The following is a 144179-nucleotide window of genomic DNA, read 5'->3' as shown; positions in this document are numbered from 1 at the left end:
CCCTGAAGTAGAAGAAAATTCCCCGGAGACAAAATGGTGTCTGGAGGGGAAATCTCTTGAGGTTTGTGAAACATCCTAGACAGGGCGTCAGGTTTGGTATTCTTGGAACCAGGACGGTAAGTGACATGGAAGGAGAACCTGGAGAAAAAGAGAGCCCACCTGGCCTGACGTGGTTTCAACCTTTTTGCAGACCTCAAATACTCCAGGTTCTTATGATCTGTAAAGATTAAGACTGGATGAGCGGCACCCTCCAACAGATAGCGCCACTCCTCCAATGCCGACTTGATTGCCAACAACTCTCTGTCACCTACATCATAATTTCTCTCTGCCGTGGATAATTTACGAGAAAAGAAGGCCACAGGATGCAGCAGGGCCTTGGTTCCCTGTCTTTGGGATAATACTGCTCCTACAGCAATTTCAGATGCATCCACTTCTAGAATAAATGGCAGAGAGGAATCTGGATGCTTTAGTACAGAGGCGGAGGTAAAAAGGCCCTTGAGAGTCTCAAAAGCCTCTTGAGCCTCGGCCGACCAATGGAAGCGTGTACCCTGTTTGGTTAGCTGTGTGATGGGTGCAATGATGGCTGAGAACCCCTTAATAAATTTGCGGTAAAAATTAGCGAATCCAACGAATCGCTGGATTCCTTTCTTGTCTGTCGGGACTGGCCAATCTAGAACAGCCGTGACCTTCTGGGGGTCCATCTTAATGCCCTTACTGGAAATGACTAACCCTAAAAATGGAATACTTTCCTGTTCGAATTCATACTTTTCAGCCTTTGCATATAGACCGTGTTGTCGAAGTCGGCCCAATACACTTCTGACGTGCCTGCGATGGGATTCAAGGAAACAAGAGAAAATCAATATGTCGTCTAAATAGACGATGACAAACAGGTCTAGAAAGTCACGTAACACATCATTAATAAAGTATTGAAATGTGGCAGGGGCATTGCACAGGCCAAAAGGCATCACGAGGTACTCAAAATGTCCATAACGGGTACGAAAAGCGGTCTTCCATTCGTCTCCATCCCTAATACGAACTAAATTGTAGGCCCCACGGAGATCAAGTTTGGTGAATATGGTAGCCGTCCCCAGTCTCTGAAACAGCTCTGGTACTAAGGGGAGAGGGTACCGATTCTTCACAGTAATTTTGTTTAGTTCGCGGTAATCCACACACGGCCTGAGGCTTTTATCTTTTTTCTGCACGAAAAAGATGCCTGCACCTGCGGGGGACGTGGATGGACGAATGAAGCCTCTTTTGAGGTTTTCGTCAATGTATTCCTTCAATGCCCCTTGCTCCACCTCAGTTAGGGGAAATATTCTTCCAAAAGGAATTCCAGGAAGTAACTCAATGGGACAGTCATAGGCCCGGTGAGGGGGTAACACCTCTGCCCTCTGTTTACTAAATACGTCCAGGAAATCATGATAGGCGGAAGGAATGGATTGATGTAAACTAGGATCTGTATCTAGGCATAACAGAGTAGGGTTCTCCTGGGTGTTCTGGGTTCTGCAGAACTGTTGGCAGTAAGGAGAGGGAAAGGTCACCTCACCCGTGATCCAATTTATGTCCGGATTATGGGCCTGTAACCATGGCATGCCGAGAATGATAGGGAACAGGGGGGAAGCGATAATGTCCAAGCGTAGCTGTTCCTGATGGACGTTGGAAATGAAGACAGGTATTGGCATAGTCTCTTGGGTGACAGGTCCAGACTTGACAGCAGTCCCATCAGCTAGATGGATAGAAAGTGCTTGGGCTTTAGGTAACAAAGGTATTTGGTGTTGAATGGCAAAACGAGAATCCATGAAACAGCTGCAAGCTCCTGAGTCAATAATGGCAGTGATTTGTAGATCCCTCCCTGGAAGCTGTAGCAGAAGAGGAAGAGCCAGGTGAGTGGTATTTTTAACCAGAGATGGCACATGGTCAGTAGATAGGGATAAACACTTACGGAGTTTAAGGGGACAGTTCCTGACGTAGTGCCTGGGTTCCCCACAATACAGGCACAAGTTATTTGCTCGACCACGTTGTCGTTCTTCTGGGGTGAGCGAAGGCCGCAGGACTCCTAATTGCATTGGTTCAGGTAAGTTAAGCGTGGAGGTAGGTGGTATTAATGATGGGTGATGAGGAACTTTAGGGGTAACCCAAGTTGGACGAGAAGACCCCATAGCTCTCTCAGACCTGCGCTCTCGTAGGCGTCGATCGATCTGGATGGCTAGATCGATTAAAGCATTTAAAGTCTGTGGTGTACCCACCCTGGCCAGTTCATCTTTCAGAGGATCAGAAAGTCCCAACCGAAATTGATAACGGAGAGCCGCATCGTTCCAATTAGTATCCGCACTCCACTTCCTGAATTCAGCCGCATAGTCCTCTGCTGCTCTGCGACCCTGTTGAAGGGTGTGCAGAGCCGCCTCTGCAGTTACAGATAGCTGGGGGTCATCATATAACTGACCTAGTGCGTCAAAGAAGGTGGAGAGGTTGGTCAGAGATATGTCCTTTTGCTCTAAGAGACGATGGGCCCAGGTTTGGGGGTCACCAGAGAGTAGAGAAATTACGTAGCCCACCTTTGTAGCCTCCAGGGAAAAGGTGCGTGGCTGAAGAGCAAAAAATAGTTCGCAGGAGTTGCGGAAGGCTCTGAACTTATGACGATTTCCGAAGAAACGTTCAGGTGTGGGAACCTTAGGTTCCGGGGAAGCATCACCACCGTTGAGGAAGGCCCAACTGAAGGAGCAGGAGCAGAGGAAGCTCCCTGGGCCCCAATGGGGTTAGACAGGGTTAATACTCGTTCCTCCAGTCTAGTGTATCCTTGCTGTAGATTTTTGACTGCTTCAGTCAATCCTGCCAGGTGTGCACAGAGTTCCTCCATGGGAGACGTTCCCTGCTCAGGCTCAGACATGGCTGTCTGCTACTGTCACGTACCTGGTAGGTTGTGAGCCTGAAGTGCAGGAAAAGACCTCCCTTACAGCTCCCACTCCCGTTCCCCTGGAATGGAGACAGAGGGCCAGGAGTGAAGAGTGGTATGGGTGCCTGGCAGGATCAACAGTTGCTGAAAGTCCAGTAGTGGTGGCACCCTCTGGAGTCAGGAATCTGAGGAGTAGACTGAGGACAGAGACTGGAATGCAGGACTGGAACCAGGAACAACAGCAGGTAATAGCCGACCGGAAGCTGGACTGGAACACAGCAGAAGGTAGCCTGGAACGCTGGACAGGAACACAGCAGAAGGTAGCCTGGAACGCTGGACTGGAACCAGGAACAACAGCAGGCAACAGCAGACTGGAAGCTGGACTGGAACCAGGAACAACAGCAGGTAATAGCAGACTGGAAGCTGGACTGGAACCCGGAACAACAGCAGGTAATAGCCGACTGGAAGCTGGACTGGAACCAGGAACAACAGCAGGTAATACCCGACTGGAAGCTGGACTGGAACCAGGAACAACAGCAGGTAATAGCCTGGAACGCTGGACAGGAACACAGCAGAAGGTAGCCTGGAACGCTGGACTGGAACCAGGAACAACAGCAGGCAACAGCAGACTGGAAGCTGGACTGGAACCAGGAACAACAGCAGGTAATAGCAGACTGGAAGCTGGACTGGAACCCGGAACAACAGCAGGTAATAGCCGACTGGAAGCTGGACTGGAACCAGGAACAACAGCAGGTAATACCCGACTGGAAGCTGGACTGGAACCAGGAACAACAGCAGGTAATAGCCTGGAACGCTGGACAGGAACACAGCAGAAGGTAGCCTGGAACGCTGGACTGGAACCAGGAACAACAGCAGGCAACAGCAGACTGGAAGCTGGACTGGAACCAGGAACAACAGCAGGTAATAGCAGACTGGAAGCTGGACTGGAACCCGGAACAACAGCAGGTAATAGCCGACTGGAAGCTGGACTGGAACCAGGGACAACAGCAGGTAATAGCCTAGAACGCTGTACTGGAACAACAGCAGAAGATAGCCTGGAACACTGGACTGGAACACAGCAGAAGGTAGCCTGGAACGCTGGACTGGAACCAGGAACAACAGCAGGTAATAGCAGACTGGAAGCTGGTGTACACAGCGGAGGGTCAACAAGCCGGTGGTCAGTAACGGTCGGACAGCAGAGGTACCAGGGGTAATGCAGAGGGATGGTCAGGCAAGCCAAGAGGGTCTGGTGCAGGCAGATAGCAGGATCGTCAAACAGGAAGCCGGGTCAGATAACAGGATACACAGATCAGATCAGGTAACACTCACAGAACGCTGTAGAGCAGACAGCGGGGATGGAGTGTGACAGGCAGGTTTAAATAGCCCGCCTGACACCAGCGGGAGTGCGCGCGCGCATGCCCGTGAGTGACTGCACCCGTGAACGCGCGCGCATGCGCAATGGGACCCGTGGCCGAGTTCCCGTGCGCCTGGGACGCCGGTTACTGGCAGGATCTTCATGACAGCATTAGTCAATAAAAAGTAATATCAACAGACATACAATGCAATGTATCAAACAACATAAAAGGCAAAATAGCAACTACATTAATTCTTTATAGCATAAAGGAGGCCTCCACTTTTCAGCGAGCCAGGGCAAGCTAAAGGTCGGACAAGGAGGACCCTGGGTTCGCAGGCCATACACACAATAGCTTAAGTATAACCCCCAGAAATAATGGGAAAGGTAAGTAGGTGCTGTAGAGCTGGGTTTATTTTGACAGTCTGCATTTGTAAGTTCAACCGGAACTGGGGATCCCCGGAGACGATCACTGTAAGCAAATTAGGTACGGGAATCGGGCCATCTCAGCAAAGACAAACAGGTTCGGCAGCATCAAAGGATTATGTAAAGAGAAGATATCTGGGCCTTTGCGTACTATGAGATGGAATGGGTGACTCCATTTGTAAGTAATACCTTTCTCGCCCAGGCAATGCAGGAGTTGGTCAAATGACCACCACATGAGAAGAGTCTTCCTGAAAGGAAACATCTGGCAGAAGGTGGAAAGCTACAACAGCTACGTCAAACTCCATGCCTCCCACCCTCCAAGCCCACTATAGTATGTCCTCCTTGAGGATAAAAGAGTGTAAACAGCAGAGGACGTCTCTGGGTCTGTCAGATTAATCAGATCTTGGGCCCAGGGTTCTGTGAACTCTGTCAATGATAACCTCAGAGTCTGGCGGACGGTCCAGGTAGCAGCTAAAGATCTTGGCCACTGTCGAACGCAGTTCTGATTGTAGGACAGATTCTGGAAACCCCCATAACCTTATATTCTGCCAGCGGCTGCGATTCTCCAGATCATCAAGAAGTAAATGCAGTTAGATAATTTGGTCAGTGAGTTCAGAATTAGAAGATTGTAAGGTTTGCACCGATTGAGACACTCACTGCACTCTGTTCTTGCTCCACTACAGTAACACGAATATCCAGCTCAGACACCTCCCGTTTGGGGTTTTGTACTTCACCCTTCAGAGCAGTCTCCATTCTCTGGACAAGTGTCTCTAGGTCAGCTCTTGTAAGACTGCCCACAGCCTGTTCTCAGAATTGGCATTAAGAGGGAGACCAGGAGATTGAGGTGGGCTACAGAGGGTACTCATTACGGTCTGGCCTAGTGGTATCAGTCTCTGCTCCTCGATGGGCTCTGGGCTGAAACAGAGAGCTCTGGATGGAGTAGGAGCTGGTGAAAAGGCAGTGTGCTCTAGACTGAGCAGGTCCTACTCTAAGTCCGTGGAGACTGTATCAGGAACCATGAATCAGACCGAGACAGAAGTGAAGTCAAATCACACTTGTTTAATAATAATAAGGTAAACAGAGTAAGTGTGGTCAAAACCAGCCAGAGTTCAGTAACCGGATCAGGTAGTCAGCCAAGCAAATGTCAGAGAGCCAGAGATAAACATAGTAGTACAGCAAGCAGTATCAGGAGCCAGAAGGAACGTCAGCCGAGCAAGACTTCAACAGGAACGCAGGAGAAAGTCTCTGTGATGTTGACAAAGGCGAAGGCAGAGATCAAGTGAGTTGGACAGCTTTAAGTAGGCAGGACTGACAAGCAGAATCAACAACAGCTGGGTAACTGTGGAGAGAGATGGGAGCTGGCAATTAGCCGACAGCTGAGCGGCCAGCTCAGAGAAGGAAGGGCTGAGCCCAGCCCTGACAGACTGCCAGCGATCTAGGAAGGCAGGGAGATCGGTATTGTGTGATCATCAGGCAGCTGCAGCAAGGGACCAGGCACAGAGGAGTCCTCTGTTGTGGCTAAGGCTGCAAAGCAGGCTGGCACCATCTTGGTAGCCGCCGGCGTGGAGGCCGCTGGCTGTTCCAGCCACAGAAAGCTATCCAGGGTGCAGGCCGAGGCAGCAGGATGTCGGTCAGGCTTCCCCTGGAGATCCAAGGAATCTGATGGGCACCAGTAATGTGAGGTATAGCATTAGATAGCTGCAGGGGAGCCGCCAGCTTGGAGCCCTGTAAAGGAGCGTCTTCATGCCTAGACCACGCCCCCAGTGTTTAAAGTTTTGAGGTCAGACTCAGAGCTAAATCTGTAATTCAAAGGTATAAATAGTAGGTAATACTGCGCTGTCCCAAATTAAACATATACGTGAAAATCAAAATCAAATAGTGAACTGAAAGCAGCAACTTTCCTGTGAGACACACACAGCACGAATCAAATAGTCCAAATTAGTCCAACCTTTTTTATATTATTCAAATGTAAAAGATTTTACACTGTGGAAGCCTTATCTCTTTTTGGGGTTCTTATATGATCTGGTCCTTCCTGAGTGGTGGATGCTTTGCAGTGTGATCCCCCCTGGATGAACCAAGGCCCTGGCTGGGTTTATAGCCACAAGTGGGAAAGACCTCCCGTAATAGGATGTCATAAGGAGCTGGTAAGCGGCCATTCTTGAGGTGGAGGCTTTCTCTGAAATACACACACCATCGTGGTGAATGTTAAGTGCACCGTGGAATTCATTGGATTCCCTATCGCTATATGGACTCCTTTGTTTCAGTGTGTCTACATTAGTTTTTTCTTCTTCATTCAATATATAGCGCAACTTTAATTTGGACTATATAATATAAAGGTGTCTTGAGTGGTCTATTCTGAAGCCTCTAAACCAGCAATTCTCAAGCAAGATTACGTAGAACCCCAGGGTGTCTCCAGGGGTTGCTAGGTGTTCCTTGAGCTGTGGCTGATGGACCTCCTGTTTGAGGGTACGTGCAAAGTTCTGGGGCCAACACCACTTGGAAAAGTCAGCAGCAGGACACCAATATTCTTTTTTTTGCTGCCATTACAGGGGCATTTTTCCCACTGGCCACGAAGGAACATTGTTTCCACTGACCCCCCCCCCCCAAGTGAACTAGTTTATGTAAGGCTTCCCCAAAATCTGAAAATTATTTCAAGGGTTAAAAAAGTTGAAAAGGGCTGCTCTAAACATTTGTTCTGAACTAAAATCTTTTCTTCTCCATGCTGCTGATAGTTCTTTGTCTTTTTTGTATAACCCTAGGGGTAAAAAGCTAATTTGTCAAAATGTATTGACCTGACATATATCTAAGCGTATTATTAGCTGTTTTCAGACTACACAAGGCCAATTTTTCTAGCCTTCTATTAGAGATCCGAAGTGAGACCTTTGATTCATTTTGATTCCTCTGTTCTCTCTTCCACATCCTTCTTACACAGTCTGCCCAAAACTGTACCGTGCATTCAAGACGCAGCTTTATAAATTATTTATATAAAGACAATACCAAACCTGCATCACCTGTTCTATCTCACACATGCATTCCAAGATTTTATTTGCTTTTGCATTCCTGAAAGGTTATAGATTGGTATTATGGATTAACCAGCCCAAACCAGTCTGTCACCATACGAGTGAATCATAAACTAATAATCAATTGTTTCTTCAACCAGAACTTCAATCTCCTGGCTTGGTATGATGTTTACCATTAAGGGTGGTCATAAACATCCCGGCCCTGCCTCCGATCCATTGTACAATAAAATACTAGTGCCATTTAGGGATATCCTTGTGGATGAAGAGCGTTTCTGACCAATGGAAGGAAGCCCTACCTAAACATCAGAAAAGATTTCCAAAATTTTGGCAAATATCTGAGCTTACCCTTTAGCCTCGGTTCACACTTGCTGGTTCACACTGATGTGAATCTGATAGGATTTAGATGGGTTCCAAAAAGCATAGATTTGCATGTCATCAGAATTAACATTGGTTTCAATGAAGGTCATTCCCATCTATGCGTTGTGACTGCGATGCGGTTAAAAAAAGGCCCTGTGAGTGTTTAGTGTGATGCGGTGTGATTTTCATCTCCATAGACCTAAAACTAGGGAAACCCTATGATCCGTGTGCATTCCTTGCACTGCATTCAAATCTCACTGCCTTTGCGATCTGCAGCGGGTGTCAGTGCAATCTTAACGACACCCCAAATGCAGTGAGTTTGCCCGCGCAGGATCGCATGGTACAAAAGTACTATGCAATCTGATTGCAGCTTGGTTCCAAAATTGGTGCATGCATGAGTTTGGTGTGATTTGAGCTCTTTCGAAATAAATGGGCTCAAATCACGCCTCACGGAATCTCTTGTGAGTTCAACAGGAAGGTGGTGCGGTTCCTGTGCGATTCACATGCGGTTCAGCAAGCAGCCTCTACATTTTTAGTAAATCAAACAGGTGTGGGTGCAGATGTACCAATCAGTCTCTAGCCAAACACCCCCCAGAACACCTCACACTGCATGGACAAGAACCCCGAAGTACAACAATGTCTCCACAACTGTACCCCTTAAACACTTGCCAACCGTATAACTTACATTAATGGCGGTAAGATGGCACTGCTGAGCTGCATCACGTACCTAGTACATGAGCTCACACTTCTGGGTAGGGTGCGCGCGCACGTGCTGCCGCTGGCCCGCTCCTGCTGTGATTATACACAGCAGGAGCTTATCTACGGGCACCGCAGACTCAATGTCTGCCGGCACCCACTGATCATTTGGTACACAGGCAGAACGGCAGTTTGGCTATGTAAACAAGGCAGATTGTCGTTCTGTCAGTGGGGAAGGCATGGATCCTGTGTTCCTGCAAAGCAAGGACAAGTATCCATGCCTTCCCCTGATAAGATCACCTCCCACACTGTACAAAAACACTGGCTAGGCACACAGTTAACCCTTTAATCGCCCCTGATGCTAATCCCTTCCCAGCCAGTGTCATTAGTACAGTGACAGTGCATATTTTTAGCACTAATCACCGGTTCCCAAAAAAGTGCAAGTTAGTGTCCAATTTGTCCATCGCAACATTGCAGTCCTGCTATAAGTCGCCGATCTTTCCATAAAAATTCCATAAATATAGGCTATAGTTTGTAGATGCTATAACTTTTGTGCAAACCAATAAATATACGCTGATTGGGATTTTTTACCAAAAATATGTAGCAGAATACATACAGTGGGGACGGAAAGTATTCAGACCCCCTTAAATTTTTCACTCTTTGTTATATTGCAGCCATTTTTTTTTCCTCATTAATGTACACACAGCACCCCATATTGACAGAAAAACACAGAATTGTTGACATTTTTGCAGATTTGTTAACCACTTGCCTACTGGGCACTTAAACTCCCCTCCTGCCCAGATCAATTTTCAGCTTTCAGTGCTCTCACACTTTGAATGACAATTACTCAGTCATGAAATACGGTACCCAAATGAATTTTTTGTCCTTTTTTTCATACAAATAGAGCTTTCTTTTGGTGGTATTTGATCATCTCTGGGTTTTTTATTTTTTGCGCTATAAATAAAAAAAGACCGAAAATTTTGAAAAAAAACGCATTTTTCTTAGTTTCTGTGATAAAATTTTGCAAATTATTAATTTTTCTTTATAAATTTTGGCCACAATTTATACTGCTACATATCTTTGGTAAAAATAACCCAAATTAGTGGATATTATTTGGTCTTTGTGAAAGTTAGAGAGTCTACAGGTTATGGTGCAAATCATAAGAAATTGATCATACCTGATGTACTGGTGGACTGATCTCATTTCTTGCAATTCGAACAAGTCAGGAAAGTACAAATACCCCCCAAATGACCCCTTTTTTGAAAGTAGACATTCCAAGGTATTTAGTAAGATGCATGGTGAGGTTTTTGATGTTGTCATTTTTTCCCACAATTCTTTGCAAAATGAAAATTTTTTTTTTTTCCCCACAAAATTGTCATTGTAATAGGTTATTTCTCTCACATGACATGTATATACCACAAATAACACCCCAAAATACATTCTGCTACTCCTCCTGAGTATTACGATACCACATGTGTGGGACTTTTTCACAGCCTGGCCACATACAGAGGCCCAACATGCAGGGAGCGCCATCAGGTGTTCTAGGAGCATAAATTACACATCTAACTTGTTGACTACGTATTACACTTTTGAAGGCCCTGGAGCACCAGGACAATGACATGTGACACTGATGACAGATGGCACTGATACGTGGCACTGATGACACTGACGTGGCACTGATGACAGATGGCACTGATACGTGGCACTGATGACACTGATGTGGCATTGATGACAGATGGCACTAATATGTGGCACTGATGACAGATGGCACTAATACGTGGCACTGATGACATTTGGCACTAATACGTGGCACGGACAGATGGCACTAATACGTGGCACTGATGACACTTGACACTGATGACACTAATATGTGGCACTAATGACACTTGACACTGATGACAGATGGCACTAATATGTGGCACTAATGACACGTGGCAGTGATGACAGATGGCACTAATACGTGGCACTGATGACAGATGGCACTCATGACAGATGGCACTAATACGTGGCACTGATGACACGTGACACTGATGACAGATGCCACTGATACGTGGCACTGGGGAGGGATGGCACTGGGGAGGGATGGCACTGGGGAGGGATGACAGTGGGGAGGGATGGCACTGTGGACAGATGACACTGGGGAGGGATGACAGTGGGGAGGGATGGCACTGTGGACAGATGGCACTGGGGAGGGAAGACAGTGGGGAGGGATGGCACTGTGGACAGATGGCACTGGGGAGGGATGACAGTGGGGAGGGATGGCACTGTGGACAGATGGCACTGGGGAGGGATGACAGTGGGGAGGGATGCCAGTGGGGAGGGATGGCACTGTGGACAGATGGCACTGGGGAGGGATGACAGTAGGGACGGGTGGCACTGGGGAGGGATGGCAGTTGGGACGGATGGCACTGGGGAGGGATGGCTGTGGGGACGGATGGCACTGGGGAGGGATGGCTGTGGGGACGGATGGCACTGGCGACAGACAGTGGGGAGGGATGACAGGAGACACTGACGACTTTTTTTTAGTTTTTTTTTTTTTTTCCCCCACTCACCGCTGCAGCGGTTCGCTCTCCCTCCTCACACGCTGTCTCTGTGTGAGGAGGGAGAGCCGGCGATGAGAGAGGATCTCATATGTTTACATATGAGATCCTCTCTCATTGGCACCGCCGATCGCACTGTAAACGGCCGCTGTCATTGGCCGTTTACGGCGATCTGTGACTGGCTGTGTCCGAGGGACACGGCCAGCACAGAACTTCCGCCATGCGCGCCCGCGGGAGCGCGCATTGCGGAAGTAAACAGCTGGACGTCCAGGGACGTCCACCCAGCAGATAGCGTCCGCGCTGCAGCCGTCTTTCGGCTATAGCGCGGGCGCGAAGTGGTTAAAAAAGAAAAACTGAAATATCACACGATCCTAAGTATTCAGACCCTTTGCTGTGACACTCATATATTTAACGCATATGCGGTCCATTTCTTCTGATCATCCTTGAGATGGTTCTACACCTTCATTTGAGTCCAGCTGTGTTTGATTATACTGATTGGACTTGATTAGGAAAGCCACACACCTGTCTATATTAGGCTGGATTCATACCTATGCATTTTTTGTGCTTTTTGCATTTTGCAGATTTGGACTACAGATCGTGTTCCATAGGGAACAATGTTAAATGGACTGTAGTGCAAATCTGCAAAATTCAAAAAGCACTAAAACTGCATAGGTGTGAATCCAGCCTAAGACCTTACAGCTCACAGTGCATGTCAGAGCAAATGAGAACCATGAGGTCAAAGGAACCACCTGAAGAGCTCAGAGACAGAATTGTGGCAAGGCACAGATCTGGCCAAGGTTACAAAAAAAATTCTGCTGCACTTAAGGTTCCTAAGAGCACAGTGGCCTCCATAATCCTTAAATGGAAGAGGTTTGGGACGACCAGAACCCTTCCTAGAGGCCGTCCGGCCAAACTGAGCTATTGGGGGAAAAGAGCCTTGGTGAGAGAGGTAAAGAAGAACCCAAAGATCACTGTGGCTGAGCTCCAGAGATGCAGTCGGGAGATGGGAGAAAGTTGTAGAAAGTCAACCATCACTGCAGGCCTCCACCAGTCGGGGCTTTATGGCAGAGTGGCCCGACGGAAGCCTCTCCTCAGTGCAAGACACATGAAAGCCTGCATGGAGTTTGCTAAAAAATACCTGAAGGACTCCAAGATGGTGAAAAATAAGATTCTTTGATCTGATGAGACCAAGATAGAACTTTTTGGCCTTAATTCTAAGCGGTATGTGTGGAGAAAACCAGGCACTGCTCATCACCTGTCCAATACAGTCCCAACAGTGAAGCATGGTGGTGGCAGCATCATGCTGTGGGGGTGTTTTTCAGCTGCAGGGACAGGACAACTGGTTGCAATCGAGGGAAAGATGAATGCGGCCAAGTACAGGGATATCCTGGACGAAAACCTTCTCCAGAGTGCTCAGGACCTCAGACTGGGCCGAAGGTTTACCTTCCAACAAGACAGTGACCCTAAGCACACAGCTAAAATAACGAAGGAGTGGCTTCACAACAACTCTGTGACTGTTCTTGAATGGCCCAGCCAGAGCCCTGACTTAAACCCAATTGAGCATCTCTGGAGAGACCTAAAAATGGCTGTCCACCATCGTTTACCATCCAGCCTGACAGGACTGGAGAGGATCTGCAAGGAGGAATGGCAGAGGATCCCCAAATCCAGGTGTGAAAAACTTGTTGCATCTTTCCCAAAAAGACTCATGGCTGTATTAGATCAAAAGGGTGCTTCTACTAAATACTGAGCAAAGGGTCTGAATACTTAGGACCATGTGATATTTCAGTTTTTCTTTTTTAATAAATCTGCAAAAATGTCAACAATTCTGGGTTTTTCTGTCAATATGGGGTGCTGTGTGTACATTAATGAGGAAAAAAATGAACTTAAATGATTTTAGCAAATGGCTGCAATATAACTGTAGCAATAACTCTCGGTGGAGCTGCTGGTTTAAAGTGGGCTGTTACTGTCACTTCGTTACCTCTATTTCACCAGAACTGGGTCTAGGGTCCCGTTAAGTTTAACACCAGACAATGTAGGCACCGGACACTTGAGTATCTTTTCCAATGCTTTAATAAACGTAAATTGAAGGAAGTAGCAGGAAAGAGGTAGTTGCAGGGAAGTTCAAATACCTTTTCTTAGAGCCCTTGCACACTGGGGCGGGGGGCGGCGTCGGCGGTAAAACGCCGCTATTATTAGCGGCGTTTTACCGTCGGTATGCGGCCACTAGCGGGGCGGTTTTACCCCCCGCTAGCGGCCGAGAAAGGGTTAAATACCACCGCAAAGCGCCTCTGCAGAGGCGCATTGCCGGCGGTATAGCCGCGCCGTCCCATTGATTTCAATGGGCAGGAGCGGTGAAGGAGCGGTATACACACCGCTCCTTCACCGCTCCGAAGATGCTGCTGGCAGGACTTTTTTTTACCGTCCTGCCAGCGCATCGCTCCAGTGTGCAAGCCCTCGGTGCTTTCACACTGGGATGACAGCAGTGGCACTTTCGGGGCGGTTTGCAGGCGCTATTATTAGCGCAATAGCGCCTGCAAACCGCCCCAGTGTGCAAGGGCTCTTAGTGTAGTATTAGGAATTGAAAGCTTGTAGATGAATATACTCTCTCTGTAGAGTCGAATCTTTGCCCGCCTAGATAGGTTTCTCTCACTAACCTAGCAGCCAGTACGCAGCATGAACAAAAGTCTCTGCCACAGACTTGATTGGAACAAAACCCGTACGATCCTCTGCCACAGGATGTAATGGTTTACGATGAACAACAAACACAGCACTAGAACCTTTAAGCCGACCCGGCAGTACTATGCGGTAGGATTACTTTAGGATGCGTCCTCCAACTGAGTCACCAGGCCCCTCTCCAGACCAGCACTTTGCATGATCCTTCCATGACGGGTCCTCCCCTGGGATCTCCTCGGTTGTCCAGCTTCTTCACATAGGATAGACAGCCCAGGACCATTCCCCTGCCGCTGTGGTAGGCCCCAGACAGGCTTCTGGGCCCACCCACACGCTGCAGCGATGTGGGCCTCCCGATCGGAGGACCACGAGGTAGCACTCTTAGCGCATACCTGTCGGCCAGGTGGGCCAGCAGGTGGAACGAAAAACCCCCTAAAACATGGCGTCTGTCCCATAAATACCCTCTCCCAGAATGCAACTCGGAGGACCACCTCCACCGAGTTATCTCCGGGACAGAGGAGCACTCATACGCTTTAACACGTTGTCTTTCCAACACCGACCCATGGTGACAACGACACCCACCGGCACAGTGTGAAACTACATGAAACTCAGCCAAGCTGGAACAGAGGCAAATCTGACTACGTATAAACAGATAACCCACTAAATTTACCTATCAGCAGTAGATTGAAAATCTACCAGCGCTACATAATAGAGTGAAAAGGTTAAGGGGGTCTGAATACTTTCCGTCCCTGCTGTATTGGCCTAAATTGATGAAGAAATTTGATTTTTTACTTTTTTTATTGGATATGGTTTATAGCACGAAGTAAAAAATATTGTTCTTTTTTTTTAAATTGTCGGTCTTTCTTTGTTTATAGCACAAAAAATAAAAAATGCAGAGGTGATCAAATACCACCAAAAGAAAGCTCTATTTGTGGGGAAAAAAGGACATACATTTTATTTGGGTACAGCGTCACACAACCGCGCAATTGTCAGTTGAAGTAATGCAGTGCTGTATCGCAAAAAATGGCCTGGTCAGGAAAGGGGGGGGGGGGTAAACCTTCCAGAGGTGAAGTGGAAGGGACCACAACCTAAATATCGGGGTGAAATGTACCTGCCGTCCAGGGCACAATCCCGTTGTCCTGTACACAATACTATACTACAGCTTCTTGTCAGTTCTATGCCATGCAAACTTTTGAGAACTGCCATGAGAAATGAGGCCAATTTGGACTGAGAGTAATTTCCTTATAATAATAATTATTATTAAAAAAAATGCTAATTATTAATGGGTGTTCCTATTTAGATAACTAATATGTTTATGTTTTCACATGTGCAGATCCAGGAATTCTGGATACCCTGCCCTTCAAATTGACATGCTTAGGATTTCTTATCTCACACGCTTGGAATGAGGGCAGCGGAATGCTCCAGAATTTTATTCTTGTTGGTGGCTCAGTGCTTTCTCCACATATGTGCATAGAGCTTGAAGAAAAACGTGGTATCCACATCATCATCTATAGCTTTACTGCTGGCCAGTGGCGGCTGGTGGCAATTTTTATTTGGGGGGGGTGGCAAACAGTGCAGCTCACATCCCCCCTCGGTACACTTGCTTCAACCAGGGGTGGCTTCCCTAGCTCTACTCCACGGGCATCACGAACGGGCATCTCTTTGCCTTGCTCCCCGGCTTCCACCTCCTCCTCAGCGGCCAATCAGAACGCTTCTACTTTCAGCCAATCGGGAAACGCATCTCACACCTGCGCTTCCTGATTAGCAGAGAGGCGATTCAGTGTTAGAATAGCGAATGTTCATTCACTATTCTAACACCCTATTTTGAATCCTATTAGAGCCTCTGGCTCTAATCAGGTGCTCCAAAAAACACCCCCGCCACTGTAATTCATGTGCCCGGTGTCCTGAAACGGGCCGGACGCATGAATAGGGGGTGGCAGCAGCAATGAAAAGGGGAGATGGCGCCCGTGCGCCCTTAATGGACGGGCCGCTCCTGCTGCTGGCAATGAATGCAGAACATTGAGGCTGATGACACACAGGTAATTCTGCTGCTAAAGACAAATTCCCAGTGGCAGGATGGCTGAAAGGCTGCCTGGTATAAGAGCAGAGTGAACAGCAAACTTTGACAAAGCATTGGGCCCTTGTCCCCATCAACATAGGGGGTGGGTACTTTGGGAAAGGAGGGGCTCTGCGCCCCCCCCCACCCCAAAGCACCTTGTTCTCAAGTTGATGGGGACAAGGGCCTCATCCCCACAACCCTGGGAGGTGGTAGGGGTACCATTGTACCCCTACTCATTTACCCAAAAAGTGTCAAAAATAAATAAAACCAGTAGATAGTTTTTTGACAAAGTCCTTTATTAAAAATGAAAAATGTCCCCGTCGTAGCTTCGTGTCTTTCTCCGGTGATATCTTCTCCCTCCGGTTCTCCTCTTCCAGTTTATTTTGGTATGGTGTTCCCCTTCAAGATTCTCAGAGCACATATCGCATGCCAAAAGTTGGATCAGTTAAGATGATGATTCGACTTTGATGCGACTTATGGGGCGTACACACGGCCGGACTTTTCGACCGGACGCCGACGGACCAAATCCGATCGTGTGTGGGCTTCACGGGACCTTCAGCGGACTTTTCCAGTCGCAAATCTGACGGACTTTAGATTTGGAACATGCTTCAAATCTTTACGTCGTAACTCCGCCAGACCCAGAAATCTGCTCGTCTGTGTGCTAGTCCGATGGACAAAAACCGACGCTAGGGCAGCTATTGGCTACTGGCTATCAACTTCCTTATTTTAGTCCGGTGTACGTCATCACGTATGAATCCGTCGGACTTTGGTGTGATCGTGTGTAGGCAAGTCCGTTCGTTAGAAAGTCCGTCGGAAGTCCATCAAAAGTCCGCTGGAAAGTTTGTCGGACAAGTCCGGTCGAAAAGTCCGCCCGTGTGTACGCGGCATTACATTGAAACCAATGGGCTGAAATTGTGCCCAAGTCGGACCAAAGTAGTGCAGGAACCTTTTTTAAAGTTGCACCGACACACGTCAGACCAGTTAAGACGGCTTTCATAGGGAACCACTGATTTACAAACATCATGCGACATGTTTATAATAGATTCCGCGCTTAGGATAGTGTGGGTTGCAGCACCTCCTTTTGGGTTCCCAAAGGAACTTACAGGAGTAGGTATAAAGAATGGGGTGATTGGCGCTACCCTATATGGTGCTAAGCGGTTTGTTAAGAAGTAGTATGAAGTATTAAACTAGACTCCTTACACCAGATTAAAAGTGAACGTGCTCCCACATAGGAGTGTAAGAAGTAAATAATGGAAAATATATCAATCCATAAATAGAGACTATATAGAAAACGTGTAATATATACACAATCTGAAAGGTATGTGTTCCCAGTGTGAATCGGGCCTGAGTACCATTCAGCTCCAGCTTGTAAATGTTGAACACAGATCCTAATGGCAGTGCTAAATTTAAAGTGATTGTAAAATCTTGTTTTTTATTTAAATAACAAACATGTTATACTTATCTCCTCTGTGCAGTTGGTTTTGCACAGAGCAGCCCCAATCCTCCTCTTCTCGGGTCCCTCTTTGCTGCTCCTGGCCCCTCCCTCCTGTGGAGTGCCCCCTCTGCCAGCAGCTTTCTATGGGGGCACCCGAACCAAGTCAGAGCTCCGTGTATCCATTCAGACATGGAGCCCCGACCTGCCCCTCTCTCCCGATTGGCTGACTGACTTTGATTGACAGCCATGGGAGTCATTGGCGCTGCTGCTGTGTCTCAGCCAATCAGGAGGAGTGCCCCGGACGGCTTAGACCAGGGATATGCAATTAGCGGACCTCCAGCTGTAGCAGAACTACAAGTCCCATGAGGCATAGCAAGACTCTGACAGCACAAGCATGACACCCAGACGCAGAGGCATGATGGGAGTTTTAGTTTTGCAAGCTTAGACACTCATGGACATCGCTGGAGAGAGAAGGGGCTCAGGTAAGTAACTAGGGGATGCTGGGGAGGCTGCTACACACAGAAGATTTTTTATCTTAATGCATAAACTGCATTGAGTTAAAAAACCTTCTGCCTTTACAACCCGTTTAAGCAAGCTGCTAACAGGCTTCAGCAGGCTTTCAAGAAGCTTCAAGAAGACCTGAAGCCTGCTAGCAGCTTGCTTAACCGCTTGATGACCACCTCACGTAGGAGTATGGTGGCAGAGCGGCTTTCCTGCACTGCCTGGATCACATACCAAATACGTGGGCCCAGCTCTTCTGGGTAGGGGGCGCACACAATCGATTTGTGATTAGTCACAGCACAAACCGGGCTGGGACCCGCTGATCGGCAAAGAGGATAACAGGACAGAGCTCTGTGAACATAAACAACACAGAGCTCTGTCCTTAAAGCGGGGATGTGCTGGTTTTTGTTTCCCTGCAATGCAGGGAGTTAAAACCAGCACATCCCTTAGTAAAAACAGCACACAGTGAATGCACCAAGCACTGAAATGGCCCGTACACACGATCAGAAAGTCGTACGAAAAATACCGCTTTTGAAGAAATCATATCATAATCCGATTGTTAGTACACAGCTTTCGAGAGTCGATCACTACAGTTCATCCGATATTATCCAATTGGTCAAGCAGGAAAACATTTCTCGTACAATACCAGATCGTACGATTTTTGTTTAATCGGTGCAGTTATCGTCACTTTGGTAAACTCTTCATTTGCAATATATGACTAGCATACAAAAAAAAACTGGAGATCATTTGTCCGATAATCTCATTGTGTGTACCGTGCATTAGGCACACAGTTAACCCTTTGGTTGCTCCTAGATATTAACCCCTTCCCAGCCAGTGTCAGTACAGGGTCAGTGTATATTATTAGCACTGATCACTGTATTAGTGTCACTGGTTTCCACAAAGTGTCAGATTGTCCCCCATACTATCACAGTCCCGCTTTAAGTCACTGATCACCATCATTACTAGTATATAAATTTAAAAAAACCTTTGCGCAAACCAATCAATATACACTTATTCGGATTTTGTTTTTACCAAAAATATGTAGCAGAAAACATATTTGCCTAAATTTACGAAGAAAATGTATTTTTTTTCGATTTTTTTTTATTGGATAGGTTTTATAGCGGAAAGTAAAAAATATGTTTTTTTTTTCAAAATTAAGGGTCTTTTTTTTGTTTATAGCGCAAAAAACAAAAAACACAGGAGGTGATCAAAAATACCACCAATACACCAAAAGAAAGCTCTATTTGTGAGAAAAAAAAGGATACAAATTTTATTTGGGTACAGCGTTGCATGACTGCGCAATTGTCAGTTAAAGTGACGCAGTGCCGTATTGCAAAAAAAAAGGCCTGGATTTAAAAGGGTTGTAAATTCTTCCGGAGATCAAGTGGTTAAAGTACCATTCAACTCCAGTTTGTAGATGCTGAACACAGTTTCTAATGAGAATGCTAATTGCCACTTGAGGCTGGGTTCACACTATTGTGGGTTCCGAACCCACATCCAGTTCACAATAGCAGGAGATTTTGACCGGCTCTCTATGGAGCCGGTTTACATATCTCCGCTGTGAATTTGCACAGTCCTGTGTGTCTTCTGGTCAGTTTCAGGTCCGAATTCAGCCAAAAATTTGGGCTGAAATCGGAACCTGAAAAGGTGACCCCTGCTGTGAGCCGCATTCTAAGATAGTATGAACCCAGCCTAATGCTGCGTCCGGTTTTTCCGTCAGAATAAACTCTGACGGTTTTTCCGACGGACTTCCGCTGAAACGGACTTGCCTACACACGATCACACCAAAGTCCGATCGTTTACAACGCGATGACGTACGACGGGACTAGAAAAAAGAAGTTCAATAGCCAGTAGCCATAGCTGCCCTTACGTTGTTTTTGGTCCGTCGGAATAGCATACAGACGAACGGTTTTCCCGACAGGAATTGATTCCGTCGGAAAGATTTGAAACATGTTCTATTTCTAGGTCCGTCAGAATTTTCTAAAGAAAGAGTCCGATGAAGCCCACACACGATCGGAATATCCGATGGAATGATTCCGTCTGACCTTTTCTGGTTTATTTTTCCCAATATTGTTTCTTATGCCGCGTACACACGACCGGACTTTTCAGCATCAAAGGTCCGACAGAACAAATCCATTGGACAATTTGATCGTGTGTGGGCTTCATCGGACCTTTTCTGTCGAAAAATCTGACGTTAGAAATAGAACAAGTTTCAAATCTTTCCGACGGACTCAATTCCTATCGAACAAACCGCTCGTCTGTATGCTAGTCCGACAGACCAAAAACGACGCAAGGGCAGCTATTTGCTACTGGCTATTGAACTTCCTTTTCTAGTCTGGTCGTACGTCATCACGTTCGAAACGATCGGACTTTGGTGTGATCGTGTGTAGGCAAGTCAGTTTAGTTGGAACTCCGTCGAAAAGTCCTTCGGAGTTCAGTCTGACGAGAAGTCCGCTCGTGTGTACGCGGTATTACTGTGCTTTTCTCCCGAACATCTCCTTTTCTTCCTCACTGCCATTAGTTTGGAAAGAGCAGCGCACGTTAGTTGTGGTCATGCGCACTACTCTATGTACACAACAAAGTCCATAGTCCCTAGCTCATCTCGAGACTGAGGAGGGGGGTCGGCTACATTCCTACATAAAGTCATGACTAAGGACCAATGTCCAAAACGCGTAGGCTGTTTTACAGCTTTTTTACATGCATTTAATAAACAAATACTATTTTGGATGTCATCCTGAGTGCCGACCATGCCTTTCCTTCATGAAGAATGAATGTAGCCACCCTCTAACAGAAAGTCAGATCACAGCAAAAAAAAAAAAAAAAAAAAAAAAGAAAAAAGAAATTTGGAAGAGACTGAGAGCAAAAGAAGACACTTTTCTGCGTTAAAGGGGAAGTTCATCCTAACACTAAAATCACTACATCTACAGGCATCCACGATCTAAGACTAACTAATTGCTGTAATACCTTTTTTGATGTCGATCTGGTCCAGGCTCCAGCGGTAGAAGCTCTGTGCAGGAGACAGCTGACAGCGGCTGGGAAATGCCAAGGAAGTGACGTCACCCATAGAGTTACTATGGGGCTTCCGTTGTCGGCTGCCTCCTCTGCACCCGTCTCCACAGGGGACCCGCCACTGACAGCTCAGCGTTGGACCGGAGCGGCTTCAGAAAAGGTAAGTATAGTGATTTTTTCTTTACAGGGTTAGATAGGTTAGTCTTAAGGCTCGTACACATGATACGAAATTTGGAAGTAAAATTTCGTCTGGCGAACACGAACGATCTGCCGATTTTCGGATCGTTAGTATGGTGCTTTCGACAGTTGATTCCGATTTTTTGTCCGACAAAAGCCGGATGTGCAGACTATGAAATTTTTGTCGTTACGTGAACTCCATGTCCGATTTTCGTTTAATCACTACGGTTTTCGTACTACGCATGCTCAGAAACAAAAGAATACATACAAAATGATTCCACACATTACGTCACTTCTGAAGTTGTATTCTGTCGTACGAGAATTTTCGTATGGGAAGTAACCTCTTCACTTTTGACATGAGACTAACAAAAAACGGACAAACAGTCGTCTGAAAATCTGATCGTGTGTACGAGGCTTTAGGTTGCGGATGCCTGTAGATTTTAGCGTTAGCATGGACCTCCCCTTTAACCACTTCCCCCCCGCCCGCCGTAATATGACGCCCTTGACCTTGTGTGGGTATATATGAATGATGGTTGCAGCTACAGGCATCATTCAGATATCGGCTTTTTCAGCCAGCGATTCCCTACACCAAAAGAATGACCATAGTGGTTGTTTCTCCGCTTTATTGTTCTTATGGGCGGAGAGAGGGGACGCCCCCCCCCTCCCGCCGCCCTACGGTGCTTCTACTGACTCACCGCTGGCCGGGCGAGAAGTTATGACGTCACACGCGGCCTCTGCATTAAAACAAATGGCGCTGCCTCGGCTGGGAAGCTGAGATCGTTTTTTTTTTTTATTTTGATTTCAGGCTTCCCAGCCTAGAGGTGCGATGTGGGGTCTTATTGACCTCATATGTCACTGTAAAGAGGACCGATCATGCCATATTCCTATTACAAGGGATGTTTACATTCCTTTTTTTAAGTCAAATTAAAGAAAAAAAAAAATTATAAAAAAAAAAGAATGTAAAGCGCCCCTGTCCCCGTGAAGAGAACGCATACGTAAGTCCCGCCCACATATGAAAACGGTGTTCAAACCACACATGTGAGGTATCGCCGCGAACGTTAGAGCGAGAGCAATAATTCTAGCCCTAGACCTCCTCTGTAACTCAAAACATTTAACCAGTAAAAAATTTTAAAGCGTCGCCTATGGGGATTTTTAAGTATCGAAGTTTGGTGCCATTCCACGAGCTTGTGCAATTTTGAAGCGTGACATGTTAGGTATCTATTTACTCAGCGTAACGTCATCCTTCACATTATGCAAAAAAAATTTTTAAGCGCAAAATTGTTTTTTTCCCAAAAAAAACGCGTTTGAAAAATTGCTGCGCAAATACTGTGCGAGATAAAAAGTTGCAACGACCGCCATTGTTTTCTCTAGGGTCTTTGCTAAAAAAACATAGACCAACACAAAGTGGCACATAATTGTGAAGTGGAAGGAAAATGATAAATGGTTTTCAGATTTTTTACAAATAAATATGTGAAAAGTGTGGCGTGCTGAACACAGCTACATCTCCAGTTATAAGAGGGTGTGCACACTTATGCAACCACATTTATTTATTTTTTTTATTTTTACTTCCCTCCACCTAAAAGATTTCAGTTTGTTTTTCAACTGAGTTGTACAATTTATAGGTCACATTAAAGGTGGAAAAAGTTCTGAAATGATTTATCTTGGTCTCATTTTTTTACATCACAGAAGCCTGACATTTTAACAGGGGTGTGTAGACTTTTTATATCCACTGTATGGGTGGTATGTGCCATATGTTTATTACCAATGTTCCCCAGATGCCCCCTATAAAAGAAAGACATTTTGGGTTTTAAAGTTGCACCATAGGCACAAACACTTGTATTTAAACATATGTACCTGCTGACTTTTAATATAAGGACACTCACCTGTCCAGGGATCCCGCGATGTCCGAACCCCGAGCCAATTCGTCAATCGGCTTCCGGCGCTGGCATTGTAAGGGAAACCAACAGTGAAGCCTTCAGGCTTCACAGCCGGTTTCTTACTGCTCATGCGCGAGTTGCGCTGCACTTTCTGAATGGTCCCGCTATCTTCTGGAACCTCTGTGTATGTCCCAGAAGGCAGTGGGTGGAAGGAGGAGGGGCCAGAAATGTCATAGATTGCTGATCTTACCTGGGAATAGGAGCGGATATCTGTCAAAACCAGGTACCCACTCCCCCCCAAAAAAATGTGGCAGTGGAGGGGGGGAAGAGTGTGAACAAGTGGAGCTTTCCCTTTTGGGTGGAGCTCCGCTTTAATAACCTCAAAGAATATACATCAACATTGTCTGCACCACATACCTTTTCAAACCCAGTTATTATCTTGTACAAGTTGAAGGCATGATCACTGGGCTGTACATAACCTGTACTGAGAGCAGAGCTGTGGGAGGGGCCCAGCAGGCTCCACCCACTACAGGCTGCCTGCAGAAAACTTCAGAGGGGGTGGAGACAAGACCAGTCCCCCTGCACAAGAGAGAGAGGAGCAGTGACCGATCTTTATTATAGGAAGTAAATTCTCACACTGGGGGGTCAATTCACTAAGAGTTAAATAAAGGCCAATCAGATGCGGTAAAATAGTGCTTGCGGCAAATCAGTTTTGAAAGTGCAATTCACTAAGAATATTGCGTTAAATAACGAATGCGGTGTTTGTTTGATTGAGCGGTAATTACCACATTTTTTTAATGCAGCAGTCGTCTATTGCATTTAGCTGAGTGCCAAGAGGCTGGCTGGGAAGACATCTGCCACATCCTTAAAGCGGGGGTTCACCCACACCGCCAAAAAAAAAAATATTAAAAGCCAGCAGCTACAAATACTGCAGCTGCTGACTTTTAATACATGGCCACTTACCTGTCCCAGGGTCCAGCGATGTCGGCAGGGGACGCCGAGAACCCGCTCGGTTCTCGGCAGCTGCCGCCGCCATCCTAGGTGAGGGAATCAGGAAATGAAGCGTTGCGGCTTCACTTCCCGGTTCCCTACTGCGCATGCGCGAGTCACGCTGCGCGTCCCTAGTGGTCCCCGCTCTCTCCTGGGAGCTGTGTGTTCTCAGCAGACAGCGCGGTGGGGACGGGAAGAGGCATAGACTCCCATGGGAGTCTATGCCGGAAGTGGGTGCAAATACCTGTCTTAGACAGGTATCTGCACCCCCCTCCCCCCTGAAAGGTGCCAAATGTGACACCGGAGGGGGGAGGGTTCCGAAAAGCGGAAGTTCCATTTTTGTGTGGAACTCCGCTTTAACAACAGATGACTCATCAGCTGTCTCCGGGTTTCCTGCTGACAGCTGGATGTAAAAAAAAATGCCGCCAATTAAAAATTATGAAAAAAAAACCAGCGTGGGTCCCTCCCCCAGTGCATACCAGACACTTCGGTAACCCCATGCCAAAAGAAAAAAAATGGCATGGGGTCCCCCCCAAAATCTATACCAGACCCTTATCTGAGTTTGCAGCCTGGCAGGTCAGGAAAAGGGGGGGGGGGGTGGAGGATGAGCAAGCGCCCCCCCTGAACCATACCAGGCTACATGCCCTTAACATGGTGGGGTAATTTGGGGACAAGGGCCTCTTCCCCACAGCCCTGGGCTATGGTTGTGCGGGTCTGTGGCTTATCGGAATCTGAAAGCCCCCTTTAATAAGAGAGCCCACAGGTCCCGCCACCCCCCCATGTGAATAAGTATGAGGTACATAGCCTACCCATTCACCAAAAAAGTGTAAAAGTGAAAGAAACTGTCCCCTGATGTAGATCCATCGTCAATCATGGACCACGCCGCCACTGCTGGACCTGAAAAAGTGAAAAAAAAAAAGAAGCTCCACTCCCGAGGTCTGCCTGCTCTGCTGTTTTACAGCTCTTAAAGTTTTTACATTCATCTGTCAGCGAGGAACCCACTGACAGCTGATGGGTCATCCGTTGTTAAGGACGAGGTGGACACCCCCACGCTGTTTCTGACAAGTACCGCTAGCAAAACCCTGGTGATAAATATCACGTTTTTTTACTCTCTGTTCCGTTTGTGAATTGGACTTAAAGCGGACCTTCATACATTTTTTTCATCTATTAAATCTTCTGCCCTTGTTGTTTTAACTTTTGGATAGTAAATTTTTTTTTTTCTGTTGTCATTTTTTCAAATGACACATTTTTTATTTTATTTTTTTTTTTGCATTTAAGTCCAAATATGAGATCTGAGGACTTTTTGACCCCAGATCTCATATTTAGGAGGTCCTGTCATGCTTTTTTCTATTACAAGGGAAGTTTACATCCCTTTAATAGAAATAAAAGTAACCCAAATTTAAAAAAAAAAAAAAATCAGTGTAAAAATAAATAAAATCAAGTAAAATAAATAAGAATTTTTTTTTTTTTTAAAACGCCCCGTCCCCTCGAGCTCACGCACAGAAGCGAACACATACGTAAGTAGCGCCCGCATATGAAAACGGTGGTCAAACCACACATGTGCGGTATCGCCGCGATCGGTAGAGTGAGAGCAACAATTCTAGCCCTAGACCTCCTCTGTAACGCAAAATATGCAACCTGTAGAATTTTTTAAACGTCGCCTATGGAGATTTTTGAAGGTAAATGTTTGACGCCATTCCACGAGCGGGCGCAATTTTGAAGCGTGACATGTTGGGTATCAATTTACTCGGCATAACATTATCTTTCACAATATGAAAAAAAAAAGGGGGCTAACTTTACTGTTGTCATATTTTTTTATTCAAAAAAGTGAATTTTTTCCAAAAAAAAGTGCGCTTGTAAGACCGCTGCTCAAATATGGTGTGAAAAAAAGTATTGCAATGACCGCCATTTTATTCTCTAGGGTGTTAGAAAAAAAAAACAATATATAATGTTTGGAGTTCTAAGTAATTTTCTAGCAAAAAAAAAACCAGATTTAAACTCCAAAATCCTGGGGTCCAGCGATGTTGGCACCCGAGACCGAACCGTCCCTCGTTCCTCGGGTGCTGCCGCCGCCATTCTCAGTGAGGGAATCAGGAAGTGAAGCGTTGCGGCTTCACTTCCCGGTTCCCTACTGCGCATGCGCGAGTCGCGCTGCGCATTCTCAATGGTCCCCGCTATCTCCTGGGACCTGTGTGTTTCCCAGGAGACAGCGGGGGAGTGCGGGAGGGGGCGTGACTCCCGCGGGAGTCTATTCCCGGAAGTGGGTGCAGATACCTGTATTATACAAGTATCTGCACCCCCCTGAAAGGTGCCAATTGTGACACCGGAGGGGGGGAGGAATCCGATGAGCGGAGGTTCCACTTTTGGGTGGAACCCCGCTTTAAGTGGTTATACAGCCCACTTTCTGTTTCTCGTCTGGTCATTAGCCTAGGCTTATGACATCATACACAGCTCTCTCTAGTGAGAGTTTGCCAGAAGGGAGGGGGGATGAGTCATAAGAGGGCCGATGAGAGCTGCAGAGCTGGAGGTGTGCCTCTGTGAGTCTGTGTAAATCCAGGAAGTGAAAAGGAAGCAGCTTCAGCTGCCCACAGTTAAAATGGCTGCAGCCAGACTCAGTGGAGGGAGATTTCTGCAGCATATTTGGCAAGTACAGAATCACAGTATATATAAAATAATATGCAAAATGGTTGGAGGGAAGCTTCAGAATGGCAAAGATGTTTTTATTACAGATTATGTGAGCAGACTGCAGTTCCTCTTTAGGAGCTTACCGCATAGCTTTGAATGACATTTACCGGCACATTTTTAATTTTGCAGTAAATACCGCATAATCGTTATTTATAAAAAACAAAAAACAAATTGTGAATTGGACTTTAGTACCGTATGCGATAAATTTATGCAAATGAGTCATGTGACCGCGTTATCGCATGCGGGAAATGTTAGTGAATTGTGACCCCGGGGGACTGCCCAGATCTGGAAGGAATACACAGAGCACACCGAGATCCATAGAAGAGTACACAGGACTCCGGACAATATTGGCTGATCTCTCCTGGCACAGGTCGGTCGGTGGATGACGGTCGGTGATGGTCGGTTGGTGGTCATGGAGGACACCTGATGATGGTGATCCCCGGAAATCCTCTCCCTCCCATGATGACCTCCCCCTTACATCACCATCTCCTCCCCTCCTCCTCCCTCCCGGCAGCCCTGTGCCCCTCTCCTCCCTCCTTCTCCCCCCATCACCCCGCTGTGTACACCCCTATGCCTCGCACTCTGTCCGCTCTGCTGCTCGGCTACTGCATTTGCGATCTCTCCGACAAGCCGGAAGGAAACCATGGTGACTGTCCATCACTCTCCTCCACGGCCTCCGCGCATGCTCACTTCCTCCGCCGTGCTCCCTCAACAAAGATGGCGGCGCCCGTGGGGCCGATCCGCTTCTGGAAGCCGGGTAAGAAAACGGCGGGCGAGGTGCGGGGGAGGGGTGAGCGGGGTGCCAGGTCCGGTGTGCGTGGAACTCAGGGCTTCCTATCCGGGGGGGGGGCTGAGTTGGAACCTTCGTTATTGTCAGCCTGGAAGTACCGGGCGTTATGGCACATTGCTGAGAAACAGTCCACAAGGGCTGAGGGGATCACTCAGCCAAATACTGCGCCCGGCTCCTACCAGTGCTGCTCATTACAAGAGAACCTGAAGAGTCAGAGAACTCTGTACATCGTATGGTGGGATCTGGTGTTCATATCACCGCCACGTGCTGACCGATTGTCACCCCCATCACTAAGTCATGACCACTCGTCACCGCCACGTCCTGACCAATCGTCACCACGTCCTGACCAATCGTCACCACGTCCTGACCAATCGTCACCACGTCCTGACCAATCGTCACCACGTCCTGACCAATCGTCACCACGTCCTGACCAATCGTCACCACCTCCACTTTCTGACTAATCGTCACCACGTCCTGACCAATCGTCACCACTGCCACGTCCTGACCAATCGTCACCACTGCCACGTCCTGACCAATCGTCACCACTGCCACGTCCTGACCAATCGTCACCACCGCCACGTCTTGACCAATCGCCACCACCACGTCTTGACCAATCGCCACGTCTTGACCAATCGCCACCGCCACGTCTTGACCAATCGCCACCACCACGTCCTGACCAATCGTCACCCCCACCGCCACGTCTTGACCAATCGCCACCGCCACGTCTTGACTAATCGCCACCGCCACGTCTTGACCAATCGCCACGTCTTGACCAATCGCCACCGCCACGTCTTGACCAATCGCCACGTCTTGACCAATCGCCACCGCCACGTCTTGACCAATCGCCACCGCCACGTCCTGACCAATCGCCACCGCCACGTCCTGACCAATCGTCACGTCTTGACCAATCGCCACCGCCACATCCTGACCAATCGCCACCGCCACATCCTGACCAATCGCCACCGCCACATCCTGACCAATCGCCACCGCCACATCCTGACCAATCGCCACCGCCACATCCTGACCAATCGTCACCGCCACGTCTTGACCAATCGTCACGTCTTGACCAATTGCCACCGCCACATCCTGACCAATCGCCACCGCCACATCCTGACCAATCGCCACCGCCACATCCTGACCAATCGCCACCGCCACATCCTGACCAATCGCCACCGCCACATCCTGACCAATCGCCACCGCCACATCCTGACCAATCGTCACCGCCACGTCTTGACCAATCGTCACGTCTTGACCAATTGCCACCGCCACATCCTGACCAATCGCCACCGCCACATCCTGACCAATCGCCACATCCTGACCAATCGCCACCGCCACATCCTGACCAATCGTCACCGTCACGTCTTGACCAATCGTCACGTCTTGACCAATCGTCACCGCCACATCCTGACCAATCGTCACCGCCACATCCTGACCAATCGTCACCGCCACATCCTGACCAATCGTCACCGCCACATCCTGACCAATCGTCACCGCCACATCCTGACCAATCGCCACCGCCACGTCTTGACCAATCGCCACGTCTTGACCAATCGCCACGTCTTGACCAATCGCCACGTCTTGACCAATCGCCACGTCTTGACCAATCGCCACGTCTTGACCAATCGCCACCGCCACGTCCTGACCAATCGTCACGTCTTGACCAATCGCCACCGCCACATCCTGACCAATCGCCACCGCCACATCCTGACCAATCGCCACCGCCACATCCTGACCAACCGCCACATCCTGACCAGTCGTCACCGCCACATCCTGACCAATCGTCATCGCCACGTCTTGTCCAATCGTCACGTCTTGACCAATTGCCACCGCCACATCCTGACCAATCGTCACCGCCACGTCTTGACCAATCGTCACGTCCTGACCAATCGCCACCGCCACATCCTGATCAATCGCCACCGCCACATCCTGACCAATCGCCACATCCTGACCAATCGCCACCGCCACATCCTGACCAATCGTCACCGTCACGTCTTGACCAATCGTCACGTCTTGACCAATCGTCACGTCTTGACCAATCGTCACCGCCACATCCTGACCAATCGTCACCGCCACATCCTGACCAATCGTCACCGCCACATCCTGACCAATCGTCACCGCCACATCCTGACCAATCGTCACCGCCACATCCTGACCAATCGCCACCGCCACGTCCTGACCAATCGCCACCGCCACGTCTTGACCAATCGCCACCGCCACGTCTTGACCAATCGCCACCGCCACGTCTTGACCAATCGTCACGTCTTGACCAATCGCCACCGCCACATCCTGACCAATCGCCACCGCCACATCCTGACCAATCGCCACCGCCACATCCTGACCAATCGCCACCGCCACATCCTGACCAGTCGCCACCGCCACATCCTGACCAGTCGCCACCGCCACATCTTGACCAATCGTCACCGCCACGTCTTGACCAATCGTCACGTCTTGACCAATTGCCACCGCCACATCCTGACCAATCGTCATCGCCACGTCTTGACCAATCGTCACGTCTTGACCAATCGCCACCGCCACATCCTGACCAATCGCCACCGCCACATCCTGACCAATCGCCACCGCCACATCCTGACCAATCGCCACCGCCACGTCTTGACCAATCGTCACGTCTTGACCAATCGCCACCGCCACATCCTGACCAATCGTCACGTCCTGACCAATCGCCACCGCCACATCCTGATCAATCGCCACCGCCACGTCCTGACCAATCGTCACGTCCTGACCAATCGCCACCGCCACGTCCTGACCAATCGTCACATCCTGACCAATCGCCACCGCCACATCCTGACCAATCGCCACAGCCACGTCTTGACCAATCGTCACGTCTTGACCAATCGCCACCGCCACGTCCTGACCAATCGCCACCGCCACGTCCTGACCAGTCGCCACCGCCATGTCCTGACCAACTGCCACATCCTGACCACTCGTCGGCGCCGCCGCGTCCTGACCACTCGTCGGCGCCGCCGCGTCCTGACCACTCGTCGGCGCCGCCGCGTCCTGACCACTCGTCACCTCCACGTCCTGACCACTCGTCACCTCCACGTCCTGACCACTCGTCACCTCCACGTCCTGACCACTCGTCACCTCCACGTCCTGACCACTCGTCACCTCCACGTCCTGACCACTCGTCACCTCCACGTCCTGACCACTCGTCACCCCCACCTCCACGTCCTGACCACTCGTCACCCCCACGTCCTGACCACTCGTCACCCCCACGTCCTGACCACTCGTCACCCCCACGTCCTGACCACTCGTCACCCCCGCCGCGTCCTGACCACTCGTCACCACCACCACGTCCTGACCACTCGTCACCCCCACCTCCACGTCCTGACCACTCGTCACCCCCACCTCCACGTCCTGACCACTCGTCACCCCCACCTCCACGTCCTGACCACTCGTCACCCCCACGTCCTGACCACTCGTCACCCCCACGTCCTGACCACTCGTCACCCCCACGTCCTGACCACTCGTCACCCCCACGTCCTGACCACTCGTCACCGCCGCGTCCTGACCACTCGTCACCACCGCCGCGTCCTGACCACTCGTTACCACCGCCGCGTCCTGACCACTCGTTACCACCACCACGTCCTGACCACTCGTCACCGCCACGTCCTGACCACTCGTCACCGCCACGTCCTGACCACTCGTCACCGCCACGTCCTGACCACTCGTCACCGCCACGTCCTGACCACTCGTCACCGCCACGTCCTGACCACTCGTCACCGCCACGTCCTGACCACTCGTCACCGCCACGTCCTGACCACTCGTCACCGCCACGTCCTGACCACTCGTCACCGCCACGTCCTGACCACTCGTCACCGCCACGTCCTGACCACTCGTCACCGCCACGTCCTGACCACTCGTCACCGCCACGTCCTGACCACTCGTCACCGCCACGTCCTGACCACTCGTCACCGCCACGTCCTGACCACTCGTCACCGCCACGTCCTGACCACTCGTCACCGCCACGTCCTGACCACTCGTCACCGCCACGTCCTGACCACTCGTCACCGCCACGTCCTGACCACTCGTCACCGCCACGTCCTGACCACTCGTCACCGCCACGTCCTGACCACTCATCAACCTTGTTAAGCAGCCTTCGAGGACTGTTTATTCCCAGGACGGGATGAACAGAAATATGTATCATTTGGTAGGTACGGCAGCTTCTATACAGTGAGGGGAAAAAAGTATTTGATCCCCTGCTTATTTTGTATAGTTGCTTAATGACAAAGAAATGATCAGTCTATAATTTTAATGGGAGGTTTCTTTTAGCAGTGAGAGACAGACTAACAACAAAAATATCCAGAAAAACACATTTCAAAAAAGTTCTAAATTGATTTGCATTTTAATGAGTGAAATAAGTATTTGATCCCCTATCTATCTGCAAAATTTCTGGCTCCCAGGTGTCTTCTATACAGGTAACGAGCTGAGAGTAGAAGCACTCTCTTAAAAGGAGTGCTCCTAATCTCAGCTTGTTACCTGTATAAAAGACAACTGTCCACAGAAGCAATCAATCATTTAGATTCCAATCTCTCCACCATGGCCAAGACCGAAGATCTGTCCAAGGATGTCAGGGACAAGATTGTAGTCCTACACAAGGCTGGAATGGGTTATAAGACCATCGCCAAGCAGCTTGGTGAGAGGGTGACAACAGTTGGTGATTATTTGCAAATGGAAGAAACACAAAATAACTGTCAATCTCCCTCGGTCTGGGGCTCCATGCAAGATCTCACCTCATGGAGTTTCAATGATCATGAGAACGGTGAGGAATCGGCCCAGAACTACACGGGAGAATCTTGTCAATGATCTCAAGGCAGCTGGGACCATAGTCACCAAGAAAACAATTGGTAACACACTACGCTGTGAAGGACTGAAATCCTGCAGCGCCTACAAGGTCCCCCTGCTCAAGAAAGCACATGTACAGGCCTGTCTGAAGTTTGCTAATGAACATCTGAATGATTCAGAGGAGAAATGGGTAAAAGTGTTGTGGTCAGATGAGACCAAAATCAAGTTCTTTGGCATCAACTCGTGTTTGGAGGAGGAGGAATTGCTGCCTATGACCCCAAGAACACCATCCCCACCAACAAACATGGAGGTGGAAACATTATGCTTTGGGGGTGTTTTCTGCAAAGGGGACAGGACAACTTCACTGCATCAAAGGGACGATGGACGGGGCCATGTACTGTCAAATCTTGGGTGAGAACCTCCTTCCCTCAGCCAGGGCATTGAAAATGGGTCGTGGATGGGTATTCAAGCATGACAATGACCCAAAACACACAGCCAAGGCAACAAAGTGGCTAAAGAAGAAGGTCCTAGAGTGGCCTAGCCGGTCTCCAGACCTTAATCCCATAGAAAATATGTGGAGGGAGCTGAAGGTTCGAGTCACCAAACATCAGCCTCGAATCCTTAATGACTTGGAGAGGATCTGCAAAGAGGAGTGGGACAAAATCCCTCCTGAGATGTGTGCAAACCTGGTGGCCGACTACAAGAAACGTCTGACCTCTGTATTTTGGCAACAAGGGTTTCTCCACCGAGTACCAAGTCATGTTTTGTGAAGGGGTCAAATACTTATTTCAATCATTAAAATGCAAATCAATTCATAACTTTTTTTTGTTTTTGTTGTTGTTCTATCTCTAACTGTTAAATGAAACCTACCATTAAAATTGTAGACTGATTGTTTCTTTGTTAGTGGGCAAACATACAAAATCCGCAGGGGATCAAATGCCTTTTTTCCCTCACTGTAGAATATGTGTATTTCCCTTGGAGTTCAACTTTAAACTCCTGAACCTTTTTAAAGAAAATTTAAATAAAACCCATCAGGATGCTTGAAAAAAAATCTGTCATTGGAGAAATTCAAGTGTTGCAGTTACTGACCTGCTTGTGAAAAAGCAAATTGCCTGGCTGTTATGCTAAAGGATACTTCACCGTTAAAAAATAAATAAATGCACTTTTTTTTCCATGTAAAAAAAAATGCATTTACTATTTTATTTTTTTTCTTAGAAGCCTGGAACGCCTTGCAACTGCGATCAGCAAATCGCAGGTGCAATGTCAGGCTCCTACAGATTGTCAGCATAGCTGTGTACCCATACCTCCAGTACAGGCAGACGCTTCAGTCCAGGAAGCTCAGTGAATTACAATAGTGCTCACCCAGCAGTTCATTGAGAACTACAAGCTGTCAGCTGAGGCATTTATTCAAAGAACTCTGTAATTGAATGATGCGGTCATGTGGGTGGGTGCAGAGATCCACAGCTCAGGTAGGAGAATCTGTCCACAGGACAATTAGTGGTGCACTCCACAAATCTGGCCTTTATGGAAGAGTGGCAAGAAGAAAGCCATTGTTGAAAGAAAGTCATAAGAAGTCCTGTTTGCAGTTTGGAAGATGCTATGTGGGGGACACAGCAAACATGTGGAAGAAGGTGCTCTGGTCGGATGAGACCAAAATTAAACTTTTTGGCCTAAAGGCAAAAGGCTATGTGTGGCGGAAAACTAACACTGCACATCACCCTGAACACACCATCCCCACCGTGAAGCAGGGTGGTGGCAGCATCATGTTGTGGGGATGCTTTTCTTCAGCAGGGACAGGGAAGCTGGTCAGAGTTGATGGGAAGATGGATGGAGCCAAATACAGGGCAATCTTAGAAGAAAACCTGTTAGAGTTTGCAAAAGACTTGAGACTGGGGCGGAGGTTCACCTTACAGCAGGACAACGACCCTAAACATACAGCCAGAGCTACAATGGAATGGTTTAGATCGAAGCATATTTATGTGTTAGAATGGCCCAGTCAAAGTCCAAACCTAAATCCAATTGAGAATCTGTGGCAAGACTTGAAAATTGCTGTTCACAGACGCTCTCCATCCAATCTGACAGAGCTTGAGCTATTTTGCAAAGAAGAATGGGCAGAAATGTCACTCTTTAGATGTGCAAAGCTGGTAAAGACATCCCCAAAAAAACTTGCAGCTGTAATTGCAGAGGAAGGAGGTTCTACAAAGTATTGACTCCGGGGGGCTAAATACAAATGCACGCCACACTTTTCACATATTTATTTGTAAAAAATTTTGAAAAACCATTTATAATTTTCCTTCCACTTCACAATTATGTGCCACTTTGTGTTGGTCTATCACATAAGATCCCAATAAAAAACCATTTACTTTTTTGGTTGTAGCATTACAAAATGTGGAAAATTTCAAGGGGTGTGAATACTTTTTCAAGGCACTGTATCATTCTGCTGCGTTTTAGCACTACTCATCTAGCTGGCGAGGGAGTGATACGCAGAGTTAAGTGAATATGTTCTGTGCAGTTTTTTTTAAGCAATCTTGTCGCTAACAAGCTCATGGCAGCGTCAGGATTGCTGGTGTGATATGACCCTAATTAATCCCAAGAACAGCACAAAGTCTTCCCCTTTTTTCTATTTAAAAAAGCTACTAAGGATCCATCTATTTGACAATTGTGTGTGTTGTGTTTACAGGTACAGAGGGTCCTGGTGCCAACCTCGCTGAGGAGAGGCAAAGTAATGCTGAAGTGACTTCGGTTATCTATAACCCACATGCCTCCCTTTCAATAGAACAACAAAGACAGAAGCTGCCTGTTTTTAAGGTAAAACAAAAAAAAAAATTGATTATTTATCTGAGCACCATAAGGATTTCAAAATCCTTTAAGTACTCCATCTCTAGTTAATGCGGGCTATTGTGAAATCCTGTATGCTATAAATTTGTACATGCTGCTGTAAAGGGGTACCTGGCATGTTCAGATGCCTGTGACCCTACTGCATGTGGTTACTTCTGATCCCTACATTACTACAGGACATGGCATTAGCGTAGGGGTCAGAGGATGGAGCCTTAGTGTGCGAGGGAAGACAGGCATCGGGCATTTACGGAAATGTTGAATGCTGTAGAGTCTTAGGCTCAGTTCACACCTATGCATTTTGTTATTGCTTTTTGCAGAAACGCATCACAGTCCATTTAACATGGGTTCCTATGGGGCATGCTCACATCTGTGATTTTTTTCAGCCACTACATTTTTGGAAAAGGTCAGGGACTTTTTTTTAAAAAGCAAAACAATGCGTTTTTGGTTCAGTAGACTTTAGTGGAAACGTCAAAGCTTCAGAAAAGCATTTAGTGTGATCTTGCCGCGATTTGTGTTTTGCCTTTTTTTTTTTAATCCACCCAACAACGAATTGGCCAAAAAAAATGCAAAACGCATTAAAAAGGTTAGAAAAATTTGTGTGCAAAAAGCACTGCAGAAACGGATCAACAGCAAACTGCATAGGTGTGAACCAAGCTTTAGGCTGGCTGTGTGGGCCATGCATTGTGGATGGGGGAATCGCATTGATACCCGTAGCTGAATCGCACTACTCTTGCGAGATGCGCAGGGCTGCCATTCATTTTGAATGGCACCTCCCACGCATCTCAGCCCACAGTGCCTTTGCAGGTGCAGGAACTGCATAGTCAAAAACACCATGCGCTTTTCCTGTGGCCGCATTTTAAACATGATATATGCACCTTTTTTGTGTGTTTCACGTGGCACAGCTGCCTATTCAAATGAATTGGCTGCCGTGCCCAAGCAATCATGGGACGCACAGCCCGCACTAGTGTAAACAGGACCTACGGAGGGATGATAAGAGACACAGGCTTCCAGAGAGATGAGAAAAATACCTCTGTGCTTCCCGCGTTTGCTCTGGCACGGCAGCTTATTCATTCAAATGGGTTGCTGTGCCACGTGAAACGCACAAAAAAGTGCATGCATCTTTTTGATGTGGTTTCCCTGTGGGCTGAAAATGAACAGCAGCCCCGCGCGTCTCGCAAGAGAGGCGTGATATGGGTGCGGGAATCGATGTGATAACCGGAACGCACAGTGTGGGCTACTGTGAACCGACACTTATTGCAGACGTCCGATTGGGATTTTTTCTCGATACTTACGTTGTCTCTGTTTAAAGTGGGGTTCCACCCAGGGGGTCCATTAAAAAAAAAAAACTTAAAGTCAGCAGCTACAAATACTGCAGCTGCTGACTTTTAATTGGACACTTACCTGTCCCTGGGTCCAGCGATGCGGGGGATCGAAGCCCCGCTCGTCCCTCCCCTCCCCTCGTCGGCGCCGGCATTTCAACTGTGGGCGCCGGGCTGTGGCTTCACAGCCTGGCACCCACTGCGCATGCGCGAGCGGCGCCGCGCGCCGTGATTGGCCGCTCAATCACCTGGGACCTGTAATGGGTCCCAGATGATTGACAGGAGGGAGGGAACAGAGCGGAGCCCTTCCTGTGCCGAGGGGGAAGTGATGTCACCAGCCCAGGCAAAGGAAGAGGCAGACTACGAGGGACCACCTAGCAACAGGCATTTAGAGGTAAGTAAAAAAAAAAAAATATCCAAATGTTTTTTTGTTTTTTGTTTTTAGAATATTTCAGGTATGTTTGTTTTTTTGGGTGGAACCCCACTTTAAGTAAGAAAACTCACTAAAACAGAGATATTATTTTCACCTCAGCCAGCCTCCGGATGTTAATGCTTACACAGTATGTTTCCTAAATTTCCATCTCCCAAAACGAAATAACTTTTTTCTCTATTTAGATTTCAGGCGTTCAGCAGCTGTTAGCTTTATGATGACTGTTTTTTTTTTTTCCTTGCAGCTCAGAAATCACATCCTTTACTTACTGGAGAATTACCAAACAGTGGTGATAATTGGAGAAACAGGATGTGGAAAAAGTACACAAATTCCCCAGGTACTTGCTTCATTATACAAAGTTTGTGGATAAACTTTCAATTCAAAATGACCCAGGTGGTGCCCTTTGGTGCCACTTTAAAGGGAGAATGACTTAGATACATAGGCTGCTGAAAAAAAGAATTAGGATTCACATTGTTAGAAGAAGACCTCTTGTGACCAGATGTCTAGGCTTTTACGTGTGGCCAGCACTGGAGCAAGCTTGAAGTAGTATTTTCTCTTACAAGTAAAGAACCTTTTTAACCACTTGCCGACTGCCTCATGTATGAGTACAGTGGCAGATTGGCTCTCCTGTGCCAGATCACAAACCTAGCACATGATCCAGCACGTCCGGGTAGGGGGCGCACTGGCTGTGCTGTGATTAGTCACAGCATAAGCCGATCAGCGGGTGCCGGCCAATGATTGACCACCGGCACCTGCTGATCGGCAAGGAGGAAGATGGGACAGAGCATTGTCAATGTAAAAAATGTCATTTGGGTACAGCATTGCATGACCCCACAATTGTCAGTTAAAATAATCCAGTACCAAAAAGCAAAAAATGGCCTGGTCATGAAGGGGGGTTAAGGGGGGGTTAATCTACTGGGGGGGGGGCAAGTGATTAAAGGTTACTCTGTGCTAACATCTACACAACTATATATGTTTTACTTCCAAAGGTTTTGTCATTTTGTACTGACAAAAATTTGTGATTTTTATTTTTATTTTTTTTAATTCATTTTCCAAACAATTATGAAAAAAAATTACAACTTCCAAAAACTCTCCATGTCTCTTACCAAATACCTTGGACTGTCTACTTTCCAAAAAGGGGTCATTTGGTGGGGTTTTTGTAACTGACCTGGCATTTACGACCCTCAAGAACTGAGTGCATCAGGATCGATTGATTTTCAGATTATATACCATAGTTTGTGGACTCTATAACTTTCCTACAGACTAAATAATATTTGCTGATTTGGGCTGTTTTCATCAAAGAAATGTAGCAGAATACATTTTGGCCTAAACTTATGAAGAAAGATCCTTGAAAAAGTCACGTGACCTGTGACGCAACGCGTAGGAGGAACCAGTGACGTAGACTATCGAGGTTGGTCTGCAGCAAGATAGTAGCGGTGTGAGGAAAAGTATCACGCACTGAGCGGCTGATTGTTTCTACCATAGTGCATAGAATCCAGGGATATGTGAGTGAAAGCCTTACCGTGGATTATCCCGGTGCATTTAATTATTGCGCAATGATGTTTTTCCTTTGTTTTATTTCATGAATCTATCTGCACTTGAGAACGGTAAAGATACCTCCAGTCAGAAACAGTGACAAGCAATATCCCTAAGCAAGTTAGAACGGACTTGTGAATTGGGTTGGACTATACATGTCACAGGAGTATTGGTTTTAATTGTGTACTAGTACACATGGAGATACCATCACGCAAAGTGAACTTATAGAGCTGTGTTATTGTTGGCATCTATGGTATATGGTTGCAGTTAGCGATCAACCACATCCACCAGTATCATCACTGATATACAGTATTTAGATCATCTACATCAGGTACATGATACTGACTTCTTCTATTTATCACATATATATTGAGAGTATTTTGATACAAGATATTTTACGGTACTAATTTTATGTTTATTTTTATTTATTGATTTATAGGATTTGGTCCCAGCTATTTTTGTGCACTGATTGAAAGTTAATTAGAACACATCATTCACTTCATTGCACTTTATATTCACTCTAAGGTGCCTGATCACCTTTAAAATGATTGCAGCTTAATTATTTAGTTATTTTCAAACACTTAATTTAATTATTTCAAATATTCATTTCAGCTCTTTGGTATTTTCTATTTTAATGAAGAAAGATTGTTTTTGTTAAAAAACAATTTGCAAATAAATAAAAAATGCTTTTTTTTTTTCCGCAAAATTTTCAGTCTTTTTTTCATTTATTTAGCAAAAAATGAAAAACCCAGTGGTGATTAACTACTTCAGCTCCGGAAGGATTTACCCCCTTAAATGACCAAGTCATTTTTTTGCGATTACAGAACTGCGTCGCTTTAAGTGACAATTGCGTAGTCGTGCAACGTTGTACCCAAGCAAATTGTATGTCTTTTTCTACCCACAAATAGAGCTTTCTTTTGATGGTATTTGATCACCTCTGCGGTTTTTATTTTTTACACTACGCTATAAACAAAAAAAATAGCTTCAATTTTGAAAAAAAAACAATTTTTTTTTTTTTTTTTTTTTTTTTACATTCTGCTATAGAACATTTCCAAAAAAAAAATGTAAAAAAAACGAATTTATTCATCGATTTAGGCCAATTTGTATTCTGCTACATATTTTTGTTAAAATAATCCTAATAAGCGTATATTGATTGGTTTGCGCAAAAGTTATAGCGCCTACAAAATAGGGGATTGTTTTTTGGCATGTTTTTTATTTATTAATTTTTTACTAGTAATGGCGGCGATCAGTCATTTTTAGTGGGACTGCGACATTGCGGCGGACAGATCGGACACCTAACGGACATTTTTGACGCTTTTGGGAACCAGTGACATTATTACAGTAATCAGGGCTAAAAATATACACTGTTATTGTACTAATGACACTGGCAGGGAAGCAGTTAACATCAGGGGCGATCAAGGGGTTAACTGTGTTCCCTCACTGTGTTCTAACTGTGGGGGGATGGGCTCACTGGGACAACACACAGATCTGTCTTCCTGCATAGCAGAAAGACAGGATATGGGCAGCACAGTGGGGTAGTGGGGTAGCACTTTCACCTAGCAGCAAAAAGGGTCGCTGGTTTGAATCCCGACCATGACACCATCTTCCTGGAGTTTGCACGTTCTCCCTGTGCCTGTGTGGGTTTCCTCCAGGAACTCCGCTTTCCTCCCACACTCTAAAGACATGCTGATAGGTTAATCGGATCCTGTCTAAATTGGCCCTAGTATATATATGAATGTGTTGGGGACCTTAGGTTGTAAGCTCCTTGAGGGTAGGGACTGATGCGAATGTACAATGTATATGTAAAGCACTGCATAAATTGACGGCTCTATATAAGTACCTGAAATAAAATTAAAAATCTGTGTGATCTCCCCTGTCAGAACGGAGATTAGCCTTGTTTATACAGGCAGATCCCCGTTCCGTCGCTGCGGGGAACGATCACGGGTGGTCGGCGGACATGGAGTCCGCTGGACCCGCTCATTAGCTTCATCCCCGCTGGCCAATGGGAGCGCGCACGCCGCCGGAGATGTTGTACACCTACAGCGATTTGCGCAGCCGAGGCAACCTGCTGCGGCTGGTCGGCAAATGGTTACATACCACGAAAAGAAAGCTCTATTTGTGTGAGCAAAATGATAAACCTGTCATATGAGTACAGTGCTGCATGACCGCCCAATTGTCATTCAAATTGTGACAGCGCTGAAAGCTGAACATTGGCCTGGGCTAGAAGGGGGTGACTGTCTGGTATGGAGGTGGTTAAAGTGGTGTTCCGGCCGAAATTATACTTTTTAAATAAAAATACCCCTATAATACACAAGCTTAATGTATTCTAGTAAAGTTGGTCTGTAAACTAAGGTCTGTTTTGTTAGTTTATAGCAGTAGTTTATTTTATAAACTTACAGCAGGCCGTGGCCATCTTAAGTGTGGGCATCTGAAACCAGACTGTATTTCTTCCTGGATCTCACCCTTGCAGATCTCGCACATGCTCAGTGCAGCACAAGCAGTGTAATAGGTTTCAGGTCAGGTTTCCATAGCAATGGCAGTTTCAGAGGAAGTTGCCGCCCCTTCCCAGAAGTCATTGCAAACAGGAAATGATGCAATGGGCCGCGGCCAGGGAGGAGGAAGTGAAAAATGAATACAGCAGATATACAGTAGGTGCTGAGAAAAAAAAAAAAATATCCAATTTGTTTACAGTGCACAGTTTAGTGAGGGATGCTGAAGAGTTGTAAAAGTGGGTGGAACTTCACTTTAAATACATAAAATTGATAACAATTAACATTCCAACAGTTTAATCTGTGATTTTAATAAAGTGTATAATAAAATTGTATAGCTTTGCTTGAAGCAGCCATTCTCTTATTCCCGGGCTGCATACTAGCTTGAGTAAAGCTGAACCGTTTCAATTGAATCTGTCATGGATGAAACATTTGCTTTGCCATTCCGCACACCCTTTATAAATCCTAGATGACTGGCTGTCATACTGATGCTCCATCTTCACTGCTTGGTGAATAATTAGTTCCAACCACACTGGTTGCACATTTGCTTGAGGTCAGTGACATGCTGGGAAGTAAAAGCAACATCTCAGCAGCTGACTGAGCAGCTAACATTACTTTATAGTCTTTACCAAACAATACTGATTCTGGCTACTGCCAATAATCAAACATGGACGCACATTAATGGATCAGAAACCACCCAGCTATATATTAGGCTGCTTTCACACTGCTCAGTTGAAAAAATACATCAAAAACATATATGCATTTTTGATGCGTTTCCGGTTGCCTGACTCCCAGCATGCACCTATGAAACATGGATATAAATGTATAATACTGTATACACTCACTGGCCACTTTATTAGGTACACCTGCTCAATTGCTTGGTAACACAAATTGCTAGTCAGCCAATCACATGGCAGCAACTCAATGCATTTAGGCATCTAGATGTTGTGAAGACAGCTTGCTGAAGTTCAAACCGAGCATCAGAAAGGGGATTTAAGTGACTTTGAACGTGGCATGGTTGCTGGTGCCAGATGGGCTGGTCTGAGTATTTTAAAAACTGCTGATCTACTGGGATAATCACACACAACCATCTCTAGGGATTACAGAGAATGGTCCAAAAAAGAGAAAATATCCAGTGAGCGGCAGTTATGTGGAGGAAAATGCCCTGTTGATGTCAGAGGAGAATGGGCAGACTGGCTGGAGATGATAGAAAGGCAACAGTAACTCCAATAACCACTCATTACAACCAATGTATGCAGAATACCATCTCTGAATGCACAATACATTGAACCTTGAAGCAGATGGGCTACAGCAGCAGAAGACCACACCGGGTGCCACTCCTGTCAGCTAAGAACAGGAAATTGAGGCTACAATTAGCACAGGATCACCAAAATTGGACAATAGAAGATTGGAAAAACGTTAGCTGGTCTGATGAGTCTGAATTTGGTGTAAACACCATGAAGGCATAGATCCATCCTGCCTTGCATCAATGGTTCAGGCTGGTGGTGTAATGGTGTGGGGGATATTTTCTTGGCACACTTTGGACCCCTTAGTACCAATTGAATATCATTTAAATGACACACGGGGCACACGGGGCGCTTTCATTTTTGTTTATTGTTTTATTTTTTTTTTTTTTACACTTTCCCTTTTTTAAAACTTTTTTCTTGATCACTTTTATTGCTATTACAAGGAATGTAAACATTCCTTGTAATAGGAATAGTGCGGTCCTCTTTATGCAGAGATGTGCATCTCTCTTCTCCTCCAGGCTGGAAAGCCTGAGATCAAAAAAAATAAATGATCTCAGGGTTGCCAGCCGAGTCCTCGGTATTGTTTACTTACGCCGACCCTGACGTGACATCATAACATCGCGCCTAGGCCTCCGAGAGTCATAGAGACCGTCGGGGACCATCTAGCCCTTGATTTGCTCTATGGCTAACTTCCAGCGCCGGCGGATTCCTTCTCTGGTTTGCCGATCGCACAGACGAGTCAGGAGAAGCACCAGAGGACGGCAGGAGGGGGCCTCATGCTGCCTGTAAGAACGATCAAGCGGCTGAACAGCCACTATGGTTGTTCTAATGGTGCAGGGAATCGCTGGCTGGAATAAATTTTATCTGAATGATGCCTGCAGCTGCAGACATCATTCAGATATCCCCACTGAAAGCCCAGGACGTCATATGACGTTCAGTGGTATGGAAGTGGTTAAGAAACGCAACTGACAGGTGTGAAGCGTTCTGTAGGATTTAAAGGGATGCATTTTTCTTCTGCCTTTTTTTCCATTTAAAAATTGATCAGGGTGAAAGGACGCTAAATCAGAATAAAATATCTATAATTAAGCCCTAAACACATCAGTAGGTGGTGCTGGCTGGAACGATCCTGGCAGCACCATAAACTTACTTAGCAGTGCAGCTCTTCCCGATGGACATTTTTTTAAAGGGTCAGACATTGCAGCCCTGGTGTTTACTACATTCAGCCCGGGTTCACACTATAATGCGCTGCGGATCGCACAGGAGCGCTGTGCGTCCCTGTTCCCCGTTTCAGGGATGAATCAGGGCCGATTCTATGCCTGAATTTGGCCCTGAAACTGAGCCAAAGACACACAGTGTTTTTGTGCAGTGCGCTCCGCAGCCGCCCCAGGGATATGTGAACCGGCTCCATAGGGAGCCAGTCACATTCTCCTGCTATGCGAATTAGATGTGCGGAAACGCACATCTAATTCGCATAGGTGTGAACCCGGGCTAAGGGCAGGAACCTGACATGAGACATACAGTCTGGAGGAAATGCATTGCAGCTTCCATCTGAAGCTTCTTACACAGGTGCTTTGCTTTGCCTTTAGGCCCACAAATACTCCCTTTTGTAAAATGTATCTTTTTTTTCTTTTTTCCTCTTGTATAGTACCTTGCAGAAGCTGGGTGGACAGCAGAAGGGAAAGTAGTTGGAGTAACACAACCCCGAAGGGTGGCTGCAGTTTCGGTAAGCCAGATGGAAATGTATTTTACCATTTAACCAAAGTTTTTTTTTTTTTTTTTTTTTTTTTTTTTTTTCCACGTTTTGTATTGAATTTGTTATAAATTTTCTATTACATTTGGCAGTTTTCTATTGATACTCAAATAAGTATTCACAGATCTCTGTGAATGAATGACTGGGCTGTGTGGGTGGAGCTTTTCAGGGCCATGTTCTTTTCAAATTGGGACAGCAGGTGCAGGAAGAAGATCTCCAATCGCTGTCACGAGGAGGGGGGGGGGGGGGGGATCGGTGAGAGGCTGCAGGTGTAGAAACATATAACTAAAAACGGGTGTAACATGTTCCCAAAGTTGAACGTATCCTTTAAGGATGTGCATTTGTACATGTTTCATTGACGGTGTCACTTTAATAGAAATAGATCTGCTATCAGGTGTAGAGTGACTGTATCCAATGGTGCCTGCACATAACTGCAGCAACTCTCGTTCACATCTGCTACAGCTGAACCTAAATAACAATAGGGCAGATCTGGAAAGTTTTTCAATATAATGTATATAATAACCAGTGTCTTAAAGTAAATTCACCAATCAATGTGCCTTCATCTTATTCCTCAATGTGTTCAAAGAAAAAGCTTTCAAACTTTTTGTGCTGTTCACCACCACCATAGAAGAGGAATTTGCCTCAAAAGCTAATCTGTTAATTAACCGCTTTCTGACTGCCCCATGCCCCCTTATACTGCGGTAGGGTGGCCGCTCTGCACCAGGTCACGTACCTGGTACATGATCTGACACTTCTGGGGCATGCACGCACCTCTGGCGACTCTCTCCTGCTGTGATGGGACACAGCAGGAGCCTATCAGCGGGTCCAGTGGACTTGATGTCTGCTAGGACCTGCCGATCCTTCCCCAGAGAAGCAGAATGGCGGTCTGCTGATGTACACAAGGCCGATCGCTGTTCTGTGGGAAGGGAAGGTAGTGATCCTGTGTTTCTGCTAAGCAGGAACACGGATCTCTGCCTTCCCACAGTGGAAGCACTCCCTAGGAACACTTTTAACCCTTTGATCGCCCCTGATGTTAAGCCCCTTCATTGCCAGTGTCATTAGTACAGGGAGAGTGCATATTTTTTAGCACTGGTCACTGTATTAGTGTCGCTGGTCCCCAAAAAGTGTGACTTCGTGTCCGATTTGTCCGCCACAATATTGCAGTCCCGCTATAAGTCGCTGATCGCTGCCATTACTAGTAAAAATAAAGAAATAGATTAAAAAAATCCCATAGTTTGTAGACAGTATAACGCAAACCAATCAATGTACACTTATTGGGATTTTTTTTTACCAAAAATATGTAGAAGAATACATATTAGCCTAAACTGATGAAGAAATTAGATTTTTTTTTTTTTATTGGGAATGTTTTATAGGAGAAAGTAAAAAATATATATATATTTGTTTCATAATTGTCGGGCTTTTTTTGTTTATAGCGCAAAAAAAAAAAAAAAACTGCAAAGGGGATCAAATGCCACCAAAAAAAAGCTCTATTTGTGGGGAAAAATACGTTTTATTTGGGTACAACATAGCACGACCGTGCACTTGTCAGTTAAAATAATGTAGTGCTGTATCGCAAAAAATGGCCTGGTCATGAAGGGGGTAAAACCTTTCCTGGGCTGAAGTGGTTAAAAGGTCATATAATCGCTTTGTGGTGACACATTCAGTGCAGGTTTCTCTTTTTATCCTGCAGTAAGCTTAAACTCTCTATACATTATGGCAACCGATCCACGAAATATCAATTAAAAGAAAAACAAAATGGCAAACCAGGTATTGCATAGCATTTAAAAACAGCAGTATACCTTTTATACAACCAAAAAGAGCAAAAAAATTATGACTGATCACATATAAGAATATCCTCTGCACTGCCACTCTATCTTTTCCGATGCCCAAAAAAACCTGCATGGCTGAGGACGTGAGTGAGGATTCCCAAACACACCCACTGCAGGCTCCTCTTTTCTCTTCAGCTCTATATTAGAGCCACAGTACAAAGACATGTCCTGCAGCCACCAATCACATTCAGATCTGAATGTGTGACTGGTGATAGATTGAGGAGAGAGCATGCCGTACGGCCTTGAGGAAACATGCTTACCCATCCCTCATGTAAGGAGCTCTATGAATTCACCTGTTGCCAGCATTTTTTTTTAATAGACTGGAGTATGAAAAGTCAGATTATTTGGTAGCAAAGTTTCAGAGCTAGATAGCCTAGCAATACGAACCAAACTTTCAATTCTTAAAGCTTGTTTGCATCCCCCCCCCCCTCCACTGCCATATTTGCCACTTTTTTTGGGGGTGGGAGGGGGTTGTTAATCGGGTATCTGGACTTGACAGGTACCCACTCCCACTTCCTGGTGAGATCGCCGCACGGCGATCTATGTAATTTCCTAACCCACCCCCCCCAATGCGGCTTTGTGGGTCTCCGAGAGCATCGGGGCCATTCAAAATATGCAGCGTGACTCGCGCGTGCGCTGTAGGAAACAGGCTGTAAAGCCGCAAGGCTTCTTTTTCTGTTCCCCTTACTACAGATGCCGGAGTGTGCACCTGAATGACGAATCGGCTAGGCGTGCCAACATTGTGGGATCCCTGGACAGGTAAGTATCCGTATATTAAAAGTCAGCAACTACAGTATTTGTAGCTGCTGACTTTAATTTTTTTTTTTTTTTACAGACTGGAACTCCTCTTTAAGCAAGGGGGAAATTTCATATTTCCTTATTGTTATTGGGTCACAATATCTAAGCATGAATTCTAAGCCTGGTTACATTAGCTGACTGCATAACAAAGGAAGGTCATTATGAACTGACCAAATGACCAAGTCCTTAAAAGGTGATGTTGCTTTCAAGGGGGGTTGGTCAGATCTTACCAACTAGTCCTGTATATACCACAGCTAAAAATGAGTTAGTTATATGTCAGGGCAAGCAAGCACATGGTTTTATTATCTGTGCCAAGCCACAAAGACAGGGCACAGAAAAGGTATCTACAGCTAAGTATTCTTGTTACATTTTCTAATATTATTATGTTTATCTTTATTTATCGTTACCGCTTGCCGACCGTAAAACTTACATATACGGTGACAGAACGGCCTCCCTGCGCTGGATCGCATACCTGGTACATGATCCGCGCCCACTGGCCCGGCTGTGCTGTGATTTGTCACAGCACATACTGGTCACCGGGTCTCGGCCAATAATTGACTGCTAGCACCTGGTGATCAGCTCTGAGCTTCACCGAACACAGCTCTGTGAGTGTAAACAATACAGAGCTGTGTTCAGTGACAGGAGATCTTGTTGTTTGTTCATTCCCTGCTAAGCAGGGAATGAAAACCATTAGATCCCCAGTAAAAGCAGCACACAGTACACACACAAACACTGTTTAGGCACGCGTTTAAACCCTCGATCGCCCTAGATGTTAACCCCTTCCTGCCCAGTGTCATTAATAAAGTGACAGTGTATTTTATTAGCACTGGTTACTGTAATAATGTAACTGCTGTCAGTGACAGTTAGTTTCCCCCAGCGTCAGTCAGTGTCAGATTGGCCACCGCATTATTGCAGCCCTGTTATAAGTCGCTGATCGCATCCATTACTAGTATAAAAAAATAATTCCAGTATTTATCCCATAGTTTGTAGATGCTATAACTTTCACACAAACCAATCAATATACACTTATTGGTATTTCTTTATTTAATAAAGATATGCAGCAGAATACATTTTGGCCAAAATTTATTAACAGATTTTATTTTATTTTCATTTTTTTTTCTTATGGGACCTGTTTTAAAGCAGAAAGTAAAAAATATACAGTATATAATTATTTATTATTATATATATTTTTTTTCTTTCTGCTTTAAAACAGGTCCTATTAAAAAAAAAAAAAATATATATTTCCAAAATATATTTCCAAAATTGTCAGTCTTTTTTGTTTTATATAATAAAAAGTTAAAAACCCAGAGGTGATCAAATACCACCAAAAGAAAGCTCTATTTGTGTGAAATGATATACATTTTGTTTGGATACAGCATTGCATGATCACAAAATTGTCAGTTAAAGTAGTGCTGTGCCGCATAGCAAAAAATGGCCAGGTCACGATGAAAGGGGGCCTTCCGGAGCTGAAGTATTTAATTTAAATGTTATATACAGTTTGATTTTACCTACGATTGTTTGTGTGATCTCTCTTTGCACATCTTGAATAAAACCCCAAAACAAAAACAAAGTTCTTGAGATGTAAACCAGTTGGTTCTTCTAAGGACAAAAAGAAAACACCTATGTCTGAAATTTTGTACTGGATGAACTGTCCCTTATGAATAAATATGACTAATTTCTCAATCCAACTCCAAATTCATGCAAAAGATGATGCAGAGATTATTGCAAAAGTTGTTTGTTCCCGAATGTCAGTAAGTGTCTTGTGTTGTAACAGGTGGCGGGGCGGGTGGCAGAGGAGCGAGGAGCTTTGCTGGGACACGAAGTTGGCTACTGCATACGCTTTGATGACTGTACTGACCCTCAGGCTACACGTATCAAGGTGAGATTGCGAATTACCTATGCCTGGTGTTATACTGTATGTTTGCCTTAAAGCTCATAGCTCCTTCCATCACAGAGGTTATTCTTATTAATGTTCATGCTAATCAACACAATATCCAGTGTTGCTCTAAATGTGGTGAGTCCAGCATAGATGATAGTGTCAGTGATTGCTAAAACCTTCTAAATGCATTGACTCACAGCTGCATCATTATAACCTTACATCGGCTCTCATCGGATATTATGGGCAGATACAGATAAATGTGTGTCACATCCATTTAGTCATATCTGACTCTCAGTGATTCTATGGGACAGCCCTCTGGGCACCATGTCTACTACGAATAAGGGTATTTTTCTATATCATTTTCTTGGCACGTTTTTTACGAGGTAGGTCGTAAGCTCTTTCCTCAACTCTCCCCATTGACTTGGAACCAGCAAGCAGAATGTGATAAAACACATGCATAACTATTTTGTGTACACATACGAAGGGCCATTTTAGACAGTAGCCTATTAACTTAGCACGTAGGAACTTAGATTGCAAATTGGAATGTGGAAGGAAACCAGAGGAGAACATGCAAACAACATGTATATTGGGGTTGATTTACTAAATACAATTAGACTGTGCACTTTGCAAGTGTACTTGCACTTATTTTCCCCAGAGCTTAGTAAATGTGGTAAAGCTCTGCCGGTTTTAATCATCCAATCCTGTGCAAGCAAAAATGCTGTGTTATTTTCCCCCTTGCACCTGATTTGGTATTCTTTACAAAGTCAAAATACCACAAACAAAAATCCCCAGTTCATTTACCAGCCAGCCTACAACAAACCGAATTGTCCTGTCTAATAGTTCAACTTTAGTTTGCACACATTTGCAAATGCATGCGTAAGCTGCAGCGGCCACGTCGCAGCACCCCAGTGTACTGCAGTCCTAACTATAATTTTTAAGAGTCTCCTGAAGCACATATATAATAATGTATAGATTAAGGACAGGTATGCCTGGAGGGAGCCCACCTTTCTTTAAAGGTACAGGGATGCAATGGAATAATGGTTGCAAAGGTATCCTGTGTGTCCCCTCTTTACAAAGTGAAGCTTCATCACATTCACCAAACTCTGAGTGCAACTTCACTTGCAAAGTGCACAGTCTATTTGCCTTCAGTAAACCAACTCCATAGTGTCCTGATGGAGAACTGAACCAAGGATTCCAGTGATGCAAGGTTTAAAAGAAGTATGAGAAGAGTAACCCATAGTAGCCCAACATCTTTTGTTCTACAGCCTGCACTGAACTGAAGAAAGGTGCAATCTGGTTGTCAGAGCTTCATGTTCTTTGCTGTCAGCAAACCCCTGTGTATCTGGAGCTGCTGTTTACTGAGAATTCTTTTGTGCTGTTTTTCTCCGACATTTTTGTTTGCTGTGTAATGTGTTTATCGTTATTGGACTATTTTCTTGTATTTTTATAGTTTCTGACAGATGGCATGCTTGTCCGAGAAATGATGTCTGATCCATTGCTCACCAGATACAGGTAAACATTGTGTATGTTTTGCACATAGCACTGTGGCAAAGGGACAGCCTATGTCGAAACACAATGACAACCTTTTAGAAATGTGGGAGAGGTGGATATTTGGGAATCTGATCGCTAATTTTATAGCTGAAGCATATAGCTCACATTAGGGCTATAGACATGAAAGATCGGTCTGTATCAGGCAGTCTATTAACAAATATTTCAGATGCCATCAGACGCACATGCACACAATTATTCATATAACATTGCTGTGCAGACACCCCTGCAGTCAGCCATATGTCTGGAGGGAAATTAAGCTACAAATGATACACTAAATCTCCATATCTTCTATGTTTTGTATATCGTTAGGATGCCCTTCGGAGATCATGGTCATTTGTATGTTCTTCAATGTTTTGGGGTGCTTTAATGACCTCTATAGTGGAAAATGTATTCTGTATATGGTTTAAAGTATACAGTGGATATAAAGTCTACACACCCCTGTTATAATGTCAGGTTTCTGTGATGTAAAAAAATGAGACAAAGATAAGTAATTTCAGAACTTTTTCCACCTTTTTAATGTGACCTATAAATTGTAAAACTCACTTGAAAAACAAACTGAAATCTTTTTGGGGGGAGAAGTAAAAATAAAAAAATAAAAAAATGTAGTTGCATAAGTGTGCACACCCTCTTATAACTGAGGATGTAGCTGTGTTCAAAATTAAGCAGTCACATTCAAACTCATGTTAAATAGGAGTCAGTACACACCTGCCATCATTTTAACCACTTCCCGCCCACGGACGTCATATGACGTCCTGGGCTTTGGGCGGGTATATCTGAATGATGCCTGTAGTTACAGATATCATTCAGATATTGCCGGTTTCAGCCGGCGAATCTCTACACCATAGGAATGATCATAGCTGCCGTTCCGCCGCTTGATCGTTCCTATGGGAGGCGAGAGGGGACGCCCCCCCCCCCCTCCCGCCGCCCTCCGGTGCTTGCTCCGACTCACCGTTACGATCGGTGAGGCTGAGAGCGGATCCGCCGGCGCCGGATGTAGATCATAGAGATTTCCGGCGGACCAGATGGTCGCCGGAGTCTCTATGATCATCGGTGGCCGGGCGCGATGTTGTGACGTCACGCCCGGCTTCCATTCAAAAAAACAGCGCCGCTTTGGCTGGGAAGCGGTGATCGTTTTATTTTATTTTTTTATTTCAGGCTTCCCAGCCTAGTGGTGAGATATGGGGTCTTATTGACCCCATATCTCACTATTAAGAGGACCTGTCATGTTATATTCCTATTACAAGGGATGTTTACATTCCTTGTAATAGGAATAAAAGTGATCAAAAAAATTTTTTTTTTCAAAAAAAGTGTCAAAATAAAAAAAACAAAATATATTTATCAATAAAAAAAAATAAAATTTTTTTTTAAAGCGCAGCTGTCCCCGTGTGCTCGCACGCAGAAGCGAACGCATACGTAAGTCCCGCCCACATATGAAAACAGTGTTCAAACCATACATGTGAGGTATCGACGCGAACGTTGGAGCGAGAGCAATCATTTTGTCACTGGACCTCCTCTGTAACTCAAAACATGTAACCAGTAAAAAAATTTCAAGTGTCGCCTATGGGGATTTTTAACCACTTCAGCCCCGGAAGGATTTACCCCCTTCGTGACCAGAGCACTTTTTCCAATTTGGCACTGCGTCGCTTTAACTGCTAATTGCGCGGTCATGCAATGCTGTACCCAAACGAAATTTGCGTCCTTTTCTTCCCACAAATAGAGCTTTCTTTTGATGGTATTTGATCACCTCTGCCGTTTTTATTTTTTGCGCTATACACAGAAAAAGACCGAAAATTTTGAAAAAAAATGATATTTTCTACTTTTTGTTCTAAAAAAAATCCAATAAACTCAATTTTAGTCATACATTTAGGCCAAAATGTATTTGGCCACATGTCTTTGGTAAAAAAAATGTCAATAAGTGTATATTTATTGGTTTGCGCAAAAGTTATAGCGCCTACAAACTAGGGTACATTTTCTGGAATTTACACAGCCTTTAATTTATGACTGCCTATGTCGTTTCTTGAGGTGCTAAAATGGCAGGGCAGTACAAAACCCCCCCAAATGACCCCATTTTGGAAAGTAGACACCCCAAGGAAATTGCTGAGAGGCATGTTGAGCCCATTGAATATTCATTTTTTTTGTCCCAAGTGATTGAATAATGACAAAAAAAAAAAATTACAAAAAGTTGTCACTAAATGATATATTGCTCACACAGGCCATGGGCATATGTGGAATTGCACCCCAAAATACATTTAGCTGCTTCTCCTGAGTATGGGGATACCACATGTGTGGGACTTTTTGGGAGCCTAGCCGCATACGGGGCCCCGAAAACCAATCACTGCCTTCAGGATTTCTAAGGGCGTACATTTTTGATTTTACTCCTCACTACCTATCACAGTTTTGAAGGCCATAAAATGCCCAGATGGCACAAACCCCCCCCCCAAATGACCCCATTTTGGAAAATAGACACCCCAAGCTATTTGCTGAGAGGCATGTTGAGTCCATGGAATATTTTATATTTTGACACAAGTTGCGGGAAAGTGACAATTTATTTATTTATTTATTTTTTTTTGCACAAAGTTGTCACTAAATGATATATTGCTCACACAGGTCATGGGCATATGTGGAATTGCACCCCAAAATACATTCTGCTGCTTCTCTTGAGTACGGGGATACCACATGTGTGGGACTTTTTAGGAGCCTAGCCGCGTACGGGCCCCCAAAAACCAATCACCGCCTTCAGGATTTCTAAGGGTGTACATTTTTGATTTCACTCTTCACTGCCTATCACAGTTTCGGAGGTCATGGAATGCCCAGGTGGCACAAACCCCCCCCCAAATGACCCCATTTTGGAAAGTAGACACCCCAAGCTATTTGCTGAGAGGCATGGTGAGTATTTTGCAGCTCTCATTTGTTTTTGAAAATGAAGAAAGACAAAAAAAAAAATTTTTTTTTTCTTTTTTTAATTTTCAAAACTTTGTGACAAAAAGTGAGGTCTACAAAATACTCACTATACCGCTCAGCAAATAGCTTGGGGTGTCTACTTTCCAAAATGGGGTCATTTGGGGGGGGGTTTGTGCCATCTGGGCATTCCATGGCCTCCGAGACTGTGATAGGCAGTGAAGAGTGAAATCAAAAATTTACGCCCTTAGAAAGCCTGAAGGCGGTGCTTGGTTTTCGGGGTCCCATACGCGGCTAGGCTCCCAAAAAGTCTCACACATGTGGTATCCCCGTACTCAGGAGAAGCAACAGAATGTATTTTGGGGTGTAATTTCACATATTCCCATGGCATGTTTGAGCAATATATCATTTAGTGACAACTTTGTGCAAAAAAAAAAAAAAAAAATTTGTCTCTTTCCCGCAACCTGTGTCACAATATAAAATATTCCATGGACTCGACATGCCTCTCAGCAAATAGCTTGGGGTGTCTACTTTCCAAAATGGGGTCATTTGGGGGGGGGGGTTTGAACTGTCCTGGCATTTTATGCACAACATTTTGAAGCTTATGTCACACATCACCCACTCTTCTAACCACTTGAAGACAAAGCCCTTCTGACACTTTTTGATTACATGAAAAAATTATTTTTTTTTGCAAGAAAATTACTTTGAACCCCCACACATTATATATTTTTTTTAAAGCAAATGCCCTACAGATTAAAATGGTGGGTGTTTCATTTTTTTTTTTTTCACACAGTATTTGCGCAGCGATTTTTCAAACGCATTTTTTGGGGGAAAAACACACTTTTTTACATTTTAATGCACTAAAACACACTATATTGCCCAAATGTTTGATGAAATAAAAAAAAAGATGATCTTAGGCCGAGTACATGGATACCAAACATGACATGCTTTACAATTGCGCACAAACGTGCAGTGGCAACAAAATAAATACATTTTTAAAAGCCTTTAAAAGCCTTTACAGGTTACCACTTTAGATTTACAGAGGAGGTCTACTGCTAAAATTACTGCCCTCGATCTGACCGTCGCGGTGATACCTCACATGCATGGTGCAATTGCTGTTTACATTTGACGCCAGACCGACGCTTGCGTTCGCCTTAGCGCGAGAGCAGGGGGGACAGGGGTGCTTTTTTTTTTTTTTTTTTCTTTATTATTTTTTTGCTTTTTTATCTTATTTTAAAACTGTTCCTTTCATTTTTTTTTTAATCATTTTTATTGTTATCTCAGGGAATGTAAATATCCCCTATGATAGCAATAGGTAGTGACAGGTACTCTTTTTTGAAAAAATTGGGGTCTATTAGACCCTAGATTTCTCCTCTGCCCTCAAAGCATCTGACTACACCAAGATCGGTGTGATAAAATGCTTCCCCAATTTCCCAATGGCGCTATTTACATCCGGCGAAATCTAAGTCATAAAATGCTCGTAGCTTCCGGTTTCTTAGGCCATAGAGATGTTTGGAGCCACTCTGGTCTCTGATCAGCTCTATGGTCAGCTGGCTGAATCACCGGCTGCATTCTCAGGTTCCCTGTTGAGACAGGAGAGCCAGAGAAAAACACGGAAGACGGGGGGGGGGGGGTGGCGTGCATTCTCTCCCACTGCTTGTAAAAGCAGTCTAGAGGCTAATTAGCCGCTAGGATTGCTTTTACATGAAAGCCGACCGCTGGCTGAAAAGAATGATACCAAGATGATACCTAAACCTGCAAGCATCATTCTGGTATAACCACTCAAAGTCGTGAATGGTGTACCTGAAGACAAAAAAATGGTTAACAATAAAGCACAGTAAACGGTAAAGTATAAAAAATTGCATACCTGAAAAGCAAACATGATAAAACATAATAACAATAAAACATTGCAGAATAGAATACAGTAAAAAAGAGCAGAACAATAGAGAGAGAGAGAATAGAGAGAGAACAATAAAACGACAACTATTATTTTTTATTTTATATTTTTGTTTGTGTTTTTTTTTTTTTTTTTTACACTTTTTTTGTAACTGTAACTTTTATAACTGTAACCGGTTCCAGGTTCGGGTCTCTCAAAATGCGATGGCATCTTGGGAGACCCTGTGAAAGTGTGTCCTAGTCTGTGCAATGCTGTACCCTACGCTAATACTCAACTAGTGAATGGTAGCGTTCAAAACATTCACCAATGCAAAGACCAGGATTGTCAGGACAGGAGGGACAATAATAGCGGGTGTCACGCCTATATCCGCGTTTGCTGCAGACACAACATCTTTTTTGGGGGGGTTCGTTGGGTAGGGGTACTCGGGAGGACATAAAGAAAATGCCTCTCATGCAGCCGACTGCATTTGGTTGGGGATGTGAATGGGGGAAGTACGGGAGCTGCAGAAGTGGTGGGTTCCCAATTAGGATTGGCGAATGCAGCAGGAAGGGCATTATGGGCACGACGGGCCTGTGTTTGTCTTTTTGGTGGCAGCAGGACGCTACTTGTGCTTGCCACCTCACCAGCTTGAACTGCGCTTATGGGACTCGCCACGTCACCAAGTGTTACTGCAGTGCTGGTTTGACTACGACCGGGGTGTACTAGGCCGCTGGCGCTTGCCAGTTCACCAAAACGCTACCAAAGAAACTGTTAGCGATCGCAGGGATCAGGCCTGACTCTGCGAACGCTGCAGTTATGCGTTTAGTGTTTTGTAAGTGACAGTGATCGATCGATACTGCACTTGTGTGGGCTGGGCTGGGCCGGGCGGAGGGGCAAAACGCAGGTGCTAGCAGGTATCTGGGCTGATCCCACTAACACTGCGTTTTTGGGAACCCTAAACTGCTGGGGACGCCAGTATAGATCTGATCGGATCAGATATTGATCAGTTCAGATACTATACCACTAAGGGAGGTGTATGCTGCGTGCGTGTGTGTTAGCGCGACCGGCGCTAACCTGACGCTGCCTGGGGCTGGTGCTTGCCAGTTCACCAAAACGCTACCAAAAAAACTGTTAGCGATCGCAGGGATCAGGCCTGACTCTGCGAACGCTGCAGTTATGCATTTAGTGTTTTGTAAGTGACAGTGATCGATTGATACTGCACTTGGGTGGGCTGGGCCGGGCGGAGGGGCAAAACGCTGGTGCTAGCAGGTATCTGGGCTGATCCCGCTAACACTGCGTTTTTGGGAACCCTAAACTGCTGGGGACGCTAGTATAGATCTGAACGGATCAGATATTGATGCGTTCAGATACTATACCACTAAGGGAGGCGTATGCTGCGTGCGTGGGTGTTAGCGGTACTGGCGCTAATCTGACGCTGCCTGGGGCGACCCATATCACCGCCGGGCGATCAGGGGGCTAAACCTTTATTCGGTAATAAACGGCGGGTGCCCTGACACTATAAAAAATAAACGAACTAACCAGCGTCACCCGTAACAGTTATACGGTGATCAGTGGTGAAAGGGTTAACTAGGGGGCAATCAAGGGGTTAAAACATTTATTAGATAGTATATGGGGGTCCCTGTCGCTATAAAACGCTGACGGCGAACCTAAATATTTACGTCCCTAACTAGCGTCACCAGCGACACTAATACAGCGATCAGAAAAATGATCGCTTAGCGACACTGGTGACGGGGGGTGATCAAGGGGTTTAAACTTTATTAGGGGGGGTTAGGGGGGTACCCTAGACCTAAAGGGGGCCTAACACTCACTGTCCTAACACTGTAACTGTCACAAACTGACACCAATACAGTAATCAGAAAAAAAAAAAAAAAACTGCTGGTGTCAGTTTGTGACGGGGGGGGGGGGGTGATTGGGGGGCGATCGGGGGGGGGGATCGGGGTGTTTTGTGTGCCTGGCATGTTCTACTGTGTGTGTAGTGTTGGTGCACTCACATACCTGTCTTCTCTCCTCGGGCCGGAACTGAAATTACCGAGCCGAGGAGAGATGACATCATTTCCTCTGCCTCTGTGTACACTACAGAGGCAGGGAAATTATCCCATTGGCTGGGAGCGATCGCGAGGGGGGGGGCCACGAATGGATGGCCTCCCCTTCACCACCGATCGCCGGGGGAGATTTGCCGACCGCCGCAGGCAGGGGGGGACCCCCCACCCGCGGGCAGGCAAGGACGTACCTGTAAATCCTTTTGCCTGCCCGTGCCGCTCTGTCGACGTACATCGTCGTGCGGCGGTCGGCAACTGGTTAAGTACCGAACATTGGCGCCATTCTACGAGTGTGTGCAATTTTGAAGCGTGACATGTTAGGTATCTATTTACTCGGCGTAACTTCATCTTTCACAATATGCAAAAACATTGGGCTAACTTTACTGTTTTGTTTTTTTTTTAAACACAAAACTGTTTTTTTCCCAAAAAAGACGCGTCGAAAAATTCCTGCGCAAATACCGTGTGAGATAAAAAGTTGTAACAACCGCCATTGTATTCTCTAGGGTTTTTGCTAAAAAAACATATATAATGTTTGGGGGTTCTATGTAATTTTCTAGCAAAAAAATTATGATTTTTACATGTAGGAGAGAAATGTCAGAATTGGCCTGGTAAGGAAGTGGTTAAAGTGCCTCTGATTAACCCCAAATAAAGTTCAGCTGTTCTAGTAGGTCTTTCCTGACATTTTCTTAGTCGCATCCTACAGCAAAAGCCATGGTCCGCAGAGAGCTTCCAAAGCATTAGAGGGATCTCATTGTTAAAAGGTATCAGTCAGGAGAAGGGTACAATAGAATTTCCAAGGCATTAGATATACCATAGAACACAGTGAAGACATTAATCATCAAGTGGAGAAAATAAGGCATAACAGTGATATTACCAAGAACTGGATGTCCCTCCAAAATGTATGAAAAGACGAGAAGAAAACTGGTCAGGGAGGCTGCCAAGAGGCCTACAGGAACATTTAAGGAGCTGCAGGGATATCTGGCAAGTACTGGCTGTGTGGTACATGGGACAACAATCTCCCGTATTCTTCATATGTCTGGGCTTTGGGGTAGAGTGGCAAGACCGAAGTCTCTTCTTACCAAGAAAAACATCTAAGTCTGGCTAAATTTTGCAAAAACACATCTGAAGTCTCCCAAAAGCATGTGGGAAAATGTGTTATGGTGTGATGAAACCAAGGATTAATTTTTTGCCATGATTCCAAAAGATATGTTTTCCGCAGAAACAACACTGCACTTCACAAAAAGAACACCATACCCACCGTGAAGCATGGTGGTTGCGGCATCATGCTTTGGAGCTGTTTTTCTTCAGCTGGAACAGGGGCCTTAGTCAAGGTAGGGGGAATTATGAACAGTTCCAAATACCAGTCAATATTGGCACAAAACCTTCAGGCCTCTGCTGGAAAGTTGAATATAAGGAGGAACAACGCATACATCCAAATCAACAATGGAATGGCTTCACCAGAAGAAGGGTTTAAAGTTTTGGAATGGCCCAGCCAGAGCTCACACCTGAATCCGATTGAAAATCTGTGGGGTGATCGAAAGAGGGCTGTGCACAGGAGATGCCCTTGCAATCTGACGTATTTGGAGTGTTTTTGCAAGGAAGAGTGGGCAAATTTTGTGGCATGCTGATAGACTCATACCCAAAAAGACTGAGTGCTGTAATAACATCAAAAGGTGCGTTAACAAAGTATTAGTTTAAGGGTGTGCACACTTATGCAACCATATCATTTTAGGTTTTTTTTTTTCGACTTCCCTCCACCTAAAGATTTCATTTGTTTTTTCAAATGAGTTGTGTAGTTTATAGGTCACATTAAAGGTGGAAAAAGTTCTGAAATTATTTAACTTTGTCTCATTTTTTTTTTACATCACAGAAACCTGACATTTTAACAGGGGTGAGTAGACTTTTTATATCCACTGTATGTAAACCCTCACCTTGTAAAACAACCCGTTCAGTTTAAAATTAGAAATGAAAGGCAAAACGTTTAGGGCCCTTTCACACTGGGGTGGGGGCGGCGTTGGTGGTAAAGCGCCGCTATTGTAAGCGGCGCTTTACTGTCTGTATTCAGTTTTACCCCCGCTAGCGGCCGAGAAAGGGTTAAAAACCACCGGAAAGCGCCTCTGTAGAGGCGCTTTGCCAGCGGTATAGCCGCGCTGTCCCATTGATTTCAATGGGCATGAGCGGTGAAGAAGCAGTATACACTCCGCTCCTTCACCGCTCTGAAGATGCTGCTAGCAGGACTTTTTTTCCCATCTTGCTAGCGCACCACTCCAGTGTGAAAGCCCTCGGAGAGACAGCAGCAGCTGTTTTGGGTCGGTTTGCAGACGCTATTATTAGCGCAATTGCACCTGCAAACCGCCCCAGTGTGAAAGGGCCCTTACGTATAGATATAAAAAAACATAAACATGTTTTTTACTTCTAAGAGCTATGGGAGGAGAAACAGCAGCACACTGATCTTCCCAGTGAATGGCTGTGCAGGGCGGGGTAAGGGGGTCTCAGGACAAGTCTGATCAGTAGCGGAGAGCGGGCCAAGTTCCCAGTACAGCTAGGGAACTGGGAACTGACCACACGGTCTAGTGTGGTCAGTTTCTAATAGGAGAACAGGGGGACTGGCAGGAACACCAGGGATTTCACACAAAAGAAGCAAAAGCGAAAAGGTTACTTTTTTCATACAAGTACATGATACATTAGGCACATAGGGTTGGGTTTACATATTCTTTAATACCTGTCACAATAATATTCAATATATGAATTATTTTCTTATTTCACAACTTCTATGTATATTTTTCTACATAATTAAATACAAGCTGTCCAATTACAGAGGTTGGGGAAAAATGTAACACTTTGAGGGGTTCTTATTCTTGAAAGCTTTTTTATTGTTCCCAAAAAAAAACTAAACTTTCTCTAACTGCTTTAAATTGTTAACTAAGGTTGAACTTTAAATGTTTTGAATGGTGTTGTAGGAAGCAGAGAGAGAGGTCATTACACAGCATAGGTACACTTCCAGTGACCGTGTAAGGGGCTGTGTGGATTTTTGCTTCCATGGAGAACTTATGATTTAGAACGTATGTCTAAAAAGTTTAATGAATGGTATCCGAAAACTAACCAGAAGATGCAAACAATTTACCTTCAGACCCCTTTCACACTTTTTCAGGCGCTTTTGGACTAAAAAATAGTGCCTGAAAAACGCCTCTCCTGCAGTCCCAGTGTAAAAGCCCGAATGCTTTCACACTGGGATGCTGCGCTGGCAGGATGTTAAAAAAAAAAAAAAAAGTCCTGCATGCAGCTTCTTTGGGGTGGTGAAGGAGCGGTGTATAGAGCGCTCATTCACCGCCCCTGCCTGTTGAAATGAATAGGCACCACTGCAGAGGCGCCTGCAAAACGGTTCGGCAGCGGCGCTACACGGTCGCATTTAACCTTTTATTCGGCCACTAGCGGGGGTTAAAAGCGCCCTGCTAGCGACCGAATAGCGCCGCTAAAACTAGCAGCATTTTACCTGTCAACGCCCGTCCGCCCTAGTGTGAAAGCAGCCTTATTGATTTTCAAAATAATCGCCATTCTTCACAACACACTTTTGGCAACATTCATAAAGCTTCTGGAAACTGTCAGCAAAGGGTACTTTAGGAATCGCTAAACCGCTGTCACACATTCTTGGATTGCTGCCACTTAGAACTGGGCGATTTTCTAAAAAAAAAAATCTGCAATTTTTTTTTCTATTTTTATTTTTTTTTAAAAACTCGATTCACGATTTGAATCGAGTGTTTTTTTTTTTCTTAGGGGGAGCGCTGGTCCTGAGGAGCTGCGGGCAAGAGTTTTTAGGCGTCCAGCCTCACGGACTAGGCCGAAGCCGTGGCCTCGCCTAAAAACTCCTGCCCGCAGCTCCTCGGGACCGGCGCGGTGTCAGCGCCAGTCCTGGTGAAAAAAAAAATCGATTTGCTTAAATTTTGAATCGATTTGACCTCAAGATTCAAATCGATTTTTTTCCCCAGCCCTACTGCCATGTTTGCAATAGTGCGCTTTTCATGATGCTTTCCAGGCTGGGAATCAGAAGTCAGCAGGTTCGCAGGGAAGACAGTAAATGCCATTCCATCGATTGCTGCTTGGATTCCAGATCGAACTAGTAGAAGCAGGTCTCACCCCCTGTGACGATGGTTCGCAGAAATGGTGGGTCCTGGTCACACATCATAATGAAATCTTACTATCATTTTGCTTTCTGTTCAACGGTCAGCTTGTACTGCACAAACCGGGAACAGATTTTCCTCTTACCCAAATCTTTGAGGATGATTTTGAGCACCTTTGTGTCCTTGCTAATGCCCAATTCCTCCGCCATCAATCGAAGAGTCAGTCACCGATCTTGTGCCAACATTTGTCGCACTCGCTTCAATCATGTCTGGGGTTCTGCTTGTCAACAGCTGACCCGAACGTGGCTCATTCTCAGTCGTTTCCTTCCTGTCGCAAAAGCGTTTTAACCAGTCGTAAAAACATTTTCTGCTCATGGCTTCTGCCATACACGTGCACCAACATTTCATTTCACCGTTTTCTTCAATTTGTAACAGAGCTTGATATTCACTCTATTGCACTATGACCCTACCTCTTACACTGACTACGTTCGACTGCCCGCAGCGGGTTTACCCTGACGGTTACGTGTACTTCACTCTAGGTGGCACTTCTCGACTTGTCTGTAGATAGCCATGTGCATGCGCATGCACCTGGTCCATGTTGCCGTTGAGATATTGGACCATTCACCAAACTTTTTAGACACACCTAGTAGAATACACTAATTTGACTGAATTTTCTGTCCTTGGCACAATTACAGTGTTTGCTGTTTGGCATAAGTAGCTTAGTGATTGCTCTAACTAGTTGCCTGGAATTGCATCTTTTGTTCTTTTAACCAGAGGTATTTTAAATGCATAAGAATTGCATCTAGTGGGTATAATATATCCTAACAGGAAGATGTTATGTAAAATGTTGGGAGATCATTGATTCATTAGGAACTAATAACCTTCTAGTGATCAGAGGTCATTAAGTTGAGCATATCAGGAGCATACAGTGCTGTGGAACAAAAGATAAACTATCCAAGTTTCTGAAACCTAATGTGTGTCTATCTTCCACCATACAGCGTGCTGATGTTAGATGAAGCTCATGAACGCACCCTCTATACAGACATCGCTATTGGTCTCCTGAAAAAGGTTAGTTTTTCAACAATATTAAAGCCTGTGACCTAGCCCATGCCGAGTAATGTGATAGTGTCTCTTCAAAGGGCCCTGCTCTGAATCCCCTATACTCGCCTTACCAGCGCTCCCTCACCACCCCTCCTCCTCCTGCAGACACCGAAATGGTTGGTGTGACAGTGACCCAGGAGATCTGTGACATCACTCCCTTGGTCATCTGACAGTGAGGCTAGCAATTGGCTGCTAGCGCCAAGTACTGTCAGTGGGGAGAAGATCACATGTTCCTCCATACGTAAAAGTGCCAGGTATTGCTGCGGAGGAGGAAAAAGCTTCAGGTGAGTGTTGGTAGGGTTGATATATAGAGGGTATGGGGTGCTCTTTGCACAGATACTGACAAAGCATTGATTAAATGTTACTTTTTTTTTTTTTTTTTTACGTGCACATTAACATTGTGCGCATAAAGAGGAACTGCAGTCTGCTCACATAATTTGTAATAAAAACATCTTTGCCACTCTGAAGCTTCCCTCCAACCACTTTGCATATTATTCTATATATACTGTGATTCTGTACTTGCCAAATATGCTGCAGAAATCTCCCTCTACTGAGTCTGGCTGCATCCATTTTAACTGTGGGCAGCTGAAGCTGCTGCCTGTTCACTTCCTGGATTTACACAGACACACAGACGCGCACCTCCAGCTCTCATTGGCCCTCTTATGACTCACCCCCCCCTCCCTTCCTGGCAAACTCTCTGAGAGAGAGAGAGCTGTGCATGATGTCATAAGCCTAGGCTATTTAGCAGACAAGAAACAGGAAGTGGGCTGTATTAGGTACCGTATTTACTGGCAGAAAAAAAATGTTTTACTATCCAAAGTTAAAACAACAAGGGCAGAGGATTTAATAGATGGAAAGTTGAAAAAAATAACTGAAGGTCCACTTTAAAATCATCCTCGCAACCAACAATATTTAACCCCTTGATGCTCACATAACGTAAATATGTGGCCTTCGGCTTCATGGGGCTCTACCAGGGTGATGCGTGCAGTTGCAGGCATCACCCCGGTACCGTTTTTTAGAGCGGTATCACTTCATGTATAGTAAAGACTTAAAGGCGCCAGATTTTTAAAAAATGGCGGTATTCAAAACAGTCAAACTTGGCGTTTTGAATGCTTTTAAGTGAAAAGGCGGGATTTGGGGTCTTATAGACGAGTACCCGTCACTGACTATTACTGTCACAAGGGATGTTTACATTCCTTGTGACAGCAATAAAAATAAAAAATTTAAAGGGACAGTGTAAAAATAAAAAAAATTTAATAAAATAAGGAAAAAAATGTAATAATTTTAAAGTGCACCATCCCTCCGTGCTCGCGCGTAGAAGAGAATGCATACGTAAGTCACGCCCACAAATGTAAGCAGTGTTTAAACCACACATGTGAGGTATCGCTGCGATCGTTAGAGTGAGAGCAATAATTCTTGTGCAAGACCTCCTCTGTAACTTTAAACAGATAGCCTGTAGAAAGGTTTAAAGCGTCGCCTATGGAGATTTTTAGGTACTGTAGTTTGTTGCCATTTCACGAGTGTGCACAATTTTAAAGCAAGACATGAAATTGCATTTGAAAGACCACTGCGCAAATGCAGTGTGAAATAAAATATTGCAATGATCGCCATTTTATTCTCTAGGGCAGTGTTTCTCAACCTTCCTAATGCCGTGACCCCTTGATAAAATTTCTCAAGTTGTGGGGACCCCTAACAGTAAAATGATTTTTGTAGCATGGATTGTCAGCACCCAAGGCAAGACAAGTAATTTGCGCCCCTAACCCGCAGATATTTAGTGCTCCCTGAGACACTTCCACTCGTACAGTATTAAAACCCCTTAAGGTACATTTTAGGATGTACCACTCTCTTTGTTCTCCTTTCTTTCCCTTTTATCTCTCTCTTTCCTAATTGCTTTTTTTCCCTATCCCTCTCTCTAGCCGTCTTTCTTGTTTTCTCTTATTCTTTCTCTCCCTTTTTCTTTGTTCCTCCACCTCCTTTTCTCTCCCTTATATGTATGCTCTATTTTTATTCCTTCTCTTACTCCTTGGTGGGGGAGTGGGGGGAATGGGATGAGTGGCAGTGCTGACGGGGAGTTGGGATCAGTGGCAGTGCTGGGGGAGTTCTGATCAGCCAACTTAGGTGCTCTTGAGCAAGGTCATCTGAGCACTGTAGTGTGGACTTTTAATGGCAACTATAATCACAGGTAGTGTTACTCGCTGTGTCTCCGACTTTGTGGTGTCTCGTAGCAGTGACACCCATGGCGAAATCAGGAGATGGGTCTCCTCCAGCCCCTCCCACTTCACATTCCTCACCAGTCAGCTGACCTCTAGTCTCTGCCCCCCAGCCATGCCGTGAACTGAATGGGCGGCTGCGAAGAGGCTGAGTGGGCGGCCACAGGCTCCAGGAACAGCCCAGCTGAGCGGTCACAGGCTCCAGGGACAGCCCTGCTTGGCTGCCGCATAAAGGCTGGGAGAGCAGTGCAGGCTTCAGGAACCGCCCAGGATTCGGTGACCCCTGGCAAATCATCATTTGACCCCCGAGGGGGTCCTGACCCCCAGGTTGAGAACCACTGCTCTAGGGTCTCTGCTAAAATATATATATATATATATATATATATATATATATATATATATATATATATATATATATATAAATAATGTTTGGGAGTGCTAAGTAATTTTTCTAGCAAAAAATACTGATTTTAACTTGTAAGCAACAAGTGTTAGAAAAAGGCTTAGGCATGAAGGGGTTAAAGTAAATCCCAATAAAACCCTAACCTAACACAAAACTAAAAATTGCATATTTTTGCTTATTTTGGTGTTGTATTATGAGTATCTTCACATTCACATTGTTGCTCTGTTGCCTGGCTGTATAACAGACATTGAAGTTTGAAACCTTGCTGAATTAGTGCACATAATAAGGTCCATAGAAATAGTATTGTGTATGTTGAATAACTGTGGATCAGAGCTGGTCCCTTAGGCCCCTTTCACGCATGTATACCGTTTGTTTCATCAGTCACATTTTTCAAAGAAAAAACATATGAAGTTTACATCCTTTTTGTCGTCCATTTTTACATCTGTTTTTCATCCATCAGCTGAAATCCTTAACCACGTGAGTCCCGGAACAATTCTTTCATACAAAAACGGACCGTTTGTCTGTTTACATCCGTTTTGCATCCGATACGTTTTTTTTTTACGGAAAACAAAATAGAGCTTTGATTCGTTCCAAAAAAAACAGATGTTAACAAAAGTGAATGTAAATGGATGAACCTCCATTTGCATCCGTTTTCCATTGAAATGCATTGATGTCCGTTTTTCATCCGTCAACAGATAGATGAAAAATCGACAAATGATCCGTATGTGTGAAAGGGGCCTTTGACTTACGTTAATATAAGAGTAACAGTGCTGTAAGGTGCAGAAGAAAGTGCAGTCACCTGTCGCATGTAACAAGTCCAGAGTTAGTCATTCTAATGTCTGTCATACATCAGTCAGATGCGTCACCCCAGTTTCCTGTTTCTCACATCTGCAGGTTCAGAAGAAAAGAGGAGATTTGAGGCTGATCGTGGCCTCAGCAACACTTGATGCAGAGGTAACCTTTAAACTTTGCCTTATTTCAATCCTGGAATTTACCTTTTCACTTGGAGTCCCAGTACAGTAGCCTACACAGTTTTGCAGCCTTGTTTATTCCTCATATATTGATGCATCAATTCTGGGGAGATTGTGCAGATCTCTGAGAACTGCTCCTCCACTGTGTGTGAGGATCCCCTACCAGGCATCATTGTCGCCAGCTGTTTGTAAGATTGTGCTTGAATTGCAATCTGTCACTGAGCCAACTGACACTCAGCAATATAATGCACTCTTAATAATATTGGCTGTGCCTCAGATCTTTTCTCTTTTGGAGAGTTCAAGTATTACTACTTGTTTTGGATAGAGTGGAGATGGATTAGAACGCTTGTTAGTTTTTATTGCTGTCTGTGCCCCTGTTTTGGAGATTCACCCTCTCTATCTGTCCTGTTTACCATTATTTCTGAAAGTAAAAAAAAAAAAAAAAATCCACACGTTTTGGATTGTCCCCAGAAAAGTAATGGAGGGGAAATCTAATGGGGACACTAGTTATGATGACCTGGGGGTCCCCAACGAATTCTTTTAACCACTTACAGACCAGAAGATTTTCCCCCCTAATAACCAGACTATTTTCTTGCAATACGGCACTGCGTCGCTTTAACTGACAATTGCGCGGTCGTGCGAGTTACCTTAACAAAATTGATGTCCTTTTTTTCCTCACATATAGAGCTTTCTTTTGGTGGTATTTGATCACCTCTGTGGTTTTTATTTTTTGCGCTATAAACAAAAAAAGGGGTGACAATTTTGAAAAAAATAAATATTTTTTACTTTTTGCTATAATAAATATCCCCCCCCCCCCCAAAAAAAAAAATCTTCATCAGTTTAGCCAATATGTATATATTAGCCAAATCTTTTACATATTTTTGGTAAAAATATAACAATCAGTGTATATTGATTGGTTTGCGCAAAAGTTATAGCATCTACAAAATAGGGGATATATTTATGGCATTTTTATTATTTTTTTATTTTATTTTTTACTAGTATTGGCAGTGATCTGCGATTAATTTTTTTTTTTTTCTTTTTTTTTTTCCAAATTCTTTTATTATGGCAAAGCATCTCAGTCACAGGTCAGGTCATCTTTACATATTACCAAACTGAACAAAGGTGCCAAGTAGGAACACTTCAACGGCAGACACCATATGCCAAAAAACCTAGCCATACAAGACCTGTGAATATGTTTTGCTGACAGTTTAGAAATAACTTTGTATATACTATAACATCTGTCTTCAGCGAAGCCGAGGGGCATGAAGGCCCCTAAGTACACATATCAAAAATCAAACCGTGAAATTACAACTAACGAAATGGAGAATATCTAGTAATGTGAGAAAGCGGATAGAACTGTTAACATTTCTAAATTTATGCATCAATTATTCATCCGCGGATATTATCTCATAACCCATTTCTTCAGAGAAGTCTGCCAATTTCCATTTTTTCCGTTACTACGGCTATGTAGCAAGAGTTTAGAAGAGAGTAAGGGAAGAATGGGGGGGGGGGGAGACAAACAAAACAAGGAAAAGGAATGGGTCAAAATATGGGCAGCTGCCAGGTCTAGCTCAGTAAGGACTCAAATCGGGCGACCTCCTGCAGGTAAGCCTCCGTACAGGTGTATCTCCAGGGCCTCCACCTGTCTCCAAATTGTTCTTCGGTATTATGGAGTGTAGCTGTCAGTTCCTCCATGCGGTGAATGTGATTAATTTTAGAGTACCACAGGACCCTGGTTGGAGGTTGAGGCTGTCTCCACAACGCAGGGTTACAAGCCCTTGCTGCGTTGAGGAGCTACATGGTAAGAGTTTTCTTGTATTTCCGCAGCGGTCCTTCTGTAAGGTGTAAGAGACATGCAGCTGGATTACCTTTCAAATCTACTGAGGTCAGGTGTTTAATAGTGGTTGTTACCTCCTCCCAAAAGGGTCTCAAAATGGGGCAGGACCAAAAAAAATGTGACGTATCATACCACCCTCCGCATTACATCGCCAACATGTGTCAGGGGAGGCCCTATTCATCTTGTGGAGTATGTAAGGCACTCTATACCACCGGGAAAGGATTTTGTACCTGACTTCCTGATATTGGTTCGCTATGGAGGATTTGTGAGCTAAGAGGGGAATTTTTTCCACCTGTCGTAGTGAAAACTGAGTATCCAAGTCAATTTCTCACTGGCGAACAAAAGTCTGGGTCAGATCGTCAGCAAGGGCTGTTAAATAGCCATATAACAGGGATAAGGTGTGTCTAGGGGATTCCCCCATCCTGCACAGGGATTCAAAGGGAGTAAGATCCCGTGGGTTATAATGCACTTTCTGAAGGGACTGTAGGAAATGTCTAAGTTGGTTCGTACTCAGACTATCCAGTGGCGGATCTAAGAACCTGGAATTGTCTGCGGGGGAGGGCAGCCCACCTTGTGACCACATGTCCATGATACGATATTTCCCTAGTAGGGGCCAGCCTCCGCACGCATCTGCTAGCAAGTCCAGGTATGAAGTCAGGATTTCTTATAACAGGAGTCATAGGGGAGGATAACGGAGAGAGACCCGTGGTGCCGAAGGTCAACCTAACCACTGCAAGAGTAGCACCTATCAGGGGATGATCCCGGATGTCCTCTGGGGTTAAGGAGCCAAGGCGACGTCAAGAGAGGGATGGAAGCGACCTCAATCCCCATCGTCACCCACAGCTTGAACTCTGCATTCATTGCCAATCCACAACCCTCAAAAGGTGCACTGCCTTGTAGTACTGGAAGAGGTTGGGGAGCCCTATACCCCCTTTCGCCTTAGGCAAAGACAGTACGTGCATTTTTATCCTCGGCGACCTTTGGGACCAAATGAAGTCCCTAAAAATCTCAATGCTGTATAAAAAATGCCAAGGGGACACGGATTGGCATAGCTTGGAGTCGATACAGAATCCTTGGTAGGACGGTCATTTTTAAGGCATTACACTGCCCAAACCAGGTCAAGGTCAGGGTATGCCAATGTTGGAGTTCAGATTTCAGATCGTGCAGCATGGGTAGTAGATTTGAGGAATACAAGTTTGCTAGGTCAGGGGTGATGGTAATACCCAGGTACTGAAAAGATTTTTCCACCCAGTGGAACGCAAAAGATGTGTGTAGACTTTGGACTTCGGAATCTGGGACCGTTATGTTCAGCACTGCGGACTTAGCAAAATTGATCTTAAAGTTTGACAAGTCTCCATATACACGCAAGACCTCTAGGATATTTGGAAGAGATAACCGTAGGCTGGAAACAAAAAGGATTAAGGCATCCACGTATTCCACGTTTTATGATGCCCTGAGGACTTCTGTACACCCAAAATGTTTGGATTGTCTCTGATGGAACACAGAGGGCTCTAGAGTCAAGATAAAAATAATCGGGGAAAGGGGACAGCCCTGTCTCGTCCCGTTTGCTATATCAAAGAAGTCAGATCGCCATTCATTTACCTGAGGATCGATCTGTGCATGTTGGGTCCCAGACCAATGTGAACCAGGGTTGCCTGCATAAAGTGGTAGGCCACCCCGTCGAAGGCTTTTTCTGCATCTATGGAAAGCATCAGGAAAGGGCTCCTGGATGATCGGGCCATATGGATAAGATTGTACACTCTGGTGGTGTTGTCTCTTGCTTCCCTCAGTGGTACAAATCCCGCCTGATCCAAATGTATCAACGGGATGTGCGGCAAGAGTCAGTTTGACAAGATTTTTGCAAAGAGCTTTAAATTCCTATTGAGGAGTGCGATTGGACGGTGGTTCCCACACTGGAATGGATCCCTCCCCTCCTTGTGTATGCGTGATATATGTATGCCCTCAATGTGTCCGCCAACATGTGACCTTCCCCTTTCAGAGCATTATAGGCTGTCAAGAAATGAGGAGACAGGATAGTTGAGAAGGTATGGTAATATGTCAACGTGAAGCCGTCCGGCCTTCCGTGGCTTCATTTGGGCTAAGGCCACTCTGAGTTCCTCGGCAGTGATCTCAGACTCCAAGGAGTCTCCGATCCCATCCGGTAGTGTGGGCATGCCTGAGGCTCGGATGTATTCAGTAGCTGACTCTGTCCGGGCTGCAACCGTTTCTGGGGTCCAAGTAGGGTAAAAGTTATACAACTCCTCGTAGAAATCACAAAATTCTCTTCCCATTTCCTCATTGGTGTTCACCTTAGTACCCTTTCTGGTGGTGATATATGGAATGAAGGTGCGCTTCCTTGGGCCATGAAGAGCTCTTGCCAACATGGAACCTGGTTTATTAGAAAACGCGAACAAAGAAAACGTCTAGCCCACGCTAGACATTGGGTGGTCTTTTTGTAGAAAAGATCATTAAGCTCTTCCCTGGCCTTCAAAAGGTCAGTGAGATGGGATTCTGCCAACGAGCGTTTATGTTGCAATTCGAGGGAGCGCACCTGGGCAACTAACGCGTCAATCTGCCGAGTCCTCTCCCGCTTCTTTTGAGCCCCTATCTGAATCAGCACATCTCGCGCCACGCATTTATTTGCTTCCCAGATGGCCGCAGGATTCACGGACCAATCAAGGTTTTCAGAGAAGTAATCAGAAAGCACCATGCCTAGATCACGACGCACCTCTGGACTTTGTAACAGTGACTCATTGAGTCTCCACGTCGGAGGGCTAAGGGAGGAATCTTCCCATAGCAGGTTCACATAAGTCTGTGCGTGGTCAGAAAAGGAGATGGAGTCAATTTGGGAAAAGGCTACAAGTGGCAAATCTTTTATGTTGAATCAGAAATCAATTCTAGAATGCGTGCAATTCACAGAAGAATAGTAGGTGTGTAATCCCTATCCTTCGGGTGCATAATTCTCCAAGGGTCAACCAGATATTGGTTAAACAGTTCTGCTTTTAGTTTTTTAAGGTAGGAGTAAGATATATGGGAAATCCCTCTCGAGGCGTCCAGTAACGGCTCTGGGGAGAAATTGAAGTCCCCGCACAACAGAATGGTACCCTCACGGAAATTCAGTAATATTGGGACCAAGGACCTCAGGAAGGTAAGATGATCCGAATTCGGAAAGTATATATTCGCCAGGGTCACTGTGGTAGGTCCAATTTTCCCTTTTGAAAGCAGGTATCGGCCCTGGGGATCTGTACGCTCTTCTAAAAAGGTCCAGGGGACTGACTTCGCAATCAAGATACTAACACCCTTGGACTTCGACAGAGGTGAGGGCACGTGATAAACGCTAGGAAAATCACAGTTGTAGAGCCTAAGGACTGCCTATAGTTTGAAATGGGTCTCCTGCAGGAAAGGCACTTGAGTACAGAGCCTTTTGAAATCAGAAAGAAATCTGGACCACTTCTCTGAAGTGGCCAAATCACGAACATTTAGGGAGGTAAATTTGAGCCCGTTCTCTGAGTGTCGGGAGGTGAGATTTTCAGGGGGTACCGTTCTCCCTGCACCGATCCGGGGTAGCGACCAAAAAAAAAAAAAATGGCGGTATGGATGTGGAAAAAGGAACCAACCTCACAAGAAGACAACCAGTAGAAAGGTGCCTCTAGGTGCAGTCGTTTTTATATAAAATAACACTTTTTAATAAATCAGATAAACTCTCACATTAGCAAGAAGAAAACAAGCATGGTATCAGATGTCAAAGATAACGCTCCCGGATCTGTGCCATATGCGGTCTGTGCTGTGGATGTAATCAGTACTCTTCCGGATGATGTGAAAGCCGGCTTCAGAAGGCGGCCTCAGAGCGAGGCTTGAAACACAGGAGACAGCTGGCTGCAGGGGGATGGCGTCATCAATAGTGGGCATGAATTTCCTGGGCATGCGCACTTGGATGTCTGTTGAGAAAGGGGCGCGACTTGCAGTACATCCAAGTGCGCATGCCCAGGAAACGCGTCCACTATTGATGACGCCATCCCCCTGCAGCCAGCTGTCTCCTGTGTTTCAAGCCATCTTCCGAAGCCGGCTTTCACATCATCCGGAAGAGTACTGATTACATCCACAGCACAGACCACATATGGCACAGATCCGGGAGCGTTATCTTTGACATCTGATACCATGCTTGTTTTCTTCTTGCTAATGTGAGTTTATCTGATTTGTTATTAAAGTGTTATTTTATATAAAAACGACTGCCAGAGGTGCCTCTCTACTTGTTGTTTTGCAGCCCCAGGAATATGGTTTCGCTCCTACTATGATGGCACCCCTGCTTGCCTCCTTTGGACGTTTTTATCCCCCCCACTAGCATCATCACATAGACTTATCAGCCTGTGTTTGCTATATGGACTATTGATCATCTCAGTTCCCATTTAATGAACCTTATTCAGATATTATGTACCAGCAGACGTAGATTTTGACCTCATGTGAATCATGAATTGTTGCGCCTATACTTGTTAATAAACCTCACAAGAAGGAAGGGGGGAGAGGAAGCAAGAAAGGAGTACAAGAAATAAGGACTAGAAGCTTGAGAAAAATGAAGAAAGAAGAGGGGGGGGGGAAGAGGAGCAAAAAGAGTGTGCTGGGAGATCTAAAGTTGGCTGTAAAGAGCCTAATGCACTTAAGTGCGGCCTATGGGTGGGAAGTGGGAGACTGACTCTGTAAAGCAGTGGGAGATATGCCGTCTGGTGAGGCCCTATATTAACAGGCTAGACTGGGACCTTAACAGTGAAGGAGTGGAATCACCGAGAACCCCCTAACGAACCAAGGATATGGGACCTATATGATAAGTGAGTGGTCATTGATCTGGCCAATTATGCCTACGTGTAAATAGCTATAAACCGGAACTAGAACCCAATAAGAGATAGTACACACAAGGCACTACATGAACTAAAATAGCACAAGGCAGAGTATTACACTGCCTTCTGGGAGGAGTTGCCACCGCCCCCAGCCTCACGCCAGGGAAAAAGTAAAAAATAGAAAAATAAATAAAATAAATCAACCCTGGTCTATAATGGGGAAGGGATGCAGCGCATTAGCCCCCGTCCAGCTGCGGGGCACGACTGATCAGAACATTGCAAGCATGTCAGTCGCATTAAAGAGCAAAATATGAGGTAGTCTCTGTGAGCATGGATATGCCAGCCTGGTTGGGTAGCAAACAGCTGTTCAGTCTCATTATGGCAAAGTGAGCAGCTCCCCTACAGTTCTCGGGTACTCGGTACCCGCAGGTATCACTAACAGCTAGGTGGGCGAACTTGCCGGTGTCCAGTGACCACTATGTGTAGCCTCCTACCACGCCACCACAGAAACAGGTGACAACCAAGAAAATGGGACACAATTAAGGCTCAGGAGAGGTCGGAGCGTCCCTGGTTTCTGCCCTTGCACTGGATAGTCGTCTTCGCCTCCTGGATCTATTGAGGTCTCGGAGATGCAGGATGGGAGCTGCCAGTGGTAGTTGAAAAATCCAGCCAATCTGGGATGGGGACCTCCAGAGCCTCCAGGAAACCAAAGAGATCTGTTAGCTGTTCAGGCCAGTGTAGAATGAAGGAGTAATTTCCCTTTTGAACTGAGAGATGGAATGGGTGGCCCCAGAGTGCCTTATGACTTCCAACAATGGGTGGAGAGTCCCCCTCATTCTTAGGGTAAGTCCTGAGAGGTCAGGGAAGAAGGGGATGGGAAAGTCCACCGGGCCCCTGGCCCATTCGCGACGTAGTATTTCCTCTTTGATGGCATAAAAGTGGACCCTTGCAAGGACATCTCTGGGGAAGGAGGCATCCCCCCCACGGGGTCCCTGTACTCTGTGCACCCGATCCAACTCCAATTCCCCTGTGGGTGATTTATCCAGCAGGAGGTTAAAAATGGTAGTTACTGTAGCTCTGAGATCGCCCCCCAGTGGTGGCCTCCGGTATACCCCTCAGCCTAATATTGTTTCTGCGATTGTGGTTTTCACCATCATCGATCGACAATTGCAACATGATAATGTGGCGTTGGTCTCTTGTGTGCGATTTCTCCAGGGCCGCCACTACATTACATTTGAAGAGGTCTCAACTGCTGAGTCCACATTACCAATTTGCTGTTTAAGATCATGTATCTCTCTAGAGAGCGTACTCACTATTGAGGCTGCCATCTCTGAGATGTCCTGCTTGGTGGGGAGAAAGGAGATGATGTCCTTCCACACAGATGCAGACGGCTGTTCCTGTGAGCTGGCAGCCAGCGAGGCTGATGGAGAGTCTGCCCTGGGGATCTCTGGAGATAGAATCGGGGAATCCAGACAGTCTGAAAGTTGCTGAACCTCGGGAACCGGCAGTGATTTACCTCCTCTCTTCTGCGTGCTGGAGCCGGCATTAGTGTTGCGTGGCGGCGCCATCTTGGAATCCGGGACCAGAGTTGTGGAATTCTGCAGGAAATATGCAGAGATATCTGGCCCTCTGTGTGCGGAAGGTGTCCCTGGAGCTTTGTTGGTCGCTGACATTAGAAAAGCCTGAGATCGGTACACTGCTGCAGGCTCTCTCCCTGATCACTGCACGGAGCTCCCTGTGTCACAGCCTCACAGCGCCATGACCAAGCCACGTCCCCCGATCTGCGATTTTTAGCGGGACTGCGACATTGCGGCTGACAGATCGGACACTTTTGACACTCTTTTGGGACCATTGACATTTATACAGCGATCAGAGCTAAAAATAGTCACTGATTAGTGTATAAATGTCACCGGCAGGGAAGGGGTTAACACTAGGGGAGTGATCAAGCGGTTAAGTGTGTTCCCTGGGAGTGTTTCTAACTGTATGGGAGCTGGGCTGACTAGAGGAGGAGAGAGATAGTTATTCCTAATCACTAGGAACAGCAAATCTGTCTCTAACTCCCCTGTCAGAAAGGGGTCCTGGCAGCAGGATTGTTTATTATTATTATTATTGTTATTTACAGTGTTTTTTTTTTGTTTTATTTTTTGTTTTTGTTTTTTAATCTACGGTGTTGCTTTAAACATGCACAGACTCAGTGAGTAAGCAATGTTTAGCGTGAAACTCATAGAAGTTTAAGTACTGGTGCGATGCGGGAAACCCTGTGATTCAGTGCCGGCTCCCGCATCGCACCTGAATCGTGCACTGGTTCACATTGACATCTGCGAACCGCTGGGGGTGTCAATGTAATTTTAATGACACTCACAGATGGGTTCGCAGATCGCAGTGCGAAGTGTCAAATGATGCAGGAATCAGATCGCATGGGTGTGAACACACATGCTATCCGATTCCAGTGCAGATCAAAAAAGGGTCCTGCACCATTTTGGTGCAAATGCTATGCGATTTCGGCCATCCAGTTTGTATGGTTAAATTCACATTGCATGTGATCTGCACTGCAGTGCTAATCACATGCGATGTCTGAAGTGTGAACCCAGCTTCAAGAGTACCTTTGCATTGCAAGTATTTGAATTTACTTTCTTGGGGAAGCCACTTATAAATAATATGAGATATAGTTGATGTGGAAGAGGATGGATGGCTTTCTTTGTCTGTTCTGGATATCACAAAAATTATCACCTCTCATACAGAAATTCAAGGCATTCTTCAATCAGAATGACACCAATGATCCCAACAGAGACACGTGTGCCATCCTCACAGTGGAAGGAAGGACGTTCCCTGTGGATATTTTCTATACTCAAAGGTCAGGATCTTTTTTCCCTCCTTTCTATCATAAAGACCTCCCAGTCTATTAATTTGTATTATATATTCCAATCTGCTCTCTATGTACAACTTCTTTTTTCATCAGCCCTGTTCCAGATTACTTGAAGTCCACAGTACAGACAGTGATGAAGATCCATCAAAGTGACATGGATGGAGATATTCTTGCTTTCCTAACTGGCCAGGTATATTGCAGTCACTAAAAGGTGAAAAGCTGATTCTGACCTCACCTCTCAATAAAAGGCCTCCCTGTAAAATATAAATAGATGTGCTGTCCCTTTAAATTATGTAACTTCAGGCTTGATCAGTATGAATGCAAAGCTAGAACATATAGAGCGATATAAACACCATATAGAGTAATTCAGTCCAAATAGTGCAAATCCAAGAAACGTGACATAAAAATGAATCGGGTGAACCGCAGCAAGTGCCTAATCTTCCAAATGAATCACTTTTCTCCTCCACCAAATACAGTTCTAATCCGCTTACCGGGGTTAGAGACCCCAAGTTATAGGCTGTCAATGGCGTTTGAGGATATACCGTATATACTCGAGTATAAGTCGTTCTGAGTACAAGTCGAGGCCCTAATTTACCACAAAAAAATGGGAAAAACTTATTGACCCGAGTATAAGACGAGGGTGAGAAATGCACAGCTACTGTAAGTGGAAAAGAGGGTCAACAATGCCCATTTGCATGCCTCACTGTGCCCATTTGCAGCCATAGGTCCCCCGAACTTCAAACTCGGTAGTTAAGTGTTCCTAGATGCCCCCTAGCTGCATCCAAAATTTGGGGTCTCTGAACCCAAAGTGTCCTGAAATGACATTGCTGCAGATGGACACAGTTGACTGAATTTGGGGCCCCCGTATCTCAGGGCCACTTAATGCTAGGAACCCCAAATTTGGTGTGCAAACCCAGGGGAACTAGCACCATAAAATATCCAAAGCTGGGATTATTAGCACCAAGTGGCCCCGAGATACAGGGCCCCAAAAATCGGTTCAGAAAATGTCAAGCACTTTTCTGCAGCAGAGAATGACATTTTCCGAACCTATTTTGGGGCCCCGTATCTCAGGGCCACTTGGTGCTAGGAACCCCAGCTTTGGATATGTTATGGTACCAGTTCCACTGGGTTTGCACACCAAATGTGGGGTTCCTAGCACCAAGTGGCCCTGAGATACGGGGCCCCAAAATCGGTTCGGAAAATGAAATTTTTTGCTGCAGAAAAGTGCTTGACTCAAGTATCGACTCAAGTCGAGGGGGGCACTTTCAGCACAAAAAAATGTGCTGAAAAACTAGACTTATACTCGAGTATATACAGTAAATAGCCATCAGGTTACCCACGGCTCAAATTATCAACACAGACCACCAGCTTTTCAGTTTTCCACCACTTTTCAGTTATAGACAGCTAACGTGTATCTCTCATAGCAGAGATTTAAACACAACAGCGTTATGGTAACTCTGCATGCTACTTGGGCTAGTGTAAAGGTGTGTAAGTGACTGCGCAGGTGAAAAAGAAATTAGATTTAATGTTCAAAAAGATAGCAGCTGGCGATCGCACAACAGAACATTCGAACTAAAGATTGCAGCTCTAACATAAATATATGTATATATATATATTTATTTATGTGTAATAATCAGTCCACTTAGGAATCCAAAATAAGCAAAAATATCCTTGGTGTTTGTGTCTCAACGTTATTATATGCTCCTTACGCTGTAATGAGGGGGTAAGTGACATTCTGGCCAACAGTGGAAATAAAGTTGAGAAAGTTCCACAGCATGGCAGAATAAAACTGCTCTCATTTTATCATCATTCTACAGGGATCGGTGACACACTGTTTATGTATGTGGGAATTTATGCACAAATAAACCTCTTCTTGCCTATATACACTTGCTTCAGGATTGGATGTACATCATTGTTCGGAAACAGCTTCCTGGTAGTGACAACCGTGGATCAGGCCTGCACTACGTGTATCAGCACAGCTGTTGTATTCACCGCCAGAGAAGCATGGCAGGATCACCAGAGGGCGGATCCTAGGTATTGTATGAGCCCATGCCCCATTAAGCTTCTGTAACGTGGAGCTTGGCCATCTCGCAGAGAGAGCAGCCAGTGGAATTGGTATCCAGATCATCTTGTCTACATCCAGAGGACGCATCCTATGTATGGTTAACCCATGCTTTACTGGGCTCCTATAACGTGGAGTCTAGTCATATGGTAATGGCACAACCTTTTTTCTTTTCACGGTGGAAGATGCACTCCGGATGTTTAATCATATAATAGCGTTAAGACATGAACACCAAGGATATTTTCTTATTTTGGATTCCTAAGTGGATTGATCATTGCTATTTTGGATTCCTTTTTGTTTTTATTACTTGGGCTAGTGCACATGCATGATGGCGTCAGCGCCAAATCCTGGCCCTACGTGTTTCGCCCACATTGACATCTTCAAGGGAATAGGAAGTTCTTCCTTCCTTGTAAAGTAGATGGTGAATACTTTCCTCTCTGCTGGCCTTACCATTGAATGTCACTCTAATGAGGAGAATTTGACACCTGGACACCTAGAACCAATGTTTCCGGGAATGTTTATCTCCTTCTCCCACGCAGTACTAATTTAGTCCTCCAGCTGACCCCTCTGTCACTACAGTTTCCTGTATTCTGGTTTCTTCAGAGTATTCAGGCAGTGACTTTACTGCATTAGAGCAATGTCTGGTGGTGCAGGTAGTGGGAGAGTATTTACAATCTTAAACAGAGACTATTCATTTAGTGTTGGAGTTTGGTGACAGAGTTCCTTTTGAAAATTGCTTCAGAGGGGCATAAAAAATAAAAAGATGCAGATTTACAGTGCACAAAATTCAAGCACCCTCCAAAATCTTCCTGTCATAGACGAGTCTCACAAGAAAAGCTGGGGCACTTCCGGAACCTTTCCTGCCCCTTACAGCATTCTGCACTATACTATTGGCTGGTGAGACTGCCAACTGTAGTCTTGGGAAGAATTGTGTGTGTGGGGTGGATTGGGGCTTATCGGAAAGCTCTGATGCTACCTGAAAGTGTTGGCACTTTCAAAGGGGCCCAAGATTCGACCATGATAGAAGGGTACGGGTGGCTGCTGCAGGTGCCTGCTCTGTATACCTGTAGCAGTAACCCCCCCCCCCCCCCCACCTTTCCTAACAGAATCTCTTTAAAGAAAAAGTTCATCCTTTATTAAAAAAAATAATAATAAATGCACATCTTTTTGCAGGAAAAAAAAAATGTGCATTTTTTTTATTCTTCACACTGCAGCCTGTAAAGCATTGCACCCATGATCCGCAGATGGCGGGTGCAATACCAGGGTCCTGCAGAATCTCAGAACATGGTCTGCTCATACCTCCAATTTGAGCAGGCAGTTACTAAATTGCAGGAAAAATTAACCACTTCAGCTCCGAAAGGTTTTACCCCCCTTCCTGACCAGGCCATTTTTTGCGATACGGCACTGGGTTGTTTTTACTGACAATTGCACAGTCGTGCGACACTGTACCCAAATAAAAGTGATGTCCTTTTTTTTTTTTTTTTTCCAAATTGAGCTTTCTTTTGGTGGTATTTGATTATCTCTGCGGTTTTATTATTTTTTGTGCGCTATAAACAAAAAAAGATCGTCAAGTTTGAAAAAAAATATTTTTTACTTTCTGCTATAAAACATTTCCAATAAAAAAAAATGTAAAATTCTAATTTCTTCAAAAATTTAAAATATTTTTGGTAAAAAAAATCCCAATAAGTGTATATTTTTGGTAAAAAAAATCCCAATAAGCGTATATTGATTGGTTTGCGCAAAAGTTATAGCGTCTACAAACTATGGGATAGATTTAGGGACTTATTAATTTTAAAAAATTTTTTACTAGTAATGGTGGCGATCAGCGATTTTTTTTTTTTTTTTTTTTTTTTTTTTGTGTGACTGCGACATTGCAGTGGACAAATTGAACACTAAGCGACACTTTTTGAGGACCAGTGACACCAATACAGTGATCAGTGCTAAAACAATGCACTGACACTGTATAAATGACACTGGCAAGGAAGGGGTTAACATCAGGGGCGATCAGAGGGTTAAATGTGTTCCCTATGTGTGCTTTCTAAATGTAGGGTGAGTGCTTTGACTAAAGGAAAACAGAAATCCATGAGATCAACATTTTCCTTTCTGGCAGAACAGCAGTCTGCGGGTTCCCAGCAGCCATCGCGGCCATCAGACCGAAGATGAGAATCGCGTACAGGTGCATGATTTGGCACTAAAGGTACGCCGCCACAGTAAATGTACATGGGGCAGTCCTTATGGTGTAGCCATATGGGTGGAGCCCTGCACAGCTGCCCTGTTTTTAAATTGTGATAGCGAGTGCAGGGAGAGGATCCCCCGCCTGCTGTCACAGGGAGGGGGGAAAGGAAGCAGGAGCTGGAACATGTTATATTTTCTACCCTAAATACGGGTGGAACATGTACCATGTTCCAAAGGTGAAATTAGCTTTTAAGGGTACATGCACATGGTTGTGTTGAAAATACAGAAATTGGTATGCAGGATCTTGCTAGCACAAGCTGGATGCAGGATCCTGCATGAAAAGCGACCTGTACATTGTACACCTGTAACATTTGAGCAGTGTTTACATGCGTACAGCATAAATGGCCCTGTCAATAGGGCACAGGTGGCTTTTTAGGAAAGCTGCCTTGTGTCCTTTCAATGCTAGGATGAAGGCTGCTCTGGTACTCCAATAGGATATATATATACTGTATACATGTAAACATTGGCACAAGTCCCTTACATGTGTACATCTTAAAATACGACTCCTATACAGCACCTCAGATGCATACTTTTTCTTTATATAGATCTAAATGCACAGCAAGTGTACTGATCTTTATGCAGCTCTGTGCATAGGTCTATAGAAAACAATATACCTACATTCAAACCCTTGAAAGAAAAAATTTTACTCATACAATTGCTGTATTTTTTGGGGCCATGTGCATAAACCCTAAAACAAGCCTGTGAGCTGGAAAACACTTCTTTCTGCACCTCTCTGTAATTTGTTTTACTTTGTTAGGCTGGATTCACACCTGTGCATTTTTGGTGCTTTTTTGCATTCTGCAGATTTGCACTACAGAACGTGTGCCATAGGAAACCATGTTAAATGGACTGTAGTGCAAATCTGCAAAATGCAAAAAGCACTAAAACTGCATAGGTGTGAATCCAGCCTTAGTGAAAGCTTAACTTCTTGATTTCGGGGCTAGACAAAAATAGACAGTACGTTTCCACCCAGTCCTATTTTCTACTGAGACACAATCATAGCATTTGGGCAGGACCTTGTCCCAAAATCAAGGGTGTCCGCCCTTAGCAACAAAGTAAAACCAGGATCAGAGCGGTGATCCAGAAGATACATTAGCTGTGCATGTTCTACTATAAGACTTTACTCTTAAAAGTTCTGTATTTCTCCTTTTAAAGACTATGGGGTTTATTTACTAAAGCTGGATAGTGCAAAATAAGGCTCACTTCTAGACTGAAACCAATCAGCTTCCAGGTTTTATTGCCAAAGCTTAATTGAAGGAGCTGCGGTTAGAAGCTGATTGGTTTCAATGCAGAAGTGAGCCTGATTTTTCACTCTCCAGCTTTTTGTAAATAAACCCCTATATCGGCTATGCTAATTTGCATTTAAACAGACCACAATGTAATTTCAGAAAATAAATATTCCTTTTCTGTGAAAAGTTTATGGCTTCCCTGTGCTTATAACATTAATACACATGAACCAATTAAATAATAAAAAAAATGGGACCTGTGTGCGACCACTCCTCCTCTTTAGCATTTTATAGCTAAGCAGTAATATGAATTACCTCTTTATGTGTCAGTCCTGATTATGTGATGATGGGGATCAGTGCAAACTACTAGTCACAAAGCTTCCAGTGATATTAAAGCAGGATGGATACAGACAACAAGTTTTTTGGGTGTGGTTTAGGATATCTGGTAATTTCAAATGAACAGCTTCCCAGCTTCAGAAACTGAGGCTGAATTGCTGCAAAATAACATATGCTATAGGAAACCACTGAGAGTGTTTGTTTTTTTTCAAATCAAAGTTCTTCCCTAAAGCACAGAGCCTTTAGCTTTTTGGGAGGGAAGTTCACCTTTTAAGGGGGGTACACACTAATCAGAAGAAAAATTCCATACGAAGCATGATCGTTCAATTTTCATATAGTTTGTACACAACTTTCCACATACGATTCAGACTTTCCAAACCAGAATTTCTGAAGGGACAAACGCCAGCATTTTCCTTGTATGAGAATTAAACTTAACGATTTTTGTTTAATGTGTACTGTTTTCGTATGCCTTTTGTACCAGAAAAATTGGATATGAAAGACTGCGCATGATCAGAAACCATAAACAAACAAAAAAAAAGCCTTTAGCCCCTTTCACTCGGGCGGACCGTTCAGGTTTTTAGGGGAACCTGAACGGACGATCCATACAGGTCTATGGAGCGACATCCGACTCACTCCGATCCGCTAAAGTGTAACGGATGGAAACACTATTTTTTCATCCATCTATCGGATCGGATGAAAACGCACTCTACGGTCCGTCTTCATCCGATCCCCCATAGAGGAGAGCGGCGTTCTGACAGGTCGGTCCCTGCACAGTGTGCAGAGACAGACCTGGCATCTGCCTGCTCAGCGGGGATCGACGGAGCGATCCCTGCTGAGCAAAGCGGAGCCCGTACACGGACACATCCGTGTGAAAGGGCCCTAAGTCGTACAAGAATTTTCGTATAATTAGTGGTATCCTCGGCTGCGAAGCATCAAGGAAAACTAGACGATAGTTCGTCTGATTTTCTTATTGTGTGTACTGAGCTTTAAAGAATCTGCCCATGCAGACCAGGGGCACCAGTAGTTTAAGTGCACTGTGCAGTTTGTAAAAATATAGTTGGATGCAATTGCCATGCCTGTAGGTGTTTTATTTGTCCCCCTTGTAGCCTTCCTGAAATAATCCATTGTGTATATTCCTACATCCTGGATTAATTGCAGGACACAGCAGCCATTGCCATTTGCTCCAGCATTGCAAAAGTGAACGCACTTCCTTTTTCAAAAGCTGCGTAGGGCGTGCTTTCTGCCTGCGCCAGCAGTGTTGAACTCAATCAATCGCTGATGGGATAGGTGATGAAAGAGCACACACTGCTCTTGCACAGCTTTTGAAATGGGAAGCATGCTCACTCCTTTGGTGCTAAGGGCAAGCGCCAACATCTGCTGTTTCCATTGCGATTTAGACAAAGCGGGTCAGAAACAACCTACAGGTATTTCATCAGCATCTGACTATATTTTAATAAACTGCACAGTGCATTTCAAACTACTATGGCCTCTTGTCTGCATGGCTAGTTTCTGTAAAAGGTGCACCTAAAATTTTTATAGTGCATTTGAACACAAAAAGTTAAGATTTACTATGTTATAAGGAACATCTAGAGCAGAGCTCTCCACACTTTCTAAGCAAGGGGCCAGTTTACTGTCCTTCAGGCTTTAGGGGGGCCAGACTTTGGCCAGTGGGAGTAATAAATGCCCCAGCATCAATGCCCCGAATAGTGCCCCATTGTTGATAGCAATGAGAAGAATAGTGCTCAATTATTGGTGTCAGTTGATGGAATAGTACCCCAAGGGGAAGATAAAGGCAAGTGAAGGGCCACATCTGGCCCCCGGGGCTGCTGTTTGGAGACCACTGATCTAGAGATATCTATTGTTCCAGGTAGTACCCTGAAAACCTACCTTTTATCATGAATTGCTTCTGAAAAATGGAAGTATACCTCCTGTGCTTTGTGCATAATAGCTGTATATCTACAGTGTGAGAGCATCTGAGACATACTGCTTCTGATTGCTAGTCTAATTAGATTTGTAGTGATATTGAGGATTTGATTAATGTCGGTATCCTGCTACTCGCTGTTCGTGTGGCTGGAGAGGAAGCTGCCTGAGGATCTGCAGTGCAACCATATCACTGCTTCTGCTTGATCCATTCTGTGGATCACTGGGTAAGAGGCTGAAGGAGAGTTAATCTGTGTCTGCCATTTGTGATCAAAACCAGGAATTGCACAGGCACCAGGATTGATAGGCCTGTGTTATTTCCAAGCCAGCTTCTCAGTCCAGGAAATAGATGCTGACCCTGGATACTATTCGAGCAAAGGTGGCTCTGTCCTTCCAGAAAAGCAGATAAAAACATTTTCAATGAGAGTACTGTGATCTCTTTGAGAGGTTATAAATGCTTATAAGCATTTCTTTGCATGCTCCTTGTGTGTATGTCTGGGTGAAATAAAAATATACGTGGTATATCTCTGCACATTTTCCTATGTTCTGTTACTTTAAAATGCTGCAAATACAGAAAACACCCTGTTGATCTGCCAAAAATCCAGTGAGCGAACTTCCTGCTTAAACCGGCAAATAGCAGTTCTTCTTCTGCACTGAAATCCCAAGCAGTGTTACTGACCCAGTTTCTATTGTGTGTGTGTGTGTGTGTGTGTGTGTGTGTGTGTGTGTGTGTGTGTGTGTGTGTGGGGGGGGGGGGGGGGCTTCCATCTGTTTTGTTCTCATTAACATTTGATGGTGTGTCAGGTTGGCATGTTTGCTGTAATGTTGTTTTTCTCTCCTTTTGACAGGATGAGGTGGAAAGTGTGGTGTCCATGCTGGTTGAACAGGCCCGTACCCTTGCTCGTTCAGGCATGAAGAAACATCTCCGTGTTCTCCCCATGTATGCAGGACTTCCCACCGCTGAACAAATGAAAGTGTTTGAAAGGGTCTCTGCCAATGTCAGGAAGGTACGCTTCATTTTGTAAAACAGGACTCTAGGAGGATCCTAAAGGGTTTGTAAAGCCAGAACTTTTTTTGTTTTGTAAAAGGGCAGAGAAGAGTTAAACCCCCTTCAGGATACATATATATTGCTGTCTGTGTCTTGCTGGGAAGATTATCTCCAATTTCTGTCTTGGATATGAAACATAAGTTAGAGGAAATCTCGTCAAAATGTGGGGACTTTTGGTGTCACCAGAACATTTGTTATCATTGGATGAGTTACCCTCTCCCCTTGCTCTCATAGCAGCTCTAAACTTGAAAGCGGCTCTTAAGGCTAAAGGTTTTTTACTGTAACCGCCTCCCACACACAGTATTGTCAAATGATTGGCGGGCGGGTGGTGGCTCTCTTGTTCTGGGTGGACGTCCTAAGACGTCCTCCCACTCTCTGAAAACAAAACAAAGTCCTTATATAAATCTCCAGAAAACAGAGCACATATTCTTCAATCCGACCATCTGAAATGCAGTGTAGGATGTAAAAATACAAACTGCTTACCAGATAAGTTGGATCTCAAATGATAGAGATCAAAAACGCCTGTGCATTAGCCTGCCGGCAGGTCAGCTTACGATAGTCTAAAGACAGGGAGATGTCCACCTGTTACCAAGGAACCAGCGGAAGAAAACTTCACTCCCGGGATACTCTTTATGAAAGCAAGGATCTGGAAAGTCTCATATAATGAGGAACAGAAGAGGTCTTCATGGTGCAGTATGTTCCAACAAAAATCTTTATTTCCGAACGGATCATACAAATATAAAATCCATAAAATCACAGCAGGTAAGAAAAGTTTGTTTGAACTAGCCGCGGTGTATACCAATCAGCTGTTCAGCTTGATGACATCACAGGACTTTGCTCCATCTGACGCGTTTCCCCATAGAAGGCATCCACTGGGAACGGAGATCTTTATTTTCCGTTTCGAAATAAAGATTTTTGTTGGAACATACTGCACCATGAAGACCTCTTCTGTTCCTCATTATATGAGACTTTCCAGATCCTTGCTTTCATAAAGAGTATCCCGGGAGTGAAGCTTTCTTCCGCTGGTTCCTTGGTAACAGGTGGACATCTCCATGTCTTTAGACTATCGTAAGCTGACCTGCTTGCATGCTAATGCAAGGCGTTTTTGATCTCTATCATTTGAGATCCAACTTATCTGGTAAGCAGTTTGTATTTTTACATCTTATGCCCTGTACACATGAAAGGATTTTCCGATGGAAAATGTGTGATAGGACCTTGTTGTCGTAAATTCCGACCGTGTGTAGGCTCCATCACACATTTTCCATAGGAATTTCCGACACACAAAGTTTGAGAGCTTGCTATAAAATTTTCCGACAACAAAAGCGCAAATATTCCTTTTTTTTCCTCCCACTCTCGCCGCACATGCGGCGATTGGTGGTGCACTCTGTCCCTGGAACACGGCGCATCACCGATCTCTGTAAAGAGCCAATGATAAGGCTCTTTACCCATGTGATCAGCTGTGTCCAATCGCAGCTGATCACATGTAAGTAAGGAAATGTCGGTTATCAGCGTTCCTCTCCTCACGCTGACAGCGTGAGAGGAGAGCCGATCAGCAGCATTCCCTCACAGGGGAGATCTGCATAGATAATTAGAGCACCGATCATCCGTGCCCTGATTATCAGTGCAGCCCCAACAGTGCCCATCAGTGGTACCAGTCAGTGCTGCCTTTCAGTGCCCATCAATGCTGCCAGTCAGTGCCTGCCCATCAGTGCTGCATAGTGTCGCCCCATCAGTGCAGCCTATAAGTGCCTGTCAGTGTAGCCTCATCAGCGCTCATCATTGAAGGAGAAAAATTACTTATTTACAAAATTTTAAAACAACAAACTAAGAAAAACTTTTTTTTTTTCACAATTTTCAGTCTTTTATTTACAAAAAAAACAAAACCCAGTGGTGAATTAATACCACCAAAAGATAGCTCTATTGGTTTCAACAAAATGGTAAGCATTGGGAGCCATTGACTCCTGTTGCTGTCAATCAAACCCAGTGTGGAGGGGGTGGGGCAGAGCCAGGCTCTGTGTGTCTATAGATACACAGAGCCTGGCTCAGGAGTAAGCCCACAGTGTCTGCCCCCATAGCAAGCCACTTGCTACGTTGGCAGACACAGAAGAGGAGGAGTGGACAGTGCCAGCGGGGGACCCCAGAAGAGGAGGTGCATGGCTGCTCTGTGTAATACCATTGCACGGAGCATGTATCACATTTGTTATTTTAATAAAAAAAAACTTTTAGTGACAACTGTCACAAGGGCGAAAGGAACAGTGCATCTCCCCAGTAAGGACACAGTCTGCAACTTTGGCAGAGAGCCTAACTTTTCCTCCAATCTAAAACCAAAAAAAAAAGACTTTACATACACTTTAAAGCATAACTGTATCTCTATGCAAAGTATAGTTTTCCTTTTTATTCATGTTATATTCTACTCCCTCCCCACACAGATCCATAGTTACCTTTTAACATAAGTCTTCATGTGGGTCACACCTGCACACTTTCTCCTCATAGACTTTTATATAGAACCATCAAAAACACCACCTTCTGTATTAGTTGAAGTGCCTACAGAAGTCTGTGGGGAGCAAAAAATTACCTAGGTTGAGTTTCACTTTAATTTACCGACCGGCTCATGTACATAGATGTCGGCAGTTTGAAGATGAATATCTCGGTGACTACAGCAGGTGCTGCCACAACCGAGGTATCCATCTTTAGAGCCAGCGGTTCTGTTTACGATAATGGTGGCCTCTGCGGCGGATTCACCGCGAGATCACCGTTATCAGCGGCGGGAGAGGTGCCATCCCCCTCCCGCCGCTATCCCGCGCCCTCCACCGCTTACCGGAGCCGTCAGTAGCGGCGGAGGCGATCTGGTCCTTTCACGTCTGTGGTATGGAGATGAGTGAGGGGAAGATGGCCCCCACCCGTCTCCATACCATAGGAAGGCGGAAGCCACGTCAAAACGTCACTTCCGCCTATACGTCTTAAAGGCATATTTTTCTGTTGTCATTTTTTCAAATGACAATTTTATTTATTTATTTTTTGCATTTTAGTCCAAATATGAGATCTGAGGACTTTTTGACCCCAGGTCTCATATTTAAGAGGTCCTGTCATGCTTTTTTTTCTATTACAAGGGATGTTTACATTCCTTGTAATAGGAATAAAAGTGACCCATTTAAAAAAAAAAAAAAACAGTGAAAAAATAAATAAAATCAAGTAAAATAAATAAGAAAAAAATTTTTTTTTTTAAATCGCCTCATCCTGACGAGCTCGCGCAAAGAAGCGAACGCACACGTGAGTAGCACCCGCATATGAAAACGGTGGTCAAACCACACATGTGAGGTATCACCGTGATCGGTAGAGCGAGAGCAATAATTCTAGCTCTAGACCTCCACTGTAACGCAAAACATGCAACCTGTAGAATTTTTTAAACGTCGCCAATGGAGATTTTTGAGGGTAAAAGTTTGACGCCATTCCACGAGCGGGCGCAATTTTGAAGTGTGACATGTTGGGTATCAATTTACTCGGCGTAACATTATATTTCACAATATAAAAAAAATTGGACTACATTTACTGTTGTCTTATTTTTTTATTCAAAAAAGTGAATTTTTTCCCAAAAAAGTGTGCTTGTAAAACCGCTGCGCAAATACGGCGTGAAAAAAGTATTGCAATGACCGCCATTTTATTCTCTAGGGTGTTAGAAAAAAAAACATATATAATGTTTGGGGGTTCTAAGTATTTTTCTAGCAAAAAAAAACTCTTTTAAACATGTAAACACCAAAATCTCAAAACGGGGCTAGTCCTTAAGTGGTTAAGCCCACTTACATTAAAAAAATACATCCAAATCAAGAGGGATATACGTAGGCAGTTTATACCAAAAAGGAAGATTAACCCCCCTATTTGTCATGGTGGCCATTATCAGTGGGATAGAAAGTGATAGGAGATGCAAAATGATACCATTGTCAACATAACAGGAATACTCTGGATTTCTTCCAGTGGGGGGTGGGGGGCTGGTTCTGGTGATTTTCTCTTACCCCATGATGTGTGTCTTTGTTGGGAACTGAAAAAAAATCTGCTTTATTGGATACAAAAAGCAAAGGAAGAAAAAATTGGACGGTTGTAAACATTCCCTGCGCCATACAAAACTAAAAAAAAAGTTTTGGCTTTATATAAACTTTAAATCAGCTAGCAGCTTCCTATGTCTGTCTGGGAATCTTACTGGCTACCGCATTGGCCATTACACAGGAGTCTCACTCATGTCTTTTAATATGGTTGTAAAGGCTAAAAGTTCTTTACCTAATGGCATTCTCTAAATGCATACCTGTTCCCAGTTTCGTTCCAGTGCTGTTGTCAGGAACCATAAACCAGGCAGGGACAGAAAATGTAGCTAAAAATCACACCTTTAATGTAATAGCAAAAATAACAACAGTTCCGGAACCTAGTCAAAAACAGCCAGGGTTGGGAAGCCAGAGCGGGTAATCATACGAGCCAGAATCAGGGAACCAGAAGTCCGCGTTGTCAGGAGCCAAAAATCAGGAGCAGGAATTAGAGGAAGTAAGCCAGGCCAAGTTGTACACCGGAACACAGCAGGAACGCCCTGGAGATGTTGACCATGCGAGGGCATGGAGGGAATGAGCAAAGCTGTTTAAGGCATAGGTTTACCTTTTAAAAAAAAATAAATAAATGCACATCTTTTTTGCAGGTAAAAAATGTGCATTTATTTATTTATTTTTATTGGGAGTCTGGAAAACATTGCATCCACGATCAGCAGATTGTGATTGCTTTGCAGGGCTCTTGCAGGCTCTGTGTGTAAGCTGTACGGCCAAGCAGTTAAACATTTACAGAAAACCTCAATGGTTTATTTGTAACGTTACACCCAAAAGATGAACTTATCCTTTAGGGCCAGTTCACACCAAATGCAGTCCAGTGCATTTTTTTTCTGCATCAGGTAATGGTAACCAGGTGAGTCACTGGAAACAATGAATGGCTGGTAATTAACCGACAGCTGAGTAGCCTCTGTGCACTGAAAGAAAGAGCTGCTAGTAAATAGCAGGAGCCCAGCCCTGACAGCTGTGCCGAAAGAGCTGCTAGTAAATAGCAGGAGCCCAGCCCTGACAGCTGTGGTGCTCTCTCTCCCTCCTCACTGGACTCGGTGAGAGCAGTGGGAGCCATTGGCTCCTGCTGCTGTCAATCAAATCCAGTGGTGGGCCGAGCCATATTGTGTGTGGCTTGGGAGTGAGCTTGCACGGGTACCCGCCTTAGCAAGCGGCTTGCTGGGGGGGGTTACTGGAAGGCAGGAGGAGCCAGGAGCACCAGTTGGTGGCCCCAGAAGAGGAAGAATCGAGCTGCTCTGTGCAAAACTATTGTGCAGAGCAGGTAAGTATAATAGGTATGTTATTTAAAACATTTTTTTATATAACTTTAAATTATTTTTATTATGGATAATGAAAGTGGAGGGATATACTCCAACCTCCAAGGTGGTTAAGAACAACAGTGGTAAGGAAATTTCACCATTGACATCTCCAAAAGAAATATGAAGCCATCTGTTCATTTTAGCCAAATGAGCTGTTACTAAAAAATAAAAAAAATTGTTTGATGGTAGAGTATAACTGAACCCCTGTTTTGTTTTGGATAGAGTGGGGAAGAACTAAAATCCTTGTCTTTTTTTTGCTGTGTTCCTTTGGGGAGATTTTACTTCACTTCATGCCTGAAGACACAGCAGGAAGTGAAAGGAAACTTCTTCAAAGGAAGTCAAGTCCTCTCGGATAAGTGTCCCTACTGGAAGATTTTCCCTCTTCCTATTCTGATGACAACTCAAAATTTTGGATTTTGTCTTACTGTTGATCCTGGTGACAGTGGTTATCGAGATAAACTTAGTGGGTAAATCTCCCCAGCAGGAACGAAAAAAGAATTATAAGAAAACCCCCACAGGTTGTTCTAACCTTTCCCTACTTTATTTAAAGCCAAAAAAATTTGGTTTGGCTTTAGGTACACTTTAAGTCCCTGTTCTCATCTGATTTTTTTTTTCTTCTGCATATTTATGTTTTTATTGTTTACTTTCTTGTTCTTAATCGTATTGCTCTCTCCCTTCAGGTAGTTGTTGCCACTAACATTGCAGAGACATCCATCACTATAAATGGAATCTCCTTCGTTATAGACTGCGGATTTGTCAAGCTGCGAGCGTATGACCCCAAACGAGCGGTAGAATCTCTGGTCGTGGTTCCGGTGTCACAAGCCTCTGCTAATCAAAGAGCTGGCAGGGCTGGAAGAAACCGATCTGGCCAGTGTTATAGGCTCTATACAGGTGATAAATTATTACAGCATGTTAAGTTGGTGAAAAAACTGCTAATGCTATTGTGGAAACTGCTGCTGTGTTAAGATATCAGAACATCGACTGCATTACCTTAAAGTATAACTATACTACTATACTTTTTGTACAGTTGTGCTTTAGGGCCAGTTCACACTGGATGCTTTCCAGATGCTTTTCTGCATGCGCGTCTTTGACGCATTTTCGGTGCATTTTTGATGCAGTCCAGTGCCCCCCCCCCTCTTTTTACTTAACCTTAAATAAGGACATGTGTGTTCCAGTGCGTTTTTGGCGCTTTAGGTGTGTTCTGGTGCGTTTTTTATGCATTTTACAGCGTTTCAGTACAGTCCAGTGCAGGAAAAATGCAGCATGTTCTACTTTTTTTTTTTTGGAACTAAAACTGCAAGCACTGGTGTGAACTATGCCATTAAAAACCATATAACCTACTTTCCATGCGTTTTTGATGCAGAAAAAAATGCACTGGACTGTATGTGTTGTGAAGTGGCCCTCAAAGTAATTGTAAAGGCACAGTTTTTATTTTTTTAAATAACAAACATATTAATGTTACCAATGGTTTTGGACAGAGCAGTCCCGATCCTCCTCTTCTGGGGTCCCCGGCGCTCCTGAAACCCCCCCCCTGCTGAGTGCTCCCATAGCAGGCTGCTTGCTATGGGAGCACTCGTGCATGCTCGCTTCCAAGCCCAGCTGTGTGTGTCTATAAGACACGCAGAACGTGGATTGGTCCCACCCCCTGCTCACTCACTGTGATTTATGGCAGTGAGAGCCAATGACTCCCGCTGCTGTGTCTGAGCCAGTAAGGAAAGAGAGCTGAGAGAGCCTCTGCTCTTTTGCAAATTGCTGGATCAAGATCAGGCTCAGGTAATTATAGGGGGGGGGGGGGGTGTTACTTGCAGAAGGTTTTTTTACCTTAATGCATTGAGATGAAAAAACTTCTGCCTTTTAGAACCACTTTAAATAAGCTCCTTCTTTCAAGCATCCCCCCAAAACCTACACTTACTTGTCCCTGATCTTCACTGTGCTGCATGTTGAGAGCCCCACTGCCTTCTCATGAAAAGTCTACCAGATGGGCTGCTCATGTACAATAGAATCTCCCTTCATAGTCCAAATATTGGACAGCCTTTCTGTATAAATTGAGGATTCTACTGTGCATGTGCAGTCAGCCAGTCTCTCTCGTCCTGCTGCATTCTCAATTTACCAGAAAGAGACCTCTTTTATAATGGCAGCAACAGGGTGGCTGACCTGAGAATGCTGGGGTCCTAAAGAGATGTAAGCAACCAGTGGGATAGTCATACTGCCCTGCCCACAATATTTGACAGCTGACTATTTTGGATAGATTTACTAAAACTGGAGCACTCAGAATCTGGTGCAGCTGTGCATGGTAGCCAATCGGCTTCTAACATCATCTCATTCAATTAAGCTTTGGCAGTAAAACCTGAACGCGGATTGGTTTCTATGCAGAGCTGCACCAGATTTTGCACACTCCAGTTTTAGTAAATAAACACCTTTTTATTTAGTATGTTATTATTAAAAGTAAGCAGTAGGTAGAACATTACACACGAGTCAAAATGGTACAAGCATGAAGATCATCTGCATATATTCATGGAAAAGATGACAGATTGATACGTTGAATACAATGGTACATACATACATACCTACATGGATGACAACGGTCCATCAAGAGGAATCTGAGGGGAAAAAAAAAAAGGGGGGGGGGTGACCTCCCCATACTTTTTGGATAACATAAAGATCAAATACACATCAAATTGCAAGGAGTGCAGGCAAAGAATAAGAGCCCATAGGGTAACACATAAAGGCCAGAACCACACGTCCTGAATAGAGTAAAGAAGACAAGAGTAAGAAGGTCAAGAGAGGGAGATGAAAGAGTAGGAAGGCCAGTAGGCCAACAAAAGAGGAAGAGGGGGAGAGAGGGATCAGGGAAAGTTGTCAAGAAGGAGGGTGGCCGCCGCCTACTCCCCTAGACGGGGACTATCCAAGTGCTATGGCAGGTTTGACAGCTGACTGTTCAAAATGGTATAATCACAGGGTGGTCATCGGTTTACAATGAGTTTTTTAAATGTCATTTTAACTAAATGACAAAAGGTTTTAATATCCACAAAACCTCAGGTCTTTTGGATAATAGATCTGATGCTTTTATATGACTTTTTCCTAATTTGTAAGAACACAAGCCTGCTTTGGCATTTTGTGAAAGCTATATTAATATAATATAATGTATGCATTACAACAATTTCGATATTCTTGTTGGCGTGTTATTCTATTTCCAGTGATGATTTTGGCTTACTATACTCCATTATCCTCTTTGCATGTGTCCCCTCGGGCATCTTTATACAAATGACTTGGGATTATACAGGATATAAAATCCCATTTGTTTCAGTGTACTTGTTGTATCATGTTCCCGCACCCCTAACACTCCAAGGTGTGTCATTTTACAGCTTTTAAATAGCTGATGTAATAAACCGAGTTTCCCGCCTTCGCGTTTGAATTTTCAAATAATAACGCATTCGTTCATCCACTCAGCGTGTAGCTGCCTGACGTTATGAGAAGATAATTACAATCAGGGTATAGTTGGCAGTACAGAGTATGAAACTCCATCCCACCCACCACATAAAGAGTTACAGTGATCTCTTATTTACGCAATGAATGCCAAAAGAACATACAGTACAAGAAGTAGGAGACAGAAATGGAATGTGCTTAGGTGATGATAATACACAGATCCAGAGTTAACTACGTTGAATAAAGAATCATGTCTATGAAGTTTATCAGCAGTTTTCCTCCAGAGGAAGACACAACTCCCTGGGCTTCTGTGACCAACAATGAAAGTATTTTTCAAAATTGTTCTACCCCCATCAGCTCCTTGGCTTGTAATAATTAACAAGGCCTGAAACAGGGAAAAAAATGTAACTTCCTTGATTTAGCATAATCTTCCTCTATTCTTGAGGAATGCACACAGGGCGTTTTTACAGCTGCTTTTTTTTTTTTTTTTGCAGCTTAAAAACGCCTCTCCATGTTATTCTATGGCCCTAATGCACACATGGGCTTTTAGGAGCTGTACGTGGCATAGGCGTTGTTTTTTTCAAGCTGCAAAAAAAACCCAGGGCCAGCGCGTTCTGAGGACCAGCGTTACAGCTGTAAAAATGTCTGGCTTAATGCTGGATGCAGCGTTAAGCCGTGTCGAGTGTGGTTTTTTTTTTTTTTTTTTTTTTTTTTACATGTCAAAATCATTGGTTCCCTATGAGAGCCCATTGATTTGAATAGAAGTCGGATCATGGTGATCCGACTTGTGGTGCGACTTGTGCTCTAAAAATCCCGAAAGGGACCCCACGTCAAAATTAAAGAAAACTGGCGTGGGGTCCCCCCAAGTCCATACCAGACCCTTCGGTCTGGTATAGATTTTGAAATCCATACCAGACCCTTTATACGAGCAATGCAGCCTAGCAGGTCAGGAAGGGGGGGGGGGTCGAGCCCTCCCTCTCCTGGACCATATTAGGCCACACATGCCCTCAACGTGGTGCGGGGTGGGAGGGTGCTTTGGGGCAGTGGAGGCTCTGCAACCTTCCACTCAAAGCACCTTGTCCCCATGTTGATGGGGACAAGGGCCTCTTCCCCCCAACCCTGGGTGGTGGTTGTGGAGGTCTGCAGGCAGGGGGCTTATCGGAATCTGGAAGCCCCCTTTAAGAAGGGGGCCCCCAGATCCCAGGCCCCACATCCTATGTGAATGAATATGGGGTACATTGTACCCCTACTCATTTACCCAAAAAAGTATCAAAAACAAATAAAAACAGTACACAGGTTTTTGACGAAGTCCATTTTATTAAAGTAGCTCCAATGTGTATTTTCCCTCTGGTCTTCTCCCCTCTCCGGTGTTGTCTTCTTCCCCTGGTTCTTCTCCCTGTGCTGTCTTCTCCCTACGGTTCTTCTCCCTTCTTTGACTTCTTCCTCTGGTTCTTCTGCCTCTGATTCTTCTCCCAGCGCTCTCTTCTCCCTCCGGTTCTTCTCCCTCCATTGACTTCTTCCTCTGGTTCTTCTGCCTCTGATTCCTCTCCCTCCGCTGTCTTCTTTTTCTGGTTCTTCTGCCTCCTGATATCTTCTCCCGACTCTTGCTCCCGCTGTTGTTAGGTCTGGCGTGTGCTATTACTTATATAGCTATGGGGCGTGGCCATCCGCTGACGTCATCTGGAGACCATGCCTCCTTGTGACATCACCGCCCGGGGCATGATCCGGAAGCAATACCGAGTGATGATGGAAGCGGCCACCAGAAGTGACAGCGCATCGCTGGATGGCTTCATTTTCAGGTTAATTTTTACATAATGTGCATATAGGTACATTATGACATTCCCTTTCAGATCAGATTAAAAAAAAAAAACAACCAGTGTTTTACTACCACTTTAATCTAGGGAACCTATCACTAGGTAAAGCTGTATTAATCCCAATAAGAAACTCTTAAAGCGGAGCTCCAGCCCCCCCCCAGCTACTAATATGAGGACATATACCTGTCCAGGGATCCCACGATGTCGGCAACCCAGCCAATTTTCAATTCGGCTCTCGGGTGCTGGCGACACCATTCCTTGTTAGGGAAACCGGCAGTGAAGCCTTGCGGCTTTACAACTAGTTCCCTACTGCACATGTGCGAGTCATGCTGCTCTTTGTGAATGGCCCGGCAGCAGAGGAAGGGGGCCGAACTCCTGGGGGACTTCGCTGCAACAAGGTCTCACAGAAGTGGGGACCTGCTCCCCCCCCGAAAGGTGCCAAATGTGGCAGCTGAGGGGGGGAAGAAGGCAAACAAGCAGAGCTTCCCTTTTTTGGGTGGAGTTCCGCTTAATATATTGCAGCTTACTAATCCTTTGATGTGGTGGCAGCATTCTGATTGAAGGAGCACAGAGACCCCTTTAGATAGTGGCATCTTCAGTCTGGTGGGAGGGTAGTGTTAGATGGATTAGCAGATATAGCTGCACTAACAAATTGAAGCTGAACTGCAGCTCACACTTTTTAAACAGTTACAGCAATTGTTTTTTTTTTTTTTTTCTTGTTTATTACCAACATGTTATACTTACCTGCTTTGTTTTTCACAGAGCAGCCCGATCCTCCTTTTCTCTTATCCCTTATCAGCGCTCCTCACTCCTCCCCTCCGCCAAGTGCCACCATAGCCAGCTGTGGGGGCACTCGTGTGTGCGTGCTCTGGAGCTGGCTCTGTGTGCCTGTAGACACACAGAGCATAGCTCGGCCCCACTCCCTCCTCTGTGATTGACAACAGCAGGAGCCAATGGCTTCTGCTGCTGTGTTTGAGCCAATGAGGAGGGAGAGAGCCGATAGAGCCACTGCTCCCGTGCGCATCGCTGGATCGAGATTGGGCTCAGGTGAGTATAATGGGGGGGGGGGGGGCTGGGGGGGGGGGATAAGCTGCATGCAGAAGTTTTTTTTTTTTTTTTTTTTTTTTTACTTTTATGCATAGAATGCATTAAGGTAAAAAAAAATGCCTTCTGCATTTAGAACCACTTTGAAAAAATTACAAGCTCTGCTGCTATCCAAGACTTCTGCATATAATGTGTTCTTGGCGTTATGCTGTGGTTCCTGCCACTGACCCCTATGTCACGTTTGTATACTTTTGTGACAGGAGGAACAATAGCCCCAAATAGCCAATCCGACACATTTGAAATTATCGCATAGTCTCTGCAAGAAGGGGAAAAAAAAAACTCTGCCCACCAGACAGATTTGTTTCAACTTTTGAATTTATTTAACAGAACCACTATTGTGTTGCAGGAATGTGAGAGAGCTGAGTGAGCAGAGAGGTTACTTAATTAGTCTCCTGCTGCTCCTTCGTTGTATACTCGGTACACTGAGGATGGAGAGAGGATAACACTGAATCCCTTCTGTAGCCTATGACTGCAGCAAAGAATGTGGTGTATTCTGCTTCACTGTGCTGCGTGGTTGAGCTTTGTAAAACTCATAACTGAATATACATAAATACAGTTCTTTTGGCAAGTGTGTATATTTCATCTGTGTGTTTAACTGACTTGAATTCCGTTTTAATCGTTTTTTCTATTCTTTTTACACTTTCTGAATTTACTGAATGAATTTCTTTTTTTATGCTCCTCACAGAGGAGGATTATCAAAAGCTTCCTCCTTCCACTGTCCCAGAAATGCAGAGAAGTAACCTGTCACCTGTGATCTTGCAGCTGAAAGCACTCGGCATAGACAATGTCCTGCGCTTCCATTTCTTATCGGTGAGCCGTGAGTACTGTTGATGTTGATGCATCTTAACCACTTCCCGCCCGCCAACGGTACATTTACATTTTCCGCGTGTCGTGGTTAACTTTCTGGTTTAAAAACGTGCATGTGCCCCCCCCTTGCTGGCCTGTGCTGTGATTGGACACAGTATGAGTTTGTCAGCAGTTTACAGCCAATGATTTTGGCTGTATACTTGTGCTGATCGGCTGTGGCCAATCACAGTACAGAGATCTGTGTGTTTGTAAACACAACACAGATTCTGGCTGGATGTCTCCCTGCTTTCATTTACTAGTCAGAGTTGATCCACCCAGCCAGATCTGTAAGTAAAAGCAGCACACACATACTTGCATACACCTGTTAGGCACACAGTGAACCCCTTGATTGCCTTCCTGATCCACCCAGCCAGTGTCCTTAGTACAGTGTATAGTAGTATCACTGTTTGTGTCACTAGAGCTGTTAGTGTCAGTCAATATAGTTTATGATGTTTCAGTTTTATAAATAGATAGTGATCACTGACTCTGCTCATTTAGAAAAGGAAAGGGTCGGTAAAGAACATGTTTACCGTTCCTTCCTCTGCTCTCCATCTTGACACATCCTCCACAGGAGCCAGCGGGAGAGGAGAGGAGGCAAGTCAGTAGTGCTGCGGGGGGACGAGGGGGTGGGCTAAGGGCGACTGGGAAGGGGGGGGCGTGGGATGAGCATACGGGCGGGCCAGAGGAGCACACAAGGGGACAGTTAGGAATGATTGGTGCGGCGTTGGAGGCAGTTACATGCAATAAAGCAGCTGAAAACCACGGGAGAGAGGAGGAGAAGCGTCTTACCAGCTGCTTCATTGAAAGCTATTCAGGAAGATTATGTGGGTCAGAGCACAGTGTCATCCCCACCTCGGGGCCCGTGTTCAGTGAACACCCTGCACACGTGGATGATACGCCACTGGATTTTTGATTCACATTGCAATACATGTTCAAGCTGGCCATCTGCATCAACATGGTTTTCTAGATCCCCACAGATATTTTTCATTTCTATTGCATGGTACAAGTAAGTAGTCAGACCTGCATCTTTAGCTCTTCTCCAACTGTGTCTGCCGGGAAGAGGCCCTTGTCCTCATCAACATGGGGACAAGGTGCTTTGGGGTGGGGAGACGCAGGGCCACCCCCCCATGTTGAGGGCATGCGGCCTGGTACAGTTTTAGGAGGGGAGGGGGGTGCTCGCTCGCCCTCACCTCCTTTCCTGACCTGCCGGGCTGTGCTCGGATAAGGGTCTGGGGGACCCCAATGCCGTTTTTTCGGCGTGGGGGTTCCCCTAAAAATCCATACCAGACCGAAGAGGGGTGGGCGCTGATAGATTCATGCTATGTATGAATCTATCCATTATTTATATAGGGGGTGGCTTGGATAGAGGAGGCGGCACCTGGGCACCTCTAATGGATGGGCTGCCACTGTCTATGAATCTCCCACCAGCTGTCAAAATACCCAGACAGTGCCTGCATCTGATGGGCTTTGATGTTTGAAAGGGCCACTTACTTGGTTGATTTCAGCTAGTTCATCAAGAAATTTGCTTTGTGTATGGCAGGTTTAAAATTATATTAAAATTATATTTTTTTAATTAATCAAATACTAAGAACATAACTCACATGAATTTGCTGTGTTTTAAAAAAAAATAAATGTCTTCCTCCTTCCTTTTTAAGGCTGTCCCCAGCTGCACTGTCACATACCTGTTATACTTGTGCCCCATTTTCCGCAAGGACCTATGAAGTCCCATAGGAGTCTCCTCTACGTGCGCCTTTCCGCTTGGAAATACAGCTGTATGTGCAGCCGTTCAGACAGACACACACACACACACTCGGTGCAAAAACAAAAGCTATGCCTCATCTCTTCCTCCTCAGCAGTGATTGACAGCAGCTCTGATAGTTTGAAAAAACAAACAAACCGCAAATGCGTTTGTTATTGGTATCTGATTTAAAAAAATGAACTTTATTGTCATTTTAAGTATATCATTTTAAATGTCATGGGGACATAGAAAAGAAGATCTGCTTGCCCAATTTTCCACTCCCCTACGCTGCTAGACCGCTCCCCCATGTTTCCACCAGTCTAAGGTCCTTACGACATCAAGATCAATTCAGGATCTATAAACCTGTATCTGACATAATGATGACAAGGGACAGTCCACTGCTGAAATGTAGGGGAGTGGTATTTGCAAGGGAAGCGGAGGATCAGGTAAGACTAAATGCGCTATTAACCCTTTTTAAAAGTACCTCGCTCTACAAGCTGAAGACTTTTATAACCCTGCCAATTGTAGCCGAATCCTGAGCTGTTCTGCTTTAACAAAGCTCTATCGGTTCCTGATAGTGTTGAAGTTTGCTGCTCTGTCCTCCCTCACACGTTTCCTTTTGGCCCGTCACTATGAGGGTTTGCCTCACTGACCTGTTGGGAAAAGCTCCAGCGCTTCCTGGTCGTGTTAAAGTCTGCCCCATCAGAACAGTGCAGGATTTAGCTGTAGCTGGAGGGTTTGTTTTGGATGGTACTACGAGGCAAGATTTGGCCAGAGCTTTAGGGTTTTGGATGTTACTACGAGGCAGGATTTGGCCACAGCTTCAGGGTTTCGGATGGTACTACGAGGCAGGATTCGGCCATAGCTTCAGGATTTTGGAACGTACTACAAGGTAGGATTCGGCCACAACTTCAGGATTTTGGATGGTACTATGAGGCAGGATTCGGCCATAGCTTCAGGGTTTTGGATGGTACTATGAGGCAGGATTTGGCCACAGCTTCAGGGTTTTGGATGGTACTATGAGGCAGGATTTGGCCACAGCTTCAGGGTTTTGGATGGTACTATGAGGCAGGATTCGGCCATAGCTTCAGGGTTTTGGATGGTACTACGAGGCAGGTTTCGGCCATGGCTTCAAGGTTTTGGATGGTACTGCAGGAACCTATATGTGAGGCAGCTGCTCCTAAAGCAGAACTAAACCCTTCTTTATTACCTCCTCCCCTGCAATGTGACAAGCTTCCTTGTTGGCTTTCACATCTCCCTGGCTTTTTTTCAGGGTTCAAGGTCTTCAACCATCTTAATTGGTTGTAGTGAGGTGACTTGACTGCCACACATGGGAGTTAAAGACACCATAGACGATTCCATTTTCTTTCCTTAAACCACAAGTGGAAGTAAAGAAATCTGCTTGCTTGTTGTCTTTGTCGATTCCCCCATCAACACAGTCGGTGCGGATGGTGGAATGCCTCCCACAGCGCTGCTGTGTTCTGCAAGCAGGGGGCTGCGGGGAGCATTCCCAGCAAACAGAACACAATGATTGCTGCTAGCAGCTATAGCCAACAGCAGTAATCAAATGTAAAAACATCCGACAGCCTGGTTGTATTAGTCGATTCATGCCTTGACTTGCGTACAATTAGCCTGCCCATAGATAGATCAAATCTTGGCTATCCCCTGGCCAAATTTCGATTCATGTATGGCCAACTTTTAATTCATCTCAGCACCTAACAGATGCTGTGATTGTACACTGAGCTGAGCATGCACAGCTCAGTACATAGTGTAAAAAGATTGCGAGGAGGAATGTAAGAAGCCTTTATTGTGGAAGAGAAACTAGTATGTAAAAACCTTTCTGCTTGCACTTTGTTTTTGGGCCAAATATGTAATAAAAAAAAGAGAGGGGTGTTTACCAATGCTAGAGAACCCTGATACCCCAAGCTCTTCATTCAGCTAACAGGCTTATTTAGCTTCTACAACTGTGATAAGTACTGTGTAGTTTGTGCTGAATCCTATGCTTATGTGTTATCTTTTATGTATTTGCACAGCCACCTCCTGCACAGTCAATGGTTCAAGCACTGGAGCTGCTGTATGCATTAGGAGGTACAGAACTCAATATCTTTATCAGATGTCTTTGAATTTTTTCATCTGTTTTAATGGGCTGTTGAACCTGAATTGCAATCCAAATTGTATAACAGAGTAAATAAGTAATCTCCTAAAAGCAATTGATTAAAGAACTGAAAATAACTGATAACTTGGTACTGTACAAAATATATTTTTATTATAGCTGAAATTCATACATAGTATCTTTTTTGGCAAAGTGGTTGCCATTCCGTTTAGCCAAACTTGTAACGTTTATGTACCTCTGCCACACTACACAGCCAGGAAGATTACTATTGTACATTCTGATTCAGGCCGGGTTCACACTGGTACAACACCACAATCGTACCACTTTGGATCCGACTTTGCCCTGCGACTTGAAGTCCGACATGTGCCCTACTTCAATGAACAAGGATCCGACTTTGATCCTCAACATTACCAGGCACTGTGTCTGGTATGAATCTTTAGGGGTAACTTCACGCACAATGTAAAAAAACCTGGCGTGGGTTCCCCCTCCAAGAGCATACCAGGCCCTTCAGTCTGGTATGGGTTTTCAGGGAAACCCCACGCTGAAATAACGGCGTGGGGGTCCCCCCAATATCATTACCAGACCCTTATCCGAGCACAGTCTGACAGGTCAGGAAAAGGGGTGGGGACGAGCGAGCAAAGGGGGCCCCCAGATTTCGGCCCCCCACCCTATGTGAATGAGTATGGGGTACATTGTACCCCTACCCATTCACCTAAAAAAAAAAATGTCAAAAATAAAACACATTACACAGGTTTTTAATGTAATTTATTAAGGCAGCTCCGTCGTCTCTTCTGATTTCTCCTCCTTTTCCCAGCTCTTCTGCCTCCTCCACTGACGTCTTCTGCCTCCTCCACTGACGTCTTCTGCCTCCTCCACTGACGTCTTCTGCCTCTGCCTGCTCTTCTCCCCTCTCCGGGTCTTCTCCGCTGATGTCTTCTAGCCCTCTCCGGTTCTTCTCCCTCTGTCCACTGTCTTCTCCACTGCCCGGGTCCGATGTTGACTCGACGCTCTCCCCCGCTCTAATGCTGAGTGCGCGGTTATATTGGCATGGGGCGGGGTCACCGGAGGCCTGCCCCTTATGACGTCACTACCCCATCATGCCCTGGACGTGATGGGGCGGGCACGATGGGGCCCCTTATGACATCACCGCCCAGGGCATGATGGCAGTGACGTCATATGGGGTGGGGCCTCCAGATGACATCACCCAGTGACTCCACCTCATGTCCATATAAGTAGTGGCACACCGTGCACCCAGCATTAGAGCAGGAGAGAGCATCGAGTCAACATCGGGAGAAGACCGCGGACTGAGGGAGAAGAACCGGAGAGTGGAGAAGACCCGTTGAGAAGAAGAACTGGCAGAGGCAGAAGAGCCGGAGAGGGGAGAAGAAATCGGAAGAGATGACAGAGCTGTCTTAATAAATTACTTTAAAAACCTGTGTAATTTATTTTTGACTTTTTTTTTTTTTTTTTTTAGGTGAATGGGTACGGGTACATACTCACTCATTCACATAGTGTGGGGGCCGGAATCTGGGGGCTTCCAGAATCCAATAATCCCCCCACCCGCAGGCCCCAACAACCAACAGCCAGGGTTGTTGGGAAGAGGCCCTTGTCCTCATCAACATGAGCACAAGTCGCATGCCAAAGTCGGGTCAGTTAAGTTAACTTCAGTGATATTCAGTGGGCTGAAGTAGGATCAATGTCGGACCAAAGTAGTGCAGGGAGAATTTTCAAAGTTGGACCGACTTGTGTCGGACCAGTTAAGACGGCTCCCATAGGGAAACATTGATTTTCACACGTCATGCGACATGAGCTCCCAATGTCGGAGCGTTTGTCATACCAGTGTGAACCTGGCCTTAGCTTTACTGCTTGATGAGTTACATACCTGCTAATTGGACTTGGGCGATGATGGTGATTAATAGTCTATTGAATAGACCAGAGTCAGAGAGGTAATATCTAATGCCCCGTACACATGGTCGGACTTTGTTCGGACATTCCGACAACAAAATCCTAGGATTTTTTCCGACGGATGTTGGCTCAAACTTGTCTTGCATACACACGGTCACACAAAGTTGTCGGAAAATCCGATCGTTTTAAACGCGGTGACGTAAAACATGTACGTCGGGACTATAAACGGGGCAGTGGCCAATAGCTTTCATCTCTTTATTTATTCTGAGCATGCCTGGCACTTTGTCCGTCGGATTTGTGTACACACGATCGGAATTTCCGACAACGGATTTTGTTGTCGGAAAATTTTATCTCCTGCTCTCCAACTTTGTGTGTCGGAAAATCCGATGGAAAATGTCCGATGGAGCCCACACACGGTCGGAATTTCCGACAACACGCTCCGATCGGACATTTTCCATCGGAAAATCCGACCGTGTGTACGGGGCATTAAACTGCATTGCAGAACAAAGGAATGTATGTTATAGGCCTGTCTGTGCCATATAGCATAAGTTTGTAAATCACAAAATTGTTGACTGCGCACTTCAAAATGGTCTACCTATTTGCTTGGAGCTCAGATTTCCTGACATTGACAGAATATGGGTTGATTTACTAAAACTGGAGAGTGCAAAATCTGGTGCAATCAACCAACATCAGCTTGTCCAATTAAGCTTTGACAATAAAACCTGGAAGCTGATTTGTCTCTATGCAGAGCTGCACCAAATTTTGCACTCTCCATGTTTAGTAAATCAATCCCAATGCATCCTGACTTTTCTGTGCATACCTGTTACACCCTCTTGAGCAACCGAATTCTAGGGCATTCTGACAGCCAATGCTCCAACACTTCTGGGTAGAGTCAGAACATTGAGTCTTGCTCCTATACATTCCTGTTGGCCCTTCTTTATGATGGGCAGACTTACTGGCCAATAGGGATTTTTGAGAGGCAGGAAGGGACATGCAAGCTTCAACGATTTTAAGAAGTGCTGAAGCTTTGCCTGCCTAAATAGACTGTTATGCAACCATAATAGGAAGGTTGGGGAAGCTGCTGTAGGTGCCTCTAGTTACTTGCAATAGCTTGAAGTCTTTTCCCATTACAGAGTATCTGTAAGGATTTTTGTTTTAACAAACTTAAAACTATCTTTCATTTGATGAATTTTTGCCATACTTTGTTGTGTTTTTTAAATAGTTAGCATTTTATACTAGTGTTTTTTTTTTTTTTTATACATTAAACATAAAGGAACCTGCCAAAATGAAATCATAAGAGCTGCTATTACTCTCCTTTTTTGACAATGTACTTTCCAGGACTGTGATCCTTCCTATCCTTTTGAGAAGTCACTAACCTTGATCAAGCATGTCTATCAGCTCTTCCAACCCTTTATACTGGCTGGCTGTTTTGGGTCATTGACTTTAAGGAGCAAAACAAAGAATAGGAATACAGCCCCACAGCATGCAATTTCATAAACAATTCACCAATCACAGCTCCATATTACTACTCTGACAGGTTCCCCTTATGTGAAGTCATCCTCTTTAATGGAAAGTTAGTTGTATGTAAAGTTTTAAGTAATGCATCCAAAACTGTCTGGCCAACGGATTGTGGACACCTGACCATCACACTTATATGGGTGTCTTGGATATTCTGTTACAAAATCATGGGTGTTAATATGCAGTTAGTCCCCCTTTGCAGCTTTAACAGCTTCCACTCTTGGGAAGGCTTTCCATAAGATTTTGGAGAGTGTCTGGTGGAAATTGTACCCATTTACCCAAAATAATGTTTTCTCCCAAAACAGAAAAAGCCCTTTCCTAAACTGTTCCCACTAAGTTGGAAACTCTCAATTGTCTAAAATGTCTTTGTATGCTGCAAAATTTAAAAACTCAGGGAGCACTGATCCAAAGAGCAGTAAAATGTCATAGATAACAACCTTGTTCACCATAATAGTTTATTGGCAAATATGAAAAATGTGTAGTAAGTCTTAAAAAAGATAATGGAGCCTTATAGGCAAAATAGTAGTTAGCGAAATAAAATGCCCTGTGGACTCCTGCACTCAGAGTAGCTGTGACACTCACTCAAGAGCCTGAAAGATGGATGGATGGCTGTCCCACCTCCACCGCTGCTAGGAATAGGATGCTGCGGGTACCCCAGTGGTCCAGAGGTTCCCGTGGACAGATATCAATGGTGCGCCAGGGGAGGGAGGACAATATGTGAGCCCGAGGTCTCCAGATCACAGAACACCCAGGGAGAAGGAGGAAAATGCCTGCTCCGTTACCAGATGGTCTGAAGAATGGTGTGGTGCTGGTGATGAATCCAGGGGAGCTGACAACAGCACGACTCCCGGGTCTCCGGAAACCAGAGCTCAGGCTAGCGATTGGTCATGTGACAAAGGAGGTCCCCCGCATCACATGACCCATCGCTAGCCGGTTGGAGCCCATCTGTGTCTGGATTGTTGGATGCAGCTGTTGGGGAGCTGGTGTTGTCAGCCCCCCTGCTTCCTTTACATCATCACCAGCACCGCACCATTTTTCGGATCATCTGGTAACGAAGCTGGCATTTTCTGCCTTCTCCTTGGGCGTTCTGTGATCCGGAGACCTCAGGTTCACATATTGTCCCCCTCCCCTGGCGTACACGTTTTTTCTCTATGACATTAATACCACTCTTTGGATCAGCGCTCCCTGATTTGTTTTTATTTGCTTGTCCTCATCTGGTCTTTTGAGTTTGGGTGCAGCGGCCAGAGTTTGGTATTTCTCAAGGCTTCCTGGGTTTCCATTTTTGCGCCTGGCTCTTTGTGGTATGCTGCATAAATAACTGTACCCTTCAGCGGAAACACCTGAACTCAGTAATTTGGAAGGGTTTCCACAAACTTTTGGCCATATAGTGTATCTTGGGGACTTCTGTGTTGAGATAAGCAGCCTAAAGTCTTCGCTAGCCCTGCTGCAGCCAATAGAAAAAAATGATGGTGTCAATCTTCTCTAATGGATTCTCCTAATATAGATAAACCAAATGCTTATTATTGTTATAACCAAAAGAACCCTCTTTGAAATTTTGTCTCTTAGGTCTGGATAAGCATTGCCGACTGACAGAACCTCTTGGTGTGCGAATGGCGGAGTTCCCTCTCAATCCTATGTTTGCCAAGATGCTTTTAGAATCAGGTACATTTCAAATGAGCATTTACATATGCTTGAAGGTAGTTTTAAAAAGTTTTTTTTCAAGAGTTGAAGTAAATCAAATATCCATAATGCTTACTAAAAAATTTTAAAGTATGGATTGATGAGTGTTGCTGGAGGACCTCTCATTATTCATTGTGACCAAAGATCATTAACCTGTATCATTTCTTTTTCCTTTTTTGGCTACTACACCGACAATTGTGAGTTATAGTTGTTACCTGTTTGCTTTCTTTTCAATTTGCCATCCTAGGCTTTCTATTGATGCACACAGTGTGGGGAGACACAACTCTAGTCTCTGAATGCAAGTGTGGCTCCATAGGGTGCTTCCGGAGAAAGGCGAACCTGGGACAGCTTAAAGTGTTTCTAAAGCCTTAAGGTTTTACCTTAAAGCAGTAGTAAATTGCTTTTTCTTTATCGTACATCATGGGACACAGAGCCTTAAGTAATTACTTAATGGGTTATAGGCCACCTTCAGGTTTTGACACTGGTAAACCCAATCAAAGGAAGTTTACTCCCTTTATAACCCCTCCTCCTTCCAGGAGCACATCAGTTTTTTCGCCAGTGTCTAAGGTGTTGGTCACGAGTGAAGACGTGCTCTGAGGAGCTCCAGGAGGGATCCATGCTGGATTTAAATTCCTCCATAGAAAGAAACCAGATCCATCCAAAAATGCCACTGAGGCCTAAAATGGATGGTACCTGGGACCTTGTATCCGAAGCACGAGGTTTTGCCTGTAGTGCCTCTCTTTGTAGGGCTGGACCCCAGGAACCCAGGGCTTAGGTCTTGCTACATTATCTAAAGCTTCCTGATGGGTGCATTGTACAGAGCCCAAGGGAGTGGAACCCCTTTTTAGGGACCCGGTCCTTGAAAGTTTGCTAAACGCAGCCCGCCGTGATGGGTGAAGGTTGGATTTTCTGTTAATTCAGCAAAATCCCGCAGCGAGGATAAGGTAAGGGAAGAAACTTGGGTATTAAAAACATCTATGTATGTCTTCCATTAAAGGAAAAAATGTTGTCATGCCCTAAAATCTCTACTAGATGGAGTCTATGCACATACCTTACTCTGTTGTCTTCACTGTTAGCTCATTCTGTGTCTGGTTGCACAGCGTGTGGAGGGAGACTTGCAAGGTAAAAAAAAAATCAGCAAAAAATATCTTTTTCTCTCCCTGATGGGACCAAAGGGGTTAGGGGGACAGCAGCGCTGCATCCCCCTTACATCACCCCACCCCCCGCCATGGGGGATGCAGAGGTCCCGCTATATTACCGCTAAAAGTTTGTTTTGTTGTGACTTACATCCCCCCCCCTTGTGTTGGGTCTGGGAGCCGAAATACGCTCAGGCATGGGAAACGGTTTAAACAAAAAAAGGGGCGGGATTTTTTGGAGGGGCGGGGCCTAAACGCAGGTGCTGTGAACGTCCACGAGGATGCACGCCAGGCTAAAAGCAGATAAATACAACAGCTGTGACAGTCTCCCCTCTGCTGATGAGGAGGAAACAAGCTGCCTGCAACACAGGGACACACGAGCTGTGGGACACGTATGGGTTGCAAAACTGGCATTCCTGATTCAGGAAGGACACTCTTTTTCCAGCACTAGGCTGAACTTTATAGAGGATTTAAAAGTCATGACTATTTTCAGTGATTTGTTGCAATTTGTATAGCGTTTTTGTACTTAGGACTATGCCTACCAAAAATAACATCACAAAAAACAAAAAGTAAGTGTTTCACCCCCAGGCATTGGGATCTCGAGCTGTATTTCCACGCTGTCATCCTCACCTGAATTACCAATTATGGCAAACCAGGGTGAGCCATTGGAACAAATTGATGGTGCAGCTGCCTCTCACATCTCAGCACCTGTATACGTGACTGAAGATGCCCTTTCCTCCTCCCACCAGGGTCTGGAAGAAAGATTAGCGGCTTTAATCGCATCCTCCATTCAAATGGATGGAAAGCGTACTAGGTCCCCTTCCCCCACTTCAGAACCTTTGCAAGGGGAACAGTGGGCACAGGATGAGGTGTTACCCTCAATCGATCAGGAAGAAAAGCAAACCGATGATTCCTCTATAGAGGAAACAACAGTAGATGAACCTTTTTCAGCCTCTCAATCTTAGAAATTGCTGATACAATCTCTTACAGAAATGGTTTGTTCCACTTTCATGCTGCCTCTAACAGAGTCTCATGAAAACTCGGCCTCTTCCTTAGGTTCTTTAAAACCTTCCCATCCTTTGCATGTGTTTCCAGCACATGCATTACTAGAACAGCTTATTTTTGCTGTATGGGATCACCCGGATAAACATTTTCTCCCTCCTAAGAGATTTTCAATTCTCTATCCTCTGGAGGAGAAATTCTCCAAAAAATGGAAAGTACCACCAATTGACGCTGCGATTTCCAATGTGAATAATAACCTAACTTGTCCTGTAGACAAGGATCCAACAGATAAGAAGTTGGAATCCCTGCTAAAATCTGCATTTTCCATAGTAGGTTCCGTCACTCAGCCCGCAGTCACCGTGATAGGTGTCTGCCAATCCCTAAAGGACCAATATAAACAGGCCCATAGAGAGCTTCCTGCACAACAAGCTCGGGATTTGGCTAAACTACCTAAGGCATTAGGTTTTGTCATAGATGCCATCAAAGATTTTATTCACCAGGCATCCCGCCTTACGCTTATGCTTGTACATGTAGCGCACTACCCCCGAAGGAGCTGCTGTTTGTTGTTCTATCCATAAATCACATTCACCACCTAGCACATCGCAGCCCATAAAAATAGAAACAGTCCATATTGTACTTTTCTCTTGCTTTTTTTTGCATAACTTGAACTGGGACAGGGAAAGGGTTTTCTGAGATGCTCTTTCACTTCTGCATAATCTTTCCTTGGCCCTCTAATGCAAATACTTAGAACAATGCGGATAATGAAAAGTCACTCTGAATAACTTTTCATGGGAGAAACTGGTGTAGCATGGTCTTTGAGAATACATAGGGTGGATAGCAAAGAGTCACTCTGAATAACTCTTCACATATAGGCTTTGGTAGATTTACTTTAGAGAATACATAGGCTGTGTAGTAAAGAGTCACTCTGAATAACTCCTCACCCGTAGGCCTTTTTAGAACAATCTGTGTCTCCATTTATGCTCGGAGCTCTACCTCCGCCTTTTGACCACTACTTCCATTTGTACAGTACTTCTACGTTGGGCTAAAGAAGACATTACTCTGAATAATTCCTCCCGCTTGACTGATTGGATTTCCAGGGCTTTGTTGAACCAAAAGTCACATGCCATCGTCACTTGTTTCCCTGACTTGCGTACCAACATCCCTCAGCCTCTGGTAGTACTGCTCCCCTGGGCTTTCACTTACTTGATCAACAGTCCATGTGCCACTCACAAACAGTCGATCACCCAGTCTTCTTCTTCCGCTTAGCTCCTACTTCCTCCTGATGGCTTTTCCATCCCTCCTCTCCGGTCTGGCACGCTCCCCCTCCCCGTGGGTGGCGTCCAGCTATACCAGCTGCTACATGCTGCACGGTGTCTCCTATTCCAACTCCTCTGCTCCGCGTGGCCTGGTCCCCCCTCCCCGCAGAGGGGCTCACCTTCTCTCCCTCCCCGAAGGGGGGCTCTCTCCTCTCTCTCCTTTTCCTTTTCTCCTCCTCCTCCCAGCATGCAACCCCAGCTTATATGGGAGTCTCACCTCCTGCCAAACAAATTAATGATTGGCCAGAACTCCACACATGAGCTGCCTGCCACTCAGATCCCAAGTTCAACCTCTCTTCCAGAACCATTTCCACTGAAAGCATGAGGAGGCATCTCTGGACCCAAGCACAGGTGGCCACACCCTGCACTACACTGACACTCCCAGCCCCCAGAATAAACAACCAGGCCTGAAATAGTAATACAGGCCTGACTAAATTTACCTGAAACTGAATGCTGTCATTTAAACACAGAAACATCACCTACCTTCAGGTAGTGACCGCTACATATGCATAGAATCCTGTGGTTAAAAAATTGGTCAGCTGAAACCCCATGTAAAAACCTCCTAACTGGGTTCCCCTTTCATGGGGAACGACTATTTGGAGAAGACTTGGACAAATATATCCAAACAATTTATAGTGGGAAAAGTACTCTTTTATCAGTCAAAAGAAAATATAAACGCCCTTCATTTAAACGGGCTCTTTCCTCTGCGCCAGGGGCTTCCACCTCTAGGCAGTGGCGACGGCCTCCGCTGTCAGATTCTGTAGGAAAACCTCAGGTTTAGACCCAGGCTCAAAAGAAGCCCTGGGGTACTAAATCTGCAAAACAGAATCCTAAAGCCTCATCCTGAAGAGGTAACCCCCCTCACCAAGGTGGGGGGGAAGACTTCTGCAATTTTCAGAAGTCTGGAAAAAGGAAATTCAGGACAGATGGGTCATCTCCACGGTAACGCTGGGATACAAGCTGGAATTTCGGGACTTTCCACCGCCTCGTTTCCTGAGATCAAGCGTTCCCAATGATCCAGAGAAAAGACAATTTGCCTGTTTCAGGCACTAGACCGATTAATATCTCAAGGGGTGTATAGAGAGATCCCCACAAAAAAGCAAGGTCTGGGGTTTTATTCAAATCTTTTCATGGTACCAAAACCAAATAGAGACGTCAGACCCATTCTAGATCCAAGAAAGCTAAATCAGTTCCTGAAGATATGCTCCTTTTGCATGGGGACAAGGTTAGTAGTTTATATCCTTCTAGGAGGAGAACTTCTGGCGTCAATCAACATCAGGGATGTCCCTATATTTTCCGCTCATCAAAAGTTTCTGCGGTTCGAGTTAGAACAGCAGCATTTCCAGTTTGTAGCCCTGACCTTCTGGCTAGCCACAGCACCACGGGTGTTCACCAAAGTGCTGGCCCCACCTCTCGCCTGGTTAAGGACACAGGGCATAACAGTCGTAGCGTACCTAGACGATCTATTGCTTATAGATCAATCGGTGGCTCATTTGGAGCAAATCGTACGCATTACAACCAACTATCTGAAAAGTTTGGGTAGGATTTTCAACCTAGAGAAATCTTCCTTAATACCGCTAAAAAGGCTGGAGTACTTGGGTCTGATCATAGACACAGCCCAGGAAAGGTTGTTCTTGCCTCAGGCAAAAATCAAGTTCATAAGAGAACTGGTGCGGAGGGTCAGGTCAAATGACAATCCCTCCATTCGCCTCTGCATGAGGTTGCTAGGAACCATGGTGGCTTCATTCGAAGCAGTTCCCTATGCCCAGTTCCATTCAAGACTGTTGCAAAACAGTATCATGTCTGTTTGGAACAAAACAATTCAAGCTTTAGACTTACCAATGCAGCTGTCCCCAAGAGTGTCCCAAAGCCTCACTTAGTGGTTACTAACCCAGAATCTGCTGAAAGGAAGATCCTTCAGACCAGTCATCTGGAAAGTGGTAACGACGGATGCCAGCCTTTTCAAGAATCTTGCCCATCAATATCCTAGAGATTCGGGCAGGCCGTCTGGCTCTAAAAGCCTGGGCTTTCAGGTTACGGGATTGTTCTATCAGGATTCAATCGGACAATGCCACAGCTGTGGCCTATATCGATCACCAAGGGGGCACCAAAAGTCTCTAAGCACAGAGAGAGGTGAACCATATTCTAACTTGGACAGAAAGGAATGTCCCATGCCTTTCGTCAGTCTTCATTCCGGGAGTAGAGTATTGGCAGGCGGACTACTTAAGTCACCAGAAGTTATTCCCAGGGGAATTGTCTCTTCACCCCGACATATTTTGGGCTGTTTGCCAAAGATGGGGGACTCCGGATGTGGATCTTCTGGCATCCAGGTTCAACATGAAGTTGGTCAACTTTGTGGCCAGAACAAGGGATCCATTCGCATGCGGAACGGATGCGTTGGTAACCACATGGGTTCAGTTCTCACTGATCTATGCATTCCCCCCTATTCAGTTGCGGCCTCGGGTTATCTCTACCCTGATTAATGCAAGGAAGCCAGCTTCCAGAACTACTAGCACACTATGTGAAACTTGCATTAAAACAAAGCACTTCAGCGATGTGCTGTCACTGCTGAAGGTACATCCATCTTCACCCGGTCTTCCTTCCGGGTTTGCGGACTCCGGATGTGTCAGTAGCCGGACCCACGATAACGTGACTCCTGCGTATGCACGCAGGAGCCGCCATTTACAGCACAGTACTCTGAAGGAACGGCACAGTATGCCATTCTTTCAGAGCACATGTGCCACTGACGTCACCGGCTGCATCAAAAGTAAATATATTCTTGCATGTTTAGGAGATATTTACTGTACCTATAGGTAACCCTTACTATAGGCTTACCTATAGTCATGCATGGGAGTTTACTCCCACTTTTATGCATTAAGGTAAAAAACTTCTGTGATCAGTCTGCCTCCCAGATCTCCTTTATACTTTCCAGAGCCCAATCTCGATCCAGCAATGTGCACAAGAGCTGAGGCTCTCCCGGCTCTGTACTGGTTCTCCTAGCTCTATCACTGGGCAGATTGATAGGAGCGGGAGCCAATGGCTCCCTCTCCTGTTAATTAAATCCTATGGTGAGGGAGCCAAGCCCTGCTGTCTGTGCCAATATACATACAGCGAGGCTCAAGAGCGAGCCCGTCATGTGTGCCAGCATAGGAAGCGGCTTCCTATGTGGCACATGAAGAAGAGGAGCAGCCAAGAGCCCTTGCGGGGGGCCCCAAAAGAGGAGGATTGGGGCTGCTTTGTGCACCTCTCCCTAATATCCATTGATTGTGCAGGGTTTGATTACTGCCCCCACCCACAATTTGTGCTGCCAGGACAAGAGCAGCCTGGAGAGGAGGTGGGGGAGGTAATCAAGCCCTGTACAGTCCAATCTGAGAGCATTCTGTGTTAACTCTTGTGTACAGGGAGGAGGGAAAGAGCACATCCTGCACTTGCTACTTGTTAAGGACAAGGTAGGTGGCCTACACAGCATTCAGGGTTGCCGACAGAAGTAGTGAGAAGAAGAGAGAGCCAGGAGGTACAGACGGTGCTCTCGCCCTCCTCTCTGTACACACAGATACACAGTGCTTTTTAACCAAGTAATTGGGAAAAGTCAGCTGCTGGGGGACCACCGGCAAGGCTGGGGATTGGTCCTATGCCCCCTGCCTGCCTTTTGCAAAAATGACTGCCTTCATATAGATATATAACTACAAACTATATATAAAACCCAAATTTCTTTAAACTGACTACCATAAATACATCAAGATACATAAATACTTACATAAATACTTCAACATGATCTCTTAATTTGGGGGGGGGAGTGTAAAATAAAAATAAAATAAAAAGTAAAACTATACATTTCATTTCTTTAAGGCAATTTTGGATGCTCAGCTGAAATTTTAAGTATTGCAGCTATGATGCAAATTCAGAATGTCTTTGTTGTTCCTCCAAACCAGAAATCGCAAGCGGTGAGTAAACTTTGTTATGAAATATTATAATTGGAAGTCCAGTTGTCACAAAGTTCAAAAACACAGGCAAAGAAGTTAATTTATTGTGCTGTTTTTATATCTTCATATGTAGAAAAGTGTCATCTGCAGTGCCTGCAAATTTGTAGTTTGGAGACAGCATGAGTAGGGTAATTATTACAAGACGTAGATAGCATGGCACAACTTTAAACTAGAACTCTATCCAAAGCTTTTCATTTCTTTTGGAGAGATGAATAGTTTGTTCTCTTCTGAACATAAATGCTGTCTGTTGAGATTTTCCCTACATTTTTGTGAAACATGTTCTGTCACCAGGATCTCTGTGCTGAGGGTTGAGAGGGTTAAAAGGAGGGTTACAGGGTGCGCTAGTATAAGGATTTTAGGTAGAGTAATAGAACATAGGGCACTTCTGGATCCTGTATCAGTGTGAGTGGAGCCTTGGATTCCAAAAGAAGTGTGGGCGGGAGGTGTAGAAACTAATAACACTGGCACCCAAGCAGCTCTTCTAAGAGTGGAAGCAATTCTGGCTGGCAAAGAGAGAGGTGGAGAAGGCGCTCCTAAGTGCAGTATTAAACAGTTTATTAGACCAACACGATAAAATACAATTATGAGATGTAGGTGTGTAACGGGCTGACAATCACGAACTGAGACCAGGTTCCTGCCCCTGTGGCTCCGAGCCCCCTAGCCAACCGGCAGCAGTGGGAGAGATGGAAGAACCAATATGAGGAGAATCTGTTGTTCTGGGGTAGCGGTGGACCGCACAGACCAGAAGTGACGTCAGGATGTGGTCAGTTACATGTTTCGGAACATGCGCTCAACGCTCCTTCCTCAGACCAAAATCCTTGGTCTGGGGAAGGAGCGTTGTGCGCATGCTCCGAATTGTGTAACTGCCCACATCCTGACATCGGAGATTGGTTCATCCATATTTCCAGCAGCAGTGGGATAAACCAATGGATGGATGGATGAACCAACAGGAGGAGAATCTATTGTTCTGGAACGCATGCCACATTCGTGGACCGCACAGACCGGAAGTGATGTCAGGATGTGGGCATTTGCACAATTTGGAGCATCTGCACAACGGTCCTACCTCAGACTAAGATTTTTGGTCTGAGGAAGGAGCGTTGTGCGCATGCTCTGAAACGCGTAACTGACCACATCCTGACGTCACTTTCGGTCTGTGTGGTCCAAAAGCATGGCGTGAGTTCCACCGCTACCCCGGATGACGGATCCTCCTATTGGTTCATCTATCTCTCCCACCGCTGCTGGGGACTCAGAGCCACAGGGGCGGGAACCTGGTCTCGGTTTGTGATTGTCAGATGAGCCCGTTACACACATACATCTTGTAAGTGTAAATTTTATTGTGTTGGTCTAATAAATTGTTTAATACTGCACTTAGAAGCACCTTCTCCACCTCTCTCTTTATTTGTGGGGGAATAGGAAGGGTAAGGTTTATTGAGAGGTTTAGTTTTAGGGTTGCATGGAGGGTTAGTGTGGGGGTTACTGGGCCTGCTAGTGTTGGGGGTTACTGGGAGGGCCAGTGTTATAGTTACAGGAAAAATTGGTATTGGTCATCCAGGGAGGATAAGGGTTAGGGTTACTTGAAAGGTTAATGTGAGGGTTGCAGGAAGGGTTATTGTTTGGGTTAACAGGGCAGATTAGTATAGGTTACTGGGAAGGTTAGTATTAATGATAAGGTTGCAGGGAGGGTTAGGTACAGGAAATAAGTAATGTAAAGGGCTCCTATGGGTTGGGGATCTATGCACACTGAAAGTGAATTACTATTTCTTAGCCTAATGTGACAAACAAGTTTCCTGGTCCCCTCTTTATTTACTGTTTCCAATCAGTCCTGTGGATCATCTGGTTGGTGGCTGATGACATTCCCCATAGAAATATATAGATCATTCACTCAAAAGAGAAATAGCAAGGAGTTGAACCAGAGCCAACCCCAAACAGTCACAGTAGGACCAGATATAGGGGTGAACTCCACACTAAGAACATAGACTACAGTAGTGCACAGGAAGACATTTTACAATGAAAATAATATGGCATTTCTGAACATTGAAAAGAACAGGAAAAAGATTACCAGTGGCTTTTTATAAATCTCTTGAAAGAACGGATAGTTTGACATGTGCAAAAAGTGTACATTTTGGAATGTATAAGTGTTTGTTTTTTTTACCATGTTTGTTAACAGATAAGAGAACATCGGAAATTTGCTGTAGAAGAGGGGGATCATCTAACCATGTTAAATGTGTATGAGGCCTTTATCAAGGTAGGAACTGTTTTTTTGTTTTGCATCTTTTCTCCATAACATACATTTATAATATACCATTAGGTCCATATATATTTGGACACAGGCAAATTTTTTGTTTTTTTTCAGGTATTTACCAAAACATATTTAAGCTATAATTCTATATGGGATATGGGCAGAAAGTGCACACTCGCAGGTTTCATTTGAGAGTATGTACATCCAAATCGGAGGAAGGGTTTAGGAATTACAGCTCTTGGAAATAGCCACCCCCTCCTTTTTCAAGGGATCAAAAGTAATTGGACAATTGAATCGAAAGCTGTTTCATGGCCAGGTGTGCGCTACTCCTTCGGATTGCAGGATCCTCTCTATGGTATTGAAAAACCCATTCACAACATCCAAACAAGTGAAGGAGGTGGCCTATCATTGTCAAAGTTTACAATCAATAGAAATCTTCACGAGAGCAAATACAGAGGGTTAACCACAAAGTGCAAACCATTCATAAGCCTGAAGAATAGAAAAGCCAGTTTAGATTTTGCCAAAAAACATCTAAAAATGTCAGACCAGTTCTGGAAAAGTATTCTTTGGAAGGATTAAACTAAGATTAATCTGTACCAGAATGACTGGAAGAATAAAGTGTGAAAGCTTGAAACAGCTCATGATCCAAAGTACACAACGTCATCTGTAAAACATGGTGGAGGCCTTGTGATGGCTTGGGCATGCGTGGCTTCCAGTGGCACTGGGTCATTGACATTTATTGATGATGAGACAGAAGCACCCGGATGAATTCTGCAGTGCTTAGAGATATGCTGTCAGCCCAGATTCAGCCAAATGCAGCAAAGTTGATTGGACGGCGCTTCACAGCATTTCACAGCTTCTAAAACACACTGCAAAAGCAACCCAGGAGCTTTTGAAGGAAAAGAAGTGGAATATTCTGCAATGGCCAAGTCAATCACCTGATCTCAACCCAATATGAGCATGCTGAAGGCAAAACTAAACGCAGAAAGACCCGCAAATAAAGAACAACCGAAGACAGCAGTTAGCGCCTGGCAAAGCATCAGAAAGGAGGAGAGCCAGTCTTTGGTAATGTCCATGGGTTCCAGACTTCAGGCAGTTATTGCCAGGAAAGGATTCCCAACAAAATATTAAAAATAAACATTTTATTTATGATTATATTAATTTGTCCAATTACATTTTAGCCCCTGAAAATGGGGGATACTGTGTATAAAAATGGTTGCAGTTCCTAAAATTTATACTTGACATTTATGTTCAACCCCTTGAATTAAAGCTGAAAGTCTGCACTTCAAATTAATTTGGATTGTTTAATTTTATTCTGGTGGTATACAGAGCCAAAAGTATGAAAATTGTGCCTGTGTCCAAATATATATGGACCTAACTGTACATATGACATATATGTATATTAGAGAATACCAGTATCCAGATTACTTTATAATGGTGCTTTTAGATATCTTTACATGCATTTTTTAACACGTAGGGGTTCATTTTCTAAAACTGGAGAGTGCAAAATATCGTGCAGCTGTGACCAATCGGCTTCTAACTTTAGCTTGTTCAAATAATCTTTGAGAAAAAAATCTGGAAGCTGTTTGGTTTCTATGCAGAGCTGCACCAGATTTTGCACTCTCCAGTTTTAGTAAATCAACCCCATTGAGTGCCTCAAATTCATCATAATATAATGGTCAAGTTTGGTTAGTGTTGAGTGTTGACTCTACACTTTTTGCTCCCAGCGGGTTCTTATTGGTCTGTTGCTACCATGGTTGGTACTACAGGGCAGAAGGAATGCCTGAGAGGAGACAAGTCAACCTAACACTACCAGGAAGTGCTTAAAGGATAAGTTCACCTTTTCAGAAAAAATAAATGCACATTTTTTTGCAGAATTTGCATTTATTATTTTTTGTTGCAGGAGCCTGTAAAGCACTGCAACAGCGATCAGCAGATCGCTGATGCAATGTGGGTCTCCTGCAGACCTGTCAGTGTTTCTGCTTCCTCGTATGAAGAAGCCGATATATGCTGACAGAAAGAATGAATGAAATACCACAGCGCTCACAGCACTGTGATAGTTCATTGAAAAACTACAAGCCGACAGCTGCAAAGGCTCCCATACCTTGCAGTTTTCCATTCACAGAGCGCTGTGAATGAGTGACGCGGGTGGAGCCCCGCACTGCCACTGTTTTTGTTTTTTTGTTGTTTTTTTTTTTAACAGCTAGTGGGCGGAGCAGACCCCCCCCCTGCTAGCTGGCACAGCGTGGATCAGGGGGGTGCAGGGGACGGTGCATTCATAACATGTTACAGGTTACACCTTGAATATGGGTGTAACGCGTAACATGTTATGAAAGGTGAACTTATCCTTTAAACCTGCTTTGTTGTACAATATATGGCTAAGAGATTGTGCTCTTCACCCCTATTTGATCTTGTTGGACAGCACATTTTAAAACTGTGGGCATTATTATTGAATTGTCACTCCTTGCAGCCTCCACTCTTCTAGGAAGCTTTCCACAAGATTCTGGGTTGTGTTTCTGGAAATTTGTGCCTATTCAGCCAAAAGAACATTTGTGAGGTCAGGCACTGATGTTGGATCAGAAGACTGGCTCATGAGCGGTGTTCAAATGAACCCCCATGGTGTTTGCTACGGTCGAGGTTAGGGCTCTGTGAAGTCAACTTGACGTACACACAGACCTTGTCAAAACCATGTCTTTATAGAGCTGTCTTTGTGAACGTGGGCACAATCCTTCAGGAAACGAAAATGGCAGTCTCCAAGGTTGGAAGGTCACAAGGTTGGAAAGACACAATTGTTTAAAATGTCTTTGTATACTGTAACAATAACAGTACCCTTCACTGGAATAACCTGAATTCAATCATTGGGAGGGATGTCCACATACTGTTTAGGGTGTTGAAGATTGTTTGTAAAAGCATGCATTGTAGTCTGTAATATATTAGGTACCTTTATGGTACTTACATAACTAGCTGCTGGGTGCTGCTTTTGGTGTGTATGTTGCTATTAGAAGGCAGTAGCATTACTACTTCTTCTATACTTCAACATACTTTAAAGAATAAGTTCACTTTTGAAACATTTTACATGTTCCACTCATTTTTTTGATTACAAATGATTTTATTGAAAGATCATGAACATACATGTATTATATCAGACAAAGTCATTCAGCTTACATAAAAGATGTTGTCTGTCAGACATGGGGAGATGTTGAAGTCGAGATAAAGAGGATCAACACATATAGAATACTTTTCAGTATATAGTATAACAGTCTTATGCCCCGTACACACGGTCGGACTTTGTTCGGACATTCCGACAACAAAATCCTAGGATTTTTTTCCGACGGATGTTGGCTCAAACTTGTCTTGCATACACACAAATTTGTCGGAAAATCCGATCGTTTTAAACGCGGTGACGTAAAACATGTACGTCGGGACTATAAACGGGGCAGTGGGCAATAGCTTTCATCTCTTTATTTATTCTGAGCATGCGTGGCACTTTGTCCGTCGGATTTGTGTACACACGATCGGAATTTCCGACTACGGATTTTGTTGTCGGAAAATTTTATCTCCTGCTCTCCAACTTTGTGTGTCGGAAAATCCGATGGAAAATGTCCGATGGAGCCCACACACGGTCGGAATTTCCGACAACACGCTCCGATCTGACATTTTCCATCGGAAAATCTGACCGTGTGTACGGGGCATTAGAAGTTTGTACATCATACATGGGTATATCTAAGGAAAATTACAGGGTTAAAACAGAGGGTGTCCCAATGTTTCCATTTCTTATTGTAAATATGCATGGTATCAAATAAAGTGTGTTCCACTCTTTTTTAAGGTGGAACATGTAACATTTTTCATCATCTACAGCCTTTCCCGATCCCTGTGACAGTGGGTCGGGGCTCTTCTCCCACCACCCGCTGCCACTATTTGAAAACAGGGCTTCACCCTCATGGCCATGTCATTAATTCACAGTTTCCGGGGGAATGAATGCCTACAAGTTCCACCAGCCATTGCGGCTGACTGCTTGTAGTTTTCAATGAGCAGCGAGGGCAATGGTGAGTGTCCTCGTAGTCCATTGAAAATCCTGTTCTCAGATAATTGCCTGCCTGTATGAGGTACGAGTAGACCGCTATCCTGAGAGTCTGCAGGAGATGGAATTTGTGCCCTCAGTCTGCTGATCATGGGTGCAATGCTCTGCAGGTTACTTAGAAAAATAATAATATTAATAATAATGTTGTATTATGATCTGTGCAATGTGATAAAAAATACCAAAAATAACTTATCATTATTGTTGGAAATTATTATGTCAAAACCCCCCCAAAAAAAATAATAATAATAAATGCACGTTGCAAAAAAAGTGCATTTGTTTATTTTAAAGGTGAACTTATCATTTAAATAGTGCATTAATGGTGGTTATCATGGATTTTATTTAACCATCAGTCATCTATATCTTTATAAACCTTTTTCCGTGCAACTGGTTAATGTACAGTATCTCACAAAAGTGAGTACACCCCTAAGTGAAAATGTCCAAATTGGGCCCAAAGTGTCAATATTTTGTGTGGCCACCATTATTTTCCAGCACTGTCTTAACCCTCTTGGGCATGGAGTTCACCAGAGCGTCACAGGTTGCCACTGGAGTTCTCTTCCACTCCTCCATGAGGAAATCATCACAGAGCTGGTGGATGTTAGAGATCTTGCACTCCTCCACCTTCCGATTGAGGATGCCCCACAGATGCTCAATAGGGTTTAGTATTGGAGACATGCTTGGCCAGTCCATCACCTTTACCCTCAGCTTCTTTAGCAAGGCAGTGGTTGTCTTGGAGGTGTGTTTGGGGTCGTTATGTTGGAATATAGCCCTGTGGCCCAGCTTTTGAAAGGAGGGGATCATGCTCTGCTTCAGTATGTCACAGTACATGTTGGCATTCATGGTTCCCTCAATGAACTGTAGCTCCCTAGTGCCGGCAGCCCCAGACCATGACACTCCCACCACCATGCTTGACTGTAGACACACTTATCTTTGCACTCCTCACCTAGTTGCCGCCACACACGCTTGACACCATCTAAACCAAATACGTTTATCTTCGTCTCATCAGACCACAGGACAGGTGGAAGGTTCCAGTAATCCATGTCCTTGGTCTTCTTGCCTTCAGCAAACTACGGGGTTTTTCTTGTGTGTCATCTTTTAGAAAAGGCTTCCTTCTGGGACGACGGCCATGCAGACCGATGCAGTGTGCGGCGTATGGTCTGATGACTGACAGGCTGACCCCCACCCCTTCAACCTCTACAGCAATGCTGGCAGCACTCATATGTCTATTTCCCAAAGACAACCTCTGGATATGACGCTGAGCACGTGCACTCAACTTCTTTCATCGACCATGATGAGGCCTGTTCTGAGTGGAACCTGTCCTGTTAAACAGCTGTATGGTCTTGGCCACTGAGCTGCAGTTCAGTTTCAGGATCTTCTTATAACCTAGGCCATCTTTATGTAGAGCAACAATTCTTTTTTCAGATCCTCAGAGAGTCCTTTGCCATGAGATACCTTTGAACTTCCAGTGACCAGTATGAGAGAGTGAGAGCGATGACACTAAATTTAACACACCTGCTCCCCATTCACACCTGAAACCTTGTAACACTAACGGGTCACATGACACCGGGGAGGGAAAATGAAAATGGCTAATTGGGCCCAATTTGGACATTTTCACTTAGGGGTGTACTCACTTTTGTTGCCAGCGATTTAGACATTAATGGCTGTGTGCTGAATTAATTTGAGGGGACAGCAAATTTACACTGTTAGACCCCTTTCACACTGAGGCGTTTTTCAGGCGCTTTTGGGCTAAAAATAGCGCCTGAAAAACGGCTCCCCTGCAGTTTCAGTGTGAAAGCCGGAGGGCTTTCACACTGAGCGATGTGCTGACAGGGCGTTAAATAAAAAAAAACTCCTGCAAGCAGCATCTTTGGAGCGGTGTATACACTGCTCCTAAACTGCTCCTGCCCATTGAAATGAATGACCAGCACTGCCGAACCGCCAGCAATGATGCAGTGGCGCTTTGCGGGTCATTCTAACCCTTTTTTGGCCGCTAGCGGGGGTTAAAAGCGCCCCACTAGCGGCCAGAAAACTCCCCGCAAAAACAACGCCCCAGTGTGAAAGCAGCCTTATACAAGCTGTACACTCACTACTTTACATTGTAGCAAAGTGTCATTTCTTCAGTGTTGTCACATGAAAAGATATAATAAAATATTTACAAAAATGTGAGGGGTGTGTATATTCAAAGGCAGTAAGAGGGCCACCCTGAAAATTGTGTTCACAGAAAGGGAGCCTTTATAGTGTGGGTATTTTCCCATTAATATGTATTTCTTTATTCTAATTTTGTGTTAATTAATGGTTTCTGCCTTTTTAGTTTAACAAGAGCTCACAGTGGTGTCAGCAGCACTTCCTGAACTACAAGGGGCTTCTGAGAGCAGTCACAGTGCGGGAACAGCTGAAGAAAATGCTCAGCAAGTTCAGAGTACCTAAAACTTCCAGTGAAGGTGAGACAGACAGGGGCCTGTGAGCTCCACCACTGGTGATAGTTGTACAAAAAATACATTCTTAGCACCTTCTGACCTTAACCTGGCTCTTAGATGCAAAAGCTTTACCATCACACTAACCTAAGCCCTAAAACTTAATCTAAACCCTAAATTAAAGCTGAAGTTTAAACTGATTCTAAAGGTAATAAATTACATTTATGTTTTCCGGTTTATTACTGCAATAATTCCTAATACCAAATTAACTCCTTGTAACCCAAAATTATTTACACAATTGCAAAAGTATTTGGAACTTTAACCAGTTCCCTGTCATTTTGCTATAGACCAGGTGGGAACTGATTAAAGTTACTCCCGGATCGCGCCTCGCGCAGGACCGCACTGCGGGGCAATCTGTCACCGGCTGTGTCCATCGAAGACAGTCGATGACTGATCAGTGTACTGGCCTGCTGCCCAGTACCATGTGATCGCTGTGAACAATTACAGCAGATCACATGATAATTGTAACGCATGGATGGCTTCCTTTCATGCCAGATAAAAGTGACCTCTTTAATTAAAAAGCAGGTCAAGTAACGCTTTTAGCAAGATGAACTTGCTGTAATGAAGGAGACTGTTGAGGCAAAAATCCCTCCTCCGCAAGACCAGGGATGGGTTATGTGAGAAAAGATAAAAAGGAAAGCGTTTCCTGATGACCTAACAATACGGAACATACGTCAAGACGCTTCTTGGTCATGCTACTTCCGGTCACCTTGGTTGATCATGCTGGATGGTGGAGGAGGGATTTTTGCCTCAACAGTCTCCTTCATTGCAGCAAGTTTATCTTGCTAAAAGCGTTACTTGACCTGCTTTTTAATTAAAGAGGTCACTTCTATCTGTTAAGCAGACCCCACATATGGAGCACATTGGGTGTATTAATTCCAGTTGGTGATGGACTGTTCACTAATGATGCCACTTAGATAATCAGCACAGAAGAGTCATATTCGCTAGGACTTTTTTGCTATCAACCTTTTATTAATTTCTCACTATTTTGTTCACAATTATTATGTATATGGATTGTATCTATTTTACTATGGCACATTGCACTTTAATATGAATATAGATGTATTGCTTTTTAGGAATACGTACACCATTGCACATTACGTTGAACCCTATGAGCGCCCCCTTGCATCTCACTTGCAATGAAATTTACTGCTGTAAGCAATCCTAATGTTTAAAAAAAAAAAATATATATCCTGATCACTATGGTAACATTGTATTGCTATATTCAGTGTGTTTAAAAAACAAAAGAAAATAATGTAATTAAAAAAGAAGTTATTAAAAATTTCAGTTTTTTTTTTTTTTTCTTCTTTTCATATGGTCACCATTCAGTCTCCCAGATATATGATGACGCTGTATTGCATTGGTGACAGTATGTGTGTAAAATAAAAAATACAACTTCAAAAAACTCACCATGCCTCCTAATACATACCTTGGACTGTACTTTCCAAAAAGGGGTCATTTGGGGGATTTCTGTACTGTCCTGACATTTTTGGGACTCAAGACATGAGCTAGGCAGTCAGTACATCAGAATTAATGAATTTACAGATATACAGTGGGGACGGAAAGTATTCAGACCCCCTTAAATTTTTCACTCTTTGTTATATTGCAGCCATTTGCTAAAATAATTTAAGTTATTTTTTTTTCCTCATTAATGTACACACAGCACCCCATATTGACAGAAAAACACAGAATTTTTGACATTTTTGCAGATTTATTAAAAAAGAAAAACTGAAATATCTCATGGTCCTAAGTATTCAGACCCTTTGCTGTGACACTCATATATTTAACTCAGGTGCTGTCCATTTCTTCTGATCATCCTTGAGATGGTTCTACACCTTCATTTGAGTCCAGCTGTGTTTGGTTATACTGATTGGACTTGATTAGGAAAGCCACACACCTGTCTATATAAGACCTTACAGCTCACAGTGCATGTCAGAGCAAATTAGAATCGTGAGGTCAAAGGAACTGCCTGAAGAGCTCAGAGACAGAATTGTGGCAAGGCACAGATCTGGCCAAGGTTACAAAAAAAATTTCTGCTGTACTTAAGGTTCCTAAGAGCACAGTGGCCTCCATGATCCTTAAATGGAAGACATTTGGGATGACCAGAACCCTTTCTAGAGCTGGCCGTCTGGCCAAACTGAGCTATCGGGGGAGAAGAGCCTTGGTGAGAGAGGTAAAGAAGAACCCAAAGATCACTGTGGCTGAGCTCCAGAGATGCAGTTGGGAGATGGGAGAAAGTTGTAGAAGGTCAACCATCACTGCAACCCTCCACCAGTCGGGGCTTTATGGCAGAATGGCCTGACGGAAGCCTCCCCTCAGTGCAAGACACATGAAAGCCTGCATGGAGTTTGCTAAAAAACACCTGAAGAACTCCAAGATGGTGAGAAATAAGATTCTCTGGTCTGATGAGACCAAGACAGAACTTTTTGGCCTTAATTCTAAGCAGTATGTGTGGAGAAAACCAGGCACTGCTCATCACCTGTCCAATACAGTCTCAACAGTGAAGCATGGTGGTGGCAGCATCATGCTGTGGGGGTGTTTTTCAGCTACAGGGACAGGACGACTGGTTGCAATCGAGGGAAAGATGAATGCGGCCAAGTACAGGGATATCCTGGATGAAAACCTTCTCCAGAGTGCTCAGGACCTCAGACTGCTCAGAAGGTTTACCTTCCCACAAGACAATGACCCTAAGCACACAGGTAAAATAACAAAGGAGTGGCTTCACAACAACTCCGTGACTGTTCTTAAATGGCCCAGCCAGAGCTCTGACTTAAACCCAATTGAGCATCTCTGGAGAGACCTAAAAATGGCTGTCCACCAATGTTTACCATCCAACCTGACAGAACTGGAGAGGATCTGCAAGGAGGAATGGCAGAGGATCCCCAAATCCAGGTGTGAAAAACTTGTTGCATCTTTTCCAAAAAGACTCATGGCTGTATTAGATCAAAAGGGTGCTTCTACTAAATACTGAGCAAAGGGTCTGAATATTTAGGACCATGTGATATTTCAGTTTTTCTTTTTTAATAAATCTGCAAAAATGTCAACAATTCTGTGCTTTTCTATCAATATGGGGTGCTGTGTGTACATTAATGAGGAAAAAAATGAACTTAAATGGTTCTAGCAAATGGCTGCAATATAACAGAGTGAAAAATTTAAGGGGGTCTGAATACTTTCCATCCCCACTGTATACCATAGTTTGTGGACTGTATAACTTTCCTAAATGACTAAATAATATACACTGATTTGGGTTATTCTCGCAAAAGAAATGTAGCAGAATACATTTTGGCCTTCATTTATGAGGAACAATTATTTATTTGCAAAATTTTATAACAGAAACTAAGAAAACGCATTTTTCTTTTCTCGGACATCACGGGACACAGAGCCACAGTAATTACTGATGGGTTATAGGGTATCACTAGGTATTGGACACTGGTCACACCCTAATCAGGAAGTTCAACCCCCTATATAACCCCTCCCCTTCCAGGGATACCTCAGTTTTTACACCAGTGTCTTAGGTGTTGGACGTGTAAAGATGTCCTGTGCTGAAGCTCCAAAAGGAATATTCTAAGATCCTATACTGGGGCAAGCCAGGCGACCGGATCCATTCAAAGTGTCTTTTCATGGCCGAATTGGATGGTACCCGGGCCTCGTGTCTGAAGAAACGAGGTTTTACCTGTAACGCTTCTCTTTTTAGAGAGCTGGACCCGCGGATCAGAAAATGGCTTTAAACTTCCTAATTTCTGGCGAGGTGCTTTACAGGCCCAGAACTGAAGGATCCCCCTACTGATGGGGGCCCCAGTCTCTGACGGTTTTTCCACAAACGGAGCCCACCGTGAGAGGCGAAGGCTGGGTCTGTGTAAACTGAACCCTGCGGCCTGGATAAGGTAAGAGGAGATTCCACAGAATTTTAATTCTAGTGGCTTTTCTCCTTTAAGGTGAATGCATGCTGTGCCTATTGTGACCACCGGGGGCTGCCAAGAGCTCATGCTTGATCTGTCTCAGCGTCCGCTGCATTAGCTCTTCCTCCAGCTCCAAAGGTAGATGGTGGGGGGTTTTCTCTGCTGGGATGGTCCCCCCAGGCTAGGGAAAGGCTCAGGTATGCTGTAAGGCGGGTGAGACCGCACTGTCACAGCCGCCGCCGCCGCCGCCACCGAAGCCGCATTGCGATGCAGGGCCCATCACTGCCGGCCCCCTCCTTATTCCCCCAACCCCAGCCTCCCTTCAGGCTTGTCAGAAAGGGTCGGCTCGCGCGGGAAGCGCTCGTTTTTCAAAAACGAGGGGGGGGAAGGGGGGGCGGGGCGTCAGCACAGCGTCAGCGTGCCCAGACGCCCACAGTGCCAGAAAGCATGGCCATTTAAAGCACACTGTACAGGTGCTCTGAGCTTTGGAGAGACACAGAGCTGACAGTCGCATGTAAGGTGGGACACAGGCATTCCCCTAGGCTGCATTTACTAAAGAACACCGGACTGGGCATTTGGTAGCAAGGCTTTTAGCCAGACTACATCGCTCAGCAGTCAGTGTTCGCTTTTGATACCTCACACCTTGTTGCTTTGCACTATGGGTAGAAGAGGTTCAAGCACCCCAAGAACCAGAGGCACTAGGGGGTCTCGTTCAGGTTCTGAGGACCCCCTGTCTGCTACACCATCCCCTCCTGAGGGACCCGGGGCAGCTGGACAGGGAGAGCCATTGGGGTTAGGGGCTACATCTGCTGCCGGCACTTCAGCCCCTGTGTATATTACACAAGAAGTTTTTTCCTCAACCATTTCTGGATTAGAGAAAAAGCTAATGGCCGCGATTACATCTTCACGCAGTGAAAGAAAACGCACAAGGCCTTCCTCTGCTTCCCAAGACCCTCAGTCAGAGGAGCTCTGGGATAAAGGAGATGAATCCCTTTCAGAGGATCGGGATGGGACAGATGATTCCTCTTCGGAGGATTCAGGTGGAGAGCGACCCTCTGCGACTTCCCAAGAGGAGAAAGTCTTAGTGCAGATCCTCACTGGTTTGGTCCGCTCCACATTTAAGTTGTCCCTACCTGAAACTACTACAGAAACCTCTTCTGCTTTGGGGTCACTGAAACCTTTCCAAGCAGCACATGCTTTTCCTGTTCATAATTTACTTGAAAAGCTGCTTTATTCTGAGTGGGATCACCCAGATAAGCGATTTCTTCCGCCGAAAAAGTTTTCTACACTTTATCCTATGGAAGAAAAGTTTATTAAGAGGTGGGGAATACCGGCCATTGATGCGGCCATTTCCTCTGTAAATAGTAATCTGACTTGTCCTGTAGACAACGCTCAGATGCTCAAAGATCCTGTGGATAAAAAGATGGACTTCTTATTGAAAGATGTGTTCTCTTTAGCAGGATCAGTGGCTCAACCTGCAGTAGCAGCGATTGGAGTCTGTCAATACTTAAGAGACCATGTTAAACAGGTCATCAAAGTATTACCTGAACAGCAGGCCCAGGGGTTTGCTAACCTTCCTGCGGCTTTATGTTATGCTGTTGATGCCATTAGAGATTCTATCGTGCAAACCTCTCGCCTCTTGCTTGGGTTGGTGCATATACGTAGAATCTTATGGTTGAAAAACTGGTCAGCCGAAGCACCATGTAAGAAGCTACTGGCTGGGTTTCCCTTCCGTGGTGAAAGGTTGTTTGGAGAGGACTTGGATAATTATATCAAGATGATCTCCTGTGGGAAAAGCACTCTCTTACCTGATAAGAAGAAGAGTAAGCGTCCCTCTTTTAAACGGACTCTTTCCCCAGCGCCAGGGGCATCAGCCTCCAGGCAGTCACGAGGGTCTCCTCCATATGGGGCAAGAAACAAGAGTCAACCCCAGGGACACAAGAAATCCTGGGGGAAAAGGTCTTCTAAGCAAGACACTAAGACCTCTTCATGAAGGGGCGCCCCGCTTGCTCGAGTGGGGGGAAAGACTGCTGCAGCTCTCAGGGCCCTGGCAGAAGGACTTCCAGGACAGATGGGTGATCTCCACGGTAACCTTAGGGTACAGACTGGAGTTCCAAGAATGTCCCTCTCCTCGTTTCCTCAGATCAGGTGTTCCCAGAAAGCCAGAAGAGAAGCAGTCGCTCCTTCTAGCGATAAAGCGACTTTTGTCGCAAGAGGTCATTGTGGGGGTTCCCACAAAGGATCAAGGATTGAGACTTTGTTCCAATCTTTCTATGGTCCGAAAACCAAATGGGGACGACAGACCCATTTTGGATTTGAGAGATCTGAAACGATTCCCAAGGATGCAGTCCTTTCGTTTGGAATCAATTCAGACAGTAATCTCCGTCCTGCAGGGAGGAGAATTTCTGATATCAAAAGGCATCAGAGATGCAGGCCTATATGTGCCCAGTTTTCCTGCTTAACTGAAGTGTCTGCAGGCAAAGATCACTGCTCTAAGGGAGCTGATTCTGACAGTCAGGGCCAAGAAGGGTCTTTCTGTCCGCCTTTGTATAAGGCTGCAGGGGAAGATGGTGGCTTCATTCGAAGCAGTTCCCTATGCGCAGTTCCAAGCAGAACTGTTGTAACACAGTATTCTGTTGACCTGGAACAGGAAGGTGCAGGCATTAAACTTTCCAATGCACCTATCGCATGCGATGCGTCAGAGCCTCAGTTGATGGCTCATACCCGAAAACCTACAGAAGGGGAAATCCTTCCTACCGGTTGCCTGGGATCCTCTTGCAGGCAGGACGGATGCGTTGGTGATTCCGTGGCATCGGCTCTCACCGATTTATGCATTCCCTCCCATTCTGCTACTGCCACGGCTCCTTCGCAGACTCAGGCAAGAAGGGAAGTCGGCACTTCTGGTGGCCCCCGTTTGGTCCAGAAGAACCTGATAAGCAGAAATAGCAGGGATGATGGTGGGTTCCCGGTGGACCCTACCGATACACCCAGACCTGTTAGCTCAAGGTCCGGTGTTCCAGCCTGCCTCACAAATGCTAGATTTGACGGGTGGGCTATTGAATCCCACGTTCTGAAAAATCGTGGGCTTTCAGGTCCTGTCATATCTACCTTGATCAAGGCAAGGAAGCCAGCTTCCAGAATGATTTATCATAGTGTCTGGAAAGCTTATGTATCCTGGTGTGAATCCAGGGGTTGGCATCCCAGGAAATATGTCATAGGTAGAATTCTGGATTTTCTACAATTAGGATTAGAGATGAAGCTGGCCTTGAGTACCATCAAGGGCCAGGTGTCGGCCTTATCAGTGTTGTTTCAACGGCCGCTTGCTTCGCATTCTCTGATCCGAAACTTTATACAGGGGGTGATGCGTCTTAATCCTCCGGTTAAGGCGCCCCTAAACCCCTGGGACTTGAACTTGGTTCTATCGGTGTTACAAAAACAACCTTTTGAACCAATACGTCAGATTCCTTTGGTCTTACTGACGAGGAAACTAATTTTCCTGGTAGCTATCTCTTCTGCTAGAAGAGTATCAGAAATAGCAGCTCTTCCCTGTAAAGAGCCTTACTTGACTATACACAAGGATAGAGTGGTACTGCGCCCTCATCCTAGTTTTTTTACCGAAGGTGGTTTCAGATTTTCATCTAAACCAAGACATTGTGCTACCTTCCTTTTTTCCAGAACCTTGTTCTTCGGAAGAAAGGTCATTACATTCTTTGGATGTAGTAAGAGCAGTCAAGACCTATCTGGAGGCAACTGCTCAGATTCGCAAGACGGATGTCTTGTTCGTGCTGCCGGAGGGTCCCAATAGAGGACAGGCAGCGTCAAAAGCGACCATTTCTAAATGAATTCGACAGTTGATTATTCAAGCTTACGGTTTGAAACAGAAGGTTCCCCCGTTTCAGATCAAGGCACATTCCACAAGGGCTATTGGTGCTTCTTGGGCAGTGCATCACCGGGCCTCTATGGCTCAGATCTGCAAGGCCGCAACCTGGTCTTCAGTTCATACATTCACCAGATTCTATCAGGTGGATGTGAGAAGGCATGAGGATATCGCCTTTGGGCGTAGTGTGCTGCAGACAGCGGTACAAGGTCCTCAGGTCTGATAGCACCCTACTTGGTTGTGATTCCCCCCCCTCAGTTGGCATTGCTTTGGGACATCCCATCAGTAATTACTGTGGCTCTGTGTCCCGTGATGTCCGAGAAAAGAAAATAGGATTTTTTATTACAGCTTACCTGTAAAATCCTTTTCTTTCGAAGGACATCACGGGACACAGAGGTCCCGCCCCTCTTCTAATACACCTATACTGCTTTGCTACAAAACTGAGGTATCCCTGGAAGGGGAGGGGTTATATAGGGGGTTGAACTTCCTGATTAGGGTGTGACCAGTGTCCAATACCTAGTGATACCCTATAACCCATCAGTAATTACTGTGGCTCTGTGTCCCGTGATGTCCGTCGAAAGAAAAGGATTTTACAGGTAAGCTGTAATAAAAAATCCTATTTTTTCCCCCAAAACTTCTGGTCTTTTTTTTGTTAAATTATACAATAAAAAACCCAGTGGTGATTAAATACCACCAAAAGAAAGCTCTAGTTGTGTGAACAAAATGATAAAAATGTAGTTTGGATACAGTGTGGCATGACCACGCAATTGTCATTCAAATTGCAACAGCCTTAAAGGTTGAAAATTGGTCTGGGCAGGAAGGTGGTAAAAGTGCCCAGTATTGAAGTAGTTAAACAAGGCATTAGATAAGGCATTGCCTAGGAAGCTGACACCAGAAATCACTGCTTCAGATAGGTTGAGGATGGAGGAGTTGTTTCAAGAATACTAGTCATGAGAGAAATGTTAATGGGTACATAAGTGTGGCGCTAAATAATCATGTACATTAGTGGACAAGGCCTGACAGAATGGAAATCCGTGAGGAAAATAGTCCAATAAAGTGTATTAATGAAACACCAAAACAACTTGTGTGTTAGACTAGTGAAAATAATACATAAATACGTGGGTTAATCAGAAGGGACCAACCAACATTAAAAGCAGTACTGGTACGAACCCCTGACTATACCCAATGTGAAAAAGGGATCAAGAGGTACTCTCTCACTAATCCTCATTCAAAAAGTGATGAATTTGAAAACCTTAAAAGTGATGTGGTGACACATATGCAAATTATAAATAGTGAAATACCATAACAGCCAATGTAGCTGTCATAAAAACGTCCAGTCAATAGTTAAATAAGAAAACTTCAGTGACCAACATTCAGAAATAAAGAGTCAAAAGTCTGTAGTTGTCAAGATGATTGGTAGAAGACCTTCAGTCCAGGGATGGCATCCACAGGACAAGGGGCTCAGCATATATCAAGATGGAATAGGTAAAACATACTCTTACCGGAAATGGTGGACCCCTCGGCCAGCGGCCTAGGGGTCTAACAGGCTTAAGGATATGGGAGAAGACTTCCACGACAGTTGGAGGGGTTGGAGGGGACCCTCGACACTCACCAACCGACCTCTCAAGTAGTGATGACTCCCGGTCTGCAAGGGTTCAATCGGAGGATGGGGACTTCAACTGGGGTACCGTAGGACGAAACGCGTCGGGTGGTTATGCCTGTCTTGCCACTTTTATCTTATAGCGCTTTTTATTGTCTATACCTGACTGTGAGTGTCCGGGTTAAGGCGTGTTGTTTAACCTTCGTTTTACTAATAAATGCTTCTGAGTAAGCGGATTTACACTATGGGGTGGTTTTCTTCTTTTAAAACCCCATTTTGAGGACCCATACCTGGCCTTTTGAAGCGGCTTGTTTGTGAACATCCTCCGATTGAACCCTTGCAGACCGGGAGTCATCACTACTTGAGAGGTCGGTTGGTGAGTGTCGAGGGTCCCCTCCAACCCCTCCAACTGTCGTGGAAGTCTTCTCCCATATCCTTAAGCCTGTTAGACCCCTAGGCCGCTGGCCGAGGGGTCCACCATTTCCGGTAAGAGTATGTTTTACCTATTCCATCTTGATATATGCTGAGCCCCTTGTCCTGTGGATGCCATCCCTGGACTGAAGGTCTTCTACCAATCATCTTGACAACTACAGACTTTTGACTCTTTATTTCTGAATGTTGGTCACTGAAGTTTTCTTATTTAACTATTGACTGGACGTTTTTATGACAGCTACATTGGCTGTTATGGTATTTCACTATTTATAATTTGCATATGTGTCACCACATCACTTTTAAGGTTTTCAAATTCATCACTTTTTGAATGAGGATTAGTGAGAGAGTACCTCTTGATCCCTTTTTCACATTGGGTATAGTCAGGGGTTCGTACCAGTACTGCTTTTAATGTTGGTTGGTCCCTTCTGATTAACCCACGTATTTATGTATTATTTTCACTAGTCTAACACACAAGTTGTTTTGGTGTTTCATTAATACACTTTATTGGACTATTTTCCTCACGGATTTCCATTCTGTCAGGCCTTGTCCACTAATGTACATGATTATTTAGCGCCACACTTATGTACCCATTATCTCTTCACAATTAGTCTGATTGTTGTGTTGGCAGCTTCCTCTCGTTTTAGTTGGCGCATTATTATTTATTTATTTGAGAGAAATGTTGTCATTGCATTCCCTTTACCAGTCACTGACCTAAAACAACAAATTCCATCTTCATTTTTTGAAGTGTCAGGTATTGTGTTAAAGCTAAAGGACCAACTTGACATCTAGTTGTGTCATGGCATTTTTAAAAACTGATCAGCAGAGGCAACATATGTTTTACCTATAGGTTTCTTTTTAGATCCCATACATACAGTTGTCAAGTTAGGCACCTACTGCCTGCACAATACTCCTGCCAGGTTTATCCTTAAACGCGAATGTAGAGGAATGTTGCAGCTTTTTGCCTTAATCTTAGTTCTCTTTCCAAAGGCTTCCTGCTCAGAGAGCACCAACAATGTTATTTAAAAGATGAGAGCCCATTGCACAGTGCATATGCTGCCCATGGTTACCTGTCAGTAGTTATGCCCAATGAGAACAGTTGAGAGATTCCTGTCGTTAATTTTTTTTTTTTTTTAACTAAAAAAAGGTCTTACACAACTGGATAATTCTCATTAAATTTCCACTTTCTATTTAGGTGATCCGGATCCCATATTAAGATGTATAGTGTCTGGATTCTTTGCCAATGCTGCCAAGCTTCATTCCACAGGTGCCTACAGGTAACTGAATACATTCAATAAAATACACAAGCTCCACTTATGTTTATCCGATTGAATATAATGTGCAGTCCATTTAAAGTATATTCTACTCGTTTAAAGTGGAAGTAAACCCTTCTATCCTTTTCAGCCAAGGAAGCTGCCATCTTGGCCTCTGTTTGATCTTCAACTGCCATGAAGCTGCACATGTGATCAGTTATGATACTAGTCATTGGGTGGTTTGACAGTATGTTTGCGAGCACAACCAATGTGAAAGTTACTTTCCCGTCACATGCTGGGAATGCAACTGTCTTTTGAAACGGTTAAATTGATGGGTTTACTTGCACTTTTTTTTTTTCTCCTGGTCTTCTTTGCTATGTTTGACAGTCTAGATTGGCCAGGATGACTTGATGTCTGTGCATGTGTTCCAGCACAAAATCACACCGACGCTGTACACTGAAAATTTCTGAGAGGCCAGGAAGAAACATTTTATATCATACTGGGGTTGGTTTACTAAAACTGGGGAATGCAAAAACCATTCAGCTTCCTTTTTTTTTTGTTGTCAAAACTTAATTGAACAAGCTGAAGTTAGAAGCTGATTGTATGCACTGCTGGTTGCACCTCCGGAGGATTTTCAGTTATACTGCGTACACACAGCCGGACTTTCCGGCAGAAAAGGTCAGACGAAATCATTCTGTCGGACATTCCGATCGTGTGTGGGCTTCATCTGACTTTTTCTTTCTAAAATTCTGACTGACCTAAAAATAGAACATGTTTCAAATCTTTCCGACAAAATCAGTTCCTATCGGGAAAACCGCTCGTCTGTATGCTATTCCGACGGACCAAAAACGACGCAAGGGCAGCTATTGGCTACTGAACTTCCTTTTTTTAGTCCCGTCGTACGTCATCGCGTTCTAAACGATCGGACTTTGGTGCGATAATGTGTAGGCAAGTCCGTTTCAGCAGAACTCCACCGGAAAGACCGTCGGAGTCTATTCTGACGGAATGTCCGGTCGTGTGTACGCGGCATTACCCTTCTTTAGGGGGTGGAATAAGGACCTGGATCGATCCTTTACGGAGGAGCAACGTACCAACATAATATTTAATACATTTGAGTCTTCGATTTGCATAAGAATGCAGGAGACAAATTTTAAGATCCTGTCTCAGTGGTACAGCACTCCGGTTTTCTTACATAGATGCTACCCGGATGTATCAGATAGCTATTGCCGTTACGGGGATAAAGATGGAACGTTAGTGCCCTAGAATAGAGGGCTTCTGGAAAGAAGTTCGGAGAATTGCTCAAAAATTAAGCGACCAGGAGATTCCTGAAGATCCAGCCTTTTTCCTTCTACAGGATACTTAAAATCCCGGTCAAATTATATAAGAAATCCATCTTATGCCACCTTCTGAATGCAGCTAAATCATGTATTCCACTTACCTGGAAACAGACACAACCACCATCAGTAGGAATGTGGCTTAAAAGGGTAGAACAATTGAACCTCATGGAAGATTTGGTTTGGACATCCTGGCAGAAGTGAGGGATATATCTGAAAACATGGTCTCTATGGAATCTTTTTATTAATACAGAGGAGGGAAGAATCCTTATAGACTATAACAACTGAAAATAAAGATATTATTAGTAGACCCTTGGAATTGGAATTGGCTAAGCAGGAGAGGGATTTGGGAGGAGGGAGAAATGGGAGGTTGGGAGGGGGTTCCCTTCCCTTTTTTTTTTTTTTTTTTTTGCTTGTTTGTTTTTGTTTTTTGTGTTTGTTTTCTTTTTTTTTTCTTATAAAATGTATTGAAAATGATACTATGTCATATAGGATGTTTGTAAAGTATATTCCTTGCCTGCTTCCAAATAAATAAAAGATTAAATATGAAAGAAGCTGATTGGCTGCCATGCACAGCTGCACCAGATTTTGCAATCACCTGTTTTAGTAAATTAACCCTAAAGAATCTCTTTTTATATATTAAAAAAAAAAAAATAAAGTATCTGCTGAAATTTTTTTTTAGCCATATTTTAACCTGTTCCCGTCCACGCTATAGTCGAATGACGGCTACAGCGCGGACCTACATTGCCAGTAGTCAATAGACGGCCTCCCCTTTGCATGCTCCCTGCAGGGCGCGCGCTGTGATCATCGAGTCAGTGAGACTCGGGTGATCACAGATCGGAGTAAGGGGCCAATTCCGGCCCCTTAAAGCGGAGTTCCACACAAAAATGGAACTTCCGCTTTTCGGAACCCTCCCCCCCTCCGGTGTCACATTTGGCACCTTTCAGGGGGGAGGGGGATGCAGATACCTGTCTAAGACAGGTATTTGCACCCACTTCCGGCATAGACTCCCATGGGAGTCTACGCCTCTTCCCGTCCCCACCGTGTGCTGTCTCCTGGGAACACACCGCTCCCAGGAGAGAGCGGGGACCATTTGGGACGCGCAGCGCGACTCACGCATGCGCAGTAGGGTACTGGGAAGTGAAGCCGCAACGCTTCACTTCCTGATTCCCTCACCTAGGATGGCGGCGGCAGCTGCCGAGAACCGAGCGGGTTCTCGGCGTCCCCTGCCGACATCGCTGGACCCTGGGACAGGTAAGTGGCCATGTATTAAAAGTCAGCAGCTGCAGTATTTGTAGCTGCTGGCTTTTAATATTTTTTTTTTTTTGGCGGTGTGGGTGAACCCCCGCTTTAACATGTGATCAGTTGTCAACCAATGACAGCTGATCACGTGATGTGAACAGAAGATTGGTAATCGTTCACGGGCTTTTGTGTAAGGGACATCGGTCCCGAAGAGGAAGAGGCCCTTCAGTGCCACCTATCAATGCCCACCAGAGTCGCCTCTCAGTGCCCACCAATGCCGCCTCATCAGTGCTCACCAGAACAGCCTTATCAGTGCCCATCAGTGCAGCCTCATCAACATACATCAATGAAGGAGAAAAATTACCTGTTTGAACAAAATATAAAACTGTTTTGTATTTTTTTTCAAAATTTTCTGTCTTTTTTTCATTTAAAAAACAAACAAACCCTGAGGTGATGAAAAACCACCAAAAGAAAGCTCTATTTGTGGGAAAAAAATGATAAAAATCTAATTTGGGTACAGAGTAGCATGACCGTGCAATTGTCATTCAAAGAGTGACAGCGCTGAAAGCTGTAAATTGGTCTGGGCAGGAGGGGGGTTTAAATGCCCAGTAAGCAAGTGGTTAACTACTGTTACTGATGATACTGAAATCTAGACCCTACTGTGAAATTTCATATAACTTTTTAGATTTGAATTACTGAAATAAATCTTGATACAGGTGGTCCCCGGGTTACAAACAAGACAGGGACTGTAGGCTTGTTCTTAAGTTGAATCTGTTTGTAAGTTGGAACAGGTACCTTTTTTAAGTGTAACTCCAGCCAAAAAAAATCTATTGTTAAGCTTTTTGGAAAACATAGGGAAGGGTTATCACCCCTGTAACATTTGTTTTGCTGTCTGTGCCCCTGTTCAGAAGATTTCACCTCACTTTCTGTCCCAATGACAATTGGATTTTGAAAATTTTGGGTTATTAGGGAAACAAGGATTAGTGATAAAGCATCAGTGGGGAGACACCTCTTACAGGAGTAACTTTCCCTTCCTAGGGGTAGACTTCCTTTCACTTCCTGTTGTCTCCCCCCGTTTGTAAGTAGGAGTCGTTTGTAAGTCGGATGTTTGAAAGTAGGGGACCGCCTGTATACATTTGTAATTATCAGTAGAGATTACCATACATAGTGCTGTTCTCCAGATGGTCATCATATGTTGTTTGTTTTTTCCCTAAGGACAGTTCGAGATGGCCATGAGTTACATATACACCCATCTTCAGTACTATATGCAGAGAAGCCTCCAAACTGGTGAGTGGTTTGTATCATTCATTTAAGTCTACCTATGTATCATCAGGCTCATGTTTCTTCAGAAAATCCTAATACCACATAAAAGGACCAGACACCGTTGGTGAACTGTAGAGGGCTGACCCACTTACTAAGTAGACTGACTAATCAGTGTCATGTTACTGGACATAGATGGTATACATGTCTGCATTAAAAAAAAAAAAAAACTTGTATAAGTGAAATGTGCTATGCTCTCTCTATACAGCTGGATTGTAAGAATTATGATGTCTTGTAAAGAATACTTAAAGCGGGGTTCCACTCAAATTTTTAACTTAATCTTACCCCCTTCAGTTAATTGCATAGATGTTCAAATGCCGCACGAAAATTTTTTTTATCGCTGTAATTACCTTTATATTGTACTTTATTGTGGCACTTCCTGTCTCTCCTCCCATGGGAGTAGGCGTGTTTATTGCCTTTCCCCAGCGCCGCACTGTGTCCTGGGAGCTTAGTGTCAGGCTTCCCAAGATTCAGTGCGGGAACAATGATCATGCTTGTGAACAAGCTGTGAATGAACAGCATTCACCGCATCCAGGAAATCAATGCTTGTGGGCTTTACATGCCCACAAGCAAGATGGAAACGGCCAGCATCACATTTTTAAAGTTATTCTTCAGTACAAAAACAGACAGAGGTGGAAATATTACACCCAAACTGTGAGTATTATTTTGGGATTAGCAAAGTGTCTCAATGACCTAAAAAAAAATAAAGATTGGTCGCCGGACTCCCACTTTAAATACATACACTTTTTTTTAAATGTAAGGTAGTTTGGATTTTTTTAAGATGAAGTTGAAAAAAAAAAGTATTTACATTTTTTTTATATATATATACTGATGGTCTTTGCCAGGTGAGGTATCTGCATAGAGAAAGGTGATGCTCACATTTCTTCTTTCTCCTACAGGGTGCTGTTTAGTGAGGTTGTCCAAACCAACAAGTACTACATGCGGGATGTGACCGCTGTTGAATCTGCATGGCTGTTGGAGCTAGCGCCACATTTTTACCAGCAGGGAACGGTATGTCCTAGCACACACAATTTTTTTTTTACCGCTGTGTGTGATCATATCCAGTGCTATCTTAAATGAAAATATGGCTTGGCGATAAACAGAAAACCAAAAATACCACGACATTGGCCCTGCAGCCCGCACCACGACATTGGCCTGTGACATAAGTATAGCAGCAAGCACCATGACATTGATTCTCCAGGACATGACATGACATCGCTTTCCACCCATACTTAGGCATCACCCTTTAAGCCTATATATACCATGACACCAGGCTAATACCCATGGCATCAACACTCCAGCACATACCATGAATTCAGCCTTCCAGCCTATACGCCTAGTGCAGCTGGCTGGTATCATGGTGGGTGGGGAAACCAAATGTCCTTTGTACATGAAGTGAACTTATGCTTTGCCTCCCTGCTACATATACTTGCCTAACAATTAATTTGCCTTGTTCCAAGTCAATCAGGTATCTCTGAAGTTGGTATTCCCACAATGCTAAGTTATCACTGAACTTGGAAGGCATATTTCGCTTGGGAGAGACCAGAATTTCACCCCAGGAAACTCTGGAAAATGTCTGACAATATTAAATATTTCTGTCTGTGCCTTCCTGTCACAGTGAAAACTGCACCCCCATTGCTTGTAAGGGCATCACAGGAATAGGAAGTAAGGATGCACTGACATCGGTGCTAATAGCAAGCATTTGTGCGAGTATCGGTACTCTTCCAAAAGCTCCCAATACTGAAACCGTTACTTTGCAGCACGATTTGTGTCTGAATCGCATGCAGTTTCCCCCCCACTGCTCGTGTGTGTGTAGAAAGGTATTAAAGCGCCATCTGGTGGGCAGTTTAAAAAATGTTAGGACTCACAGTACATATGTAGCCACATGCAAAATGATCTACATAGGCGTCCCAGTCCACCGATGGTAGCAAATCAGGGCCACTGAAGGAGATGTAGAGGCAGTCTGCCCCCAAGCTGACATCCCTTCCGCCCTATATCCACGGGTACCCGGAACTACTCCTCCAGCCCCCTGTGCGCACCTCCAGCGGCCCTGATTTGCTATCATCGGTGGACCGAGACACCTTTATAGATTATTTTGCATGTGGCCAAACATCTAACATTTTTTTTAAACTGCCCACTAGGTGGTGCTTTAATCCCTTTCTATATACACATACACACACACAGAGGAGCAGTGGGGGAAATCTCATGCGATTCTTTGCAGTGCGATCTGTGCCAATTTTTTTTTTTTTGTATTTATGCAAATCGCACCGCAAAGTATTGGTACTTGGTATGTGCGAGTACTTGACCAAAAGTATCAGTACTCGCTGATTAAAAAGAAGTATCGGTGCAACCCTAATAGGGGGTGAAGAAGAATCTCCCCAAAGTGATCACAGACCAAAGTAAAAACCTGACAGATATCTTAACACTCCCCAACTCAATCCAAAGCTAAAAAAAAAAGGGTAAGAATTTGACTTTAAACATCACTTCAGTACAGTAGGTTGGAGAACCTTGGCTGTAATAGTTTACAGGTGTAAAATCCAGACAAAACTGTTGCGTTTAGCTGCATGCTACCAGACCTGTGAATTTAGTTGTGGTGCACTCGTATATCTCATTGACATTCTCTTTTTTGGACAGCATTTATCTCGATCTTCCAAACGGGCCAAGATGGACAATTTATGAGCCTCGCCACATTTGTATGTAAGCTGTTGGAGAGTGAATCCATCCAAAACCTCACCAACATTTCTACGTCTGACCTCAACAACCACAGAGATTCACCTGCTCCTCTCTGGTGAGGACCAAGTTTTGGAACCTCTCAATGTCCAGCGGGATGGCTTCATAGCCTGGCATTTTTGCATTCTCACATGTATGAGCCTGGGATCACGTCTGTCTGTGCCACTCCGCACAAGTCTCACTTAGGCACATCGTACATTGGTATATATGTGTATAAGAAATCCTTTTTTTATTTTTTTAAGTTGTAAATGATGGATGTGAATGAACAGAAGTGGAGAAATGGTAAGAGGATGCCATGCCTTTTTTCACCTGAGTGCTGTGTTGAGCCTTCCCAGCACCAAATAACTAGCCTTGTTACATATGTATCATGCGCATACTTGAACCCTTAACCTGATCTGTTGAAAGTGCCTCATTTCAAGCAGGTTCATATGTAGATGGCTTAAGCCCTGTTCTGCTCTGCCCGGTGCACATTGATATGACACAGAAATCAACTTTCTATTCCACATGTGACACAGAGCTGAAAAATGCTTAGAAGATTAACACAGATCTGCGTGGCTGTCCCTTATCACAACACCATTTTTGCTTGTAAATATCTGTACATGTTCATAATAAACCACAGAGTACCTCACATATGCTGTTGTCTTCCTTTCTTTTTGAGTTTGTCTGCTGTTAAAGATTTTACCCCCTTCATGACCAGGCCATTTGTTGCTATTCAGCACTGCGCTACATTAACTGGTGATTGTGCAGTCATTCAACACTGTAAGCAAACAAAATTTGTATACATTTTCCCCCCGCAAACAGAGCTTTCTTTTGGTGGTATTTGATCACCACTGGGTTTTTTATTTTTTGCATTGTATACAAAATAAAGCATACATTTTGAAAAAAAAATAATATTTATTTTTTACTTTCTGTTATGAAACATATCCAATAAAAAAAAAAATTAAAATCAAATTTCTTCATACATTAAGGCCAAAATGTATTCAGGTACATGTCTTTGGTATAAAAAATTCCAAATAAGTGCATATTGATTGGTTTGCGAGAAAGTTATAGTGTCAATCTATGATATATATATATACTGGAACTTATTTATTTTTCATACTAGTAATGTCGGTGATCAGCGACTTATAGCGGGATGGTGGGCAATCTGATACTAACTGACACTTTGTGGGAACTGGCTAACTACCACGGACATCTCCAGTGACACTAATACAGTGATCAGTGCTAATAATATACACTGGCTGGGAAGGGGTTAACATCAGGGACAATCAAAGGGTTAAATGTGCGCCTACCAATGTTTACCAAGTGTAATGTGTGCTAATTTTGCTAAACAATGTGCCAGTTTTTATTCCCCGACAAAGGGAATCCCTAACAAAAACTGGCACATCACCGCTGTCAGAAGAGAGGTTTGTGTTGCTTATATACATAAAGCTCTCTCCTGTCACTTGTTCCAAAGATCACTGCATGGTCAGCAAGTGGTTAAAGGTGTCTGATGCTGAGAGAACATTAATCTATGTTCTATTTAAGAACTAGGAGCGCACACCTTTTGTGCACTCGTAATTCTAAGACTGCAATGTAGCTGACAGTTGCCAGCCTCAGAGTAGCAATTGGATGCCAATCCATGTGGTTCCCAGTAGTCTGATTGCCATGACAGCCAATCACAGAGATGATATGAGGTTTGTTTACAGACAAAGCTGACAACTGTAACCGTCACTGTACCTACCTTTGTGTGGCGTTCTGTACAATGTTTTATATACTTGTAACTCCTCCTGACAACTCGGACCCTGCTTGTGTGGTTGGCCCACTGCATTTCCTTGATATCTGCATGTCATATTTCAGCATCCCTGCAATATGGGCTAATGCATCATAGTCAACCTCAGCATTCTAGCTGTTGTGGAACTAATTCCATAAGGCACTGCAATTAGTTACAGCCACAGGCATGACTCGCAGAGGCATGATAAAATTTGTAGTCTCACCACAGCTGGAGTGGCGACATTGCTTACCCCTGGTCCAAGGGCTTGCTCACACCAGCCCACATGCGCTATGCACCATATAGCATGTGTGTGCTGTTGTGTGATGCATTACAATGCTTTACAATGTTCGCTTTTTTTTTTTTTTTTTACTTTCAATATGTTTTTATTTTCAATTAAAACATACATATTCTGCATCAACATATCAAAATGCACAGTAGGGAATGCCTCCTAGAACATGAAACATAAAGGTTACAATTGAAAACATATAACATACGATGTCTCAACCTTAATGGCGATTGGGGGGGGTCAACCTGATAATTAGCAATTCCCAAATACCAAATTCTCAGTCTCCAGGTTATGCCCCTAAAACATCATGGGTCCTTTCCCCATCCCTGGCACCCCTGACGGGATCTGACTGTGCTGGGCGGGGAGATTCCCCTTCTTCTCCTCTGCCCACTTGGGCTGAGCCAACAGGAGTATTAAGGAGATTGTGAGTCCCCCTAAGGGAGGGAGGTTACCATATGGTAGCTTCATACTGATTTATCACCAATTAGCTATCTGATGTGAGGTAGTAGACAGCAAGAAGAGAAGAAAGAGAGGGGAAAAGAGTGAGAAGGGAAGGGTGGTAAAGGGGGTCCTCAGGGTAGATGAGGAGGGAGGAGGGGTTCATCTGTGTGCCTCTAGTAGAACTGTAGGATGAATTTGTCTAGGAGTGGGTTAGGGGTTGTTTCGTACCTGAACACACGGCATGAGGGTAGTTCCCATATATTGGGCCCAAGGTTCCCAGATTTTTTTGGAATTTCATGGAGGTGTTCGTCAAAATGCTGGAAAGTTTTTCTTGGGCCATAATCCATGAAACCTTCCTTTTTACTGCGTTAAAAGAGGGCCTCGGCTGTTTCCAGGCTTTGGCAATTGAGATTTTAGTACCCAGTAATATAAAGTTGATCAGTGTTTGGGAAGCCTTAGAAAGTTCAGGGATGCTTGCATTGAGAATTGCCACCTCTGGGGACCCGGCAAGCTGTCAATCATAGAGAAGACTTTTCTCCAGAAAGTGCGGATTTTGGGCCATTCCCACCAAATGTGGGCCATTGTGCCTGCCCAGGTGTTGGCATCCTCTGTAGCATAAGGGGTTTGCTGAGGGGTAAATGACTGCTAACCTGGTAGGGGTCAGGTACCATCTGGTTATCAGTTTGACGCTTGCCTCCATTAAGGAGATGTTCTGGATCCCTTTAAAGGATCCGGTTAGTGCCGCTTGCCAAGTCTCCATGTCCCTGCAGCATTGGAAGTCAGCCTTCATATACGTGGTTTTGTCAGTAGGGCAAGTGAGGGCTGAGTATATCACCGATATACCCCCCCTCTGCTCCATGGCTTGTCCGCACCACTGTTCATATACTGTAAATTTAGGGGGAAGCGGTTTCTCCTTCCAAATAGTGTGGAGAAAATGGGTGATTTGGTAAAAGCGGAATCGTTCCGATTCAGGGAGTTCCAGGTTTTTGATACAGAATTTGAGAGTGATTGGTCCATTGGGGGTGAAGAAGTGCCCTATCCGGCATAGTCCTTTGTCTAGCCACCATTTGAATGCTGAGATGTCAAGTCCGGGTGGAAAGTCAGGATTGTGGAATAGGTGAGCTAGAGGGCGTCCCGTGGAGACCAGAGCTGTGGAGTGCCGGAGGGAATCCCAAAGGGCGCAGGAGTGGGATAAAGTGGGTGAAAGGATGGGTGGCCTAGATTTAGTCGGGCACCAAAGTATGTAATCTAGCGTATGGTTGGGAATAGCCTGTCGTTCAATAGTTACCCAGTCTGGTTTTTCATAGCGGGAATAAATTGTGGACAATTGGGCTATTCTAGCTGCTAAGTAATATTTATGTAAATTAGGGAGACCTAGCCCTCCCTTGCGTCTGTGTATGAATAGGGTGTTCTGAGGAATGCGATATCCTCTCTTACCCCATATATATTGAAGTATTTTACTCTGTAAAGCTCGTATGTGATCTTTCCTGATTGGTATAGGGAGGGAGCAAAAGAAATAGAGGAGTCTGGGGAGTAAGGTCATTTTAATGGAGTTGATCCGGCCCAGCCATGATAGCTCGTGTTTTGACCATAGATTAAGGTCTGCCTCCAGTTTCCTGAAGAGGGAAGGGTAATTTTGTGCGTAAAGAGTTTCTGTTTTGGCCGTCAATGTGATACCTAGGTAGCTAATGGAGGTGTAGCTCCATTTGAATTGGAAGGACTGTTTTAGAGAGGCAACTGTTTGAAGAGGTAAGGAAACATTAAGAGCTTGGGATTTAGAGAAATTAACTTAGAGTCCAGAGATTTTGGCGAAGTTTCTTAACACTAGGCAGAGATTGGGGAGTGTAGTGAGGGGGGATGTCAGGTCACCTGACAGGTCACCCCCACAGGTCACCCCTTTGATGTCAGGGTTATGTCGAACTGTGATCACCAAGGTTTCTATGGCTATAGCGTATATAAGAGGAGATAAAGGGCACCCTTGCCTGGTGCCGCGCAAAATGTCTATTGGTTTGGAGTAATGTCCTTGGAGGCGTATCTGGGCCTTTGGTTGTGAGTAGAGAGCATGCAGAAGTCCCAGGAAGCGATCGCCGAATCCCCACCTCTCCAGCACGGACCATACAGCGGTTTACTAGACAGGTTCCACTCAGACAAAACCTCGCCATGGTCGACCAAAGAAGTTGAGTGCACGTGCTCAGCCTCATATCTGGAGGTTGTCTTTGGGAAATAGACGTAGGAGTCCTGTCAGCATTGCTGCAGAGGTTGAAGGGGTTGGGGGTCAGCCTGTCAGTGCCTAGACCATACTCCGCACACTGC

The 144179-nt window shown here is 44.8% G+C and overlaps 1 protein-coding gene across 2 annotated transcripts; it reads left to right on the top strand.

The window, feature by feature from the left end:
• The first annotated feature begins 27182 nt into the window (after positions 1-27182).
• On the top strand, positions 27183-140019 carry DHX35 (DEAH-box helicase 35). 2 transcript variants are annotated; one of them, XM_073606393.1, is made up of 22 exons: positions 27186-27443; positions 34960-35087; positions 37111-37203; positions 43784-43861; positions 48290-48394; positions 49845-49906; positions 61896-61965; positions 65506-65565; positions 74993-75105; positions 75211-75307; positions 83745-83903; positions 90014-90224; positions 96363-96487; positions 100295-100349; positions 105364-105459; positions 112781-112875; positions 115082-115159; positions 121543-121672; positions 132706-132787; positions 136555-136626; positions 137559-137670; positions 139294-140019. In XM_073606393.1, exons 1-22 carry the CDS (start codon positions 27257-27259, stop codon positions 139336-139338), a joined length of 2253 nt encoding a protein of 750 aa, XP_073462494.1. In that variant the 5' UTR covers positions 27186-27256; the 3' UTR covers positions 139339-140019. The 2 variants fall into 2 exon arrangements, 1 of the variants encoding a protein (XP_073462494.1); XR_012236764.1 differs by lacking the exon at positions 139294-140019 and having other exon boundaries at positions 27183-27443; positions 136560-136626.
• The last annotated feature ends 4160 nt before the right edge of the window (positions 140020-144179 follow it).

Source organism: Aquarana catesbeiana, linkage group LG12 (genome assembly GCF_042186555.1).
Source record: "Aquarana catesbeiana isolate 2022-GZ linkage group LG12, ASM4218655v1, whole genome shotgun sequence".
Lineage (NCBI taxonomy): Eukaryota > Metazoa > Chordata > Amphibia > Anura > Ranidae > Aquarana > Aquarana catesbeiana.
This window is presented reverse-complemented; position numbering and strand designations above follow the sequence as displayed.

What these genes read in the sequence shown, in the direction of transcription:
- DHX35 (XM_073606393.1), top strand. Translation starts at nt 27,257, where the DNA reads ATGCCTCGCACTCTGTCCGCTCTGCTGCTCGGCTACTGCATTTGCGAT. An exon ending in GATATTTTCTATACTCAAAG is followed by an intron (nt 75,106 to 75,210) that starts GTCAGGATCTTT and finishes TTTTTTCATCAG; the next exon opens with CCCTGTTCCAGATTACTTGA. An exon ending in TCTCTGCCAATGTCAGGAAG is followed by an intron (nt 83,904 to 90,013) that starts GTACGCTTCATT and finishes CTCTCCCTTCAG; the next exon opens with GTAGTTGTTGCCACTAACAT.